Genomic DNA, 142,954 nt, shown 5'->3' with positions numbered 1-142,954 from the left:
AGAACGTTAGTTCGTTAGGCGGGGAAGTGGCGCTGTCGAGAGCATGAAATAATTGTTCACGTGATTCGGATGAGGAGAACTAAGAGGATGAAGAGGAAGAAGAAGAAACTTTATTGTCTTGCGGGGCCCTCAGTACAGGGCTCCAGGAGCCCATGTCGCTCTTCTGGCATGGTCCGCTAGCCGAAGCTGGCCATCCTGGTCCGAGCTAGTCAGCATGGCTTCCCATTGAGAGCGGGGGTGGGGTTGAGGTTGGAAGGGATTGCCGGAATGTTGTGGCATTACCAGGCGGTGTTGTATAGAAATAGGTAGGCATCGCTGTTGGAGCATGTGTTGCGATATTGCTTGAGGTAATATTTGTGTAGGAGGCTCAGATGTGGAAGTGTGTTAGCTTGAAGTCGACGCCAGCTCATGGCCTCCTCTCTCATTAGGCGTTTGTGCGACGGTAGGAGTTGAGCCTTGGGAGGCGGTATTACTGTAATATGTCTGAGTGTTGTTCCGGTATTATGATCAGGGCGGACAGCAGATTAAATTGAATGTCGGTTGACGCTCAAAGGGGAGGGGGAGAGTGGAAGGCATTGCAGGTATTACGTGATTTCTTCATCGAGGAACGTGCTCGAAAAGTCTGGGAGAATGTAAGCTAAAAAAAGTTTCTAAAATTCATGTCAATTTTTTTCTTCCTTGCGCCCTTTCTTCCTGACGCTGTCATTGCCGAAGTCCCAATAAAAGAGGAAAAATGAAGAGATAATTAATGCACCAGGTAGAGTGTTAAACAAAGGAATCACATCTATTCACGGAAACTCCGCTGCACGGTTGTCTATATACACTGCATCGATGTCTAATGATAACTGATGTTTGGTTCAGTTGGGGCCCAGTGTAGCGTTCAAGTAAATTCCCGTCAGTGAATCCTGAGTTGTCTTGAGTCAATTAGAATGCAACGGGTGAGGCCGCTGCTCCTGGCTTTCGCGCGGCGCCCAAGACTTCCCTACAGACTTGGCGTAAACGTTTCGTCGGATCCCAGTCGATAAAAATTCCTGCAGAGGCCTTTCCCGGTCACTTTCAAACCCACAGGGTTTCACCTTAAGGAACGTATATATAAACACTGCTCCCGGCTTCATCTCCGGCTAGTTGACCCGCTTAGTTTGACGTAGAGGAACGCGTATTCGAGACTTGTTTATCACTTTCCCAAGAATTAGGCCCCAATAGTCAAGATTCAGGCCGCGGATAGGGGCAGAGCGTTGAGCTGGCCCGGCGCCCTGAAACAGGGCGCGGTTTATCCCGCCATTACGCGATGTCTTTCCGATGCCTTATTCCAATTACCGCCCAGCTTTTTCACTGTGATTCTGCTGCTCTTCTCACTCAGCGCGCCAAGGAAATGATTTCGATCATGCTCTTGCGGGAGGCGGGTACGTGCTTTCTCGATGTTTGCGTTAGACGCCATTATCCCGAGGCGTGGGCGAGACGCATCGGTCGGGTTTAAGCCGGTAATAACCGAACTCTAAATACCGCAGAAAGCAAGAAGAAAAAGCATCTCGGTCATAAGGCTCTTTAGTGGCTGCCTGGGAAGTCAGCTGCAATTCACTTGCTCAGAAATAGCAGAAACAACTTAAGTGGAAACGAGCAATCAAGCAAGCAGAATGTGTGGCGCCAGATTGGTTCGCCATGTTCGTCTGAGCACTTGGTTACGATTGTCCTTGGCCATTACAGTATATAGTAGATGGAATGGAAGGCGGTAGGGTTTCCAGAGGTCGCGAGCCATTCTGCTCATTCGTGCTTAGTATATCTCATTTAAAAATTCTTCTAATTCTTATCCCTAACATCCCCGCTACGGAAAAGTCAATTCATAAGGAGATCACCAGGTATCCCCAAGGGCAGCTAATTAACCTACAAACGAGAAGACACTGCAAACATCAGCACTGTTTAACATCAACGTGAACATTAAAAACAGAAGGAATAATCACCGTGCGTCTACGGCGTTTTGAAGCTTGCTACGACTGGCAGCGTTCACGTCTCAATAAACTCTTGGCAGTGCCGGTTCATCACTTGTATATCGGCTCCTGAAGACTTTTCGGCCCGATATTGAAATCGCGATACTGGGCAGAGAGACAGGCTCAAGTAGGTATACATGGCAAGTATATAGCTGACAGTGATGTCGGGAAGAGTAAGTGCGATTTAGGTTTAAATTGCCATCCTGTCCGGTTTGTACGTGAAAATATAGCTGAAAAAAAAATAATAAAATAACAACCAGGTTCTCTGTAGCATCGTGCTAAGGCTTCAAAACTGCTGAAAAGAAAGGGGACGTAACACTAAATACTTCCAAACGCATGTCCTCACTTTTGTTTCATTGTACGTTTTTTCCTTTGGGTTTTCTGCCAGCAGGCATCTTTTCTTGGAACACGTTCGCTACGTGACGTCCGCGTACCAGGTCCAGCTTAAATAGGGCGCAAGTGTCCCTCCCTACCTTCGTTCTCATAAGCCACGATCGAGAACTGCAAAATCAGGGCACCAATCCCCTAGTTCAAATTTGTCGAAGAGCCTGAATTTACCACTGTCCTGACACTGCTGACAGAATATAGATCAAAGGGTTGGGCATTCGTCCACTCACACCTACGATTCACCCGCTGACTCAGACAAACAAGCAGGCACCCCTTACAAAAGTGGTCTGTAGATTGTCTATAGACTTCTTCTAGACTCTATTGCCTTTCTATAGATATTTCAAATTCAAATTCAAATTCTTTATTTCTGCCTTGTAAACATACAGACAGCGGAGGCGCAGAAAAAGCTGAGAAACAGCTTGACTAAGCCGCAGCCCCCTTTTGCTTGGCAGCAGCTTGACAGCAAGGCTTTTAATACAAAAGGCAGTTGCAAAGCGTGATAACAAGTATACAATACAAGAGAAAACGAAAGAACATTATACAATATTGACACAATATTCACATTGGGTAGACACAGGTAATGGCAGCAAAGGAGAAAAAAAAAAGAGAAAGAAGAAAAAAAACACAAAACAAAAATCCTACATGCTAGCATACAAAGCACGCAAAGACCTGTTTGACGAACTGAAAAGGTCAAAATTATTATATATATACGCGTTTAGCAGGGACGGAAGAGTGAACTGCAGGCGTTCTCTACCCGAGTTTAACCGTGGGGTCGGGACTATCCATGTCTCCGCATGCCTTGTTGTGTAGCTTGCATCTCGGGTATGTAGTTCAGCAAGTTTACGTATGTGGTTTACATTTCTACGTGTTTCGAGTTTAAACCGGACACTCAAGCGATATTTATACAAGTTGTGTATTTTTAGCACACCACTTTGTAGAAAGAGATCTTTGCTCGGCGAGTCCCAGGGGACATTGTAAACATGACGAAGGAACTTTTTCTGAAAAATGTAGATACGCTGAAGACAGCTAACCGTAGCTGTGCCCCACACTAGATGGCAGTAGTTTAAATAGGAGTAGAAAAGTGAATTGTAGAGGAGTAACTTTACTGTTCTTGGAATGACGTATCTGAGCCGACTTATGACTCCGGTTATTTGAGCCAGTTTCGTAACAATATGGTCCGTGTGGTGTTCCCAAGACATGCTGGAAGAAAAAACTACTCCAAGGCATTTAAATTGTTCAACTATGTCTATACGTCGCGAGTTTAGTTTAATCTCGATGGGGGAAGGAAGTACTTTGTTTTTAGGACGAAATATGACAGCTTTTGTTTTCTTCTCATTTATACGCATGTATCTGGATTCGGACCACTTTTGTAATTCACTCAAGGTGTCATTGCATTCCCGAACAAGGAGATCAAGATCATTTCCAGTAAAAAAGATGCTAGTGTCGTCAGGGTAGATAATAAATTTTGCGGCGGAGTTAATGTTGGAGATATCATTTAGGTACATATTAAAAAATAATGGTCCCAATATACTACCCTGGGGAACGCCAGAAGTAACAAGTTTTAGTTCAGATGTCACATTGTCTATGCTTACAGCCTGTTTTCTATGCGAAAGATATGATTTCAGGATCATTTGAGCCAGTCCACGAATACCACAACGCTCCAAGTTTTTCAGGAGTACACTGTGGTTTACTAAATCGAATGCCTTCGAGAAGTCCACGAAGACACCAATAACAAAGGCCTTATTTTCAAACTGTGTTAGTATATATTCCTTTTGTTCGAGTAGTGCTAACTCGGCAGATTTATTTTTACAAAACCCAAATTGATTAGGTGACAAAAGGTCATGTTTATCAATAAAATCAGACAACCGTGTATAGAGAACTTTTTCAAAAGCTTTCGAGAATATTGGGAGTATCGATACTGGTCTATAATTTCCTAAATCATTGCGGTCTCCTTTCTTATACAAAACCGTTACTTTGGCTATTTGCATTTTTTTAGGAAATGTGCCCGTAGTAAAGCATAAGTTAAATATATCTGCAAGAACAGGGGCAATAACTCTTATAACATGCTTGACAGGCCTCACTTGAATGCCGTCACAATGTCACAGCTATGGCTGTTATTTAGGCTTTGTACGACTGATATAACCTCCTCTGTCGTAACTGGGTTCAGAAATATTGTGTCCCTATTGTAAGAGCTAAAATAGGTGTTGAAATCACTTGACGGAGTGTTATGGGCAAGGGTGGTAAAAAAGTTGTTGAAGGCATCTGCCAACTCTCTGCCGGATACATCTTTGTTATCAAGCTTTAAAGCCCGCGGGGCAGCCTGTGGTTGCTCACGCCTCAGTAAGAAATTCAACCTTGACCACAACAGATCGTGGCGACCATTTTTAATTTCAAGAAATGTCGCGAAGTATTCCGCACGAGCGAGACGTAGCTTTTTTGTTAATCTATTTCTGTATTTCTTAAAAATGCTTAGGTCATCTGTTGAACGTGTGTTTAAAAAGATTTTGTACAGTTTGTCTTTCGTTTTAATTTCTTGGCGCAACTCAGAAGATATCCAAGGTTTGCGAGTTTTACGCTTTATTGCACGCACTTTTAGCGGGAAAGAGGAATGGTAGAGCTGTTTAAATACTCGGAGAAACTCATCGTAAGCCTCATTTGCGTCACTGGTAACGTCACTGGTAACGTCCTTTTGTCCATTCATAGTCTATAGACTGTCTATAGACAAAAGTCTACTAAAAGTGTATGGCCACAATTCTATAGATTATCTAAGACTGCCTATAGAGTTAGTATTGCCTGTAGACTAGGCTATAGGATTTTTCAAAAGAAAGTCTATAGACGTTATAGACAAAAGTCGATGGGCAGTCTATAGGCTGTGTAAAGAAATTTTTGTAAGGGACCGTATAAGACGCGACAGTTAAACACGCTAGATGAGTTCACAAACGCCAACAAAACCAAAAAATTAAGGAGCAAAGGGCGTGAAGACGCATCTCGTATTCCTCCGAAGAGCGATAACTTCTCACTGGATGACCCCGATGCTCGTGGGAAGGGGGTTTCGCAAAACGCGACGGCTCTGTCAAGCTTAGCGAGCGGGCGTATGCAGGCCGTCCAGGAAGATACGGAGTGGGCATGTGGCACTACACCTATCGGCGCGTATACGACCAGTTCCAACTTACCTCGCATCAAACGTGCGGGCTCGGCGCGCATGTCTCGCCTATCTCCGCACGTCCGCAGAGCCAGTGACCTGCCCACGGTCGGAACGTGTCATATCTTCTCTGCCCCGAGGCGACACTTTCCGGCGTGGCTTAGCCCTGTATACATAAACAGACGAACGCCTCGCCTCGCTTGACTGCCTCTCAACGCGCGCGGCTTACGAGCACGTTTGTCTCTCTTAAGTAAGTTTCTGTGAACGTATTTGTGCACGAAAGGTGTTCTTGATTTCTTTTGATCGGGCATCGTCAAGGCAATTTCAGTAACTCTGGACTGATCAATATATTAGCGTAGCACGCGCGCATATGTCTGTGTGTAGCATGGTCGCTGGTTTGAGAAAATAGCAAAGTCAGGTTTAAGAGCGTAAGCACATAGTACCCGTACAGCCACGCTCAGGTGGATTCCAATGAGTAATTACTGCTTTAAATAAAATCTACACCACTTTGGGAGTATGCGTGTTGAAAGAGACAGGAATCAAGCCCACGAAATCTGGACAAATGCTCCTAGTTTGCACGACTTGCACTACGTGCAGTGTGGCGCTGAACGCTCAAAATCACAAAAATCACCGCGTGGATTTCGAATTCTCGGTACATCCCATAGATTTCCTATGGCCGTCGGAAACAGTTGGAGTGGGCGAAGGAAGCCTTTTGTTGGTCAGATTTCGCAGCGAGGAGGTTAAGAGTCAGCCATTATAATCCCTATGTTCGCGCAGAATCTCTCGGTACTCTCGAGTTGTCTAAAAATTAAAAGTTTAAAAAATCCCCATTGAGTTGCGCGGTGTTCGCCACTGGTGACCAACAGATGTCGCAGGTCGTTGAACGACCAGGAAAGCTGTAGAAAGGATGCACAGGTAACGCAGCGGCCGGTCAGCACAGTCTGCAGTCTATGCTTTAAAGTTTCTGCGCCACCCTCGGCAGTGCGTAGACCGGGGACACGACAACAGTTCTGCTCACTTTCTGCATCCTCGGAGCGGCACCAGAGTTCGTAAGAGTTCGTTCCGGACTGCTCATAAAGTCTCCGCGTTGAAGCGTTAAAACACTACGAGGCGGCCGCCTCTTCCCTAGACGGTAGTGAATAGCGCTATCACTACAGCCTGTTTTTTTTTTTTTCGAAAACGAGAAGAACAGCCAGCACAGAAGCACACAAAGACAAAGGCGCAGCTCCGAGGAACAAGAGGTGGTCGTCCGTCATGGGGAGGCTCCATAACGCTTACGGGCCGCCGAGGCCGTTACGCGAGAACTGCTTCATGGTCGCGCCGCCGAGGAATGGCTTCGGCCAGCGCTCTCTGCTTCTCCGCGGACGCAGCAGCATCGACAGCGACGACGCGTACTCAAGAGCAGCGAACGGTCGGCGCGCAGTATGCGCGGACGTTCTCGGCCATTACACCGTGGGCGGTCAGACAAGAGCGTATTTCGGCTGGTGGCGCTGCACCGCCAGGTCGCATGGTTAACGTCCGTCCGTACGAGTGGTGTCGCCGTCGTCGTCACAGCGCGTCTTGACGCTTGTTACGCTGCAGTGAGCAGAGAGGACGAGGACGCGCGGAGATCGAAAATGGAGGCGGGGAAAGCAAAAAAGGCGGAGGAAGAAAATGACGCCCCTTTCTTCGAGAACGAAATGAAGAGGGGAAGGGATAATGGAAGGAGGTTAGGGCAGCGCCGAAGAATGCCACGCTGGACGTATGTTGGGACGGTGACGACTACTAAGATGAAACACAACGGATTCTTGAGAAAATTCGCGGGACCATCTCGGCTTCCAGAGTAAGCGCATAAGGGGGGTTGTCCAGTAAGGAAACTATGGGCAAGACGCAAAAGAGAACTATACAGTTCTCGACCCCCTCTGGGAAGGAATTAACCGGGATCTGAAGACAATAAGAGGAGAGAAAAATAGTGCTGCTATCTCAAGACCATTCCCGCATGCGGCTCCATACCGCAGAACTTAACGGTCCTGGTGGAAGTGGAAAAACCAAGAAAGTTGGAAAGGAGAGCGAAAAAGATTCCAGGAGGGAAGGTGCGTCCCGTCGTACCGTTAAGTGAAAAAAAAAAAAAGGTCTTAAAAAAAAACGCCGGACATGGCAGACGATTAGAGCCGGAGGCGTCACGGTCTGGATCAGCCGACCGCTGGCTCCATGTGCGTCGGCACTGCCGGCTTGGCGACAGCTTACACGACGACGGCGTTCTCATTGCGCTCGGGCAGCGACATGCTCCAGGGGACAGAGACGCGACGGTCACCACGGTCAGAGAAGGCTGGCCCGGCCGCCCAGAGCGCGGCGGCGGCCATTTGCGCGCGCATCGGCAGTCCACCCGTGCATGCCGGCGGAGGGGCGATTACGCAACTGCAACGGGACCTCGATGCTTCGACCAGATGGAGGAAAAGAAACCCGAGCGCCGTCTTGTTGGACGCTACGCGGCTGCGAAATGGGGTGAACGAACTGTACAGGCTGAGCAAGGAACGCCTGGTCCGTTTGCAATGTCATAACGGTGCGTTTCGTGTGCGGCACGTGCGCACTCAGAGTCACGTAACAATTTTCCCGAGGAAATTCACATCGATAGCACCGTCACAGGTACTTCTTAACCCTTCTTCTTAGTTACAGTGGAACCAATTGGACTATTAGATGTGGGGACATCTCAGGAACATCTTCATGGTGCGGTCATGAAAAGGCGGAATGGAAGGAAAGGTTATAATAGCGGAGCAAATTACTCATTGGCATCCACCCAAGGAAAGGTCATATTTGTCATCAGTTTGTTATTAGTGGCAGGCTCTATATCCCAGGGAACAAAAATTCACTGGGGTAATTATGTACTGACAATGGGATAGCATTAAACGGTGTTGGCGACCTCGGTTCCGCCTAGCCAATGGGTCACTTTTATGACTGGCGACACATTTCTTCCCAGTTGAAGCTTTTAATGCTATCGCATTAAAACCAGTGCGCTATGCCGTCAGAGCCCTAAGCCTCGGAAGCTCGTCTTAAGCCAGTACGTTGTGAGTGGCGTCAATTTCAAGTATGTAGTTACCCGCAGGGCTCTACAAAACTGCAGAGTTTTGAGACTGCATCAACTTCCCCCTCGCCTATGCTTCGTTTTGATATCCCCCTTTCCTCGGGAGGCGCGAGGCACGGACTGCGTGCAGAGTTTGGTCTCGTGATGGCGGACGGACCGAATCCACGTTGTAGCAAATTGTAGCTAAGCCGTAGCTAACTCATTGTAGCTAACCCCAAATACTGTGTACAGTGAGCGCCCGTATATCAGAACTTGAGTTCACTCCCCGCCGTCGGGCCTTGTTCGATGCCCTCCGTTGTTGATGTAGGGAATAAATTTTCAAAACGTGGTAGCTCAGGCAGAGAGGACCAAAACGCCCTCCCAAAATGGTTCTAAACGCACGTGGAAGCCTCGCAAAACGCGAAATGGAAGCCGGAAATATGTTCGCTGTTTTGCCGAGAACGACGGCGCGAGGGCGAAGAAGGGTGACGATGGATTTTCCTGCTTTGTTCATGAACACCATTCAAGTCGTTTTATGTCTGTTTCTTTCCCCTTCTGATGATGATTTCACAGTTTTAAAGGCACATACCCACGGCGGGGGATTGGCCAGGGTGCATTCTCCAAGCAAAGCAAACTCGTTTCTTCCTCATCGACTTCGAGTTTATTCCGCTGATCTCGCTGAGAGAAGGGGAGAACGCACTGCAAACACCGCGACGCCGTCGCAGTGCAGGGTGTACGGTGAAGTGTGGTACACAAAATTTTCTAGGGACTCCTTAACAGGGAAGGCGAGGGAGTAGTGGCACCTAGCGTGCCCCAAACCGCCCTTTCCTTCAGCCTCCAACTGTTTACCCTCAGACCAGATTTCTGACGAATGCTTCAATTCTAGGACATTATTTTTGTGAAGCAAAGTGTGGTTAATTGAATCAGTTTGCTTCGTAACAAGCCTTAAAGCATTTCGTTTCAGTAACCTAAGCCAATAATGTCCCAACAGAAATCGTTGTCTGACTGAACCATGCTCATGGGCATGGTTATCAGAACTGAAACAGGCTATGCGAAAACTTTTTTTGATGCAGTCGATCACTCCTCGCATGTATATGTCATGCAGTCAGCGTCAAATGAAACGCTAACAAGACACGATATCAAAATAGCAAATGAGAAGATTTTAGCTGAAGGGGAATGAAGACTAGTGCACTTAATTTTAGCTTAGATAACGCGAGAATCATGCCATAAAAGTTTCAAGAAACCAAAGCGTTTTTTTTTTTTTCGCTTGCAGAACCTTCCCATTTCATTCTCAGTCTATATGTGCGCAAAACAAATGCACCTTTAAAGAGTGCACAGTAAGAAAAATGCAAACAAAAGAAAACTTTTACAAATATTTAGATTAAAACATTCAGTAAATAAACAACTAAGCGAACTCGAAGTACTGCCCCCCGTTATAGGACTGCGCGCCCCCCGATGACGACGAGGCGCAAACGCGGTGGTGACGCCATCGTAGCTGAGCGCGCGCCCCACCCGACGAAGACGAAGGTAGCGTCAGGCAAGTGTGCCATGTCACCAAGGCAACAACAACAACAACAGCAAGTGTGCGTGGACGCATATTCCCCTACACCTGTAGCTTTTGCTGTGGGTCTCCCTCGCCTGAGTAAAGTGGAAATTTTGGCTAGTTGGTAACTCATGATTTGGGTGAGAGGGGGGAGGGGAGGGGGGGGGGGGGGGGGGGGGGGGCTAGCGTGAGAGAAACAAGGACACGAAAGGGACACAGGACGAGAGCTCCTCCTTTGTCCCTTTCGTGTCCTTGTTTCTCTCGCGCTATCCCCCCACCCCTCCAAATCACCCTCGACTATGCTTCGCCTCACTCTACCACTCCAAGGTTCGAGGCACAAGCTGCGTGAAGGGTATGATCACGTGCATGCAGACCGACTGAATTCACGCTGTAGCATGGAACACAGCAGTAATAGCTATCGCTGTAAAAATCGTCTTTACTCCACCAGTGCGGCTTATGTTCACAATGAAAGAATATCGCAGGGGGCATTTTCTTCGTCTCATCTCGCCTCGGAGACAAGGGTTTGTAATAGAATGCAGTTTTTTTCAACACAGTATTAAGATTTTTATTGTTTCTGTGCAAAATAAGAAAGCTGTCAGGCGGCCATGCCAGTCTGACTGGACAAAGGCACGGGCATTTAAATGAATGGGTTTCATTTGTTCAAAACAGCTGTTTAAACTTAACATGAGCCTCACAGGATAAGTATCGTTTAGTTGTATGTTACGCTGGGCTCATGTCAAACGATGTAATAGGAGTAGTTATCCTTCCGCACTGGTCCGCCAGCGAGAGTTGCAAGAAGAGGATATTAAAGATAAAAAGATGTGGATGAACACACGTCGTATGTTCGAGGGTTCTGTTTCGTTTAGGGCGCTAATAGCTTCAAAAACACTTCGGAAAGATGTGGGCACGAGCTCGAACTTGCACGCCGAGATGCAAGAATCCCTCTCGCCTTTCTTGAAAAAAAAAAAAAAATACTCAGTGCATTCTAAACAAGAGGGAATATAAACCCCTTGTTTACGGAAACGGTGCGGCACAATCACGCGTGCCGTCCAACGTTGTCGCTTGTCAAGCACAGTACAGCTTTTTCTGTTATTTACCTCCGGAAGAGTTCGCGCTGGAGCCAGGGCTTTGGAGTAAAAGCTTTGCATTCTACAATGTGTGAAGTAAACCAGATACTCTCTTCTGGAACTCAAGCACTATGCTCAAGCAATAATCCCAAGTGAGTGCCGATATCTCGGTCCTTGAGTTCCTACACAGCAGTCTCGCCTTTTGGAACACTGCCCTGTTAAGGTAGGAGATGCATTTTCAAATCCCTACGGCTCAGGAGCAGGGAACAAGAACCCCCCCCCCCCCCCCCTCCATCCCCCTCTCGAAGAGATTCTAGACGCATGTGGAAGCCTCTAGTCACGAGAAGTGGAAGCAGGAAAGAGCTTCTTTTTTTTTGGCGATTCCGACGCCGTGATGCGAAGCAAACTCCTTTCTTCCGCGTCGACTTCAAGCTTATTTCCCTTTTCTCGTCGAGAGAAGCTGAAAGCATACTGGAAACACCTCTGCTCTGGCGTAGAGTAGGGTGAACGGTAAAGGTAACGGTATACAAACCTCCAATACACATGCCGATCGCAAAATGGGATCGAGCGGCCAGTGACAGCTGCCCTACCGCCTCGTGAGAGCCATCCGCGTTACCCGCAAGATTACGGGCGTGCGCAGAGGCTTAATCGTATCCGTTTATCAGAAACAACGTTATGCTCAGGGATGCGCCGGCGCCGATAAGTCGACCAGAGCGTGCGATTCGAGATCCTTGTCTCTGATAAAATGGACGCGTCCGAGTTTCCTCAACGCTACCCGAATTCCGTTGCACAGGTTTCTGATTGCGCTGGTGGCACAGGTGGATTTTACGATATATAATGCGGCCCCGTGTAACTGGCCACGAACTCTTGTGCTCTTATCATCACCTTGGAAGTCTGTAAATACTGGCTACCCGGACAGGCATCACTTTCGATTCTGAAACTGCTAGCAGAACTGCTGACTACTGCTGGCAAACGTGAAAAGAAAACTGTCTTCTTCTGTAGGGTTTGTCCTGCCAGACATCAGTTGCATCAACGCGATCTCTCAAAAGGAAGAACTGCAGCGTCCGAAGAAGCAAGGAGCTGTGCAAGTCCCCTTCTTTGCAGCTCGTAAATATCGCACTACTCGCATTCCCTCTTTGAAATCGTAACAGCGCAGAAAAAGGCTACGATCGTGTATCTTGATTTGCAAGGAACTTGCGAGGATAACGGCTCTCTGGAGACTGTCGTTGCTTCAAGATTGAGCAATATGCTCAGATTTTTTTTTTTTTGAAGATGGCGCTCTTAGTGCCGGAGTCACTGCATCTTGGTTATAATGTAAATTTTAAAAGGAACATGCAGCTTTTTCACTAAACAGTAGTTTTTCTGCTACGCTTGGTCCGCTTTCAGTAGACGGAATCGACCGATGTTGGCTTCTTTCAGCGCATCATGCTCGGCGACGCAAGAACGTGTCCAACAGGTTCTACGACTGTTTGAATTCTGTAGTGCCACCCCCCCCCCCCCCCCCCCCCAAAAAAAAAAAATTAATCTCAAATGAATCTAATAACCTATGTCGTGCCGGCTCCACCACATAATCACGGGTTGCTTAATGATAAAAATATATTACAATATTAAAGTTCAATTGAAATTTAGAAGAAAAAACGCAAATATTCCATCGCCGTGATTTTCCACGCCCACTAGGAAACAGGGCCATCAAAAGTTTGGAGCCGCTTTCTGAAGAGGTCACCACTTCTACGACCGCTTCAAGCTCAGCGGGAACGGGTGAAAGCTGGAGGTCACCACCCTCTGCTGTACAGCTTACTGTATTCAGGTTACCGCCTAAAATGTGGTGCGCGCTGCTATTCTTTAATGACACTTGCATACCTTTCGCGTGCTCCACTTCCGGGGCTCCCTCGCTGCGTGCATTAGCGTTACGTCATTCAGAATTACGTAACGTTACCTGCGAACAGTTACACGCGTTCTGACCGGCAGCGCCTTGTCTCCCTGAGCGCATACAGGCCCCCAAAGCAGGCGCATATGTGTGTCAGGAAGGAAGGAAACGCACTGTTCATTCGCACAGTCAGCTGGTCGTTATACATGCCGCGAAGCTGCATGGCGAAGCCTGAATGAATAGCGCGCAACGTGAGAATGACCTGAACAGAACCATAATGGAGGAAAGAAATACGGAAGTCGGGCGGCTAAAATTTGCGCTCTTAATGATCTGCATCGACACAGCTTCCGCAATTCAGCGCACCCTCTGTTCGAAGCACCGGCGACTTTTTGAATGTGCCAGCGATACTGAAAAAAAAAAAAAAAAGAAAATGATTCGATCAAAGTTTCTGTTGGTGTGACGCTTTGAGGTTTAGAAACTGCGCCGCCATCTTCTTGTGGCAAGAAGCCAACCAGACCAAAACTGCTACAGCGCTCGTGTTGTACGTTTCCTTCTTCGTGCATGTCCTGTTCGCGCTGTTTTAGAGTGAGTACCTACCAACTCGCCCAGGCTTCTACTGTGGCTGCTACGGGTGGCGGCAGTGATAGCAGCGTGTCCAGAAGAAAAAAAAAAGCTGGGTAACTGCTGAAAGCATGAGAATAACAAACAAAATATGCTGAAGAATTAAACATGGTGCTTTCGGGTTGGCACTGCTCCGTCCTTTCTCTTCATCTCTTGGTCTTTTTGTACCGGCTCACCCGTTAGCTGCATACTGACTTCGCTCCCATGTGTGCACGTATTAGACTTCAATTAACACTGCCGCTGCCAATACAGAGCGCCGAGGACTCCTGGAAGGGAATTGGTGAATGCGGTGGCCGTACGGTCTTTCAGAGTAAAAATTAATGCGATAGTATTTAGAAGCCTCACTGAGGAAAAAAATGCGTTGCAAATTTCTTAAGGCCGGAACTGAACCAGGAGAGCCTCTGACCTCTTACACTAACTAGTAATATGAATGAATGAATGAATGAATGAATGAATGAATGAATGAATGAATGAATGAATGAATGAATGAATGAATGAATGAATGAATGAATGAATGAATGAATGAATGAATGAATGAATTTGAAAAATTATTTAACTATACCTGCCTAAACTTTTATACGTTCCTGCAGTAGAAAAAAAATTCAAAATCGAACAGACGCGCGGGGCACCGATGACGCCGTTTTCTCTTTTCGACTGTAGCTATTGTTTCAGCCCAAGAACCAGGAAATGTTATCAAGGTACTCGTCACGCAGCTTTTTTAGTGCACAATTCGCAGACAGCAAGGCTGACGCTAAAACAGCTTTCTAGCTTCCATTGGTTCAGTCTTTTTGCGCAGCCCAAAGGTGTTTAGACGCAAGGACTTTTTTCCTATCTTTCCCCTTTTTCTTCATTTCGGAGAATTTTCCCAGAACCCACACGATCTCCACAACGGAAGATGAGACCGCTAATGGCTTCCACGCGCCTCGCCAAAGCGCACGTATCACGGTCATGATGGGAGTCTCAAAAATAGCCTCCCGGAGCTGCTATTTCTGCACCAGTTCCATCTTTTATTTAAACCGACCCCAAGGCTTCCGGAACTGAGAAGTGCTACGGGCTGAAAGGGTATTTACTCTCTTTACGCCTGAAGGGAGCTTGTTATTTTGCCGCGCATCTCACGCACGTGCGCTTTGGCTGTCTGACCTAAGCACTCAGGTGTCCGCCGTTTCACTCAGAGTACCCGTAAGGGAGATGTGGGTTACCCACGTGTCGAGTTCGCCTTGTTTCTCCTGCAGCTGCGCGCGGCTATAAAACGCATGACACTCTGCGTGGTGCACTGCTGAGTCGGGGCTGACGCGGAACAGTGCACAACCCGGCAGTGCCGATGGACGTCTGCTTGCTGCCGCCGCCTGGTGACTTTCACTGGCTGTCCTTGCGTAATGCAGTTACATCCAGAAGTCCAGGGCTCCACAAAAATTTATCTGGCAAGGTACGATGGCAGAGCTGAAAAAAATTACGGGGCGCTTAATTTTCATTATACGATGACATTGCGTTAGCAATAGGACTTCTTGATCGATGAGCTAAGGCTGTAGGCTTATGACATTAATCAATGAGAGCTGATTGGCATTGCTGTATTGCTCCTGCACCTTCCACGGTAGCCACCCACAGGGTGGTTCTCGTGGCAACTACCCTCGAGTAGCGCATTCCTCCGCCCATGTCAGAACCACCTTCGTTCATAGTAGTCACCCTCTGGGCTGTTCTCATGGCGGCCACTTTCCGGCCTCTCTCTTTTCCCACACAAGGAGAGACGGGATTTCCCTCTCTTCATTTTCTCATCCGCTAACATTGCCATGTGGTTGACATATGGTGATAGGTGGAAGGAGATGTTACAACGCAACAAAGTCGGCCGCCGCATTTTCTTAACAGGGTAGCTTCTAATGCTAATGCATTCATAAAGAAATCACTGGCCAATTCGAGAGGGAGGAGCGAATGAGTATTTCTGGACCATTATGGCAGAACAGGAGTTGGTGGTTGGTTTAAATAGTCCTGTCCTCAAGTTGAACAAGAAACCCGTAATACTTAGGAATGACCACCAATCTCCATCTTCGTGTTTGGTCATTCACTGATCTTTTTTTTGTTGTTGTTTATGGGGCTTGGTATAATAGTGAATTGCACGAAACCCCTTAGACTCACTCGCCGTGGTGGCTCAGTGGTTATGGGGCTCAGCTGCTGACCCGAAAGACGCGGGTTCGATCCCGGCCGATGAAGGCGAAATTCTAGAAAGCAGTGTACTGTGCGATGTCAGGGCATGTTAGAGAGCCCCAGGTGGTCGAAATTTCCGTAGTCCTTCACTACGGCGTCCTTCATAGCATGTGTCTCTTTGGGACGTTAAATCCTCGTAAACCAAACCATCACTACAGCTCAGGAATTCGCGGTTCACTGGTGGTCCCAGCTTGCATACGTCGCATAGGCAATGTGCACAAGGGATTCGTTGATCCCAACAGGCTGCATAACTCTTTTTTTTTCTTTTTTCGCGCAGCTGTATTGCGGTCAAACACATTGCATGCATTTGTCTTTTAATCTAATTTGTTCAAGCATACGAGTGGATTCGTGCGAAGAACCACAACAGACCTTTATAGTTGGCGTGGTGCGAGAAGTTTCAGGGTCCGTGTTCGACATTCTTGGATGAAAATTTGAAAATTGAAAAATTGTAATACACTGTTACTAAAATATTGAAGGTAATGGTCCAATCTTCTGATAGGTAGGAAAATGTTTCTTTTAGAATGTTTCCATCGATCGCATCGAACAGTTAACACTACCAATGAAAACCAATGAGGGACGCTTTTGATGATAGCAAAAACGTTAAACTTACAAGACTGCCGTCGGGTGATTTGCGGATGTATTGATTGTTATAGCGAAGTCTTACATTATATGAAAAAATCGCGTTCATAAAAGGTTTCTCGCACAAAAATGCTTTTGTTCACTATTGTTGGGTATGCCCGAGGTGGTGTGAAAAGCATAGTCTACTGGCTTGTCCAGAACTGCTTCACACATGAAAATGCAGCGGAATACGACGCGCCGAGGCGAACAGAGAAGATGGCGAGGAACAAGGAACCACATGCAACTCATCCACGAGCGGGTGCCTTAGAGCCGTTGTTTTCAGGTGAGACTTTTATGGCTGGCCTGCTCATGCAGACGAAATAATTGGAACGCACGAAGAACCTTTACGTCCTTTGTAAATGCCTTTGATAAACGAGCTTAGCGATACGCTAGATTATTCTGCGAGATATAGCCTTTGTTTCATTGTTGAAAACATCTGAGTTATGGACTCCCGCTGACCGATCAGCATGCTGGCGTTAGTATACCTCTTGGTGGGTAGTATAGTCAGAAGCGACATAAAGCTGATTATTTTAACTGTGCTAACGTATACTTACTGGGAGCCCATTATTTCTAGCAGGCAAATGAAACAAACTGGAAGAGGGTCCATTGCAGTTCTCTGTACTGCACCGTTACGTTTATGAGAAAGGGAGCCGTCTCAGGTCTCACCACGAAACATTCTTTATTAGTCTGGCTCGGACGACACACAGCCAAACACCATATCGCTTCGGACCGCATGAGAGTAAAGTTCGATGCCTGCTGGTTTCCGTGCTTTGCCGTTTCGACGTAGACTAACACTATCGACGTCATAGCGGTCCCTTACGGTCGTTTCCTAAGAGACGACGAGCCCTCAGTATGCCTCCACCAACCTTCAACATCCCCTCAAGCATGGATAGGCACTTATTAGTACAGGCTATCCACCGTTGAATCGCCTGGACTTCTCCGTAGCATGGTACAACAGCTCGAATTCAAAGTAGCATGCAGGCAGACTCGTGTCATGGTCTCTGCGCGATTGTGCTTCCAGTTTTATCGCGCATGATGAAGATGCTTCAGGTGAGAACACACGGAATCGTGTTTGATGTTCAATTCGCTCTTCCCGCGACCTTCATTCACCCTTAAATGTGCGCGAGTATTCCAATTCTGAGCTGTATCCGTCTGATAAAACGTCATTTTCACAATAAATGAAAAATGAATACTCATCGGCAGTGACCTAGATGTCAGGCTGTCCAGATTCCTGCCCACGTAATCTACATCCACTAGACAAGGGGTGTCGAAGACCGTCACTCCGTAGCCAGCGCACGGCCATTGCACCGCAGCTCTTCGTGACCCGAGTTGGGCCGCTAGGAAGAGAATAACGCGAATTCTCGTGCTGGCACGCACGCTAGTGGAATAATGTTCTCGGTGTGACCCTAGCCACGCCGCGACGCGAGGGTCAAGCCCGAAAGAAAGCAGAGAACTCGAAAAGAGCGACAGCGAGAAAGAAGCGGAGCTGCACACGCGTTTTCTGCTCCTAAACGAGAGAGTCCCGGCAAAAGCGAGATAAATAAGAAAAGTAAAAATGAAGGGATGGCGAACGTGTGGAAAGGAACGTGTTGTACGCGGGCAGAGCAGAAAAGAAGTCATCCGCGGAGCAATGTTCATTCATCCTTTTCATCCCTGCCCCTCGTAACCTCGAGTTCCCCCCTCCTTCGCCTTGTCGTTTCTTTCAGAAACGCTCGCAGACCGGCTCCAAAGCGCGACCTACAACGCCGCCTATGCGCGCATTTGGTAACAAGCCGCACATTCGCTTTGTCTTGTCCTGTGCTTTCCTTTCTTGTCCTGCGTCGTTTTAGCGCGGTTGCAATATGCACTCCATTGACACGAAGTGCCGGCAGCGCACCGCTAAGCACTTCGCTTCTTCTAAAACTATGCACCACTATGGAAGCTGCAGAGCATGTGTTAGCCGCGTTCTCGGGTGCGCATTTCGGAAATGCTGTCTGCACACAAAAACAGTTTGTGGTCAGGCGGAGCTATCGCATCATTTACATTCTGGACTGACTAAGGCACGTGCCTTGAGCAATCCAATCAGGACCCGTTCTTGTACGTGCCACCGCCTTTTCTAATTTTGTCGCTCCTGAGAGCTGAGGGCATTTGCACGTATCTTCCAGCACGATGCACGTTTCTGGTGAGGCAGAGTACAGTGCACGTAAGCTAGCCAAAGGGCGTCCGAGAAATGGTCTGGGGTTGCCGTGAATGAGGTGGAATGAAAAAGAAACACGGGCTAGGGAAGGCGGCTGCGTGGAAGGCGTGCTTTGGTTGTTTTGCCGCGCGCACTTTCAAGGAACTTGACCTCCACGAAGCGGCGAGAAAGAGAAGGCAAGAAGCGTAAGTGGTCGACCGACCGTTGGCCGAGGCCGTACACATACATCGCGATGTGGCGTACGGTCTGCGACGGCGCCGGTTATAACGGGACACAGCAGCGCGAAGCCTTGGTGCGCCGTATGTGCGCTCTGCGCTATGCGGTCGCTCGTCCTCTTGCGGACGCGACGAATCGCCAGTGGCCCTGTGCCGGCCAGCAGGCTTCGCCGTGAGAATGAGCGGTCTGCAATCCAGGGGCCATTTCACGGTCACACCGTGAACGTTTCAATCTTCAGAATCCCCCCGCACTATCATTATTGTGCACCGTATACCTCCTCCCCACCCCTTCTTTTTCTCTGCCTTTCTCGCGGAGTGAGGCCGCTCTTAACGTGTGATGGTTATTTAGTTCTATGCTTCTTTTGTTCTTTCTGACCTTCCAGACTTCTTCCTTTTCACCTACTGTCCCTGGCCAACACAGAAAGACATGGCAGTCTCCTTGAGCAAGCCACGAGAAAAAGCTGTTTTTTTTTTTAACTTGCAGCCAATATGGGGCACGGTCATTGCATCTGGGCTTCTGCGGGCTCTGTATTGATGTATGCGCTTGCAGGGGTAAGGGGAGCAAGAGATGGTACTGGAGGAGGAGGATGAGGAGGAGGACTTCAATAGAGGACGGACCTCGTGGGCGCGGTCCTCAGTCCAGGATTCGGATAGCCTCTGCTATCCTGCGGGCCCGCGCGGTCAGCCACTGCCGATCGCCCACGGTAGAGCTGGATAGAGCAGCTTTCCAAGAGGAGGCAGTGGGGTGGGGTATAGGTGATTGCCGTGTGTGTTTCGGGCACTTCCACCTGGAGTGGCATAGTGTGTGCTTGGTGGTGTTTCATGACAGGGAGTGAGAGGGATATTGTGAAGGAAAGAGTGTTCTTGTGGTGGAGGTTCGGGAATGAGTACTGGAGTATAGTGCCTCACACGATCGCTGTCGAGAGAGAGAGAGAAAGGAATTTTAATGAGGGAAAGGTGGAGAGGTCGGCCGGTGGTAAAATGGCCCTGGCCTGCTACTCCACACAGGGGAAAGGGAAGAGGAGGAAAAGGAAAGTGCGAATGAAGGCTGATGATGGCATAATACAATGAGTTTCTCGGGTGATGTCTACACACACACACACACCACACACACCACACTGGCTGGCACTCGCATCGCGGTGAGTAGGCGCACATAAAACTCATAAAACTGGTGTCAGCAATACAAACACCGACACATGTCATTAACCATGTAGGTTGTGCACAGGCGGTCACAGACGAGTATCCAGGCCTGTTTCACACAAAAATTTGAGCAGGGCCTTTGTCACACGGCACCAATCAGAACGTCTCGTCCTGGCGCCCAGAAGAGTTTCCTCAGAGAGAGGGCGAGAGTCCAGTCGTTTCACGGTCGCCTCCAATGTTGTTCTTTCAGCAGTATAGTTCGGGCACTCGCAAAGAAGGTGTCCAATAGTCTCTGGAGTGTGGCACTGTGCGCAATTCGGGTTACTTTCGATGCCGATCTTGTGAAGATAGTGTTTGGTGTAGGCAACGCCAAGCCGTAGCCGGTGGAGTAAAGTCCCATGACGTCGCACCACCATAGATGGCAAATGTAATCGTGAGCCAGCGTCAAGCTTACAGACGCGGTCCTGTTGATGACTCGAATCATGCCAGTGCGACTGCATTGCCGCTTGCATTAAATGCGCCAACAAGGCTCCAATGTCTGATCTAGAAAAGGCTATCTCAATGAAAGCACCATCACTATGTGCCATCCGAGCCTCGGCGTCAGCACGCTCGTTTCCCGCTATGCCGCAATGGCTCGGTATCCATTGAAACTTTATGATATGGCCGCGGTGGAAAGCTTCGGCTAACAAAACCACAATTTGTTGAACCAGCTGCTCGCATGCCCTTGGTTTTAGATAAGTTTGTACGACCTGCAATGCCGATCTCGAGTCGCAGAATATAGTCCATTGCTGCGCTGGCTGGTGACCAATATAAAGGACGGCTTCTCGTATGGCTGCCAATTCGGTTGCCGTAGAGGACGTTTTGTGCGTGAGCCTGAAACGGTGACATGAGGCATTTCCTGGCACTATCACCGCTGCAGCTGAAGAAGTGGTCGTCACGGATCCGTCCACGAAAACATGTTGGGTGTTAGTATACATAGATGTAATGTATGACGTCGAGATGAGGGAAAGCTGGTGGCAGGTGTGCCTCCTTTCGACTTGAACGTGCAACCAGGTACTGTTTGTGTTAATACATCTTTATCCGGCACCCTAGACAAGGAATTTACTCCGCTCAGTTTCTAGCTTTCGCCAGGTTCCGTGACACCTTGGTAGCTGGTGAGAAATTTGTCGCCATTATAAATCCTGGATAAGGGCTCCCTTATTCTGGATATTGATTTCCTTTTCCAATCCAATGTACCGCATGCTGTTTGCCGTCAGGGAAGAGAGTGAGGTCGAGAGATATTGGGAAAGTCGCTGGGCTGGAGCGACATACGACAGGACTAGAAGGTGATGGATTGATCCATGATTTTGCAAGGGAGTCTGAGTGCACGACTATGGCTTTCATCTAGCGCAGCCAGATGAACCTTTGGGTTGACATAAGCCGTGCGCCTCCTACTCCCGACAAAGCTACTGTAACGAGTGAGTGTGGTTGAGCAGCCTGGAACATACTCAAATTCTCGGGTGCGAACGCTGCCGCTACGGCACATACCAAATGTGCTTGAAGCCACGTATACTACGTGCCAGCATGGTCACTTCTACAACGGTTTTTATCTCGTTCTAAACGCTCGATTGTTCTCAGGCAGTCGATGTCAGCAAACGGTAATCTCCCGCGCCAACCGCCTACGGCCACAATTTCATGAGGCTAAGTTACAAAGCAAGCTAAAATAGCGTAAGATGAGAGTAACATCTGTTCTCAAGTATGACATGAAAGCAGTCACAGTAGAGCTCGTAGCCTGACTTGCCGCTTACTTGCCACTTGCCGACCCCGCCGTGCGTTTTTTTTTTTTTTTCTACGTCTCGCTGTCACGGCCGTTGAGTTGTGGAGCCTCTCCCCCAACTCTGTCTTTCTCTCCTTGCCACCCGTCACTGCTCTCTCCCACACCTAGCGGTGTCAACGGCCCTGTTCATTCGCGTCGAGAAGCCGTTACTTTTTCGTCGTTTCCAGTCCCGCGTTTCCTCAGTTCTTCACCCCTTTTTGTTTTGTTTTCACGCATCATGTTTCACTCGTCTTCCTTTTTACGACCTTTCGGCTCGAGAAGGGCTGCAAGCTAAACCATATCACCGCGGCTTCCTCCAAGAAGGTTCCCTGTCTCTCAACCGAGTGTAAAGAATGGAGCAAGCGGGACAAAAGAAAAAACGATGAAAACAAGAGACGCGAGTGACCGCCGTCCGCACGTATACGGCGGAGTCGCCGACACCGTAAGTGAATGCCAAGGAGAAGAAGACCTTGAATCTCTGCAAGCGTCGCTGCTTCCTCATTCCTCTCTTCTTGAGCACCGCACAGTCGTGAGCGCAAGGTGAGGCTGATTCCTGCGGCAAGCTTAGGAAAGTTTTGTTCCTAATTCTTTCCCCTCTCCTTTTTCTTTCTTCCTCGTGAGCTAGGGCTTCTCGTCCTCTTCCGCGTCTGCGGCACGCAGGCCAAAGATACTTTTGTAAAGAAGGCACCGTTCAGCGTTTGTTGAGAGCGGCTTCGGAAACCGTAATTTTACGCGGCAAATATGGCGGATCGTAATTCGGTGCGCCTATATGCGCCATCGCTCACCCACAACAAAAATCGGGATCACCTCACTGTGTCGCAGTTGCATGCAGTGCGCTCAGATCATGCTACTCAGCCGCTGCGGTAGTTCAGTGGTTATGGGCTTCGGCTGCTGACCCGAAAGACGCGGGTTCGATCCTGGCCGCGGGGTCACATTTACATGGAGGCGAAATGCTAGAGTCACAGTTATAGAACTCCAGGCGGTCGAAATTATCCGGAGCCCTCCACTACGGCGTCCCTCACAGCCTGAGTCGCTTTTGGACGTTAAACCCTACACACCAAACTAAACCAGATTATGCTACTCAGATCGAACCAGGACAGGACTCGACAGCGACGGTGTGATTAGGCTGCCAGGAGGCTGGCTGCACCGTCGCGGCCGCCCGATTACCACGTATGGGTCATTTTTAATTTTCTACATCGTTTGCGGCTGCCATCGTCCGTCCCATGCATGACTCCAGCTGACACAATTTGTCGTGGTTCTAAGCTCCATTTCAATCATCCGCAAGAATAACATCGCCTCCCCACGAGGGATTCACCGTATACACAGAAGTTCATGACCACTAATCGCTGTTCCGCTCCTTGAGAACAGGTATATGCCACCCTTTAGTTTCAAAGAACCCCTAAACTTTTCAGTAAATATTTTTATGCTTGTCTGAACCATTTCTATCTTCCGTGGAATCATCAACCGCCGGTAATAGTATCGTAAAAATAAAAGCCACCATCAGTAGCGTATTTGCACGACGGAGAAGAGTCCGGGGATGGGATGGGGGAGTGTCACCATCACGGTCAAATTATAAGATGTAAAAAAGGAAAGTTAAAAATGGTGTCGGCAGTGACACCACGTAGAGGGCATACGTTCAGAGGATATTGAAGTGTTTTAATAGTAATCATAATAACCTTTATTATCCAGAGGGGGAAAAGAATCTTCGGGGGAAAGCTCCAGTGAGCTTGGCTAGTATGCTAACCAAGGGTAGCGTATGGTGCACCGCAAACGTACAGAGAGCACGAAGTTACAACAGGAAACCAGAAGGTGCGGTCTCCGGTGCGTGTCAACGTTTGCACAACTTTCCGGCCAAACCCTTCCTTCTTTCCGGTGTCAACACGGTGTCCAGCTGTGCAGAGGGGATGGCAGACGCAGCCGCCGGCCTGCATCTCTTTATGGTTATTATTTTCCGCTACCGCATTAGATGCTGCCCGTCTCGTTTCCTTCGAGTTTCGCTGCAGCCTGCGTTAGTCGAAACGGGACCCGTCAAATGCACGCCGAGGTGAGGGCTTTCATGTGCATCAAGCACTAACAGACCGTTTTCCAAATTTATCGTATCTCTCCTCGACTGAAAATACAATGTGCTACATTATTCCATCGATGCGAAAGGAACTGCTGCGACAAATGCGCACATTTGTCCACTATGCCCTAGAAAAATTCAGCTGTGGACCGATTTCGAGTTCAGGAACTGGAGTGCAGCCAGCAGTTATCAATCAATCAATCAATCAATCAATCAATCAATCAATCAATCAATCAATCAATCAATCAATCAATCAATCAATCAATCAATCAATCAATCAATCAATCAATCAATCAATCAATCAAATTTTATTTTCTTTGAAAAGGAAGAGTACGGAACTAAGAGCTCCGCGAGCATGACGAGGTCCCGACCCCTTACAAGTTGGCAAGAATACATACATATCACGATATTTCTTAGATCACGCTTACAAGTTATGCTACGGCATGCGTGTTATATATGAACCTCGTTTTAATGATGTCAAGGTTTTCATTTTGACATTAACTCCTGATCATAAATCCACAATCTTTGGCGCGCCGTGCGCCTGAGTGCGCTTTTGAGTATTCTCCTCAAATCACACTCGCATAGCACATCCTAAAAGGACTGCTGTTAACATTTAATGAAATTGCTCCTCTACATCTCTGGCGTTCTGTTTCAACACAGCCGATGTTCGAAGTCACTGGCAGGGTGGCCCTGCACAGCCAAACATAAAAAAAAACGCTCTCTCTCTGCTATGCGAACTGCAAAAGTTTGCGACGTGGTTTTCTGCTCAGCTCACCGTGACAGCGAATGCATCATACTTACCAAACTCAATTTTATCGAAACGCCCTCAACATCAACCGAGCACGAACTGTACAGTTCTTCACCTACTCCTTCTCATGTGCAAATTTTGCTGCAGTAAGCTGTGCTAGATTTGCTACCAAGCGGCGTACGCTATTTTTTCAAGCGTGGAGATCCATGCCCTCGGTAAGAAATTTAGTTGCTCTGAAATCATCCTTGCTCTTTCGACGCAATCCTCTTGGTCGATTTTATTTCCTTTTCGTAATTCTTCTCAGGCTCCTTCAGCCTGCAGTTTGTTCTGTTCTTCAGTCACCGCAAAACACATCTGCGTGAAATGTGTTTGCGTTTGCAAGCGGCACGACCGCTCCCCCGGTGCCGATCTCTCCGTGCCAGCGCATGCATGATATATACGTCAGAATACGGGGAGCTTGAACTTGCAAACTACACGGCGCCGCACTGCGGCGAACGGCATAGATGCATACCTGCAGTGCATGCAACGCGCATCACTCGAATCAAAGAGTGGCTTCTGTGGTCGCTAATGCGTCGCTCAAGCGCCCATGCGCACGACGCGTGCTCGCAGGCTGGCGTAACACGGTGACCCACACCTGCGACGCAAACAAACAAAGGCATGCACCGCAGAGCCCGTCGCGGGAAGCGCACCTGAAGTTTGCTTCCACTGCACCAGCGCCACTTCTCCCCTGCCGGTCATTTTGGCGTTGCTGTCCGGGCACGTCGCCGGCGGAGCGCATTGAGCCAGCAGCCTGTCGGCTGGTACGCGCGTGCTGCTCGCGCAGCTGGCACTCTCTCTTTCATTGTGAGCACGTGCCGTCCTGCTCGCGGGCGCACAAAAGTGGTGTTGCCGCTCGCTGTGAATTCCGCGACGTTCTAAGAGTGGAGAAACTGGTTGTGCGTGCGGCTGTCACAATAGTTCTCTGAACATCAACGGCCAAGGAATGCGCGTGTAAATCTACAGATTTCCTGATGATGTCCTACATTCTTGGGAAAAAAAATTTAATATTGGAAAATTGTAACGTACAGTAACGGAAATATTGAAGGTAATGGTCCACCCTTTCTATATGCAGCAAAATCTTAAATATTTTTCATCGCTCGTATCGAGCAGTTGACAATAGGAAAAACGTTAATACGAAAAAAAAATGCAAGCCTATCGATGGGAGATTGCTATAGTCAAATCTTCCAGTATATGAAAAAAAAATGCGGTCATACATTTTCTACTATTCAAAAATGTTTTTGTCCGGAATTGTTGCGTATGAAATGGATCAGAACGAGAAACGGCAGGCCTCGATAACTGCTATGGGCAAGCTTTTTCCTGTTACTAAACACGTTTGGTATGTCGCACGCGTAATATTATTTCTGCGCAGTTTTTGCTGTAATTCACTAAGCATGCAGTGTTTAGTAAAGCTCGCGCTAACGAAACTCATTTTTTTTTTACCGTTTTTTATTTTGGAGACTGACTGCAGCTAGCGGCATTATGCAGACGCGTGTGAGGCAAGGTCAGTGATCGCCTGAATGTTCCGACTTGTGACGCCGGGCTCAATTTTCGAAGTTGCTTTACATTTAAAAAATTTCAAAAAATAAAAATAATCAAAATGTTTGCTTGCACATGAATGAGCGTTTGCATATGAGCGATGGCTCTGCAAATAATTGTTTTGGGAATGCGCGTGCGCTGTAATAGGAATTAAAATAAATATACGAACCGCTTATCTCCGTTGTAGCGATTGACAAACTAGAGCATTTTTTCTCTTAGCCGTATATAGCAAGCAGCTGGTAGGCGCATTTCGTGCGTGTTTTCGTTTTTCTCCTCAGCCTCGCGTGTCGCCTTAAGGCCACTTTATTTTAAGTTAAAATAAAAATTATTTCCATCATTATTCATCGAAACACGTAACAAAATCATTATTATTTGGCCAACAAACCTGCATGCACCGAAGTGCTCAGTCACCCAACGAAATTAAGCATCTTGCGAAGATGGCCGTGCCAAAAAAAAATGGTATTTACCTCGAATTCCACGTCTTAAATGATCTCGTCATTTACTTGCGATACACATTTCGCCGTTACGGTACCGGCTTTTTCGTCAACAATCTGCTTCACGTAGTGGGCCTGATCCACTAGCAGTTCTTTTTTCAAGTTCGCAGCGAAAAAAAAAATTCACTGTCCACTATTTCTTTTAACCTACATCTCAGAGCGTACTGCCGCCACCGAAAGAAGTGCGAACAGCGGAGTGCCTAGGCTCTCCGCTGTTGGAATTTATTTTCGTCACGCTTATACTTGGCTCGCAACACAAATACGCTAGAGACATCCGTGATACAATAATGTACCACTCTAGCGTCTTTTTGTTACTACCGAGATAAAAACGCATTGAAGATAAATTCCGACTGCGCAGCGCGTGGGCGCCGTGCTGTTCGCATTTTTTTCTAGCGCCAGCGTTCAAGCACGAGGGAAAAAGCTCGGGACTGCACAAAGAGATTTGCACGCTGGCCAACACGTGCAAAGTACGTGCAGAACTGGCTTTTTTTCAGGGGAAAGCGCGCTGCTCGCGCAGCTACTCAATGGGAGGGGTGACCGGTTTGCCCGGACAAAAATACGGAGTCGGTCTGAGAGGGCGCTTTTCACTGGCGTCCGCAGCGCCCCCCTGCGAAGCTGCGGTCCCCTATATGCGCGTGTATACGCCAGGCGAAAAGAATCACGCTGTCTCGCTCTGAAAAATTTGAATGCATGTGTGGATGGCGGGCTGCTGCTGCTGCTTGAACACTGCCGTTTTACGCACTGACGTCCGCTACAGTTCGAGCGCGTGCGGCGGCGGCTGCGTTGGCTTACAGTTCTTTTATTCTCTTTCTTCCTTATCTAGTTTCCTCCACACTTATTTTCTTCCGTCGCCGGATTTTTTTTCTTATAGCTGTGATATCTTCTTTTCCGTTGACCGACAGCATGTGGTTACCGACTAACCCTTTCGTGCTAGTCTAAAGATTCGAGCCGACATCTCAATTCCCGCGTACATCTCTCTTCCTTCTACCTTTCTTTTTTCTTCCCCTCCTCAACACCGGATGGCGTGAAACAGCTCATTGTATCAACTGCCCGGAGATCACGAAACGCCTAGAACACATCCTATGTACATTTAACGAAGCCATCATCTCCAGCTGTTTTTCATGCTTCCTCTCTCGCCCTCTCCTGCCGCACGTCATCATTCTTATCATCATCATCATCATAAGCCTAAGTCTACTACAAAACAAAGGTCTATCCCATGTCTCACCAACTAACCCCGTCCTGTGCCAACTGCGACCACCCTATCCCCGCAAACTTCTTTAATTATCTCATCCGCCCACCTAACTTTCTGCCACCCCCTGCTACGCTCGCGTTCTCTTGCTATCCAGTCAATTACCCTTATAGACGGGCCCTTATGGCAAAGCCCAAAGCACTCCTTTTCACGAGGCCTTATTTCTGGCATCCGATAAAGTTATTTTCCTCCTCCTTTCTTCGTTTTTTATTATTATTAATTTTTCGAAACGCAACTCTTCAACATGCGGCGTAGCTTCATGTTCTAGTTACCAACCTCTCTTATCTAAGATTTCACATTTTTGCATGTGCACGCACATCGAGAATATGCTAACGCCTAGAGCCCGCGAAATGCATAAAGTGAAAACAATGAGCCAAAGCGACGATCCTGAATAGCATCCAAAGCGCATAACGCAAGCTCTTTGCCAGCAAACGTGATTGTCAACGAATTATTGCATGCCATAGCTAAAAAGTGAAGGGTTCTCATTATTTAGCTTGCCTGGGGTTTGATGTGCCCCAGTAAAGTAGCGCCCATTTCGCCTTCGTCGGAACACAGCCGCGGCGGCCGGCAATAAAAACCGTGAATTCGTCCTTGGCAGCCACTTATCCACAACTGTGTCTACACGCCAGCGAACTAAAGGGATGTTGCCACCAGCACACTCCTGGTGAGGCGTGGTGCTGCAGCCGGCCGGAGCATGGCAAGAACCACTCTGCCTTTTATTAGGCAAATAACAAATCGCGGAAAAAAGCTTGACGTATTTGTGTCCCCTCGAAAGCTCCGCATGTTCACTTGAAGGTGGTTCCTTTCGCGTTTGGGTTCTGGGCTCGAGTTAGCAGGTTCGCTTCCTGGACGTCTTTAGGCAAAGGTGAAATGGTGAAGCTTCGGAGCAGAAAAGGATACCTGGGGGTCGAAATTAATTCGGAGCACTCCATTAGTTCCCGCCTTGTAGCTCGTACCTTTGGTGCCTCAATTTCTTTATTTTTTTTAGGCTGCTGTCATTGAAAGAAAAATGCAGAGTCAGGTTTTCTAGGGTTCTTTTTCAAACATATTCGTTACCAGTGCGTCACCAGCCCAACAAACGGCCTGATTTTTCGCCACACGAAAAACTGTGCGGCTGAATTTTCGAGCCGCATGATGGTACGTACGAGTGCGGTGGCGTGTGGCTGTCATGGACACACGAGCCATCACAGACCGCGCAGTGTCCTCAGTGCTGTTTTCCCTCTCCCGGGCTTATTCTTTTCCCCTCACCCCTCGCCTTCCGCGCGGTGTGTAACGGAACTCGTTCTGTAGGCGTTTCCGTCCGCCACCGACTCGCGCTCGTTCTCCACGCGTCGTTCCACACGGGCAGGAAGTGCCGGCGCTCTGACATCCGGCGCATACATCGCTCATCCACCGGCATATACTTATCTACGAGGGTCGTTTTATTTGTTTCCTCTTTTTGTTTCTTTATCTTTTTTTGCGTTGTTCAATCCATTTGATTTTCTTCGAGCGAAAAGCGCAGGCGGCTGACCCTGTATTTATGCGCGCATAAGTGATGAATGCGAGGTTCCCACTCACTCACGCGCACGTGCCACTCTTTTAATCCACTTGTTCACTTTCGCTGCACACGTGAGGCTGCTTTAATGTCGATACAGACAAACGGGCCGCAGCGAAGCGCCGTGTCGCTCGCGTTTTGTGGACAGCTCTCTTCGAGGACGCATATGTGCCAGCCCGCAGCCCACGCGCCGTGACAGGCAGAACGTGTGGAACGCCTGTTCCCTTTTCACGACTTTTCCGTAGAGCATTCACAGCGGCGACGCGCATTCAACCTACAGCGACGTTTCAGGTGGACACGTGTCTGGGGCGGTCGCCGGACGAGTGTCATGCTTCTTCGAGCGAAGCGCCAAGACTAACAAACCTCCACGCCCTCCAAGTTTCTTTGAGTCACGATAGACGTCGTCCCGTCGTTCTTGGTGTGACCGTGCATCCAGACGTCTTCTGTAATACTTTTTTTTTCTATCTAGATGTCCGTCTTGCTCATTCGTCATTCCGTCCTTTTGCGACGTGTGCAGTGAATTCAACTTGGTCAGTCACTCGGGGAGCCAACGGCAGAGCAGGACCGGCGGCAAGACCTCCAGCGCTATTGTTCTCGAGATCTCCTAGGTTCGACTCGGGCCGACAGTTTGTTCATGCATCCGGCACGCAAAGTTTCTGGTCCGTGTGCAGAGCTACCGGCGAGGCGCTCAGAAAAGACAGGCGTAGAAATTAATTCCACGTCTGTCAATTCTACGCCGCCACGACTGTCATTCTCGACGTGTTTTTCCAGACATGCGGTACCTGTGGCGATGTCAACGACTCGAATATCATTAGAATGCAGCTCCTCCTCCGTTTACGCAAGGATCAGTACGTCGCACTCTTGCAATACTCACATTTTGCATCTCCTCGCTCCATCAACAAACCGCCGCCGCGGTGGCGCAGTGTCATTCCAACCAGCTTGAGACAGAGAAGCAAGAGACGGCTTACTTGGCATCAGAGAAAAATAACCGCAACTGTTGGGCCACGTTACGCCGAAAGCAAAGTCAGACACGCGTTCTGACTGCACTGTAACATAATCACTTGTCTTTACGGCGCACCCATTGGCTTCTATGTATCAAGCCTCGACTTTCCGAGCCCAGTTGGAGATATCAAAGCGTGTTCTCCTCCACTGTGTACCGATGTTTCCTCGCGATTACACTATTTTATCTGACTGGGTTAAGCTGCAAGATGGCCGCCGTTTAGGAGAGTGAGGGAGCATGCCGTCGTGAAGAGAAACCCCACCGGGAACCCGACTATTTCTACAACGATCCGTTCTTCCTCTCGCATATCTCTTGCATATATTCCTTCATTACGCCATTCTGTGTGTACACATAAGCCCCACAGGATAGCGACAGCGAATGCCCACATACGAGCAGCACAGCGCACCGTGACTACCGGCCGCATGCAAATCAATCAGCGTCGAAGCCAACGAATTTCAACACTTCAAGCGCGGGTGGCCCAGAAGAAACGAGCGATGGAAGAAGAAATTTCTAGGCGTCGTCCCTCGAGGGCGTCGCGGACAGCGTCGTGAGGAACGTATCGAGGTCGGGTATCGAGGAGACGGCGCTCGTTCGCATGCGTCCCAGACTCATCCCCCGTGTAATGCTCGAAAGGATGCCGAAACAAAGAAAGGAACGGCAGCATGGGGCGCGCACAATGCCGCCGCGACGCGTCGTGCATCGAACGCTGTGGAGAGCATCCAGGTCGTTGTCGCCGCTCAGCCGTGCGTGCATGCGTGCGGTGCCGCGCTACGAGAGTCCTCGGCCGTTGTCGGCGGCCCGCATGTTTATCTATGCTAATCGGTGCCGTAATCGCGGCCATGGTAATTAGGCATCCGCGCTACGTGCCTCCCTCCCCCTCCCCCTGTTGTTTGATTAGGCGTCGCTCCTCTTCTTCTTTCAATGCGCGTTTTATTGCGGAGGAGGAAGTGTATCTCCCCTGCGCGTTGCCGATCGAGCGTCCTCGCCAAACGATTGCCGATATCGGCGAGAAAGTCGCTGCTAGCCCTAACTCGTTTAGATTAGGAGCGTATGATATACTAGCCTTGTTCAGGTAGCGAAATGTTGCGAACTGCCGCTCATTCTTTGAGCTGTGTAGAAAAGGTGGCGTTTGCATGGAGATTGCGAGCACTGGTGTGAATCTGCTGCGGACTGCACGACGCGCTAAGCCGGTAGACCAAAAAACAAAAAAAAACAAAAAAACGAGGAAAGCAAAGATAAAATACCGGCAGAAACAAAGCGACAGCTGAAACATTTAACATGTCGTTAAAGCAACAAATAGCAATTAACGCCGTCGCGTCTTAACGGCGGAGCTCCCCATAACTTTGACATGGGGGTGTACTGTACATAGTCTACCGTTACCGCTTACCGCGTCTGCCAGCCACTAATGCGCATGTGCAGATCGCATCGACGGGCCACATGCAGGCACCTGGAGCCATCTGCGCGTGTGCATTGGCGACTGGCTCCCGCGGTAAGGGTTAGCGGTGAAAAAGACCTCTAACTTGAACTTCGTCACAGACAACGACAACTTTCTTGCTCTCGCCAGTGATGTAACCTTGAATGCTGCATGCAGATATGCTGGTGGACTAAGACGTCGACCCTAAGCACGCCATTTACGGGCACGTACGGACTTCAATGATCACCCGTAGCCGTCAAAACCCCCGCTTTGAACACACCTTCGCGTCAACCCAAACAACGCCCCTATGGAAACGGCGTAGTGTGCTTGGTTTGCAGTGGAACGTGTCGAGTTGCTTTCATCGCCTCATTCTTTGCTAGCTTTTGAATGAAAGAATTGCCTTTTATACGGAATAAAAATTGCGCACGTCATTCAAGCTTCTGCAGGTCAAACTGACTTAAAGAATTTAAATTAAGAGCACCAAACCACGTTCCCCTGTTGATTTGCTTTCTTGTTTCTATATAGGCTTTAAAAGTAGCAAACAGTAGCACACTTTGCCGGATTTAAAGAAGTTGACATGGGAGTGCAAAATAGGTTTCCGTAATATCAACTGTGCACCAACTCGTCCGATCAGCAACCCTCATCGCCTTATGCAAGACTTCACAGGTGACGATGTCTTTATTGCCCAGCTGCGAGGTTCACGTATGAAATAATTCCTGTGACCTGCTAGCCAGAGCAAATAACGGCAGAAAAGTTGGTCAGAAAGAAAAAAAAGAAAGGAAGATAAAACGAAAGTGGGGCTGGCATGTCGGTCAAAATATTGGTAGCTGCAAGCAGAAGGGCACAGACACGCTGTTGTTGGCGGTGTCAGTACACAAATACACGACTTATTATCACGATGGGAAATAAATGAACACCCAGACATTTACCCTTTCTCTGCAGCGTGGCAGTGTACCCCTGCCCTCCCTTAAATGGGCCCACTTTCAAACGCCTTTCACCGCATGACCTGAAATGGCAGTTTCTCAAGAGCCCCTGTTCTGCTGCATATACAGTAAAAACCTACCATTTAGAACCCCATGAATAGAATTTTCCACCAGGGAGAAGTGGGGGGGTGCAGTCTTTCTACCTGCGACATACTACGTTGACTCCGATGGCTACGCCGCTTACACCGGAGGAAGTCTCTCGTACATCGGTCGTTCCACAATCGAAATTATTCATGTAGTTCAGACGTCTATGCCAGGATCTCTGGGCGCTCGATGATACAACGTCAAAGTGACGGAGCCTGTCGATCGCGGTGTCCGAGGGTGACGCAAAACCATGCAAGCTGTCCAACCGACAGATCATGGCTTCCGGCAGCCGTCGCCCGGAAGAGCACTACCGTGCATCCCGCCCACCGCGACTCGCTCATTCACTGAGTGCTCAGGTGACAGGATAAGCAAATCAACTGTATGCTGGGCTGTATCGCATTGCTTCTTGCTGCAGGCAGTGACCGTTCCCAGTACACATACTGCGGAGCACGTGATATCCTCCCTCCGGCCAGGGAAAAAATTATGCAGCTGTTAGGGCCAAATCATATGCTCATATGCAGCGGTGGTTCGAACAAAACGCATTGATATGCAGAATATGTAGGTGCCGGCGCGTTCTTGCTCGCAAACCTTAACGATATTTGTATGGGTAAGCTCCCCCGACGCACACATCCTCGGCATCGTACGCTCTCATCTACTGGCCAATGAGGATGAAGTCCTTTCTCGCTCTATACTTTTTCGTTATCTATTTTATGTTTTTTCTCCCCCTCCCCCCATCTTCCCCCTGTCCCTTTTATTTCCGCCGGTCGCAGCTTAATACTTAAAATAGCTGATAGCATATCATGCCTAACACCCGAATTTTTCTTTTATTTTGTTTTGTTTTATGCGAAGCATACTACTTTAGCTACCACTTCAGCCCTTCACCGTGGTTATGCGCCTCCAAATCACGTGATACATGACGTCACACCACGTGACACGATGACGTCACGACAGTAGAGAAACGGGGGCCCACCTCGCGCCGTCGCTGTGGTTGTGCGCCTCCAAATCACGTGATACATGACGTCACACCACGTGACACGATGACGTCACGACAGTGGAGAAACGGGGGCCCACCTCGCGCCGTCGCTGTGGTTGTGCGCCTCCAAATATGATGCTTCGCATTCTCCAGGCTTAACCAAGTTAAGCCTCAGCGATTTTTTTATTTCTGTAAAACCACTGCTATTATGAGGATGCAATCCAAGACATGGACAACATCCTTATGTACCATGGCTTCAAGTAAATCAATAAAGCAATGTTCGAAAGCGTCCTAAGCTGCCGCAGTGATCGACAAACTGATGCACTTTAGCGATGGAACGCGCTTGCAGATGCACCATTAAGTAAATGTCCGCTCACCCCTCTTCGCTAGACGTAGAGCGTCGGTCAAAATTTCCCAGGCCATAGTGTTTGATTACTCTCGAATTTCAAAATTTCTGTACAGGGTCGAAGAAGGATCGTTCTACCCTCTGAGAACCTTGGTGGCTTTATCGGCATCTTAAGTGTCAGGATATACCGATGGCAAGCAGACCCTGTGGCCTGGGAACTTTTCACCAACACTGTACGTAGTGCAGCGCAGGAAATACCACTCAATATACTGTTTCTCAAGGTAGCATGGAAGGATTTCAAAACCTAATTTTCACATATAAGTCGTTTTATCCCCCGCAGAGTCCACTGACTCTGCACAGGCGACCACGCTCTCTACCGCGCGGAGCTTTCTTCAAGGGCGATTGCGCACTTGCTCTCTGAAGGCACGTGCATTAGGTCACCGGCGCTACCACGAAGGTAACCGTATCGACAGCCGCGCGCGACGCGCAACAAAGGCTCGCCACCGCCATCAGCTTTAGAGTCGTCGTTGGGCCAACACACTGCATCGCCTCTTCGGGTCTGTATGCGGCCGCGCGCGCAGCCGTCGACGTTTTGTCCGCAGCGTGTCCTTGCCTCTAACGAAGCCGTGGTCGCGACAGCGCTTGCGTCGCTTTCTGTGCCAAGGCGGGCCTAACCGCGACGTGACAGCGGAGCATCCACACACGGCAGTCTTGCTAAAAACGTGCAGCGCAGGTTATGGATATGTGGCCGGCCGACCAGCAGCCAAAACTAAAAAGTTCTTCACATGTATACAACTTATGTTGTTATTGTCCACGGCGTCCGGGTACTTGGCTGCCGTATGCGCTGTTGGTAGCTGCCAGTCGCAAATATAACTATTGCATGCGAATAGCTAACTAACGCCATGCATCTTTGTACCCTGTCTCACAATTTTCGTAGTCCTAATGTGGAAATTGGCCCCGGCAAATCAGGAACCTATCGATCAAGTCTGATCGCGCGTCAAAAGTCACGTGGCTGGATGGGGACGCATTGGCTACCGAACGCCTAATATATATCGCGACTGAAGATGCCATCGGCTCCGTTCTTACGTATCAGATACTTAGAGAATTCTGCCCCGTGAACTGCTTGAGCCAGCTTCCCCTTCAGTCCCACAAAACTGTGGGACTGAGTGCTGACTGCAGCACGGTGTTTTGCTCAGCCACGGTGGCCGCTAGTTGATTAATCTCCTGCAGCCGCTCAACTTCAACACAGAGCACGAAACGGCTAAAGGTGAAACATAGTAAGACCCCTACTGACTAACCCTACTAGCTGCATCCCAAAGAGGGGCTATATAGTAGTTAGCAGCAATGGTCACAGTGCGCTTTCAGTGTACGACTCATGCTGTCTATTCAAGCTTGCCCGAAGCGAGCCACACTTCTCTGTATAGCTTCTCCAATGCTGCATACTTCTTCGGCCCACAGTACAGAAAGATGGAGAGGAGGAAAAGAAAAGGATTGCGCGGCCCTTGTGGCGCCTTCGCTCTCGGTTGTGGCCGGCGTCGTGTCGTCAACTGCGACGCGTTTCCATTGTCCGCCGCCGCCAACGCCGTGCGCGCACCACTGCCGACGTGACGCCGAAGGCAGTGGCGACAAGCACGTTGGCGCTAGTTGGCGCTGGGGCTTATGCCCAGCAGCGACGCCTACTGTGCGCGGTGCAAGACAGAGTGACTCCCGATGGCGAAGACGACGGAGTAAGCACCCTGATGGTGTAAACCTTGCGGCGATGCGATCCTCTAACTCGCTCTCATGAAATCCTCATTTTAGCAAAGAAGAACCAGCATTTTATTTTTCTTTGGTGATCGCAAGTAGTTGAAGGAGACCCGATTTGGCGGCTTTGGGAACTCCAGCTGTCCAGTGCCTGCCACTCCCGCACCAGTCTCGCATGCCGGAAATACAATAGAGAGTTTTAGCATAGCTGGGACGTATAGCCGGCTGCGCACGCGCAGTGCCCCCCCCCCCCCCCCTCCTCCTCCGGCGCTGGAACCCCTGCGCCTGCGCGTGCGCAAGAGGCGTCCGGTGATCAGGTTGACGTCTCCGTTAGTACGCCTCTACTATGCTAAAACTCTCTAATAGTATGAAGCCGAAGAAGACTGAATTCCATTCCGCATCCAAAGTATGTCAGAAAACATATGCTTCAAATGTGTCCTACGCCCATGGTGCAGGTGATACTGCTCACGACACTCAGAAAAGCAAGGCTGGATGAAAGAAAGATGGAGAGGCAGAGGTTCGCTCCCCCTTCCCTTTAGAGAAAAATTTACTACGGGAGCACCACTTAGCCCCATTTTCTTTGGCGGAGAACGTTTAAGAAACGCATTATGGAAATAGGAAGGTGGAACCTGAAGGCCAATGTCACCATCCATTCTCGCAAACCACTGTGCAGACACGTTCGTAATACAGTCCTGTACATTGAGAGAACGAGTTAACCCCTGCTTGAAAGAGTTGAATGATGCAATAAACTCGTACAGTTTGTCATACAAATATCATTCAATTATCATACAAATGTCACGCATTTCTGCAAAATCATACAGTCATCATACAGATGTCGTACAAATTGTGTACTGTTTCTATGACGAAGCCTTTATGAGGTCATTGCATCATACAATTTTTTTTTTCAGTACGGACGCTCTATGGAAGACGATACACACAGAGGGATAGCATTACTTGCCACACAGACGATATGACTTAGAATGTTTCAGAGTTAATTCAGAGATGCGCACACATCTAGCTGTACAAAAAAATTTCTCGCTTTCACTTTTCATGCCATTCTATCTTTCACCGACAGCACTGGATGCTGTCGTTGTCGATGCCACAAAACAGGTACTGTTATTTCGTTCCAGGAAAGAGAAAGAGAAGTCTGGCTGTCTTCCGCGAAATGGCGCTTCTGATAAACAATTTGGGCACTCCAACGATACCTATTCGTTACCTCGCCAAAGACGTACACGCCTCATCATAATATCCGCAGTGCAACGACCCAGCATATCTTCGCCGGTCTCCGTCGCAGTAGCACCAACCGCTGCTGACGGACAGCTGTATGGAGCAGTCCAGCCGTCTTGACAGTGACGTTGGCGTTGTCTCCTGCAGCCGCCACGATACATCGTCAACTTATGGTGGCCTACTTTTTCCGGCGCATCTGTCGTGGAGCTGTCGCGAAGGCCACGCTCGCTTGTCTCCGCGGACACCCCTCCCAGATCAAACAGCACGGTGGCAGAGCACCCGGCGTTGTACACACTACAACTCGTGCGTTCATCTGTACGTGTATAAAGAAAGTGCGTGCCGCAGAGTTCGTTGGACCGTCGCATACGTGCATCTCCTTCGCGGAGGACGAACGCGAGGGCCATGATGCCACCGCATCGCCCTCTGGAGGAAAAAGTGGGTCACTGGCTTTGCGCCTTTAGTACATACACCTTCTCTGGGCCTTCTTGGCGCATGCGCACACACGCACGTACACATGTCGTGACAGCACAACTGTGCGGTCATACGCGGCAGCGATGCGACCTTTCCCTGAGTGAATGCGCGAACGTGTTCGCGGCCATGTTTGAGCGCGCATTCGGGCGCTTGGACGCTCGGCCGTGACTAATGAATCTTGCTTCGACGCCTGAGGGGAGGCCGTGGTGCGTGAATGACGCGCCTACCGTGCGGCTGACAGTTCATTCCAAGGCTGTGATACACGGCCCTCACGCGCAGTGTTAAAGGTCGCGATTTGTGTAACGCATTAGTTTACCTTGGCTGCCTGTGTACGCGCTATACTATACGCACGTTCTTCGAGTCCTTCAACCTGTCCAATAGTGAAGGTGACAATTTTGTGTGCGTGCCTGATGTGTTAAGGCCTTGACTGTGCTGTGTCAACGCGAAGCAATAAAAAAAAAATGCAGTCCAGCACTCATACTTTTAAATGCAAATAATATGCCAGGAGCATTTCTTCCGTTAACACGAGCGATTTAGGCACGAAGTGTCCTGCTAGAGGTGATGAATCCAGACTAAGCCTTCATATTGATCAGGGTATCGAGTCCTAGGAAAATTCAAACTGAAATGAAAGTACCCCGAGGGGATTGATGGGGCCTTCATTCTATTCCGTATTAAAAATATGTGACCATAACTTGCCACTCTGGCGACTTCACTTTGATTATTCAACACCGCCTTTGGGCAGCTTGACAGAATCTTTCAGTTCTAATATTAATAAAGCTGATATATATGCATTCTCGACTTAGACCGTCCGCGCAAGGGCGAGAATTCCTTTCCAGCCTATGCTCGCAGTCTTAAAAAGTAAAGTGAAATGAGGCCTTGTGAAAAAAAATGAATAGTGAATAGAATAAAGCGTAATGGGCAAATTGTAGACAGTTCGTAATTCCTCAGCCGATTAGGAACGGCTCAGAACACAAATGAAATTCCATTACGATGTTCTGGACAGTGACATTAGATCACAACGCTCCGGTGCCTCTACCAAGGATATTTTCTAGTGAAGCAGCGCAACGGCACAAGGCCAACGGAAGAAGAGGACAAACACAGCTCCTCTTCTTCCGTTGGCCTTGTGCCGTTGCGCTGCTTCACTAGAAAATATGTCAGACCAACTCGCCCACCAGTTCATGTTGTACTCTACCAAGGAGTTCCAAAAGATGATCCCATATTCTAACTTGCAAGAACTTTCGGGTTGTCTGTTTCTGCTCGTTAGAAATCAAACTGATACTTTCTGATACCTTTCTAGCCGTGCACTGGTGCGTACACTGACCCTGTAAATTGCGTCTCTGTTCGTCACTTGGGGAACTGCACGCCTTTTTTTTTTTTTTACTTCACGCCACGCGCTTCTTTTCAATCACAGCAGCTACTCTATGTCCACCCTTGCTTATTTTTTCGGCAATCAGACTCTTGCTTTCATTTTGCAGTACTTACTATACAAGATGTGCCTCCCGTAATATTCGGCATGCGGGTATTGAAGGAATTAATAACACTAAACAGCAGCTCATATGCTGATTGAGAAATGGTGCTCGGACACAATTTTATTTCATACGGACATACACAAAAAAGAATTAATGACCATTTGTTATACCGCCTCCGTCCGCCAACCCTAAGTGCAAAACAACTTTCAGTTATGAACCGAAATTTTAATTCACAGTGAAAAAAGACTGTACAGAGCCTCAGTAGACGTGAGCCGAGGACACGTATTCAGTCCACATCATGCAAAGAGGATCTGTAGAATGTACCCTTGTTATCAAAACTCTATTCCGGCCAATCTAAGAGAATCTCGAAAGGAAAAAAAACTGCGCTGTGTGCGTCGTGGCTCTTAATTCGCTAAGACACGTCATTAATCGGTGGAAAACAAAAGGGCTGGTACAGGACGCTATTTTTAGTGTGTTGCTTCGTTCATTTTTTTTCTCATGGACCTCCGCCACTCGACTGTATAATCTTGCTTTCCAATCAAGGCCGCTTTCCACCGTTTCCTAACTCCATTCACCTATTCCTCCTTCCGCCATTTCTCTCTTTATTCTTCCCTTCGCATTTGCTTTTTCTCTTCCCCTTCCCCTTACCCTCACTCACATTTCCCGCTGTCCAAAGAACCCCATATATATATATATATATATATATATATATATATATCTGCGTGCTCATACACACACACAAGGGCCAGCAGCACAGCGCCCTGTAATGTGTTTCCGTGGGCCGCAGGGACAGGTAGCACTGCAGAAAGGCGGCTCCTTGGGGACTCCAACGAGAGGAGACTCATTATCTGGCATCCCTTTGTTTTCTGCCAGCGTGATCTCGGCCCTCATTTGTCGTCCCCACCTTGAAGCCCGCTTTTGCTGTTTGCTTTCCCATGTTATCCCTATAGCTGTCTTTCTATTTTAATTTCTTCCTTCTCTCTCTCTCTCTCAACTTTCTTGCTGCCCGGTCCGACAGCGCCTCGTGTGGCAGGTCTAATTCTGCTCTGCGGTGCGGAAGCAATCAAAGCGACGAAAGAGTATACGGCCGGTCGGGCTTCCTCGTCGTTTCGTGGGAGGATCGTTTTCGGAGCTGGTTCGCTTTTCTGTTGACGCTCGCTTTCTTCAGACGAGGCCGCTGCTTTCTAACCTGTCGCTTTCGAAATGCGGGGACACATCAAGGTCGTCCTGACTCGAAGCTGGAAGCGAACTTCGCCGTAATCGACCGGTGCGAAGACCACGGCGATGACGCGCAAAATGAGGTCTGACGTCAACGACTGTGTGAAGATGCAAACAACTTAAAACCAGGCGTAGCAGGACGTTTGGTGCACACAGAGCGGATGGTGATAGCCCGCTGCGTTGCCTGTCATCAAATTTAGACATTGTGATTTTTCACTATTTCACACACAAGAACTCCGCCTTAAAAGGTTCGCGGATTTATCTGAGCGGTAATTATGCTCTGTGATGTGCTATTTGCCCGGTTTAAGCGCTTGTTGTTATCGGTGACTGAATGTGCGGCTGTGAAAGGCAGGATTTTGTTTTGTCGTTTTTATTTTTACTTTTATAGTATCTCTCTCTCTCACTCTCTCATTGGGTTCTTATTCACTTCCTTTATAGATTTCTGCCGATTGATCTGAAAATTTCCTGAACCTTTTTTGAGCGTTGCAAACAAACTGGATCTCCATGAATTACAGCCGTGCAACTCTTCAGAAAACATTTATTGCGCTGTTTAACGGCTGTGACGCGAGCGGTATGCGTGGACCAGAAGCACTTTCTGGGACTTTGCGGCAAGGCCGTAAAGCACGACTGAGCCAGCCTGCGCAGACCAAAGCAATATTGCTGTGAATCTATGTCGACTTACTTGCCGTAAATCTGTGCCGCGCTGCTTAGCAAGGAAACGGGAACATAATCTGCTCCCTGCCGCTAAAGCTCCACTGGACAGCGCGCACCTACTTGCTCTGCCCGTTCTTGTCATCATGTGTTCATTGTAATCTAACCTCTGTCCCCTTTATTAAAGAGGTTCGCGAGAGGTTCGTGAATACAGTCTGCACACACTGTGTGAATTTTCGAAAAAAAAAGTGACAGTTTAGATAGCAATTAAATTTTATTCAGCCAAAGCCGCGGACAGCGTGGGTTCTGAGGCAAGCCGCATATAGTGTAAGGTTTCGTGGATTCACCAGTTTCTGTTACTTGGGGTCCATGTTCACCGAAATCTCAGAAATACAGGAAATTGTCTCACTTCGCGCCTCATCGAAACACGACCTCCAAGGCCTGGATCGAAACAGCAAAGTTTTGCTGAGCAGCCGAACGCTGTGGAAAGTTTGAGTTCTGACGTGCTCTTTCCATCACCGGTGACCCTCGCCCCACCTTAAGAATTCAGTGCATGAATTCCACACATTCTGACTTCCAGGAAGGAGACGAGCCGAGGGCTTCACTATGTGGGCCTCATTCATCCGTTCAGAAACCTTGTACTCCCAGCTGCAACGTTGGTAGCAACGGAGAAGGCCGGCCCAGAAGACAGCGCCCTCTTCAGTGGATTCTACTGAGGCGCCCACCGGCTGCCTGCCGCCATTCGGTTCGTTCTGACGACCTGCCGAGTCAAACAATCCGCGGGCGCGTTTTGTTCTTCCACCTGACCCGTCGTCGTCTCCCGTGCCCAAGGATGGCTCGCCCACGTCACTCTCGGTGCCCCTCGCAGAGTGCTTCCTGTGATGAGGGGGCGGTTGAAGGACCTTCGTGGCCCGGAGTGATCTGCCCTTGGACGCAGCCGCCGTTCCCGGAAGTGCACGCTCCCGCCACCGCACAAGACTCATCTTCCTTCGCGTTGCTACATTCCGGCCAGCTGACCGCAGGAACAATGGACCCTTAAACGACGTAAGAGCCTCTGATGCGAAGACATGCGTTGGCCAGTCTTCTTAACGCTACGCATCGTTTATGGAGAAATGCTTGGACATTTTTACGTGTTATCTGCGCGAAGTGAAGAAAACTGATCCGGTGGCTCGCCCGGTCAGAAGAAACAATGAGACCTTCCGAGCTGTGCGCAGATGGCGCTGGCTTTAGGATAACTTTTTACGGGGAAAGCGGACGGAACCAGCCTGCGATCAGGTCTATGTGCTTCCGCAACTAAAGAAGGCGAAGGTTGCATGCCAAGTAAATTTATGAACTACTTTGATGACGTGCGCTGGAAGCGGAGGAATTTCGTTACTTTGATTGGGTGATCCTGTGAGGCCCTCCTCTAAGTACATCTTTTCTCTTGCTAAAACTAAAAAGCAAATATTCGCGTGGGACCACGCCAACGATGCATCTGTTCTTCGCGCCTTAAGTTTTTCTCTATCTCTGTCTCTCTCATAGCTTGGACCCTGCGGCTGTAGCGAAAAAGAAGAGGAAAAAAAGAACCAGAGAAAAAAGGAAAAAGAAATAGCATGAAAATGACTTGAAATTATGCCTTGGGCGTTCAGCTGTAGTTAGAAAAATAACAAAAGAGCTGATCGTGAACCCGAGAGGTGCTACTCTAGCATGAGCAGGAACAAATTTGGCAATGAACCATACATGGCAATATTACTTTTCAAAGGTAATCCAATTATCACCAATTAATTTATGAAATTTGCGAAAATGTGATTGAATTGCATTATCATTTACTGATCACAAAAATTATCAACATTACATTACAGTAATTTTTATGTAATGTAATGTCGATACTTTTTGTAAGCAGTAAATGATAATGTAATTCAGTATCGACGTTACATTAAAATTACTTTAGTAATTAATTGCGTTTATTTTTTATTTTCACATATACACGAAAGTGCACTCGCCGCAGCTGCTAAAATGATTTCAGATTTCTCAGTTTACTGCAGATTTCTCAGTTTACTGCATCTCATGGTCACCTGAGCTTCAAAGGCGTCGAAATTTTTCCCTGAAGATGGGACGCCCTTCGCCATGCTGAATAACTGTCCTACTGGTGCGCTTTAGGGCAACCGTGACTTGTGGCGGAAATTCTTCAAGCGCCGACCATTCGTTATAAAAGTGACATTTCGGCCCACGTCATTTTTTTAACGAATTTTTATAGACTCTTATCAAGACATAAATTGGTGCTAGCGTGGTCGGATTGGTCGTAAACGTCTTAAGGACTTTTTTATATGCAAATTAAACTAATTGCGGTGAATAGTAAATTGGGGCGAATGAGGTGGGATTGAAACCCGCGACCCTTGGATTGCGAGAAGGGCGCGCAACCTGTAGGCCACAAACACCCGTCGAGTTAAGAGAGATATAGGTGGACCTGGTGAACGCGCTGTGGTCTTTGACTTGGTGTGGCGTCTTGAGGGCATGCACTGATGCGTGGATAGTTAATTACGACTATGTTAATTAATGAATGGGTAATTCAACCATATTAATTTGATTTCTGAGATGGTTCATTGTACTTGAGCGGTTTGATGCGAGTGTATGTGTGATGCATCGATGTGCAAGGTGTGATTCGGGCATCACTAATCGGGGAAAGAGAGAGAGAGGTGTAAACGAGTGTACCGCCATGTGGTTATGCGATACTACTTTCACATTAGGTCTCGTCTGCCTGGCGGAAAGTTTCCATCCATCGCGGAGTCCGCCCAGAGGCGCTTCGATGCCATTCATCTCACCGCGACAATCGTATGTTAACTGCATCGCGACATTTTCAACGCCATCTGCAAATATGCAATAAAACCTCGCTATAACGAAACGGTTTGCGAAATAATGAATATATCGAAGAAATATCCATTCCCCTTGGAAGCTTCCTTGGCAACACATGTGTTTGATATCTCGTTTTTGCAAAGTAATATTTTACTTCAACGGGATATAAAGAACTTCCAATGATCCTCACCGGCCGTTTTTGACTATGACGACCTGCTGCGGTGCCCAAGTCTTTCGGACCGCATTCGACGTGGCAAACTGAAATCACCACGCATAACCTGCTCTGTCGAGTACCGCACAAAACATGCGGAAAACATATTCCGCCTCAAGTGGGGCCTGCATGGAGCATTTGTCGGGGCGATTCGTCAGCTTCGGCGTGTGATTTGACTCTGGTGTTCCCTTCTTCGCCAATTTGGGTGCGCGGACCACTGAACGATACCACGCTGTGCGATGCGCAAAGCCCGCTGCGCCTTGAAGGAGTTCTCCAACATCCAATCTCACGTTCCACAAGGCCCATCCTAACCTGACCTAAAATAACCTAACCTAACTTACACTGCGAGCGAGCTGCTTTTCAGTTTCCATGTACAGTTTAGTTTTTGTTATCGCAGCATGGTCGCATGCTTGAAACCATTTGGCAGTGCCCTAGGTGTGCTTGGCGATATCGAGATCCCGCTGACTCCACAGGCCCAGGCAACGGAAAACGGAAGAAAAAATATTTCCGTTGGCCAGAACGCGGCCATCGTCAAAGCCTTCGGTATGGCATATACACATTCTCCACAAGACACTGCTGCCATGCGGAGAAATGTTGTGGCTTTCGAGCTGGTGAGCTGAGCGGCGAAGGCAACCAAAACGGGTACTAGCGACGAAATTGCCGGTGTGCGCCTTTTTTTATAACGTCCCGTACCAGCTTCACAGCCAAGAAAAACGGAGTTACATATTCTTAACAAGCATTCTTGTCTTTTAAGACATTGTCCCTTCAAGGTCCGCTCTCTAGGCCCTGAAGCCCTTGCGGGCCGCGGAAGACACGGGCGCGTGTTGGCAAGGCTGAGAATCGGTTGGTGTGCACGCGTATATTCGGCCGCGTGGTGGGCGCTTGGTGCGCGTATTGAAGGGTTGAAGTCTTCCATAACGCACATGCCGGCGGACTAATTTATAGACGAATAGAATCAATAGAATGCAGCTTTGTTGGTTAAAAGTTATAATTCAAATCACAGTGACTGACGAACTTTTATAGCTTGTGTTCTGCGCAAGGAACCTGACAGTCTCCGGTTCTTGCTTGTATGTAATGCTTAATGCGAAAAATCACGCTTCTTGTTTTGTCATAGGTTTCAAATTCTATCCAAAGCGCGTCGTTCGTATAGCATCCAAGCCGGATGGTTTCAAACTCCAGACAACGATTTCTTCTTTATCTCTCGCTTGTCTCCTTGTGAAGTCGAGAAACGAAACGCCCATGCACACGCACACAGACACACTTTCTCTAGCGAGAGTCAGGTGGTCTCAGTCGCTATTTGGTAGACGTTACAGCGCTTTCTTCCGTGATGCGCACACGCGCACGTACTGCCACCTATGTGCCGTACTGCGAACCTCTCCGTTTCTTGAGCAACGCGTCTGTACGCGGGAAGCATGAATCAATGAAACGAAAATATGCATCGGAGCAGAGTAGCAACATTAAGTCATGCTTGTTTTTTTCAGTGAGGCTCCCTCACTCCCTAAAGGTCAAATGCACCTGAGCATTCATCAGCAAAGACCGAAGAAAACTGCCTCACTCCATAGTACCATACGCCTTACAAGTATTAAAATCAGCTCAAGTATTTTTCATGAGGCATGAAAAGCAAATAGGTAATACCTTACTGTTGTGCATAAATAAGAATAAAAGAATCATGAGATCTAGTAACTTATGAAATGTATCACTTTACCACCAAATGCTTACTGCTACTATGCGAAAACAGAGATCATGCAAGCATTTGCTATACACAAAATCACAGAAAATATGAATTGTGTGGTTGAGACTGTGGATGAGAATCCCACATTTTCTTGTAGTTGGTAGCCAGGAAAAAAGCCAGTGGTAGTCTTACCACTAATTCCTACCAGTACTGGTATAATTGGCTCAAAAAATCAACTTCCTACAAAAACAGAAAGGCATACAATGAGTCATTGTTGATGTAAGTTTTTCTCGGTCATTATAATGCAAGCCATCACAGTGTCGTAAGTTACAAAAACAAGGACACATGCACAAACAGGCGATAAACAGATGACATGTGACAATGCTCGGGAGTAAGTCTTGAAGCATCAGTACACATTGTCTCGAGCAAAGAGAGGTACACATAGGCATGTGTAACACGAGTAGCTGTGACACCTTATGAGTGTGAGTGTTGAGAAGGCAAAGCTTGTTCATAGCAGTCCGCAGTGAACATAACCACACACACTTTCACAGCTCAAGGTGGCAAGTGCAGCACAACACTCAGTCCTGTTTCCATTCATTGTAGTCAAGAAGCACCGGGAGCTTCTCCTTATTGCCAGAAAAACTAACAGTCAGCAGGCCATTTAGCGACCTCATTTTCTCCTGACATTCACCCACTTTTTCTGCAAAGAACTCCTTAAATTTGGACGAAAGTTTGCGTTTTTTCTTGGCCTCTGGTGCAGTTAAGCCCATCCAATTTGACAACAGAGCATTGTCAATGTCTACTTCCAGAGAAGCCGTGTCATCAGTGATGATGGCAGAAAGCTGCCACTGTTCTTCAGGGCTAACCTTCAACTTGCTCGTAGGCATGGCAATGTAGCCCTTAATAATCACCACCTCCGACGTGTCCGGCTGTTTGCCGTCCTTGAGCACAGAGCTCAGACGTGTGTATGGCAGAGATGCTGCTGGCCCTTCGTCAACAGGTCGTTCCTGGGGCTGCTCACTGCGGTTTTCATGACTTGGCCTACCGTCACGAGTAGAAGTACTAGGCTGCGGCTCAATGTTTGGTTCAGTAACGAGTTTATCAGAATCTGAAACATCCTGCAATGCTCCAGCATCTGCCGCCTGTGCTTGGAAGTCAAGTTGTTCCCGAAGAAGGTCTTCATCAACTTCGTCATCAATGCAGTCCTGCATTTCAATTTCTGGCCCTAGTTTTCCCAGATCAATCTGGCTCATCAAGACATCATCAGGGTCCATATCTGCACTACCAGCTCTATCCCATGCATTATCTACATCGACTGCAGAACTGGACATTCGAACTGTTGTCGAGTTGCTGTTGGCCATGGGTATCGTGGTCGCTCTGCTGTCATCGTGGTGGAAATCGCGTCCACCCCATGATGACAGATTACGTGCACGAGCTCGCTCAGGCTGATCAGAGGTTTGATTGTCACTACTATGGTGATTTGCGACCTCGTCCACACTTAAGGCGGGAGTGACAGTCCGTCGGGGCGGTGCCAAGTCGGAAAAGTGGGAAGGATCGCGACCCAACACTCGGCAGAGCAGGGCCTCTTGACAGTTGTCTTGCAAGAGGGGTTCGACCGCACCGCCGAGAATGCGGACGTTGTCCGCCCGAAGAAACATCAAGCCGCGCCGGCACTCAACGGGGCCAGTGACTAAGATCTTGATGCCAGGTCGCATGTCGACGCTCATGCATCGTACCGGTTCAAACTCGATTGCCTGCATGTGCCGAGTGCCGTCGGTCACGTCGAGCTTGAGCATTCTCTTCGGGCGTGCCTGCCACGCGAACGGTTTCTCGTCCGGGTCCGCCCGAACGCCGGTGTTTTCGTTTTCTGTATTTGTGATCTTGAGAAGCTGAGAGTATGCCGGCTGGCTCACGTCGTGCACGCTCTCTACTTGGAGAAAGTATGAACCCTTCAGCACCAATTTGTGCGCGGAGACTGCGCTCTCGGGCAGGCATGTCATACCCAGTTCCCAGAGATTTGTCAGCAAAAGTTGATAGTACAGGTGCTTGTACAGGTCACCGCCAAATGCCGATGCTTGCGTAGACGAGGCTCTTTCAGCTTCAACGTAGCGGATGCAAGCCTGCAACCAACTACGGTTGACTTTGATGTGCTGTTGCGCGAACCTTTCGGCGAGATCGTCCAACTGATCCATGACGCACACCACTTCAGTTCACCGACGTACTTAACCAAGTTCACCTACATATTATGCGCACCTGACACAAGGACACGCAGTGTCTAACCACTTTAGAACATCAGGCAGAAGAAATACTCGCAGCAAAACAAACCGCGCTTGCCGCGTTCTGCATGAAACCGCATACCGCTTGGAGGGCGATGGTTTAGTTTCGCATGTGGGCTAAAAATAAATTTGCCGCAATTTGTATAATAAAATATTTTGCTTTTACGCGCGCATCCGAAAAAGAAATCACTAAAAGACGTTGTAAAAACTGAAACAAAGATTTTTTTATTAAGCATGAGGCGCCATCTATAGCCTGCTGCTGAAAGTAGTCTCAGTGGGCGGCATTTTTGACATGGTTCCCTTCGCACAACTCGCGGAAGAACGCGCAGCAAATCCGAGGCAGCTGTAAAAGCAACGCCAGCTGAACCTAGAACTGTCCACACTTGAGACTGTGCGTGAATGGGCTCTTCAGCTGCGCCGGTCTCGAAACCTGGTTCTGGTAGTCGTCGTTGGGATCCTTGTGATCTCCAAGCTGTTCGTCATGTTTGTTGGCCGCGATTGCCTTGAAGAAGAATAATTTGATTATCAGTAACTTAAGAAATGAAAAAAAAAAGCAGAAAATAAAGCACAGCGTTACTCATGCAGGTAGCAGTCGCCTGTTACAGAACATCCTGGCAATCACTCGTTCGGCGGTGTAAAAGCGCTTTGCGACCAGGTTGGCGTAAGGAGAAGCCCCATGGGGATGTACATTTCTAATCATGGCATAATTACCGTGTTTATCGGCTTAAGCGCCGGTGTTGCACTAGAAAGGGCAGTTGCGCAAGTTCTTAAATATTCATACTTTAAGCAAAATTTGTTCAATACAGCACATAAACGTGATTTAGTGGGGACTTCCAAATAGAGATCTAGGAGCCTCTCTGAAGGTCGAATAGCATTTTACAGGTGCCAATGGCGCAAAGCAAACAGGCGGACTACCTATTCAGGTGAGCGACTATGCCATGTTCGACGACGAAACTCAACCATGAGGCGATGATACGAAGACAAAAAGAGCGCGGCGCTTCAAACAGGTTCGGGAAAATGAAGGAGCTCACGGGGTTGGCGGCGCCACCGGCCGGGGACAGCGCATGGTCTGCGTTCTGACCGGCGGCTGCGGCGACATCCTTGTTGCGGCAGAACCAGCGGCGGAAGAAGTTGCGAATCGCTGTTAGCCGGTCCATACCCCAGCCCTTGCCTTGCGGGGTAGATTCGCTTCCCTCGTAGCACAAAACCTGCGCCGCGTGCACCAGAATCATAGGCATAGCGGCTCGTCCAGCCAGTCACTGAGTGCTGCTATAGTTTTGAAGTGTCTCCGAGCTAATTATAACCTCCAGGTGCAATGTCAACGGGAACAACTGTGAAGTCAAGACGGTAGCCCTCGGTTTGTCTGCATCACGTGGCGTTGTCAGCGCTTCTCGTTGACGACAAGCTACCACGCTCGATCACCTTTGATCACCCTTGTGATCACTAGCCTGTGAACCCCTCGTGCATATGGGGTATCGAGTGTCCACAGCTACGGCTAGAAAACACTACCGACCAAAGCAGTTAGGGAGACCCATTGCTGATCTCACAGAACACCCATCGTCCTCCTTAACATCCAAAACAATTAAACGCACCTATAACTCACTCCTAACACCCTGAAGCTTCGAATATTTTTCTCAGACGGCTCGCACATACTCCTCTCTTTCACTCTGCGCTTGCAACTGCACGGCTGGCTTCGCAGTACCCATTCCACAATTTTCTTAACGCTCCCCAAGAATGGGAATCCGGCGCAGGATAGGCCCCTGCAATTACCTAACGAATTCGAGCGTTAGCAGTCAGGTAGCTGCTCAACTGAGAAGGGCTGCGGATGAGATCGGCTCTAGACTGGCGCTGTCAAGGTGCACTTGTGTGCAAAAGGCCTCCTTTGTTTACGTGGCCAGGCTAATTGTCACGTTCATCGCGGCTCCCAACAATGGTATCCATAACGGGAGGTTCCTCTCAGCGCACCCAACCGCGGGGTCAGAAGAGAGTCAGGCTTACCACTCTGTTCCAGGCCGTCACATAGGAGGCGTACATAGACGACTCGCTGAAGTTGCGGCTAAACTCGGTCAGCCTGTTCCTGTCGTCCAGGTTCATAGGCGGGCTCGGCGGTGGCTACCATGGGTACGAGGCGGCCCGACGCGAGCCACGCATGCTGTGTCGAACCTCCGACGCTGCTGCTGACCAGGCACTGGAGTGCGCGTGCTTCAAGAGCACTACACGCGCACGAAAGCGAAAACGACGATCGCTAGTGTAAATTATGTTACCGATAGTCAACGATCGTCATTGCTAAAAAGTGTTGCTGCTGGCCCCACGCTAAGACCTCTATTAAGCAGTAAAAGTTTTTCCTTCATTCATTCATTTCCCTCACCCCGCCGCTAGTCTCGTAAGCATAGTTCTTTTTTTTTATGCAAATGCTTGCCGTAAGGGATCATTTGGGCTGGCTGCATGCTATATACTATATAGAAAGTCGTGTAGGCAATTTTCATGCAGTAACCTGAGCAGGCTGGCCCCTCTTATTGTTGCCCGTCAGCCACTTGGAGAATTCTTCCTCCCGTCTGGCCGTGAGTCGCACTTCCTGTAATATTCGTGTCTTTGAAGCCCTTCCCTGCTGAAGTCCACAACAGGCGAACATTCACCTCTGCGGCCGGTGTGGAACACTTTGGGCATGTGCTGGGTCACTGCAGTGCGCTGTCGTTTCTCTTGAACGCTTTTTTTCCATTGCTTCTTTTTCTTCTGTTTTCCACTTGATTTAGGTCGTCACCAAAAATGATTTTTTTTAACCTGTCTATGGGCCCTCACTTGCAACTCTCGGCATCGGCTCTCCCTTCAACAAAGGTAAGTCCAAGCCCGCTCTATTCACACATTTGCCCGTATGCAGGCAACCATGGCTCGCAACAACACGGCGGCGGTTGCATCGCGTCGCGGCATGGAGGAAGGAAAGAACTCAGGAGAGGCGGTTACGTCACATTGTTTGAAGCCGGCTGCCCCTGCATACCTGCCAACTCTTCCGAATTTTCCGTAATATGTACGATTTTGGACTCGTATAACAATTTTACGAATCGTGCCTCAAATTTTACATAACATAAATTTTATTTGCGAAGAACGTTTTAAATTCTATTAAAATACCACGGGCTCCTGAAGTGATGCCGCCATGTAACGGTATGACCTGTTCGACAAACAGGTCGCCCAGATATTATTCCCCAGGTCTCAACTGCATGTTAACTTGCTTCCGGCGCAGCTCAGACATGCGCGCCACTGCAGGTGCTTTGACGATCGGCAGGCCTCCGGCGATAGGCCGATAGACAGTTTGGCTGCGTAGTTTCGTTTTCGGAGCTTCGCCGCCAGCCCGGATCTGCGGCGGCTATCCGCTGCGCTTTTCAGACAGCCAGCCGAGCTACACGCCGTAGAGAATGACGACTGCGTTGTCGCGGACATTTTTTTGTTCGCTTGTTTACTTATTAAGGCGTCTTAAATGCCGCTCCGGCAAGGCTATGAAACCAATATGCGCGCTTCCCTCGATTGTATCCGCGTGGTATTTCCACTCTTCCAGCGCGCCGAAATTACGCGCTCGTCACGTGCTGCTCGCCTTTTCTGCGTTTCGTCACGTGCGACGCCACGTGTGAAGCTCCAGCGCTGCCGCGTCGAAAGAAGCGACGCATCGCGACAATTTAAAAAAAAAAAATGTGTGCTGGTAGCGAAGGTTTTATGAATTTGAAAGCCTTCAGGTTGGCAGGTATGCCCCCGCTCCCCTACTTGGCTGCCGTCGCGGCGCGAAAGCGCGTGACTTCCGGCGCACTTTTTTGCGCGCGGCTCGGACAGCGAGGGCTTCTTCTGAGTTAGAGCAGAATCGGCTGGTACAGGCGTTCGTAGTTAGCCGTATCTCGTATGCTGCCCCCTTCCTTGATCTTCAAGTTTCATAAAAGGAAAAGATTATCAGGTGGTGCACGATCAAGTTCTAGGATTGCCCATCCGTACCGCCTCCTAGAGCTAGGCATGCATTCCCTGGAAGAAATTACGGAAGCAGTGAGAACGTCCCAAATCGAACGCTTAGCCGGGACCACAACCGGCAGGGCCATTCTAGACAAACTCCATATGAGCCGAGATAACAGAACAACCGCCAAAGTTGACATGCTCGGAGAAGCTCGGGACAATATAGTTGTACCCCCATTACCGAGGAATATGCATCCTATTCATGACTCAGTGTGCCGGGCCAACGGGCAGAGGCGCTAGAGAAACGCTTCCGCTCCTACAAAGACAACGTGGTCTATGTGGACGCTGCTGAGTATGGTAAGAACACGATGACCGTCGCGGTCGTCAGTAATAAACAACTCCTCAAAATAAGTGCCTCCATACTCTCGGGTAACCCAGAGGCTGCAGAGGAAGCTGCCATCACTGGCTTGTGTAGGCACAAAAGCGAGGTACATCATCAGTGACTCCAAAGTTGCCATACTAAATTTCAGCAGGGGCCGGGTCTCCCCTCTTACGAATACAACTCTAAGCCGTCATGTAATAGACCGGAAAATCACACTAGTCTGGACACCAGCACATGCATCCCTGCCTGGTAATGAGACGGCCCACGAGTTCGCCTGAGGCTTTTCCTTCCGGGCGGACCCGAGCGAGGTGGTCTTTACAGACAGGGATCGCATGGTGACAGAGAAATTACACAGCGCTATCGTTTGCAACAAGCTAGACTTCCTCCAGCGGATACATCCTTGTCCAGAAGCCATCAACTGGCGCCGGTTACAAACTTACATCTTTCCAAACCCGGCCCTCTGGAGTCTTATGTATACCCAGGGCAATTTTCAGACAAATGCGCAACTGCGAACTTAGGGCCACCTTGGACCACATACTATGGGAATGTCCTCATGCCCCCCGGTAGGGACGAGGTATAAACACGAAAGACCAATCGGAGACCTTATTACTGAGCTCCGACCCGGTGACTCAGCTACAACTCGTCCGACTGGTCGAAGCCGCCGCCGAGAGTCAAGACCTTTCGGCCGTCGTCTAGGCGGGTAGCCCTCTGGCTGCCCTCTGTCTGTTGGACATTAAATGTTTTCCTATCCTATCCTATCTTCTGAGTTTTCCTTACTCCATGCGTCACGGCCACACGAGCGAGGTAATCCGGTTGTCGAGAAAATCCGACAATGACATCCGACCTTTCGACCCAAGGCGTGCTGAAGGAGACAAAGTCTGCCACTGCCTTCCATTTCACGTCTTCTGGAAACGGCTTGAACCCCTCCGCACGCCTATTAGGAAGACACCTTACAAGCTATGACATCTTCTCTGCGCAGCTCCTTTTGAGCCTGAACACCTCTCGGTTAGGGCGTTTAGTTTCCACCTTCACAATACTGTGGCGGCTGGCGGGTTACAGGCTTGCCAAGGAGCCTTCTGCCGCATTCACTCTCCTGCACGGGTAGATATGCCTAATTGCTGACACAGTGCTCAGCTCGAGGACCAACCTGGCTGAGGCTGGGCTGTGATCAGTCCCAATAACAACCTACATTTGATTTTATTGGGATATCGAGTCTCTCTCTCTCAGTTGTGAAAAAAAAAAGAAAAAACAGACGCCCGCCGAACATCAGCCTCGGCGTAGTTTGGCAAAGTGAAACACAACGCAGAAACCGCGTTGGCATACGCACAGTATGTCGACCGAGATTGGACCCAGCGAGCCACTTGGTTGGTGTCGTCATGCTCTCGCTTGGCTTTTCTCACCATATCGCAGTACCAATCAAGCTTGCCAGCATTTTGAAAGGTGCTAGTATGCACAGCATGTGTGCGTGAGCAGTCGACGCAGTACTCGTGGTCACAACTTTTGGAGCCCACGTGACCAAGGTTACTGCTCTTCCCTGGTTGAGCCGCCGCGGTGGCTCAGTGGTTATGGAGTAGTAGAACTTTTTGACGGGTTAGTTGGTACATCGTCTTGAAAGAATGTCGTACGCCAAAAAAAGGACGAAACAGGAAGGAATAACACAGAACAGGAAAGAGGCGCATCTTTCCTGTTCTGTGTTATTCCTTTCTGTTTCGTCCTTTTTTTGGCGTACGACATTCTTTCAAGATGGTTATGGTGCTTTGCTGCTGGCCCCAAGTAGGCTGGTTCGATCCCGGCCGTGGCGGTCGCATTTCAATGGAGGCGAAATGCTAGGGGTCCGTGTACTATGCGATGTCAGAGCACGTTTAAGAACCTCAGGTGGTCGAAATTATCTGGAGCTCTTCACTATACGGTGCCCGTCATAGCCCGAGTCGCTTTGAGACATTAAACCCCATTAACCAAACCCAACCTTCTCTGGTTGTGACTTCAAGCCCGACGCTCAGAAACGAAACCGAAATCGCTCAGTATAAATAATGAAATAATAAATTACTTACAGCGCATATATGAATCACGGAGCGTGTATCACGTGTCCTGGTGGAATACGCAACATTTGAAACAAACAAACTAAAAATCTGGTGTCTCCATCCTTTTAAAGTCTGGCTCCATCGAAGGGGTTCTCTAGTGGTTCGAGGTCAGGTGGAAAGAAAAATAAAAAGGGATCAAGAGTAAGCAGCTGGTGGCCTGTTTTACACGTTTTTATACAAAGAGGAGGTATCATTTTTAAAGATCGCTGTCTGCTCCGTTTATGGCACAGGCCTGAACCAGGTGATCGCCAAGCTCTGCCACTGTTCTCATTGCTATGCAGCCAGTACAGAATTGGAACTGGGAGGCCAGCTCTCGACCGATTGGTACGTTATGCAAAGACATGGGTTTCCCTTTTTCTGCCGAACGTTGTGTAGTGCTGCCAACTATTTATTTTTCTCCATCTCAGGTTTCAGAAAACACGTTAATTATTTTTACTAAAACCACAGTGCAATTTTCTAAGCCAAAAGAAGAGATGTTCCGATCACCATGCACTGACAATAAGTACAAAAATGGTTCCCTGCTTCGCATTCATGCAGTTGATGCATTCCAGCATGGTGGATCTGAGATTCCCTGTGACTACTAGTGGGGGGGGGGTCTGAGACCTCAGACAACAATGACTTAATTTAAGCCCTGCGTCTATTCCCACTGCTGCCAAACGAGAGGAAAAAAAAGACAACTCTCGGACATGCTCGCAAGAAAGCATGAGCGAAGAATCTCAGTGATGCCATGGTTGTGGTACGTGCCCTCCCCCCCCCCCTTTTTTTCTGAGTCAGGCCACCTCTCAGTGCCGTCTCAAAACTCATACATTCCCGAACCCAATTATGTGTCATCTCTATCATCCGGGACAATATTCAAATGAGTGCAAGCTATGCAACGACAAAACGGATCTCATCCATATTCTTTGGGAACGACAACTTGCCCCCCTGGAGAGAAAAAAAAATTAAAGTCACTCGACCAATGGGAGACTCTCCTACTCAGTTCTGATCCGGAGACTCAAACAAAGGTCGTCCAACTGGCCGAAGACGCCGCAAGGAGCCATGATCTTCTTACCGTCGTTTAGGCGAGGGGCCTCAAACTGTTGGAAATAAAGCTTTACAATCCAGTCTCCCACTTCCTGCCGTAGACTTTCATGCTAGGGGGGGGGGGGGTGAGGTATGCGGCGTTGTTGCAGCTCAAGATAAACCTCTCATCCTGATTGTTGGAAAAATATTTGTCATTTAGAGTACCCGGACAAACTAAGAACGTTGGTTGGTTTATGGGGTTTAACGTTCCAAAGCAACTCAGGCTATGAGAGACGCCGTAGTGACGGGCTCCGGAAATTTCGACCACCTGGGATTCTTTAACGTTCACTGGCATCACACAGTACACAGGCCTCTAGAATTTCGCCTCCATCGAAATTCGACCGCCGCAGCTGGGATCGAACCCGCGTCTTTTGGGTCAGCAATACAACCACTGAGCCACCGCGGTGGCCAAACTAATAATGTATTAGCATAAGATACATACACTGCCTGAAGGTAACGAATGTTCATGTATTTCTCAGAAGAAGCTGAAAAATATCAGCTGCTAGTCTGTAACTAACTCTGATTCACGACTTAATATTATCTGCTACCACTCTGTTTTGTTAGAATATCATATGGCCATAATTATACGCAGCAACAGCAAATTTCTCTTACAAAGGGTGAGCAGCCGGCTCTAGCACCATGAAGATAACATAGTGTTTCGACAACTGGCTGTGCCCAACTCATTTGCACAAGTAATTGTCTCTGACCGACGTGGTATGGTGGCCAACGATAGCCCAGTGTTGGGCTTTGTTTACTTGCCAATGCGTCAGCAGTCAACTACTGCCTAATCATTTATCAGTGGTCGGTTGTTTGGCTTTTTTCAACCACTGGCCGACATGGTAGTGGCCAGCCATGGCCCACCCTGACATCATTTGGTTTTGGTTTGTTTTATGGTGTTTAACGTTCCAAAGCAACTCAGGCTATGAGGGACGCCGTAGTGAAGGGCTCCGGAAATTTCGACCATCTGGGGTTCTTTAACGTGCACTGACATCGCGCAATACGCGAGCCTCTGGTATTCTGCCTTAATTGAAATGCGACTGCCGCGGTCCCTGATATCTTGTGTTTGGCTTAAGCTGCTGAAATTTCTGACTGGGTGGCATGCGGAATCAGTGAAGCAAATCATATGCTTGCATCTCAACAGTTGCGAGTTTTTCTATTTAGGTGGTCAAAATAGCGCTGCGCGTGAAGACAATGATCCAGTCGTGGCCAGAAAAGAATTAGTCTTTTTCACAAATATGTCGCTCGCTTGGTAGTGGTGAAAATTCGTCTGCTACTGGTTGAAAACAAACGCACATGGGAAATGCAGGTGTGATCTGGTTTAAAAAGGAGCTGGCTGCACTTGCGAAGTGGCAAATGTGTGCTTGACAGCTGCCGCCACCTGACATTGCATGCGCCTCTCGGTAACATTACCTGGCATGTGCAGAAGGAGCTGGCGGTTTTACTTTCAACCAGTAGAGCTGGAGGACAAGAGGCGCACCTTGTAAAAAGGGGGATTCACTTCACCACCCGCAATTGCCGGAATTCTCGAAAGGCATCGCCACAGTCATTTGTTTTTTGTAATTCTAATGCTTATTTATTTATTTATTTAGGACATACTGCAGGCCCAGTGAAGGGCCCTGGCAGGAGGGGCACAATAAACACAATACAAAAAAGCACAAAACAAAAAGTACAAGGCAAGTTAAAAAAAAAAAAATCAATGAACGGCCTGTTCAATGGCATCAATGTCAACTGTTGATGATGGTGGCAACTGATTCCACTCGTTAATAGTGCGGGGAAAAAAAGAGAATTTGAATATGTTAGTTCTGGCAAAGTAAGGTTTTAACGATTCAGTGTGCCTGTTTCTGGTTGACCTGGACGTTATCGGTTATTTCTACATTAAAACCACATATTGCAATCTTGAGACACTAATTTTCTCAATCTCGCTGGACTTAATATTACCCTGCAGTGTTCATTTAACATGCGTGAAACTATGGTTCTGCAGGAAATCTCTCAGTCCAGAAATGGCATGTGCATGCTAAGCACTGTCTCAAAATTAAGCCTTCATTCACACGGTAATTAAGGGTTAAAAAGACTGTGTTCAGCACCGATTTATTTGTATTTCTCATTCTCATACTCTTCAGCCATTGCAGCATTGATCTTTGTCCAATCCACTTTGACCTGCAAAAATGAACAAAACTGAAGAAAAGTGTGCTAGGAAAACAGGTTCCTTTGTACAGTACTCCTTTACAGCACTCTGTAATGATACCTTGTTTTACTTGTTTTCCAGGGCAAGCACAGCAAACAAAGCTAAACACATGCTTAGGTATAGTAAAAATTAGCACATCCTTCATTTTATTGGGTGCACCTAGCATAGAGGGTGCATGAAATGAAGGGAAATTGGTTTTTCCCAATCTGGCTTCTTTCAGTAAGGTATTAAAAGAGCCTGTCTTATTGAAGACCATTTCTGATGAATGTCAACACATGCTAATTGCATGCCTGATTAGCTTGCATCTAGCTATTATTCTTTTCTAATAAATCTCAGGATGTTGCAACCTTCAGCAAAATTTTCCTCAGATACACTTTGCCTCGACCTATCCTTGGCAAGGTCTGCTAAAACTCCAAGCCTCAATGGCACATAAAATAGAAATCTGCTATGTGGAAACAGCGGAAATACTACATCATAATACTGCAAAGATCAGAGGGCAACAAACAGTGCGCTAAACAGGGTGCGCTAAACAGACATCTGAAATCGTCTTTTTACCGCGGGAACTCGATCTACACTCTCCGAGCATACTTAGAAAATTCGAATTTTTGTCCTGTGCAGCTGATTTCCCTATTAAATCGATTTTATAGTCCCGGCTTTTTTTTTTAATTTACCTCCAAAAAGAGGAGGAGTCAGCCAATGCATGAAGTTCCTTTATTTATTTATTTATTCACAGATACCTGCAGCACCCGAAGACATTATTGCAGGGGGGGCGTACAACGAAATCAAGCACTATAAGTGCTATAGTCAGGTGATGAGACATTCAAACAACACATGGAACAGCCATAAAATACAGCAAAATCAGGCACACACACGCACACATTAATGATACAGAGTTAAGATTAAGTGAATCAATGAATAAGAGCACGAATAAAAGCACGAAATGCTTCAACAGATGTGCAGTCAACGACGTTTTTTCAGCCAGTTGCGTGGCAGCTTCGCTTTCATTTTGCCTTCTAGGTTTCTGTGAATAAATAGGCTCAGTCGCAGACTACGCGACCACAAATTAGGCCCACGGAAATCAAAATACGTGAGGCTCTTTGCTTTTGTCGATCAGTATGTATCATTCCGCCGATGGCAGAGCAGCAGGCTGCCACGTGGATGGCTGAAAGGCACTCCATGCGTTGGCTGACTCCTCTTTTCGGAGGTGAGCTAAAAAAAAAGGTGGGAGCTGAGACGTTAAATTTGATTTAATTTCGAATGTTCGGAGCACGCAGATCGAGTTCCCACAGTAAAAATACTAGCTCAGAATCCTCTTTAGTGCACCTTGAAGCCCCTACTGCCCTAGTCCCGCCTCAAAAAGTTGCCTGCGTTGTATTTTAATAACTGCAAGCATGCATTTGTAAACACTGAGCCCACCCTCAGAAAAGCCTCTGGCTGAGATTGTTGATGCGCAGTGTTTAAATAAGACTTCTACATAACACCTCTAAAGAGGTGAATACGAGTAAAAACAAGTGAAAGATAAAAGCAACCTCCTTGTTGTGCTTGAGGAAGAGAGCACTAGTTTCCTGCTTCCCGAGCCTCTCCAGTGACAACATTCGATGGCCAAGCACCGTGTCTATGTGGGTGTTGTACTTCACTGCAAGGTTTAAGGCCCTGCGTGCGTAAAGAGAATGCAATTTATAGAGCAAAAAGAGAAGCCACTTCTGTAAGATGCCAGGCACTCACTGGTCAAAGCACCGAGGCAGACCACCTTTGCACAATTCGACAAAAAGAAAAAGATACACGAAAGACAAAAAAATTGCTTGGAAAAAGTAAACACCAAGCAGGCAGTTCGAAAAATATGATAAAAAGAATAATAGGCACAATGCTGAGTTAAGCTTTATACCAGGCTCTTTGGTAAAACGACACTGCAAAAACTGGCAAGTTGGCCATTATCTCAGGCATCGATTTTATTTCTTTACACCTAAAAGGTTTCAGATGGGATGCACAGCCTATCAAAAATAGTGCAGATAGCTGAAAGGCATCATTCACCTTTCCCACTCGTGAAGACTGATGTTCATCATGATAGCACGAAACCAGAGCTTGTTTTGCAGAAGGATATTCTCAGCCTCTTTTTGGTTGCCACAAAGAAGAGCAAGCTCTGCTGCCCGTACTTCACTGGACTGCTGTGATTTGATGTACTGGAGGTAGAGCACCTTGTCCACCTGCACAACAGAGCAACCAGAAACAGTCTTTGCTTTCAGGCAAATGCAGCCATAAAAATAAAAAGCCTCCTTCCATCAGATGCTCATTTACAGGTATGCATAGCATCTTGATGTTTAAACTTGCACACTTCACAATGATTCAGTGCTACGAGGTAGTAAAACTTTTTCACAACAGCCACCCATGCCTTCTTGATATGCAGAGGTACTCTGTGTGGCAAACGGTGCAATACAGTGCTTCCATATGTCAGCAGTGCATGCCTAATGTGCGCGCTATTTTTAAGATCACAGCATGAACAGCATGGCTGTTGTGCTCGCTTCATCCCTGTTCCATCTTTCACCTTTCCTTTGACTCTATTGACTGTGCTGTGATATTCAGTATTCGAAACCAATCAGACCATTTGTCCACCTGCCAGTTTTCAGTGCTTTAGTATAAAACAGAAACAAACACAGAAACAAGCTGACAGTGCAGAACAGCAACAATGCTGGTTACATCTCCACATTAGAAAGTAGTCCCATAAAAAACGAAAGGCAAGTTGAGACGAGACAAGTTGCTCGTATGTAAGCGTGTTGTTGCAGTTCACAAATGCTTCCTTACCCCCCGCTGTGTGCTTTGTGCTTAGGTCTCTGCGAAGAGGCCAGTGCGTTTCTCTTCTTCATGCTGTGTCCCCGCAGGAATGGCCCACTCGTAGATTAGTGCACTAGTTTTTTTTATTGGGAGTGCTTCACCAACTTGCACCAAAAAACTGCAGAAAAACCACTATGGCAGGCGGCTGGTGCTCTATTCCAGCTCATGTCGCGTGACCCCATATTCAGCCCACTATGTTTGCATATGTATGGTTGGTCGCTAAACACATTATACAACTAAGATTTGTGGAAATCTTTAATGCATCAGCCGGCAAATCGTGCTATCTGGAAACGTATTAAACCAGAAGAAAAACAGTGTAACTCTACAGGACATTTTAATGCCCAGGATTCTGAGCATACCAACCGGGAACGTGTCAATGAGGTTTTACTGTATATGTGACATGGTTTTTATACCAAAATTGCATTTCTCTGTAAAAGGGAGGGATTGAGAGAATAGAACAGTGTAAAGCCAGCTCAAAAGGCTAATAAATACCTCATCAATGGCAGCATAAGCAGCTTCTGCTGTGTTCAGTTCTCTTGCACCCAGAGCCATTGCAGCCAGACAGCCCCACAAGGTAGGAAGCTGCAGGGTAAAAAAGACAGCTTGCAGTGATTTTACAAATTCTTTGCCCCCTTTTTTCAGTTTAATTTGCCGCTGTGCAAAATGCTCACCAAACTTGTATATCTACGTGACACAACGGTAAAAAATAATGCAATGTGTGAAAATTACAATTACTATGCTAATTCCGATGAAACCGATTGCTTTAAGGTTGACAGAGTAAAAGAGGTTCAAATTTGGTTACCTTAACAAATCTACACAGGCGAAGAGCGTCGTCCCACCGTGAAGATGTGACGTAGCCGTGGAGAATTGATGCATAAGGAGGAACAGCAAAGGACACCAGAGATCCATCAGTCCTTCGAATCAATACTGTTGATCCAAGGAAGCTCACAATATGTGGATTGTAGCCCAGGTCACTGAAATAGGCACATAAAAAGCATCAAAATGAAGCATTTGTTTACATTCATTACCGCTGCATTTACTGGTGTTTTATGCCATTCAGTCTGCTTCCTTGCAAATTCCTTCCTTCCTTGTAGTGCTTCCTTGCATTCAAAAGGTATGCATGGCATGTATACTACGCATACATATGCCCTCATATATGTAGGAACCCAGGATATGTATCGTGCACAGCTCACGTCATCTCCTTCTCTGTGACTGTGCCAGGCAGGAGGCTACGATCAATCCAGGCAACATCTGGGTGATTCCATATCATCAACTTGCTTTCCTGCAGAGATGCTAAGATGCTTGATGTGTCATTCCAGCATAAGGACCCCATCATGACACCTGCACAGTAATTATGATTCTATTAGGCATGCCATGGAAACGCTTGTTAAAATGCACCATTTTCAGTTAAAAGAAGTCTTATATGTCTTTAACCGGATTCATCTGTGCATTATATTATGTGTAAAAGTCTTGGACAGGGTACCTGCTCCTTCAACATGAGGCAGTAATATGTCTCAAACTACACAGTACTTCAGATCTCTTATACAGCTCGGGTACAGACATGTGATACTAGCAGAAAGTTCCCATTTCAGTACATAATTTTTATGAACACTACCTGCAGTTTCATTAAAATTAAAGGGTAATAAATACACTTGACCACCAATGTGACTTTATACAGAGTTCACAGGAGTCACAAAAAGAAAGCAGCAAGGCACATCATGCAGTAGTGCGAGATCCCAGGCATGATTTATCTTGTATGTTCAGACAAGGCATGGTATGGTACAGTATGATATGGTACGTGGGGTTTAACGTATCAAAGCTGTACATGGGCTACGAAAGATGTTGTAATAGAGGACTACAGATTAATTTTGGGTCACCTGGGGCTTTTTAATGCACGCTGACATCACAAAGCCCACGGGCATTTTTTCATTTCATCTCTAGTGAAAGGCAGTTGCCAAGGCCGAGATCCGATCCCATGTTCTTGGGTTCGACAGCCGAATGCCATAGCCTCTAAACTGCCATTTAAGCGTGTGAGTGACCGGACAAGTGCTTTACAGTCGAGCCTACTTACAACGAACTTGACGGTCATGCAGATTGCGTTCGTTTTATTCGAGGTTCTTAGTAAGTGGACTTTCCATGTTACAGCTAAAATACAAAGTCACACAGTGTAAAGTCACATGTGTAAATGTAAAGTCACACAGTGTACAGTCAGGAACAAAAGTCTCCGGACCACGTGTTCCTCAAACGAAGGTTATAGCTTTACTATCAGGCAGCTTTACTACCGCACTTGTGGAGATGAAAGAACAAAAAATTAACTTTTACTTCCACAAGTGTGGTCTCCAGCTGCCAACTAATAGCAGAGCTATCGGCTTCGTTAGAGGAACACGTGGTCCGGAGACTTTTGTCCCCGACTGTACCTGTTACACTGACAACAATGTCACAGTCACCAAAAAAAAAAAATACCGCGCATCGTCCAGGCCTTTGTGTCGTGCCTATAGCGCACCAGAATTATATCTCCCAATACACTGAGCCTTTGCCAGTCTTCCCTATGACACCCTGCCACCGTCGCAAAGATACCGAATCATGGGTGCTTGATGTGTCTTTGCGATGTTCTTGAACTTCTCCCGGACATGAGACATAATCACATGGGTGCTTGCTTGGTATCTTGGAAAATTCAAAACCTTAGCAGAAACAGGGGACGGGTGCTTATTCGAACATGGGAGGATGCTTGACATTTTATAGTAATACCGCATCTCATTTAAGCACGTTGGCTGTGGCACACGGCTGCCAAATGAGCTTTTGCCATATTCTAAAAGTGTTTTATGAAAATACAGCTCATATGAAAGCGTAAAATTGTTTACCAGACTTTCCATTTGACTACAAAATAATCGACTCGATAAAACTCTTGATATAAGAAATGCTCTTTAAAGACACTGTGAATGTGAGCAAACAACACTAATGCATAGGTTCATTTAATTTCACTCAGTTATCAACAACAGAACAGTGTGCATTACTTACAATTTCCAATAAAAAGAAGCAAGACAGTTTATTTCCCACAGCAAGTGGTGAATGTACACAAGGTTATACACTGGCCAAGCCATATTAAATGACAGGTTGAAAAAGAAGCTAACTGATCCATAGAGTTTCTTACTATTACCTAGAGGGAAAGCTGGCGGCGCTGCACTTCAGCCACCATGGACGCCCAAAGCATCATGGGGCGGTGAGCTACTTGTTGCGGGACAATCGTAGTTTTTCGGGAATACATAGTGACACTACTAAGACGTTTCATTCCGAAAACGCTGTTTGTGTGTGCGCAGACGACTTTCGCGCGAACGCGGTGTGCAAAAATCATAGTAGTGAAACCGCAACGACACACAACGCCAATAAACGGTTTCACTTTTCTAAAATGCCATTAAAAAACCTTTTGAAGTATTTAAGCAACTAAATTTTTTTGGAAAACATATTTGCATTTCAAAGTGCGCCATTTGAGCACAAAATATTAGTTTTTATAATGTTCAATACTTGGCCAATAGGAGAGCGAATCGTCTCTTATTTTGGGCAAACTTTGCACTTAAATGCTTTTCTGCTCGTTTGTTGCAATCTTTAGACAAGATATTGAATGTTAGGACGTTTGTAGTTATCAAACAGCTTTATTTTTCTATTATTTTCTGGCCAAAAGTTGCAGTTCCGCAACAAGTAGCTCACCGCCCCATGATGCTTTGAGCGCCCATGGTGGCTGAAGTGGTCTCGAGGGGTCGCCATGCAAACTCCCATAGACGGGCTGCCAGCTTTCCCTCTAGGTAATAGTAAGAAACTCTATGAACTGATCACTGATGTTTGACCTCCATTACATATGCTTAAAGGAACCGAACACTGAATTTTAAGCACCCTGAAGCACTGAATTTGTTTTGGAACAATGGATAACTTGCTATCTAAGGTGCTGGATTCCACAAGAGTTTTGTTGGAAATGTTGTAGAAGGTTTTTCCCCTAGAATTTTTATTCAGTGCATGCACCTATTTTTACGTATCTTGATGCTGGAAAACCATGATCAGTAAGCGCGATGGCAATTGCATGTTGGCAAAACTGCTGTACCAAAAACTGGTATAAATTTTACCTGCCAGATATTTTATCGTCCATTTCAGTTTATACAACCCAAAACTGCTGCGGCACAATGATGTAATCCTCATCAATCAAAGTTTTAGTGGACCATGGTTACCACTCCAAGAAATGCAAAACACTGTGGTGCCGTCTAGTGAGAAAAGCTAGAAGCACATGGCCAGCGATGCGAAGGAAGCATTGCTTTTAATCGAAGGGCACACTTGAGAAAGTATAAGCTATAATAAAACATGGCAAACAATCCTGAAAGAAAAAAACACCGTGCACTTAAAAAAAACAAGCGATATTTTACAGAGATGTGGTCATGTGGTGGGATACGCCAATAATGGCAGATTTCTTTGCAAAATAGCGATTTCAATGCCATATTAAAATTATAAATCCGTGTTTCTTCGATATTGCAGTGCTCAATTCTTACAATCTGAAGCACAATCTTTTCATTTCCGCCACAATCTCATGACACATTTTGTTCAGTGGTTGGTCCCTTTAAAGGCTGCCCATAAGTCATGTGTAACTGAACTGCACAGCTGACATTTTCCTAAAACTTCATCAATGACACATTCATCACACAGGCATGCATTCCAGTATATTTTTGCCCTCTCAGGCTGCTGAGGGTTGTCCCAAGGAACCACACATTGCACACTGATAAAAGTGCAACCAATTGCAAGTCTTCTTACCGAGCTTGATGCTTTGTAGTGTTTTTCCATCCCGTAGACTGATGAGATAGAGGTCTTTGTTTTTATCAATGATGGCCAGTCTACGATGAATGGATGGCCCACACTGATCAATGCCCACTTGAGTCACTTCAATCTACGTTGAATAGCATAAGAGGCGGTTGTTTAGAAGAACTCCTCGCTGGGTGAGTTGGTGCAAGGCTACTGTTAAGAAAGAATTGCGCACACACAAAAGTGGAACACAGGAAGGACAATGAAGATGGGAAGAGTGTGAACTATCAATTCAGCTCTATTCGTCTTCATCATCCCTCCTGAGTGCATATTTTATGCATACACAACTCTCTCTTAACAATAGCATAAGAGACAAGCATTGGTGGAGTAAGGACAATAAAGAAAGATTTCCTACGAGAAAATTTCAAGCTGCATGCAACTCCATGGTAATGTGCATAGATATTTTGATCATAAAAAGCTCGTGCAAGGTTAACCCTTTCTGGCTACTGCTCCCCCACTGACTACCGCTCCAGTCAGCGGGCCTACTAGCCTCTCAATAGGGAACGGGGTGCTGCATCATGATTTGGCAATAAACATTTATTTACAGCATCTTTTCTGCTTTGCTATGTCTTCAGCAGAATTTCTTCACAGTGTGCTTATTTCTCGAAGCACTCTCCTGGGTGAAGGCGAGGCTCCTTCTCACATTTATTTCAATAAAATACTGTCTTCCTTTTGCCTTGACATTAAGTGCACTGTCGAAGGAGGCATAAAGTTCTCTTCATCACTGAAATCGTCTTCACTTGCTACAAAACGATTTCACAACTTTCGATAGAATATGACTCGGGGAATGGAAGCCATGATGTGATGTTTTTGTGCCGTTTTAGAGCCTCCAAAACATTCAGTCAAAATTTTCTGCACTAGTATGATGCTGCCATTCCCCGGAAGAAAAAAGAAATAGATAGTCTAAAGGCTACAACAATTCCCATCAGATGGTGCGCCCTTTTCACTAGTGAAATGGCAGGCAAAATGTCATATCGCTGACCGAGCACGCACTTTTTCACTGCCGGGCAATACCTGACAGATGACCGACAAAGGTTAAAGTAATTTGAAAACAAGCAAAGGCTAGGAAAATGATATTGGTATGCAGTGCCGGTGTGAGAAACCAACCAAGGAATTCTGTGTGCGTACTATGAGTTGCCTTTAGGACAGACCTTGTGGGTATATGGTTTTCCATCTCCTGCTGGTTTGCCAGTCTGTGTGTCAAACAGGTACACCACTGAAAGCCATATACCATTTTGAATGAAGCCATTTCATGAGCTAGTCATAATAGGCTCTGGCTAATTCATTTGGGGAAGCTGTTTCGTATTATATTCTCATAGCACTGTGCACTTGTACACATGTCAGCAAGAATATTATTAAATAAAAGATTTTCCGTACAAAACACAGATTAACAGAGGAAAGATGTTCTCAATGTCAACTTGGCAAAATGAGGGGAAGCAAGCCTCAGCCTCTCAACCAAAGTTTTGATGAGAGGGCTCACCTTTACCTGGACTTGTCTTCAAACATATTAAAGTTCCATAAAATACCTTTTATGAAACTTTAACATGCATCTAGTGAGCATGTATACGAGCTGAAATTTTTGATAATTAAGATACCAAGACACAACATGATTGCTGTAGTGACCAATGCTATCATGATGCGAGCAGATAGAAAAATTGGCAGAGGCTTAGCTTGGTTAAGCCTGGTTTGGCTGGTGGTGCCTCTTGGTGGTGCTCTTAGTAAAGCTTATGTTTATTGAGCACGTCTTTGTTTCCTAAATGCGGCAAATCGCTGCAGCTTTGCCTTGTATGTGTCGGTCGACATGGCCTGGTTGAAACACCCATGCAGTACGTGCTCTTCCCTTAAAGCAAAAAGAGACAGGGAGCACGAGAGAAGCGATGTGGATCCACTGGGACAGCAGCGACGAGCCGAGCTGGGGCCCCAGTTTTGTCTCCGTCTGGCGTGACGTCATCACAGCGAGTGCCTCCACGCGGAAGTGGCGCGCAGCTGCTGCGCGGTGCGTCGTGGATCCGCTGGGCCCAACTCAGCTTGTCGTGCGACGAGCTGAGTTGGGCCCCAGTTTTCTCTCCGTTTGGCGTGACGTCACAACAGAGGTCAAGCTAAAGGTCAAACGTGGATCCGCCGGGACGACGCTGAAGGCTCGAAACCTAACGCAGTATTGCTTTCGCAATAAAAACCTGGTCGGGATTAGCAGAATGCCCCAGGAGGCTAGGTGAAAGTTTTTTTCGTAACTGAACCAATCAAATCATGGGATTTGAATAACTAAATTGCAGATGCAAGACAGCTAGTATGTCCCAGAAGCTGAACTTCAACATACAGCTTCCCTATCTTGCTTTTAGGAAGACCTTTGTTTACTCTTTGCTATTTCTGATGACTTCCACAGTTTTTTTTTCTTAAGATATCATGAACAATGTTAGCTCCATTATTTGTCAACTGCCCTCTTTATGACAGAATTTTTTCTTCCAAGGGAGAAAGAAGGCATAAGTTTTCATGCTCTTCTAAAAACATTGCAAACATTGCTCAGAAAGCAGCTAAATATGTTGCAAAATTCTGTTAAATTTGTAGTACTACAGGATATCACCAAAGCTGCGGTGACCTGCATGGTGTCTAGCACTATCATTACCTGGTTCTGGACAGAAGTTAATACTAATGCAATGTCACCTAAGTTAACCTTATCATACTGGCTCTTTCTGAATAAACGCAATATTTCAATTGTTAGCCAAGTTTAATAACACTGCTGTCCATTTTATACTCTAGATAGCTCTGTACATGTGCCAATATCTAAAATCGCATATGACACAATTTTTTCAAGAATCATACAGAATGCACTGCCAGTCTCCGCTCAAAAATGACCTCGATTAAAACAATAACTGGAGCCAATGCATTCCAATCAGCTCTAAGTGGGTTTATGGAAGTTTCAGCTGGTCTTTTCTGACTGAGTGATGCAAAAAACAAGCGAACCGAAAATATCTGCTGGTTTTCGTCTACACAGAAAAGTCTGAGAGCAAGAAACTAGCTTAAAAAAAGAAAAGCAATTAAGATGCAAAAAGACAAAGCACAGCAACACAAGTACACTTTATAACTGGTGACGTCAGTTTGTTTTACAAAGCACTAAACATGACACTGACGAAAGCTCCATCTGAGTTTCGTTCGCGATAAAATGAAACTGCTTGCTTTAATGTGGCTCTGTTGGTGTTTTCTCAGTAGCAAAAGATTCAGTAGATTCAGATTTTCAGTAGCAAACTGGAATATTTTTCCTCTCACTCGATCTGAACTTTGACACTAATGATGATGACATCGAAAATGATATGGGCTCAAGTGGATGGTTGGGTAAACTAGCCTCAGAGACCGGAGTTGAAAAAAAGTTGGGTTGAGCCATTATAGTTTGCTTGAGAAAATGGCCCGTGGCAGCAATATATTTCATCTTTTTATATTTTCATGCTTATAAAACCTCCACTATCAGTGAAAGCAATCTCCTTGCCAATAGAACATGCTAATTAACTGATATAGGCCAATTTCAACTTTAAGCCAGTATCCCTATAAAGGTTTTCTATAGGGCGAAATACACATGCACACAATATAACATAAAATGCTAACTTCTAATGGCTGCAAAGCAAAACCGAAGATACCTTTCTCGTCGGCTTTGTCCCGCACTGCCAGCAGGGCATTACTGAGAGCCACAGTGAAGTGGTTCAGCATGTCTGGCCGCATGCCAACCCACTTGGGTGCACAAACAAGTTTGCCATCGTATGTGTACGTGTAGAGGCCTCCACTCTCGACGAGCACGAAGTACCTGTGGAATGTTTTCACAAGAAGAAGCATCCTTCATGGTAGACCTGGTACTCATGATTACAGAAAGTAAAAAGACCCAAGCACTCTGGGTAGCATCACAGTCCTGAATACCGAAAAGGCAAAGCACAATTACGTTATATATAGGGGTTGTACTTTTTGGTTTTCGTTGTTTGGAAATTCGGCTTAGTACTTTTTTTCAGTGTTTATTACAGAGTGCAGTTTTTTTTTCTGGAAATATTATTTCCTAAGAATGAATTACCGTTTTTTGTGTGTGTGATATAACGAGGTATTTCTATATGGCCAAAAAGTCATAATAGATTTCATCTGGTCTTGTCAGTACAGAAGGAAATACCTTGCCCTCCCCCTTTTCCCCCCAAAAAAAGTATAAAAGTTAAATAGAGGAACTGTTCCAAAAATTCAAGTGGAAGTTGATTTGTAAAAGGTAGACTGCCGTGTTATCGCAGGTTGGTTACGCTGGGTTGAGAGAGAGGGCAGAGCATACTGTGGTCTGTGTTGACGACAGCAATGGAACTGCTGCTTAACCCCTGTGATAACAAGAACACAACACTTTTTTGTGATGCTTATGCGTGGTTTCAAGTGACCTTACATGTAGTGGAGAAACCTGCTTAACCAAATAACTGCCCTATCTAGAGATGACTGAAGAGTGCTACGCTAGCAGACAACGTATGGCGACAATGTGGAGACTCCAAGTCTTGAGAGGCAGCTAAGGCAGCAAACCAATACCACAAAGCACAGAACTGCGCTACTTAATCTAACGGTACACTATCTTACCACTCCCTTGGCTTTCACACTTTAAGTTTGACTGAGTTTAACTTCTACTCAACAGCTGACAAGCTGCGGTGTGTATGTCAGGAAGGATACTAGCATTTTCTTTTTTTTGCTTAAACTCGAATTTCGAAAACTGAATTCAGCTGACTTTATATATATATATATAGTAGTTGCAGCAGGTCTTGTCGTTCAATGGGCCAGGAAGTCTTGTAGAAGAAGGGGTCACAACTTTGCAATTATCTTCATTTAATACCGACAGTTTCGAACGGAGGACCGTCCTTCCTCAGGGTATAACTGTCGGTATCAAATGAAGATAATTGCAAAGTTGTGACCCCTTCTTCTACACACACACACACACACACACACACACACACACACACACACACACACACACACACACACACACACACACACATATATATATATATATATATATATATATATATATATATATATATATATAAATACGGAGCACTCAAACCAAGCAGGCCTAAATTGGTTCCAAATCTGAGTGGGACGTCTGTTATGTTACTATGTATGCTATCCCGTTCAGCAGAACCTAGAACACGCCAACGAATGCCCAGTCGCGCTCCGTCCCGTGCCACTGCCCTCTTCTTCTTCTTAATATATATATATTAACAATATATATATATATATATATATATAGCAAGCAAGACAGGGTAATGAGGAGCTCGTTATAAATATGAGAGAAGCCAACAGCCACAGAAACCAAGGGGTACAGGGGATTTTTGAATTTATTTATTTTATTTTGTGGCACTGATCAATTTAGAATATTACTGAATATGTTATCGCTTAAAGTTAATTGATTAGAAAAGCAGAAGAAAAAACAACCACATGCCACTGGTAGGAATCGAACCCACGACCTCCGAATTACGCGTCCAGTGCTCTACCTCTGAGCTACGGCGACGGCTGTCAAATCTTCTGCTTTCGGGGGTATTTATGTTTACAAGTAACCTAACCTTGAGAGTGTTCATCAGCACCACCCACGGTCGTAAGCGGCGGACGTAGTACGTCCTGAGTTATCGCCGGAACGTCATCGAACGACGAGGGTGGAAGCTGTGTGAGAACCCCATATATATATATATATATATATAGCCTGTTCTTTTTCAAGGAGTCTTGAAAAAGGACAGGCTCTGTCCGAAACACCGACTAGGAATAAATGTTTACCTAAATGAAGCATTTCTGAATTTCGCATTTTACCTCTGGCAACGAAGTATGTTTATTTTTTGTGCTATATATATATATATATATATATATATATATATATATATATATATATATATATATATATATATATATATATATGAAAGAAGCCAACAGCCACAGAAACCAAGGGGCACAGGGGATTTTTTTTTTTTTTTTTATAATTTATTTATTTTGTGGTGTTGATCAATTTAGAATATTACTGAACATGTCATCGCTTAAAGCTAATTGATTAGAAAAGCAGAAGAAAAAACAAACACTGCCGCCGGTGGGATCCGAACCCACGACCTCCGAATTACGCGTCCGGTGCTCTACCTCTGAGCTACGGCGACGGCTGTCAAATCTTCTGCTTTCGGGGGTATTTATGTTTTACAAGTAACCTAACCTTGAGAGTGTTCATCAGCGCCACCCACGTTCATAAGCGGCGGACGTAGAACGTCCTGAGTAACCGCAGGTAGTGACGTAGAACGTCATCGAACGGAGAGGGTGGAAGCTGCGTGAGAACCCTCTTATGCTTCCTATGGAGTCAAGGCTGCCAGAACCGAGGCCCTCGCTAAGCAATTAAGCAAACAAGGGAAGGGGAATGAGGGGCTCGTTATAAATATGAAAGAAGCCAACAGCCACAGAAACCAAGGGGCACAGGGGATTTTTTTTTTTTTTTTTTTTAAATAATTTATTTATTTTGTGGTGTTGATCAATTTAGAATATTACTGAACATGTCATCGCTTAAAGCTAATTGATTAGAAAAGCAGAAGAAAAAACAACCACTGCCGCCGGTGGGATCCGAACCCACGACCTCCGAATAGACCGATTTCACAAAGCCTACTGCGCATGCGCGCGTTTACCGGAAGTAGCCAGCCGCCATCTTGGCTGTAGTCCTTCGTGGCGTCGCCTGCACGACAGCCTACATTACTTTGCGCCTTGACTGGCATTATACCCGGCCGCAGTAGCTTTCCGCCGTTTCGTTTATTGTGTTGAGCTCTATAAAGGAAACAGAGGCTCCACGGCGGAGTTTCGAGGAGTGCAATGCTAATCGCGGTAGGAGCAGCGCAGAGAGGGTGGTCAGTTGCCGCATGAGGTGGAGTGGCCGCGGTGGCGACGCTGCGTTTGTTCCTCGAACCTTGCTTTGGAAAATGCTGCAGGTGGCGACGAAAACGCGCTTGACGGCCGCTTTCGTTAATTTTGTCAGCAGAACATTTGAACGCATAGCGATGCACGTGATTTAATTAACGTCTTCAGACAGTATTTACATATCTTGCCACCTCATTTTGCTGTTTCAGTATTCGCTGTATTCATCTAGGCATTCGCTACAGACGTGTCACCCAGCGTTTGTTGCCTTTATTTTTTCATCATAGCCCTTGATCAAAACCGGCCATGCGATTGTTTTTTTTTCTTATTCACGTAAACACATACATGTATTCACGACGTGCTCGGCGGGTCACCAGCAGGAAAGGTGAGCGATTCGAGCGAGCTATGCCGTTTTTCTAAATGGAGATGTGACAAATGCTTGTGTTCAGTACAAAATGAGAAAAGGAGAAGCCAATCGGGGAGCTTTTGAGTACGCCTAATTAGGGTTTAGTGGATTTTAATTTCGTGACGTATAGTTTTATTTTGATTATTGATACACTAATTTCTTTTTTATTTAGGTTAATATAATCTTCTGCCAGGGCATCTCCCGTACGACTCACTTTCGCTATTTTCGTAGTACGAGTCTGAACAGGTTGACTGATTGGTAAACACTAGATGGCCTTTTTTATCCAAAACAACGGACAAAATGTGGGTGATATCCCGGCATAAATGGCATGTGGCTGTTACTGGACTATCATGTATACTCAACGACCAGTGAGCAACAAAACGTTGGAAATTATTCCACATTTCGACAGTTTTATAGCCCGCTTTCTCATTCCGTGAAATAGAGAAAGCATTATCGCTAGTATGGGAGCTCGAGACATCAGGAGTGAATACGTGCATCAAGCTAACATTGTGGATTCCTGAATATAACAATAAATCTTAGCACACTTGTTGCCTTACAACCTTGCACCGGGCAGAAATCGCTGCAAAGAAGGCTTGACGACGCAGCACGAAGGCAAATCCGATTGCCTTCTTTTTAACAATTTAAGGGAATGCCTTAAAGCTGAGAGCCGCGTAAAGGGCATTTAATACAGTTCAGAACTTGAAAATTTGCTATTTGTCATTGTCCGCTGATCAACAGGGACAGTACGGCTAAATGTACTGAACAGCACTTCTTCAGCTGTCTCTCGTGAACAGCTTCTATGCAATGTCTTGGCTACTTTTTCTCTTCTAGAAAACGTAAAATCCGGGACGCTCTGCTTCGCACAGTTGTCGGAGCTCACGACACTCCTCAGGTGAACGCACTTGTCCCGCAAATACAGCATTCACGCAGAGAAACACCGTGTGGCGACGCAAACAGGGCTGCTTCTCGCGCTGCGCCACGCACCGCGCTGACGCGGCCGCCGGCCGGAGTACCACAACTCCCAGAGTGCATCGCGGCGGCGGTGGCGTAGCGCAACTGCTTGTGAAATCGGTCTATTACGCGTCCGGTGCTCTACCTCTGAGCTACGGCGACGGCTGTCAAATCTTCTGCTTTCGGGGGTATTTATGTTTTACAAGTAACCTAACCTTGAGAGTGTTCATCAGCGCCACCCACGTTCATAAGCGGCGGACGTAGAACGTCCTGAGTAACCGCAGGTAGTGACGTAGAACGTCATCGAACGGAGAGGGTGGAAGCTGCGTGAGAACCCTCTTATGCTTCCTATGGAGTCAAGGCTGCCAGAACCGAGGCCCTCGCTAAGCAATTAAGCAAACAAGGGAAGGGGAATGAGGGGCTCGTTATAAATATGAAAGAAGCCAACAGCCACAGAAACCAAGGGGCACAGGGGATTTTTTTTTTTTTTTAAATAATTTATTTATTTTGTGGTGTTGATCAATTTAGAATATTACTGAACATGTCATCGCTTAAAGCTAATTGATTAGAAAAGCAGAAGAAAAAACAACCACTGCCGCCGGTGGGATCCGAACCCACGACCTCCGAATTACGCGTCCGGTGCTCTACCTCTGAGCTACGGCGACGGCTGTCAAATCTTCTGCTTTCGGGGGTATTTATGTTTTACAAGTAACCTAACCTTGAGAGTGTTCATCAGCGCCACCCACGTTCATAAGCGGCGGACGTAGAACGTCCTGAGTAACCGCAGGTAGTGACGTAGAACGTCATCGAACGGAGAGGGTGGAAGCTGCGTGAGAACCCTCTTATGCTTCCTATGGAGTCAAGGCTGCCAGAACCGAGGCCCTCGCTAAGCAATTAAGCAAACAAGGGAAGGGGAATGAGGGGCTCGTTATAAATATGAAAGAAGCCAACAGCCACAGAAACCAAAAGGCACAGGGGATTTTTTTTTTTTTTAAATAATTTATTTATTTTGTGGTGTTGATCAATTTAGAATATTACTGAACATGTCATCGCTTAAAGCTAATTGATTAGAAAAGCAGAAGAAAAAACAACCACTGCCGCCGGTGGGATCCGAACCCACGACCTCCGAATTACGCGTCCGGTGCTCTACCTCTGAGCTACGGCGACGGCTGTCAAATCTTCTGCTTTCGGGGGTATTTATGTTTTACAAGTAACCTAACCTTGAGAGTGTTCATCAGCGCCACCCACGTTCATAAGCGGCGGACGTAGAACGTCCTGAGTAACCGCAGGTAGTGACGTAGAACGTCATCGAACGGAGAGGGTGGAAGCTGCGTGAGAACCCTCTTATGCTTCCTATGGAGTCAAGGCTGCCAGAACCGAGGCCCTCGCTAAGCAATTAAGCAAACAAGGGAAGGGGAGTGAGGGGCTCGTTATAAATATGAAAGAAGCCAACAGCCACAGAAACCAAGGGGCACAGGGGATTTTTTTTTTTTTTTTTAAATAATTTATTTATTTTGTGGTGTTGATCAATTTAGAATATTACTGAACATGTCATCGCTTAAAGCTAATTGATTAGAAAAGCAGAAGAAAAAACAACCACTGCCGCCGGTGGGATCCGAACCCACGACCTCCGAATTACGCGTCCGGTGCTCTACCTCTGAGCTACGGCGACGGCTGTCAAATCTTCTGCTTTCGGGGGTATTTATGTTTTACAAGTAACCTAACCTTGAGAGTGTTCATCAGCGCCACCCACGTTCATAAGCGGCGGACGTAGAACGTCCTGAGTAACCGCAGGTAGTGACGTAGAACGTCATCGAACGGAGAGGGTGGAAGCTGCGTGAGAACCCTCTTATGCTTCCTATGGAGTCAAGGCTGCCAGAACCGAGGCCCTCGCTAAGCAATTAAGCAAACAAGGGAAGGGGAATGAGGGGCTCGTTATAAATATGAAAGAAGCCAACAGCCACAGAAACCAAGGGGCACAGGGGATTTTTTTTTTTTTTTAAATAATTTATTTATTTTGTGGTGTTGATCAATTTAGAATATTACTGAACATGTCATCGCTTAAAGCTAATTGATTAGAAAAGCAGAAGAAAAAACAACCACTGCCGCCGGTGGGATCCGAACCCACGACCTCCGAATTACGCGTCCGGTGCTCTACCTCTGAGCTACGGCGACGGCTGTCAAATCTTCTGCTTTCGGGGGTATTTATGTTTTACAAGTAACCTAACCTTGAGAGTGTTCATCAGCGCCACCCACGTTCATAAGCGGCGGACGTAGAACGTCCTGAGTAACCGCAGGTAGTGACGTAGAACGTCATCGAACGGAGAGGGTGGAAGCTGCGTGAGAACCCTCTTATGCTTCCTATGGAGTCAAGGCTGCCAGAACCGAGGCCCTCGCTAAGCAATTAAGCAAACAAGGGAAGGGGAATGAGGGGCTCGTTATAAATATGAAAGAAGCCAACAGCCACAGAAACCAAGGGGCACAGGGGATTTTTTTTTTTTTTTTTAAATAATTTATTTATTTTGTGGTGTTGATCAATTTAGAATATTACTGAACATGTCATCGCTTAAAGCTAATTGATTAGAAAAGCAGAAGAAAAAACAACCACTGCCGCCGGTGGGATCCGAACCCACGACCTCCGAATTACGCGTCCGGTGCTCTACCTCTGAGCTACGGCGACGGCTGTCAAATCTTCTGCTTTCGGGGGTATTTATGTTTTACAAGTAACCTAACCTTGAGAGTGTTCATCAGCGCCACCCACGTTCATAAGCGGCGGACGTAGAACGTCCTGAGTAACCGCAGGCAACACCACAAAATAAATAAATTATTTAAAAAAAAAAAAAAAAAAAATCCCCTGTGCCCCTTGGTTTCTGTGGCTGTTGGCTTCTTTCATATTTATAACGAGCCCCTCATTCCCCTTCCCTTGTTTGCTTAATTGCTTAGCGAGGGCCTCGGTTCTGGCAGCCTTGACTCCATAGGAAGCATAAGAGGGTTCTCACGCAGCTTCCACCCTCTCCGTTCGATGACGTTCTACGTCACTACCTGCGGTTACTCAGGACGTTCTACGTCCGCCGCTTATGAACGTGGGTGGCGCTGATGAACACTCTCAAGGTTAGGTTACTTGTAAAACATAAATACGCCCGAAAGCAGAAGATTTGACAGCCGTCGCCGTAGCTCAGAGGTAGAGCACCGGACGCGTAATTCGGAGGTCGTGGGTTCGGATCCCACCGGCGGCAGTGGTTGTTTTTTCTTCTGCTTTTCTAATCAATTAGCTTTAAGCGATGACATGTTCAGTAATATTCTAAATTGATCAACACCACAAAATAAATAAATTATTTAAAAAAAAAAAAAAAAAAAATCCCCTGTGCCCCTTGGTTTCTGTGGCTGTTGGCTTCTTTCATATTTATAACGAGCCCCTCATTCCCCTTCCCTTGTTTGCTTAATTGCTTAGCGAGGGCCTCGGTTCTGGCAGCCTTGACTCCATAGGAAGCATAAGAGGGTTCTCACGCAGCTTCCACCCTCTCCGTTCGATGACGTTCTACGTCACTACCTGCGGTTACTCAGGACGTTCTACGTCCGCCGCTTATGAACGTGGGTGGCGCTGATGAACACTCTCAAGGTTAGGTTACTTGTAAAACATAAATACCCCCGAAAGCAGAAGATTTGACAGCCGTCGCCGTAGCTCAGAGGTAGAGCACCGGACGCGTAATTCGGAGGTCGTGGGTTCGGATCCCACCGGCGGCAGTGGTTGTTTTTTCTTCTGCTTTTCTAATCAATTAGCTTTAAGCGATGACATGTTCAGTAATATTCTAAATTGATCAACACCACAAAATAAATAAATTATTTAAAAAAAAAAAAAAAAATCCCCTGTGCCCCTTGGTTTCTGTGGCTGTTGGCTTCTTTCATATTTATAACGAGCCCCTCATTCCCCTTCCCTTGTTTATATATATATATATATATATATATATATATATATATATATATATATATATATATATATATATATATATATATATATATATATATATTCCTTTAAATCAAACAGTCGAACCCTTATTTATATATTACAAGGCAGGTGCAATGTGACTCACAAAATGAGCATTGCACAGCCCTTGACACAGACTATTAGACAAAAACATATAAAGGATGGAAATATCTAGGGTGTATATTATTATGGGTGATGATGCATAGATGATGATGACAACTATTCTGCCAGTGTACGAGATATTTCCAGCCTTAGCCATTTTAATGTCTAGCTTTGTGCTGTTCATCTTACAAACACTTTGGTATATAACTCTTTTCTCATAATTCATGACTGTTTTGTGGTAACACCATTATGGTGCTTAAACCCAGTGCTCAAATCACTTCACAGTTTGTAGACATTGCTTTAGTACTCACCTCTCAGCCTGCACGATGAGACAGATGCTGCCTTCTCTCAAGTCAAACATATGAGGAGTGTTCCAGTTTTTCATGCTGTAAAAAATTTGTCATGGAGACTGCAAGTACTCAGAGATACACATCACTTTGCACTTTAGGGCATGCACACAAGAAGCTTCTTTCTAGCTAAAAAAATAGGACGGACTGTCATGCAAGATCAAAATGAAATAAAATGTAAGCATAGAAAGCAAGGTGCTAAAAAAAGCTACTTATTCACTGAAACTAAATGAACTTAGTATAAATTAAGTACTCAGGTTATATGCAGATAAAAACAGTGTAGTGTGTAGCATTCAACATCATAAGACAACTTGATGACCATAAAACTATGCCAATAAAAACAATGAGTGTATACACTTATATGCAAGCACAACAGATTAACAATATGCATTGGGTAACCTGTATATGTAGCACTGGTTTGACGTAACCACGATCAGATGGCCAAACATCATGGAGATCTTGATGATGCTATCTTGAAAATCCAATGCTTCTTTGATGTCCGTCATAACATTTTTCACCGCCACCATTTTTCTACCCACCATAGAGATCTCAAAATTTTTCCACTCAAGCCTCCTGAAAAAAAACAAAAAACACAAACACACAAGTAACGATAAATCTCTGATACCAGCATCCAGTTCAAACATGACTACAAGCATTTCTATCATTCAGTTGAATAATTAGGACTGCATGTAATTCGTATCTTTAATTGCATTATTGAGATACCAATTGCATGAAGATTATTGAAACAAGCATTATTTGGCCACTATGCCTACGAAACAGTGCTCCTTATCACTTAACAGCACAGATGGTGTGCTGATCCAAATTTCTTCAAGCTTCACAATTTTGTAAGCTTCAACTATCTCCCTCGTGGTATTGTCAGAGCAGGATTGAAGCATGTACAACCAACTAGCCCAGCAGTTCATCTTGAGCATATCTGTGTTCATCGCTTGTGATGGCGGCATGGCTGTATGCATGATTTTTAGCTGTTAGCATGGTTCAATGTTCTTTGCATTCTATTACTTAAACACTACTCTAAATGAACCTACAAAGAAATAACCTCATTTTACCACAGTCAGAGTGATATTTTTTACTCGCAACACTGCCACCAGTGAACTCTCTAATCACAAAACTGTTGTCAATGACAATGCAGAAAACTTATGGTGAGCCATTACGAGTACTCAAAATTTCTGCCATATTTTTTTTTCCTCATAACAAAGACTGGTTGCGGCAGAATTGACATTTCTGACATTTTGCAAAGGTAACCTATTTATCTGGACTCACTTCAAGTTGGTGTTTACAACAGCTTTATATTGCAAAGGCTTTTTGTTCTCGTTATTCTTATTATGTATTTTGTTTTTATTAGAAATTATACCTGTAATAAATATTATAGGGTTGTGTGCTTGGAAATCGTCGGAGGCAAGGAGTAAGAGGATTAATAGAAGTGAGGTGGATTAGTGCGCCAAAATTCGACTACAAACTTGGAAGACAATGTTCTTTTACTAGCTAGGTCATGATAGCCTGGACAGCTTCTAGGTCAGAATAACTTTTCTAAACAAGTGAACACGTATCTACATAACAGCAACTTAAAAAATACAGCATGGTGCTTTCATAAAACTGACATAGCATAACAATTATCTTAATTTGGAAGCAAAGAACAAAAAAGTCCTCATGCACAAAGCCAGTACTTTATTACTGTAGTTGCCTTACATTTCAGTTAAAAGGAAGTCTTGAGCTTTGCCTGTTTTCCTCTACGAGAGTACAAAAAGCACTAGACAAAAGATAAGCGGTTCATACAAATTTGGCCCTTTCTTTTCATTAAATAGAAGCTTACCGATCGATAATGTGGGCAAAAATGACCTGCCCATTACCGCAAGCACCCGCCACTTGGGTCCCATCACTTGACCACTCCAGGGAATAGATGCTCTGTGTCTGAGGCTTGTCCAAGGAATACGACCACTTGGTAAAATAAAAGAAAGGGATGGCATAATAAAATGATAATCAACTTAGCTTGGAGAAGAAGGTAGATGTATGTGACATGTCAGACTAGTTCAGTACACACCAACAAAAGCCACCTTGTTTAAGCATTCAGAAAATGAGTGCTTTTTTTCTCCTTGCAATCGTCACTATGCTTAGCGTCTAGTCATTCCTAGACACTCACCCCGGTCTTGTCACAGAGGCGCAAAGAATTGAATGATCCAACAGCAAAAAGCTCTCCATCAGGGGTCCATGCAACAGATGTTATGGGATAGTCATTCACTTGACTTGAATATAGTATGTGTCCAAATATGTCCCACAGCTGAAATGTAATATGAAAAATAAACAGAACCCCAAAGAATACAGCACAGCATCAAGATTACTGCCTATCTCAGCTATGCCACAAAAAGAGAGAGAGAGAGAGAGACATGAATTTATATTAGCTGTTTAAGAACCACTAAAGAGTTATGTAGTCTAAGTGAACTCATATTACCGCAAATAAATTCAAGGCAATGATTTGCATCATCATATTCTTCAGACTGGGGACAAGTACTGACTTGTAATGAATGGAGTGGATTATATATTTAAAAATGCCACAATGCAGTTCCGCTGCAAGTCCATACAGACCCATACAAAAGGCTTGCATGCTAAATAAAGGAAAGATGTTTACATGTGCTTGATAACAAACAAAAAGAAACTGGTGGAATGAAACAGTTAATCTGGTATGCTAAAATAAAGGAAAGATGTTTACATGTGCTTCATAACAAACAAAAAGAAACTGGTGGAATGAAACAGTTAATCTGGTAAGGACTTTACTGGCAGTCTTTAGTTGCAACTTACGAGTTTGTTGCTCTGTTTTTTGTAAGATGTGAAAAATAAATAAAATTTGAATAGCACATAGCCATAACACAATAAGTTACGGCTACCTGTGGCCTTTTTGACAGAATGAATGCTGCCCTTTAGTTAGAAATTGAGCTTTGTAGCTCTGTACACAGTATGTAAGCATGTTATATGGTGTGAATCATTCATAATTAAAACTGCGCGAACAAAAACAAGGACACGAGGAAGAAAACAGCACACACAAGCGCTTGTGTGTGTTGCTGTTTTCTTCCTCGTGTCCTTGTTTTTGTTCGCGCAGTTTTAACTATGAATTATTCAAACCAATTAGCCCGCCAGAAGATACTTTTGAATTATATGGTGTCTCTGCTAATGTTCTTCCTTGTTTAGAGAAATCCACTGCTGCCTTTTTGTTGCCAAAAGCTGGCAGCTTCCTACCTTGTATTTGCAATCTTCAGAGCCTGACAAGATGAGGTTATTATTTGTGTTCCAGGCCAGTGCCAAGATGAGACCATCATGGCCTTTCCACTGAACTGGCTTGGAGTTGGGCTGAAGGGGCTTGATTACCAAATGTGCACCAATGCAGTACAGGACTTGGTTAGAATTGGGTCCCCATGCCACACAGTATATGGGTTGAGCTGCAATACACATGGAAATACATGCACTAGAGGTTCTTTATCAATGATTTCATTAACCAAAGCTGGGAGGTAGCTACATTTCTTTGAGTCAGCAAAGTTTACTCCAACAATGTTTAAAGCAGGCAGTCAAAAGTAACTTGATTCACCCCATTTCTTCATCAGTGTTAAAAGTGAATGACAGCACAAAGTGTACTTCTCACTGTGCTGTCTACTTCAGATACATGCCACTGGCCTTAAGTGTACATGCTGAAACAGCAGCACTTTTGAAGACCCACCCTGCAATACTTACGGTGTGTTGCCAATGTGGATCGCAACATTCCATTCCTTGACCATATCTTCAAAATTCCATCTTCCCCAGCTGAAGGTCAAAGAATAAAAAAAATAATCCCTTGCATTTTATCAGTTTTACTAGACAAAACTTGCTGCATAAACGGAGAGCAATTTAATATCTACTTCTCCATTTTCTGGAAAACTAGCTAGTGCCACACTGTCAATGCCTTTTACATCTTGACCTTTACATCTTGGGCTGGGGTAGGAAATAGAGGTGGGTTTATGGTTCATTCTTGGAGAGGGCAGATGGGGGGCATGGGGGTGGGTTCAATTTAAACAGTGCATTTCCTGGCCCTATTGTTACATAGAAAAAAAAAGGGGGGGGGGGGGGGGGGGGTTGACCAAGGTTTTCCTATGCAAAATTTCTCTCTTGAGAGGGAAGGGGGAGGAAAGGGGAACTCCACCATAAATCCGCCTCTGGTCAGCAATCTATTTAGTGAATTGGACCATGCAGTATCGATTCCTGAACCAGAGAGTCGCTTCAGCAAGCACTGTGTAGATGGAGCTGTGGTATAAGTAAGTTCTTTGAATATACACTTAATTAAGTAACATTTAATTAATGTCATCAGTTATGCTTACCTGTTACAAGAGCAGTTGCATCAGGGCTCCACTGTCCCGCAAGCACTGCCCCCCTGTGTGCATCAACTGTTTTTTCAATCCTGCCAGTTTTTGAGAGAAGGTACAGTTTGCCTGCAGAATACAGTACGCTTGTCAGTTAGATTTTATGATGAGGTTGTTTAGTAATCATGCAGTAAAAGGCTCACTTTGAAGCCAGGAGAAAGAAACACAATATCATTATGTGACAATGAAAATGCTGCAAGCTTTAGCATAATTGCAGCTACTGAAAACTTTCACGAGTAATAAGTACACATAATTTTAAAGTATTTTACTCTCCAACCGTGGTAGATTAAAATAACTGCAATGCGTCACGTTGAAAGATCAGTCACATGAGCTCTATATGAGCATTCTATACACATTCTAAGAATAAAGCAAAGAACCTGGTACACGTCCATGGGAAGGAGCATGATGACAGACAAGACTGTGTTTGAATAGCCACATAAAGCTAAAATACTTTTGCACTTAGCTTGCCGTCTTGGTAATAATGATTGTTTTTACAGGGTTCGTTAATTATGCAATCTCTTAGGCATACTTTAGGAAAGCAGCATAAAATAAGCCACACATATATAGAGCCATATACCTTAAATTCCTAATTTTGTTTTTGCAATGAAAATTTTATGCTCAACCTTAAGCTCTGCACTACATGCAATATTTGACAGAATTTCCATGGCTAGAATGTACGGAATTCACAATAAAACCACAAGTTTGCACCGAAGCAGTAGCACACACAGTGTGATGTGGACCTTACCATCACTGGCAGTAACAAGAATGACATCAGCACTGCCAGTGTTTTTTCGTGCTGTCAGTCCACTGCCCGCTATTCGCGGTAGCGTATGTATTGATGTGGGGTAGAGGTCTTCGGGAAGGTCAGTGAGTTTTGTGGTATCCTTGGAGATGAGGTTCCAGGAAAGTATTTGATGGTCATCACTACAGGACAGAACCTCATCGGTTGAGGCCCAGGTGACTCCAGTAGAAATTTCAGCATGTGTATGAAAGATTTTGATTAAGGCACTAAAGCATGTGTACACAGCACAAAAAGCTGCACTAATCGCTAATTTCGAAGCACAATAAAAATATGTTAAGTACTAGGTTCCCCCTAACCCCGGACAACTGGACTAACCACACGACACGCACGAACACCCGACGGCCGGTGACTTTCTTTTCTTCGCTAGAATGCTCACGCAAAGCGAGCCCGCAGCAGATCACTCGCTAGATTAATTATATTCGTTAATCTTCGTGCCCACATTTGGAATTGCAGCATGAGAGTGCGGCGATATGTAACAACAAATACACCAACAGCGAAAAAGGATATGCTTCGGTTCCTTCTGAAGGTAAGTCTTCAATCTCATGAGGGTTCGAGACCTACTGACGGGATGCTTTAAGGCTCTTGCGCACTTTACTGCAGCGAAGTTTTGCACCCATTTGTTTACGGAGTGCTCGAAAAACGCGGAATAGGTCGCTTAGCAACAGCAGCAGCAGAGCCATGGCCCTAGCCAATGCCCTAGCATGCCTCGGCGGTTTCGGTTTTAATCATGTTTTAATGCACCCATGCGCCAGCGCGAATTTTATACAAGTTAATCGCAAATTATGCCCATATTATTAATAAAAAATATTACGTCATCAATATTTAGTTTTAAAGCTTGTGATTAGACTACGAAAGGCTGTTCATTGAAAATTATTTGTCTTTATCACCAGCTATCACTATCATGTTGCACTCCAGTGGCGCGTATGGAGTGCTTATTTGTGCATTTGTGAACGCTGGCGGGATTCTGGAAGTTTTCATTTCGTTCAAAATGGACATTTGTGCCCCGAGCATCAACCGGTCATACGAATGCTGCCGGCTTCGCAATTTCGTGCAATCTGGTGCCTGCATACGGGGCAATGACACGGCTCCACGTTCCCTGCGCACACATGTAAGTTGTACTGCGGCGACTCGCATTGCCTTATCTCGTCCGCTAAACGCTGGGCGTCAGCTTTAGCATTCCTGACTTTACAGTGTATATAACCACTTCTACGGCAGAGTTTTCACTGCGGACCTAAGCGCTGGCAGACCGATTAAATAACGGTTAAAATTTGCAATACTGCTGACTGGGAGCCTCGTGCGCCTGCTGTTGTCGGAAATTCCCGCTTTGTGCAGGCGGAAACATATGCACGAAGTGCCATGCCCAAGTAACAGCGTGTCCTTCAAGTGACACCACCTTACTGTATCCGCTATAGTGCAGGTTAAATTTACGATAATTTCAGCATTTTAATATCATGCAAAGCATGTCAGCACATGTTCAACTGTGAAAAAGTCTTTATTAACAAAATAATTGTATTTCATACAGGATGTAAAAACGTATCGCAGGACTGTTTCCAGCGCGAAACAAGCAACGGCACTCTAAAAGCGCCAACGACATAATTATGTAAGTAACATGCTCCAGTACAAACATTTACAACCTTGTTAATAACCGCCTTATTAAGAAATCGAATTAGAGCGAGTTATTACTCCTCGCATAGCCATAACCGATCTCACTGAGTGTGTATCGTGGAATGTCTGGCCACCCATTCCAGCAGCCTGACCAAAGGCTACTGGAATACGTACTAAGTAGTCTTCTCATAAGAAACAACAGATACAGTGCATTGGTGTGCAACAAGTACATCAGTCTTGGGTATGACTGTATAAAAAAACACCTTGTATGCCCATTATACCATTACGTGAATTTTCAGTTTTCAGGCTTTTTAAATGCGAACCTAGTATGCAAATAGTGCAAGAGATTATTGAGTGTGCGCTAGCTAATTAATAAAGGTGACAACGATGATGGTCAGCAGCTTGCTTCAAGACCGTGATGCTGCGTATTTCTTCTTTCCTTCGCTGCTAATGATGCAGACATGCTGGAAGTTGAAGAAAAATAGTGATATTTATATGTACCAAAAAAGCTTCAATGAAATTCTTGTCATTGCACACTTTCAATGGTCACCACAACAGACCTAGTCCATAGCAAAAGCTGTAAAAAAAAAATCACTAGGCACATAGTTTGAATTTTGTCTAACAGCATTTGAAATAGAAGCTTTACCTGCTAGGCATGAAGCAGGAAGTGCTCTTCATTTGAAGATGCATGCATAACCAAATGAGCAAAAACATAGCTACCCAGACTTAATTCTTGTATTGTGTCTGCATGCAAGCTGATGTAAACATCTTGAATAGATTTCTTTTTTTGACACACGAAAATCAGCATATATATATTTCAGCAAAAATCGAAATTATGCTCTTGGCACAGCATGAAATAATTATTTTAGGAATAATTTCGTAGACACTTACGCTTAAATCACGAAAGTGGTCGTTGTAATCCAAGGCATAGCCAACAACAAATTTGTCAGGTATCTCGAACCCACAATCTGCGGCAGAAAAATGAAGTGTAAACATGAACAGCGAGCAGAAACACAGATGTACAATTCTACAGGGCAGGTGAGGTGACAAAACACTGGTGTTGTAGAACTGACTTGGAACTGAAACATTGAAAAGCAGTTGTGTAAATGAGGGTAATGCGGTTTTGCAATCTCTGCTTCTAGCAAAGAAAGGCTCATGCCAACTAGTATAGCTGCAAAATAATGTTCCGCTCTTCCTTATTGCTTTGAGTAGGACTTCATGATAGCAAACAGTTTCCTCATTCTCCTTTTCCTTCTCGAAATGTATTTGTGCTGAATGAGCTTTAGTAAAAGGGTATTTCAGAGTGCCAGCTGCTTAATACAATGTGTTTTATGCAGGCATGCAGAAGTCACCTGTGAAAGTTGTCAACTTACAATCTGGCTTGTAGCCCGAGCTTCTAGGGCTCCTTTTGACAAACAAGCTGAAAACATAAGAAAATATAACTTAAGTTTGCCAGAGGCATACAGAAGTTAATGCCCCTTATATTCTGATGGTCATGCTGCACACGTGCCTAGTATCACTGTATGTTAAGATTGCAGGCGCTGACCTCCCAATATTTGCACAGAGAGTGGCAGAGCTTTATATTTCAATACTGCTCACTGGATACATTATTGAGGGCATCCACAGAAAGTTGAAAACATGACTCCTTGTCACTGTATTTTTTTGCCTGTGGAGACTGTTATGGCGACCTTGTTTTTCATGTTGACCTAGTTTTCAGAGGTGTACTGACACCAGCAATACTGTAAATGACCACTAATAGTGTTTCTTACTGCGACCATTCTCTCTCACTTCTCTGCAAATATTACGCCCTATTAAAAAATGTGAGTTATACTCCTAACTGTCCTCGCTGAAAGGTTTGAAGGTGCTCTCACCTGGCAACTTTGATCTCCATTGGTTGGAAAGCCTTCAGGTATTCCACGAGGGCAGCCATTGTTTTCCCAGTTTCAATGATGTCTTCAACGATCAGAATGTTCTGCGTTAAGTTGCATGCCATTACACAGCTGATTGGGAGAGGTTGGTGGTATATGCACTTATTTTTCCTACAACTTTCTATGAGTACGTAAATGGCTGTGGTGACACAGATCATTCCAAATGGGTTGAAGTCAGTGTTTTAAAAGTGGCTGTACAAAGCTGGTAAACAATTTCATGTATTACTTGGCTTAATTTTATATTCATCCTCTGCTCATGAAACTTCTCGATAGCAGACTTTTCCCTCTGGCAAATGCTTAACTTGTATTAACTGGCAGACAAAACGACAGTCACCGCTCAGTTGGCCTGGCAGCAAAATTTTTTGACCTAGCAGCTGCACTTAACACCTTGGTTTTGAAGCACGATAGCAATGTCACACGGGTGAAGATAAAAGTGCAAGCTGTGTTGACAATAAATCAGGGTGGCTTTTATAATAGCACAGACATTTTTATCCATAGGTAATGCCCAATTAGGATCCAGGTACGAAAGGTGCAATGGAGGGTCCTTACCTGTCCCTTGAGTGCCTCCATGCTGTCCAATCCCATGACAGTAACGTCACCAGTTGACTTGTCATTCTAAATCAAAAGAAGATACAAGCAGAAGTGATAATGAAGGAGGCTTCACATAGCAGCCATATGAATTACAGCATATCTATTAAATTGTGAAAAGACCTGCAGGCAGTGCATTCATCTAAGCGCAATATAATTTGAAGTTACTAATTACTGCTTCTTGTGCATTGTAGCAGCTGCTGCTCTGCTGATAGCATTTCTAGGGAATTCCAAAAGCTGATGCCAGACTAAGGCGTTAAGAAGCAGAATTTAAAGATCAACTATTTCGCTGGTCTTTACCACTACAGGAAAGCCTGTTGGATAAATGCCACTGACATTTAACTTTTGAAAAGCACGTCCACAAGGGATGCCTACAGGTTATAATACTATATCAATTGCACTTGGTTTACAGCTGAACTAGCTGCCCCGCAGGCACTCAACTTAGCTACTATTATGAAGTAATTGAGGTTTGTTGTGCACCAAAATAATGTCTATAATGCTTGAGCTTAACTATTCTCTCCTAGTGAACTTTGCTTGGAACACAGATGATGAAAGTCTCTCATACCACATAGCTTTTGACTCTGATGAAGTCTGTGGAGAAGGGCGTAGAGTTCTGGTTGAAGTGGTAGTAGTGTCGCACTCTGTCGAGCATGTCAGCAAAGAAGCGATAGCCTCCTTTGAGCACGCACAGTGCCCGGAATGGCTTGTTATGGTAGTGAAACACAATCTCCTGGGCCATTCTCTCGATCCTGCACAGGCCACACACAGCACATCCAAAGTGGTTTACACAACCAGGATCTGTTGCTGGTGTCCTTAAAACAGTTAGCAAGTGACTAAGAGGTGTGCCATGAGTGTTATTACTGATGGCAAGATTTGCCAATGGGATCCCACTCTTGAGCTTCTCTCTGCTGACCTCTACCTCTAAAAATTTTTTGGTGGCCGAGTGGTCTAAGGCACGAGAAAGCGACAGCATGTCGACAGCAGTTAAAGTGCATTTAAACAAGCTCATAACAAGTGCATAACATAATAAGCCTGCAAGCAAAGCAGTTATCATTTTCCGCTCACCACTAGGAACACACTAGTTTTTAATCGCCGATGTAGGCAGCGCAAACAAGCTTTGACAGCATTGCACCTGATGTATGAAACTGAGTATAGGTGCTTCTGCTTTCTCTAATGCCAATGCTAGGGCTTGTCTGCATAGTCTGCGGGTAGGGAATCATTCAGCAGAACGCAAAGATGGGAACTGGGAGAATGAGTAGTTTAGTTGATCAACAAATGTACTTACCGGTCTTGTACAAGTCCACACGGCAGAAATACGCAGTCGACTGCATCCTTATAGTGCTTTGGTATACAGAAGAGGTCAGTGCTATAGCCAGTAAAGTTGTCTGGTATCTGGAAGTGCACAAAATACATTGCACATGTAATCAAAGTAAGAATTATGCTATAGATGCTTGCATGCGTCATCAGAGGCATCATGATGATGAACTACATGCAGCCTCCACAGGGCTGGTGGCAATAGGTTGATCAAACAGACAAGTTTCTGTCGTGGTCCTGCTACACAGACATAGTGGCCGTTTTAATGCTGGTGCAAACATTTTGGAGCAGTATACTAGAGCCATTGCTCCTTAGCATTGCTGTCCGGTGGCTTCATGCTTGCTGTAGTCACCAGAAAGGTGCTGTGCTGGGTAGCTTTTTTTATTTCGTGTCTTCGCTTGCAAAAGAGGCGAAAATGGTTTATGGTTTATTGGGGTTTAACGTCCCAAAGCGACTGAGGCTATGAGGGACGCCGTTGTGAAGGGCTCCGGAAATTTCGACCACCTGCACTGACATCGCACAGTACACGGGCCTCTAGAATTTCGCCTCCATCGAAATTCAGCCGCCGCAGCCGGGATCGAACCCGCGTCTTTCGGGCCAGCAGCCGAGTGCCGTAACCACTGTGCCACCGCGGCAGGACAAAAGAGGCGAAAAGAAATAAGGAAAACCGATTAGGAATCTACCCACAATACTAAACAGAACAAAAGGTTAAATGCATCCGTGCTGTCATATATGGCAGTGCAATAACCTCAGCCTTGAATTTCACATCTTTCGCTCACTCCTTTCCACGGCTCGCATGCGTCGTCACGCTGTCAAAGCACGCACGAAGTACAAACGGACATTCCTGCCAGATCACTGCATAAGTAGGCGCACCGGAAAGCGGCCGTCAAACAGTGGCGATCACAGCTGTCGCGGCAGTATCTACGTCAGTGGAAAACCGCGCTGTGCGAAGTGCGTATGAACGACACTCGTTCAGCCAACCACGTGTGCGCGGTCTTTTCCGGAGCCGGCAGCGGCGCACGCGCGCAAGCATGTCGCCGAGAGCAGCGAGACAAAAAAGCAGCAGTGGCCCGCCGGCTCGCCTGTCTTGCTGTCAATCTCGTGTGCATCCGTCGTAGTGCGGAGGCCACAGTACGGCCCGGCTCACTAACAGGAGGACTCGCTGCCGGTGCGGCGTGCTCTTTGACTGAGCAGACGCCTCATTCAAGGGTCGACCCGCATGGCTTCTCGTGTAGCGCCTCATCCGCCGGACGTCGCGCAGTGCCTCTTGGGGAGCCACAAATGAGCACTTACGACCACGTAATTCTTGCCGTCCATGGTTTAAACGCCGCCTTCTCGGAGCTTCGTTGCAGCTGGGAATGAGGCCTCCGCCGGCTCCGAAGTTTGAATGGATCTGGCCTGCACCTGCGTGAGCCGAACAGCTGCTGCGGCTGAGAGTTGCCCTGTGGTGGCGCTAGCGGATTCCCGTCGGACGCGTGCGTAAGTTGTCCGCTGTTCTTTGCATGGCGCGTCGGTAGGAAAAGCGTTGCGATTTTAAAAAGCGTAGAGCTTAAAAGCTTTACAAAAGTTTGCTGTTCCGCTCTCGTTTGCCAGAAATTATGTTTATGTATTTATGGTGCTTTTTATATTTATTTGACTCGTTTTCAACGTATTATTTAACTGATTCTATCTCGAGCGACCGTGCCTTTGTCGATGGCGGGAGGGGGCTGTCGGTTGGATATGCAGCATGTGGCCGCTGTGGAATTAAATGTAGATAATTCTCTATTTTCATCACATGCAGGCCTTTGTTTATCTCCGAAGTTCGTGTGTTTGGACACGGCTGTATGAGAACCTTTGACAAAAGATGTTTTCTGCGCAAGCACATGCTTGCGCATTGGGCATTTCCTTCCGTCTGCTTCGGAGTGCGGCATCGACTGCTTTTTTCCTCGTCACGTGCTTCCACGCCACATAACCACCCCTTGTCGCTAATTGTTGCCGGAAGGTTGCCCTTTCCTACAAAGGAAGATGAACCGCGGACAAAGGCGCGGTGAACAAGTTTAACGAGCGCTGTGCTGGCGCCATTGGTAGCTGCGGCGGTTGTATAGCTTCTACTTCGTGGTATTTGAAACTAATGACCGGTCTCGCCTTCTGAATGCTGCGCTCCATGGTTGACGCCTTGATTGTCCTTGCATTCAACGCAAGGCGTGTTGGTGCTTGAAGTCGCGCGCTTCGTTTCGGGTTGTGCGCCGAGGCGTGCTAGCAGACGACGGCCCACAGGGGAGATACAATCGTGAGCGTGGCGACACCTTTCGCCCCGCGGCGTACCGTGGCGGCGCGCCTTGCGTTCTCGGCGGTTATTTTTACGTTCGCGCCGGAGTCGTCGTGAGAGAGCGCGAGGCCGGAGGTTGCCGGTGTCGTAGTCCACGCCGAGGTTTCGGCTGTTCTGGAAGATCGGCGTGATGGACTTATGCGAGCCACGTGATAAAGCCGCCTCAACTTTATGATCATCCCTGGCGTCGCACCGCGGTTCTCAACCTTCCACTGGTCACCGCCAGCGCTGAGGGACCTCCTGTCAGATTGCCTCCAGTCTTCAGCGGTGGCACCAAGGTGATTTCTTGTGTTCGAGCTATGCGGAAGCAATCAGCGCGCCTTGGCCTTTATTGTGCCTCTTCTTTTTTTGGGACAGGGAGCTGTTCCGCAACATTGGGCGCCTCGTGGTTCCTAAGCGCGGCGCATTTCGTGCTGCGTGCGCTTTCCTCCGCACTTTCACCGGTTTCGATTTTCTTTTTTTACTTCGCGCTCCGTTTGCTTGTGTGTGTGTGCAGGTGTTCAGGATATGCATTGAAAAAACTGTTCGGATGACTTTCAATATTTGCCTGTGCCGCGGACGTTGTTTGCTGTGTCTCGTCTGTGGAGGATGATATTGTACGAGACAATCGGGAGGCGGAGAAACCCAAGCTCGTTTGTAGATCAAGGTCCGGCCGTACATGATCGCCGGATAGCGTGATAAGCACGCTATGTAAGGTGCCGCTACACTGTGCGCTATTCTCCTGTGACCGTGGAGACTTTCCGGCTCGCAGTCTGGGTTCATCCTTCTTTCCTGCCATTCTTCCTTTTTTTTTTTTTTTTTCAAACCATAAACGCCTTGTCAAAGCTCGCGCGGCCGTCGTTTTGGGTTTCCCTCTCTCCACTCGCCTGAGGTCACGTCGGCGAGCACAGGGTCTTCGAAACGGAACCAGTGCCGCTAGTAGATACTGACTTGATTACTGTAGCGCGTGCCGTCTATTGCTTACTCACGAACAATAGAGACAAAAAAAAAAAAGCGTTAAGGTCCGCCCCCCGCTTGCATCTTTTCTCTTCTTTTTTTTTCTGAGTACGAGCCCGACACTGGTCGAAGGAACAGGATTTCCGAAGTTCAGTGCTCCACTCCTGGACAAGTCCGTATGAGTGCGCCAGCCGCGTTCAGAACTGTGCTCGTTTTTAAAAGCTTTCCGACGCAGCTCTTTCACGATAAAGGAAACGAAACGCAGTAAAACATAACGGGGAAGCAGGAAAAGTCCTTTTGGTTTGGGGTGAAATGGTTGAAATTTAAGAGAAGTGCAACATACAGACTTTCATAGCTATCTTGTTTGTGTTGCTCATGCTCATCTGGTATTAGTACTGTACTTGTGCAATTATTTGTATTTGACCTTAAAGAGCAAAAATATGTTATAAAAATAAAGATAGCCATATATGTGGCAGGTTTCTTTTTTGTTCCTGGGCAATTATATGCCTCTGGAGCTTCCTAAAATGAAGGGGGAATGGGCAAGAGTAATTTTTTCATAATTCACTTTTTAAAGTATAGTGTTATTTTACCTGTTTTAAAGGTTGGTTGGTTTATGAGGTTTAACGTCCCAAAGCGACTAAGGCTATGAGAGACGCCGTAGTGGAGGGAACCACAGTTTTCCTTTTGCATGCCTTTTTTTTCTTCAATACTTAGCTTTTACTTTGAAGAGCCTCATTAAGAATAAGGATTTACAAAACCTATGCTGAAACTGTAGTGTGCAGGAATAAAATGGAGCAAATGATCCAAAGTATTGTGCAAAGTGAGAAGAATGCTCCTTTTTTAATTTAATGTGATATGTTTACACGTGAGCTATTATTTATGCGTTAATGCAAGCAAAGTGGATGCCTCATGCGAGAGAAACTTAAGAGACTGGGAAATGGTGAGCTGAGGATGTCAGTTAATGGAAGTAGAGGGCTTCAATAAAGCCACCTTATGATGGCGCACCCCCTTCCCCCCTTGCCTTATTCTGAAGTGTCTGCATTTAACTGGTTCAGATTTTAGGAGGTTACTCAATTTGTAGACAGTTGTGGTTTTCCCTGGGAAATGGAGGATTGGTAGCGTTGACTCGAAAGATATCCTCAGTTTCTCATTGGTACCCCATGCCACGCTTAAACAAAAGTATAACTGGAGCATCCGTAAGAACATAGCAGTAAGAAGCCGATTTCTAAATGAGGTGGCAGGTGGCACAAGTTGAAATGAAATCCGTCTAAGGTTTCCAAGCAGATATGTCAAGCAGGCTAAACATGATATGCTGCTACTTACTTTGCAAGCCAGAGTGTATTCCTTTAAAAAATGAGCAGTGCAAAGTGTAAATGCAGTTCAAAACACTGCATGAGCAGGTGTGTAAGTGTGCAAACGACCTGAATTAAGATATTTGTACTGAAGATGCCTGAAGGAGAGAGAAACTTTGTCCCCACTTGGAGGCGCAATGCACACAGACTTACAAATAAAGTTGATCAATGTGAAAGCATTATATGGCCCGTCAGCAACGAAACACTATGTCCAGAAAAAGTGGCATCCCAAAACCAGTGACCCGGCAAAGAAAATGAACATTTCTTCCGAAGGTGCAGGGAATGGCACCGAGGACTTTCTGATTGCGAGGAGAGCACGCAACCCATTGGCTACAAATCCCTTCTTGGCGAACAAAGATGAATCTAGTGTACGCGTTGCCTTAAGACCGTATGCTAATGACTAGGTGTGTCATTAGAAAGGGAGGAAGAAAAATAAAAATATATAAAAAGGAAATAAAAACAATGCATGCCTTCGCATTCAAAGCATGTAGGTAGTCTTGAGTGCCCTGCATAATTTTTCTTTCTCTCTCTCTCTCTGCTGTGTCCTCGTAAGGGAGAGACCTGCACCTGTTGACACGCATAGCATGACATTGCCCCGGCTTTCTTTCCTGTTTGTCAGATTTATTGGTATGCTGCTTGTCTATGAGGAACTACCTTAGGAGGAAGGCTACAGGTTCAAGCATGCTCGCTTCCTTGTATGGCTTTTGCTCTAGTATCCTGTTATAAGCTGTGAGAGCGTGTCTAGTCTTAACCAAGCACTCGTAAAACTTTTTCAACTATCTTGTTGCTGTCACCAGTAGACACAGGGGACTGGTGTGAACTGAAATCCCTTGAAGGGATTTTAGTGTGAACACTTTATGCCATTATTTAATGAGTCTGCCCGAGTGCCACAGAAAAAAAAAAGGGCTTTGTGAATGACTTGCCAATGCTGCCAAAACGTGGAGGCACACTCAGCTGCCACTCTCCCATGGCACTGTACACAGGCATTCAGTGTCAGTGTATTGGTTTAGTGTAGTGGTTTCACTAAACGAAATGTGGGAGATGTCCTAGTCACTGTTTTGGGAGATACTTTTATTGTCAAGTGAGATTTGACAAATAAAGCAGCAGACAACAAAACAGCAGCACAACAGAGGAAAACATGAGTGGCTGTATAAATGTAACTGTTTTTAAAGTTCATACAAAGGGCTGTGGAGCATTGATATGATTTGTTCAGTGCATGCATACAAGTTAGAAGGATAAACTTTAACTACTGAAAACTTGGGAACTTGGTGAATCTACAGAATTAAAAGGGGAAGTTGCACACAATTTCATGAAATAAAAAAATACTTGCATTTATTTATTTATTTATTGATTCGACAAGTCTGCCATCAACGTTTGCAGTGTTAGCATTTTAAAGCACAAAGAAGAAATGCAAGAAAATTTTATATAGGAATTTCTGCTTACAGTGAAAAGTATTACGTGACCTCTTGTATTAACTAATATGGTGTTGCCTTTTTAGCTGGCATATATGATGCCACATGACAGCGCAACCAAGCTTTCAGATTGCCACTTCATGAATATTTTTTATGCAAGCTTTATCTTAATTGCAGTGGTTTCTTGGTTTTGCATTGTCTGTAGCAAAATTTGTACAATGAGTAAATACCGAGAAATAACTGGCTTTCTGGAGTGAACAAAGCTCGTAAGTTTTGTGAGGTGCTTGCTGTTCTCAGCGGTGATATGTGGTTGGAAATAAGCATTCTTGATAGGCAAGCTTAGTCACTGGGTTTCATACTGAGATTACTAGAGGGAAATGAAGCGCTGTGATCTGCTGAAGCTACCCGTGGTTCATGGGAAGTACGTACAATGAGTTCAATGTTTAATGAGTTCAATTGTTCTGAGTTTTCATTCTTGGAATGTAACATTTTTATTAAGTGATGAAATTGAAGGATGTTGTGTGCCTGTAAACCACTTAGTAGAAACATGCTTGCTGTACATGTTTGTGGGCTGGTGTGCACTGAAGATCTTGCAGTAAGCCTATAACTTCTCTAGTCAGCAGGTATTAAAATTTTGTTGTGGGCCTGTTGTACCGAGTTAACAGGTGCGTAAATGTTTTCGTTCAACAGGTCACTTGCTCTAGAGTTAAAAACTGTGTCTACATGATAATTTAGAAAAAATTGAATTTTGTTAGCTGCTCTTGATAGGTTCATGTTTTTGCACACACCTGATAATTTCGCGCAGTACACAGTGTATTGTTTCGATGACCTTTATAGTTGACGGCAGTCTCATGGTGTTACGTGTGTCACATATACATCAAGTTTTAATGAACATGTGGCTTTGAAATCCCCAAAAATGACAAAAAAAAATTTTGACTTTTGATAGTTGTTGTATCCACTTGTATGCCTCAGTTTTTATGCTGTCCCAAAGTTTCATTGCTGAAATCAATCCGGATGTACTCAAAAAAGTTATTTTATGAACTGCGCTGGCTCTGCATTGTTGCAGTTTTCCACCTGTGTACTTGCCTTCTTTAGCAGTTTTCTTCACAACTTTTTCATCTGTTTGACACCTTTTGTTGTAATCCTAGGACCATAATGCAGGTCAAGACATTTTTTTTTTTTCACATTTGTAAATTTTAAATATCTTGTATGAAATTTTCTTTGCACTCTAGAGATGACTGTAGCCTTTTCACAAAATTCAGGGGAAAAATATATTAGAAAATGATTTTCTGGAGAGACAGCAGCAGAAATTTGTGACAGGGGTCATAAACTTACCTTTAATATGCTTATAAAATTTCATGTAAATGCATCAAGGAATTAAAAAATTGTTGCTGAAAGCCACATCCTTCCTTAATAACCGCAGCAAAGCATGCCGTCGAACAGTGCAACAGCTGCACGAAAGAGGAGAAGTGGGGGAGGGGGTGAGAGTGCAGCTGGGTTTTATTATATCCTTGCCAAGAGTCCAGAGCTGCTCACCAGTAGGGCAATCATCCCTGCATACCTTGCCAGCGGTACTGATTTTGACATTCTTTTTACACCTGTATTGACAACTCTATGTGGTGTCATAAAATACATATTCTCTTTACAAAACGGACTGTTATGCGGAATGTTTTTTTTTTGTTGTCTCTCTCTATTTGACAGCCCAATCATGGTGAGCTGATCTAATGAGGGTGCTCTGTGAGATGGTCGTGCTGGTTAAAAAATGGCTTCCACTGTGCGCATTCATAGGGATAGGTAGCTCCATCTTGTCTAATTCGTGACTAGCTGCTGTGTACAGAGCTATGCTATGTAAATTAGGTGTGGAAAAAGTTGTTTGTGGCTTCCTTCACAAATGGATAGAAACAAGAAAAAGTACGGGGAAGACGAGCTGTGTCTTACAACTGAAGCTAGGGTTAAATGGCTGGACAATCTTCATAGCGCTTAACACAATTAACAGCTAGGCAAAAAAGTTAAACTAGAACACTCGAAAAGGAGGGCAGGTCAGAGCATGCGTGTAGGCAAGTGCGATTCTGAATTTTCAAGAAGGCCAGCTCGTCTTTTGTTGGGTAGTAGAAGCCTGTCTAATGAAGTCATCAGTGTGTTTCTTGAAATGGAAAGCATTCACTACCTCACTGGCGTGTGCTAAGAGCTGTGTCTCGGGGAAATGCATTGTTGACAAAATGTAATATGCAATTTAAGAAAATGCAATATGTGATTTTACTGCCTTTGTTGGATTGCTGAGGTGCATCCAGAGGACAAATTGCAGTGGCCTTGTCACGGCTGTTGCATTTTAATGCTGTACGTTGTACGTGACAGTACAAGCATGATTTGCCACGTTGCTCTTTGTGCACATGCTGGGGTCTTCAGCCCTTGTTACATGCAGTTGTACAAAGACATGTAAGATAATTTTTTTATTTGCCTATCATACACATCAAGTACCCTTACCATGGGGAGTATTATACCCGGAACATCATTATACCACATTAATTTACTATTCCTTTTTTTTTTGCTTTGCTTCTGTGTAGTGTAGCACTGGCAGGCTTCCAGTTGACTGCTGCATGAACAAAGAAAGAATGCAGGTACTCAAAGGAATGGGCATAAGGGGAATAAATAGAATTCGTGTGGCTAATTTTTGTAGCTTTTCTTGCTTACGTCATGTGCATTATTTCCTTGTAATTTTAGAATTTGGTATTCTGTCTCACACATCACTTTTTTTTTTTTCGTTTTCTAATACAGCTTATAGCTGTGTAGCTTTGCCACTTTTAAATTTATTTTTTATTTGTTTCCTCACTTTACTCAGTAATGCCATAATTCTGGAGGGTATAAAAATAAGTAAATAAATAAATGAATAATGTGGCTGTTCCTATATTGCCATGGGATGCATGATAAATTTCTGAAAAGGACTGCGGGGCTCGTAATGGCTCTCTGCTGATTGCATGGGGTGGAGAGGTGGTCATGGGATGGCATGTAAAAATATTGACGCTGACGACGACTGGTGATTGTGGGGGGGCTGTTATGGGGGGTCGGAGTTGCATGCGTGGGCATCGATACTCATGACAGCGGCATGATTTTGCCGAATGTCACTATAGAAGGAAAGAGGGAATGTTACCGTGTATTGCTTACAGATACTAATATTGGACATCACCATCCATTCTTGAATGCCTGTAAAGAATGCTCAATTACCTAAGTTGCCTGTTATAGGTTTTAAAGTGCACCATTATTGTTATTATCTTCCTTTGAGGCTATTGCAGTTTTTTTCTGAGAGATCACTTTTAGGCATTTTTTATTATTGTATGGGATGTCTATTGAACGTCTTCTTTGCTCTGAGGTCATTTCGCATTTCTTTGCGTGAATATGTGGGATGTCATTAGCTTCTGCATAATCTAAAGCCACCTTGATTGAGATTGAATGCAGTTTGCTAATGTCATGTCAAAGGTGCCTTTGCCCTCTGTAATTGGTGTGTAGCTGGTTATATCTTAAAACAGCTTAGTAGAGAGGGATGCTACTTTTATACAGGATGGGGAAGGTGGGGAAAAATTTGTTCGTTTTCTCTCTCTCTTTCATATAACCTAAAAAGCTGCCTTTTCTTTCCGGTTGTCACATTAAAAGTGCATGACCCCTGGTTTTTTTTTTCTTTTTGTTTTGTTATTTTTGTTAAGGGTGCCTGAAAACCTTTTGTTGAAATTGCAAAATGTGTTGACGGTGATGGGCACTGCTTGCAGAATTGCCTGCAGCAGCAGTTCTCTGAAGGTGACTCATATTGACAAATTTGTCAGTAGGCAAAATTTCCCTCTTATCAACTCCATGGTTGTCTCTTCTGTCATCCCTTCTTCACTGGTAACTATTCATCATCACCATGAAAGGCTTGCAATCCCCTCTGCAGTGTCTGCAACGGTGATTGTCCTTTATTTAATTTTTTGCTTGTGTGCATGAGTTGATTATGGTTAGCGTTGCTTCATGACTCACTGCAGTTGCTTGGCCTACTTTTTCTGCCTATTTCCATTGGCAGCTGCCATTTGTGATCTCGCTTCCTCCTCTGGGTAAACTATCACTCCTTCCTTGGTAGACAAGTTGTTTCCTCAGAGTAAGCACGATTGTGCCTCCAGAACCATTGCTGTGTATCTTGCTTCTTTTGGCTGTTGCAGCTGGAGATAATGATGATTTCTAATGATTTTGATCTAATCAGGAAAGTACTCCACTCAGACGTTAACTGAACAGAAAAGGACTGCCAAGTGCTATCTCGCACGTCAAATTATAGCATGAATATGCGAGCTATTTAGCTGAGAGAAGCCATTTAAAGATGGATTTAAGGATGCAGCACTCGAGCCAGTTAAAGTCTTGGCTAGGTGTACATGCTACGAGCGATGCAGCGGTGACCTGCCTCCTGTCCGCAGAGAGGCCAACATGGCCGTGCAAGGCCAAGCACAGTCCTTGTTGCTATCATAATTTTCGTCATGGAGCATTTGCTGCTTTTCTTTTCAGTTTGTTAGCCTAGTCACCCTAATATCCTGGGTGTCTCAAGATAATGCAGCCACCTGACCAGGCCCGTTTTCTATGCATCCTCGCCATCTCTGTGACAACAGCTACTGCTTATGTACTTCTTTCCTTAAGACCCTCTCCCCGCCTTCTTGCTGCTGCCGTGACGGTGCGTTCTTCACTCTTCCCTCCTCATGCCTCTCTTGTTCCCAAGTGATGAGTGTAGTCACACGAATACACTCATATTTGCTGGGTTGCTGGGAAGTCACCCAAAATAAAGAGCTGGAATAGAAGAAGCAGTGATTGCTTCGTAAGTCACAGTTTGAAGCTGGACTTCCCTCAGGAGGAAATCAGCTCTCTCAATTGGGAAAAGCCAATTTGTTGTCACTGCAGCTTTTGCAGTTTCAGTAAATAATATTTTTGCTGTGAATAGATCACTTATACTGTCTGTTATCATCGGCCACTGTGTCTTTCTGCATCTTCAGTTGACAGGGAATTTTGGCTGAAATAAGCAGGGAAAACGTGGAAAAGTCGGGGAATTTGAAATGAGTAGCTTGTTAGACAGCATGTCAAAGTATTAGTTTCTCTGTAGGCATATTTCATAGAATGTTGACATATCGTTTGACTTTTCAGTAATCAAATTGGGCTCACTTTTAGTGCACTCAGTGAAAGATGAGTGCTTTAATCATTTCAGAATAAGATTAAAGTTATTCCACTGTTGAATTACCTTGGATTCTTCTATGAATGTGCCTGCCTGGCAACATGTCATCTAGGGGCAAAGAAAATTGTTGATAATTGAATGAAAACGCTGGATCAAACATGATATTCATAAAACATCTGCTGGTTATACTGTGTTGTCACTTTTCTTACTCTTCCTTGTGGAGCAGTGTTTGCTATGTTTTGTTGAATGGACTCTCTGTGGTGACCTTTTGTTGATTTCTACTTTATGACCTGGCATATGGTGCCTTCTCTCTTCAGTGCTATTCTGAAGGTTGTCACTGAGGCTGCCAGACACAATTGACCTCACTTAGCCCCTCCGGCATTTATTGCAGGGGGTCTGGCAGCCACTACAAGCCGGAGCTGAGGCAGTGGTGACACCCTTCATTATCAAACCTACCAGAAGCTGTCAGCATGGCGGACGAAGTGCAGAGAGCCACATTTGGTGCGGCAGACTATGCAGTGTTCACAGTGATGCTTCTGGTGTCGTCCCTCATTGGCATCTACTATCGCTTCACGGGAGACCGGCAGCGGACAGCACGTGAATACTTAGTGGCCAACAGAAACATGTCAGTGGTGCCAGTGGCATTCTCGCTTATGGCGAGCTTCATGTCTGCCGTCACGCTGCTGGGCGTGCCCTCTGAGAATTACTTCTATGGCACGCAGTTCGTCATCATCAACATTGCTTACATCTTTGGCACACCCATCGCTGCATATGTCTTCCTGCCAGTGTTCTACAAGCTTCAAGTCGTCAGTGTCTATGAGGTTGGTGGTGTTTCTTCTCAAAGGACTCATGATCTTGGCTGATTGTGCTATTGATTCTCCTCTCAATCAATCTTCACTCACGTCTTCCACAAACATTGTATAGAAGGAAGCACAGTTTTATGCAGATCGTTTGCACAACATTATGTTGTGTATGTCACCCCCATTACTTAGTGCTTTCTGGTCAGAGGTAGTTTCTCCACTGACTACTGCTCTGGTCAGTGTTATTTTGGACCTTGTAGCCCCTCTAAGGAAAGGGAGTGCCATGCCTTCACTTGGTTATAAACATTTATTGAAGCATTTTTTCTGCTTTGCTGTATCTTCAGCAGAACTTCTTCAGAGTGTGGTATTTCTCGAAGCACTCTCCAGTATGTCTGCATTGCTGCAGGTTGCACTATCGTACTACTCCCGAGTGTCACTGTCTGAATTTTCTGCTGGCTTTTGGTTTTCTGTTGAACGAGGCGCAGTTTTTTTTTCTCATTGCTGAAGTTGTCTTTTCAATGAAATCATTTGACAACTTTCTGAAAATGTGATTGGCAGATTGGAAGCCGTGCCGTAATGTTTTGGGCTGTTCCAGGACTTCCAAAACCATGTGATCACAATATATTTCTGCACTGGTATGATGCTCCCATCCTTTGGGAGAAAAAAGAAAAAGCTAATCTAAAGGCTAATCTACCATTCTCATCTTTGCTGTCTGAAGAAATGGCATGCGAAATGGAAGTTGAAATGTGTCAGGCAGTACCCGACAGATACCAGAAAAGTCTAAAGGGACACAGAGGAGAGCACTAGTAATATTTTTTTTTTATAGCAAAATCCGATAGTTCAGCATGTCATGGCTTTGTTGCCACTTGGCCGGCAGCGAAAGATGCATTTATTTCTAAGAAATTTGGATTCGAAGTTGAAAAAGTTTTTCCCGCCGCTCTGATTCAAACTTGGCATTCTCCTATGACGACACAGGACTAGGTGACGTGAAACATGACGTAACGCAGACTCCGTGATTTCTAGCGGCCAGCGCTGTCTAGCAGCAGCCGAAACGAAAGCTACCGCCGGCCGCACGTTGAAGGCATCTATCTGCTATTGCGGCCGTCGCTACAGTCGCTTCGCTTACGTTTGCACTGGCGTTTTGCCAGCGTTACGATGGATCTCGTTCTCGAAGTCGTCAATGAAGTTCTCGCAAATAAACACCTTTAGCATACCGTGTACCTTGTTACCGCTAGCGGAATACCGGGAGCCCCCCTAACGCCGGTCAGCAGGCGCTGATTGGTCCCGATGCTTCAGGCGCGCGCGTAGCTGCCGGGCACGTGGCGCCATCTGGCGACGTCAAGGAGATTTGCACATGCATTGGCTGCGCCTCAGTGATTTGTGGCTTCTCGGGTCCTAGAGTTGCTAGAACCATTGGTTCTAGCAACACTGCTTTGTCCTATGACCTCATCCCGCGTGTACTTGCGAGTCTGGCCTGTGGCGGCGATACCTGTATTTTGGTTCTTGCTCTTTTCTACGTTACAAGAGCTTTGTTGTCAGTATGAGTGGCGTTTTTGTAATCAGGAGCTGGTACTCTGCCGATACAAGCCAACTTCAATTTCTCCTCAGTGTCCCTTTAATGAAATGGCAGCTTATACACGAGCTTTGTGACTCAGCCCTTTGTGGAGCACAGTGTTTGGAAGTGCATCGCATACTGTCCTGTACTATGCATACCTTGTGAAACATTACCAAAACAACTGCTGCCGTCACCAGAGTTGTAGAATCGTTGTAGAGCTGCCTTGGTTCTACAATTGCACTTTCTAAATTCGAGTTTGGTTAGGGTTGCTCCTGCTTTATCACCAATGAGAGAATTTGTCAAGCTTGTTTCGAGGCACGTGCCTTTTTGTGTATTCATCAGAATTGTCATGAATTGGCATTTATGGAGGCTCACTCCAAATTTATCATAGTTGTAGTCCCCAGTACAGGGGATGTTATAACAGAAAATTCATGGGTACAGTCGGTGTAATTGATGCATCCGAATGTGACAACGTGCACTGCACTTAATGGCTCGAGCGTTCCCTGTTTCATGCGGCCCTGTTGCGGTGGTTTATATCTCCCTCTCTTTCATTCGCTTTATGCACGTTAGATGGCACTTAATGGTGCCCTTTTAATTAGAAAGCATTATGTATCCTATTAGCACAAAAGCCGGCGTCCATTGCTGTCCATGGCACGAAATTTGGATGATGTCAGAACGCTGGTGTAGGAGGTCACAACGCATGTAAGTGAGCATGTGTAGTCATGAATGATGAAGCATAACTTACGAAAGTCATGACTCATTGTCATTCTGCACTGTAGCATGACTTAGCACTTTAGTGCGTTTGCATTCTCACTCATAAGCTCTTAAATGTCTCTGCCGAATTTTTTTTTTTTGCATTGTATTTGGAAATGGGTGAAAGTTGATGAAGATCACGACATCCAAGGCAGAATACGTAGTCTGGCAGTTAAACATGCAGGATAGTAGGCTGAGGCAATGACATAGTGGTCTAATGTAGCGGCCAACAAAGCTGACCTGTTTGCATTGCCACAGGTTCGACTCCCACTCTCAGCAAATTTTATTTTTTATTTCACGCTCTGACACGTTGTGACATGTACGCTGTGCGCAGTGTTCTTGCTCCAACGAGGCTTCTGTACTGTCGCATAAAATGTTATAGCTTGTGAAAGAAAAAGGTAACACAAGCAGTGCCTGACTGATTTGTGCCCGTGTGTTGACCTTGTCAAATGCATGCATCTAGGACATGTTGGCACCATGTGGAAATTATTTTGTACTTAGCTTTGGATCCTTTTTTAACTTACTGTCATAGCTGGACACTTGTGTGCCTGAGTTTCCACTAATGCTTTCGTGTGATAATGACATAATATTTAACTGTTGCTTTTTACTGTGTTGCATTTGCTAAGCGCTAAAGTGGAAGATGAGTAGCAGGTGTTCATCTGTAGTCAGTGAATGGATAAGTACGAAGGGCATTGTCTGCATTTTCATAGCCTGTTGCTGTTCTTGCCTGCACTGCATTGGTTTTTATTTCTTCTTGCAGTACCTCGAAAGAAGGTTTGGAAGAGCAACCCGTCTTGCTATGTCTGCTACGTTCATTATTCAAATGGTAAGATGCCTGACATTGCATACATCCATCGATTAGTTTGAGCTTTTTACAACAGCAGGCAATGCATTTATTCATACCTGTGTGAAAAGTTTTAGTATAGTAATTTCACATGCATCATAGGAGTGTGCCCAGGTAACTTGTCTTTTAATTGTATGGCTGAGACCAAGATCTGTTATCACAGGTTTTTCAGATTTGCTTCGGACATTGTCTTAATCTGTGATACGTGGGGACCTTATATTCAGTTATTTATATGTCATTCTCTTTACATTCGGCGTGGATATGTGTTTGAGAAGATTCTTTCTTAAATTTGACTGTCAGTAATTGGGGTGGACAATTACTGACAGTGCTTAAGTAAAACATAGACACCTGCATATTTTGCAGGTTTTTTTGTCGCTCAGGGGTGTTACTAGATATATGAAACAAGATAGAGGCATTGATAAATAAAAGGTCAAAAGTCCTTTTATTTATTTATTTATTCAAAATACCCCAAAAAGGCCCTCATTCGAGGGTATTATATGGAAGGGGGGGGGGGAGCCAGTACAAGGCATTGGTTTTGTAATAATGCACTTAAATAAACAGAAATCACAAATATTAATCAAAAATAGGCATCCACAAAAGAATCGGAACAATGCACATCACAGCAAAATTTTGGGAATAAATAACAGCACTGCAAGAAAGTTTGCTGAGTGAGTTGAGTCGCTGCTCACCTTCACATGAAGGTAGTTAAAAATGCGCACAGTTCTCGTCTCCTGTTTTTTTTTGTTGCTTTGAAGTTAGCTTTCATGAGGCTGCAGTGAGATGCAGCCAAAATGCTGGAAAAGAGAGATGGGAAGTGCGTGAACTTGGGTTCAGTCCTTGACATCCTTCTGTGGAAACGTGCGTTCTCCTTCCACAGGTGCTGTACATGGCTGTTGTGCTTTATGCCCCAGCTGTGGCCCTGAGTGCTGTCACTGGCATATCCAAATGGCTTTCCATTATCTCGGTGGGACTGGTCTGCACATTTTATTGCACTATTGTGAGTATGCATTTACGGTCGTGCAGACTGAACATTGTGAGGACATCTGTCTCAGATTTTATGATTTCAAGCAAGCGAAAGACATGGTTTGACGCAATTTGCAATATGTCTATGTGCATCTGTTGCATGATATGCCTTCTTTTATTTCTTTTTCTTCAGATTGCATTCTTAGCATAGCTCCTGAGCGGGTGTTATCTGGTGTGTTAAAGAATTGATAAGGGCACATACTGGACATGCCCTAGCATTATCTCTGCTGCGGTTGTGTTACCGAATCAGTGTTCTTGGTCTCAGAGCATTGTGTGACACAGGTAGTTCTTATTTCAAAGACTTCAATACTGTGAGTTGTTCAGGAAGTGCTAGGCTGTTATTATGATTTTTCTCATTGCTGTGCTATGCTGCACTCATGCCCCATTGTAGTGAACAAATTTAGTGTTGCTTTGAAGAAGTGCACTCTGCTTTGTGAAGTGCTACTTTAGCAGTGCAGTGCTGGATGGGGAAAGAAAATGTCATTTGGAGTTGATGTCTATGACAGATGGTTGAATGGATGGATGCTCAAAATATTTAACCGTTTTCTAAAGTTTTTGAGCTAGATGAGTTTTTTATAACTACCTAAAGAGCTTCTAGAAGGTGTTTCTTTTCTGTAAATGAGAGCACTACCATGAGTTTACTTATAAAACTGGATACTACTGGTCAAGACACTTTCTATACAGGAACAAGTAAAATGATGGATTGTTCTTTATGGTCAGCATGCCTAAGGCTCCTAACTTTCTGTGGCAGAAAATTTGAAATTCTGCGAATCGAGAACAAAGATTCCGCAAAGTTCTGCGTTTCGGAACCAAGATATGAATGTAGTGGGATTTTTTTTTTCGAGGTAGCTAAAGTGAGATTCACTATGAGGCTTGATTGCCGCTAGCAAGTGGAAAGGAGATGGTGGCTATGGTTATAGAAAAGACAGTGTGGGTCTCTGAGAAGGAGAAATTCCTGAAACAATTGAGTGGAGTAGGGAAAGCAAAAAAGGACAAACTGGCTCAGGACTGAGTAGCGGTGTGATGGCTGCTGCTATGTGGAGGCTCTGCGAATTAAAATATCAGAGGCTTGGTTTCGCTTGATTGTGGCGCATGTTTCTGAAGCATTGCCTTTTAAATAATGCCGACGTATACACTGCTTCCATATCTTAGCGAGCGGGGTGTTTGCATTATTATTATATAGTAATATATTTAAAAGTTTCTCCTGAGTTCTCAAACTCCCCCCTCAAGTTATATTCGGTCAGGTAAGGGTATTTTTCCATAATGCTGTCATTTCTACTGATACTTGTGAAAGCAATGTAGCATCAAAAAAGGACACTCAGTTCCCTGAAAAATGCCTAAATCTGCAATTTTTCACAGAATCACAGGAAACTACGGCCCTTAAGCATGCCTTGCAAAAGCGCCTTTTAGCAGTCAATTTTGGGAGTGCATTTTGCAACTGTGTAATATCCTTATTTTTAGGCATGTGTAACTTAATTCCCCAGGCACAGGCATAATAATTGAGTGAACTGAGCCTGCCTAACTCTAGAGGTGAGTGGCTTCTGCAGTGAGTGCCTTTGGAAGTTCCCATGCAACTCTTTGCCAATAACATGCAGAGTGACGCTCGCCAGAAGTGCACTTCACCTGACGCATCCGACTGGGGTACAAATAAATTTGTGAGTGTAGGCACAAGAAGTCGTTAAGGTACTCTTGCTGCTAGTAGGTAGTATAGGCTAGTAGCTTTAAATGAAATATAGGCCTTTCTTTTGCAAGAGAACTCCTTTTCCTGCTTGTTTTGGAGCCCATACCCCACACCAGCAAACAGTGCTGCGCACGTGACTGGACAGTTGTAAAACAGTTGCCTTTTCTCAGGGGTATTGGTAGAAGGGGACAAAATTTATTTAGAATACCGATGTATTGGGAAGTTTTGCTCATTACGAAATCTACATGGTATGTCCAGTGAAGATTTTCTCGGAATAAAACACCTTAATATTTATTCACTGAAACATGCTCTAAGAAACAAGACTGGAACAAGAGTGTGCTACTTTTATTGATTTATTGACAACTGAAAAGGTCATATATTTGGTTTTATTAATACTTAAGTTGGTTGGAATAGAGCCATCCTGACAGATTATCAAGCCATTCATGTGTTATTGTTACTAGAGATGTAAGTTATATGATGAAAAGAAAGCACACATGTCTATGATATTTGAAGTTCCTGGTGTAGCAGTGATGTCATTAATACCTAAAACAAATAAAGGGCCCAGTATAGAACTCTGAGGAACACCCGAGGAATATCTGTGTAGAGCACTAGTTATTTGCATGGTGCAGTGTTTGAGGATTGCGTAAAGATTTTGGAAGATTTTGTCAGCACGTTGGTACACCTGTGTGCCTCATGGAAGGTGGCTTAAGTTGCTTCTTCTCTTTTTTAACCCTTTCCATTCTTTCTTTTCAGGGTGGGATGAAGGCTGTTCTGTGGACAGATCTTTTCCAGTCGATACTCATGTTTCTGGCCATGTTTGCTGTTGTTGGTGTTGGAACATACAGGATGGGTGGTGTCTACAATGTCTGGAACGAAGCATTGGCAGGAGGGAGAGTAGAATTTTTAAAGTGAGTGGCTTAGCTACGTTTGCTATGAACAACCTAACATTTGTTCAACATTTACTTTGTTACAATTGAAGGTAGGGGGGGAGGAGCCGTCGAGAGAAATGCACAACTACATTTTCTCATACTACAGTCAAGCCCACTTATAACAATACTGGTTATAACAATATATTGGATATAACAATGGTCAGTCATGGCACCATCATCTTTGCCATGTGTTCTATGGTAAAATAAACTGCTTATAGCAATGCTGCAAAGGCACAGTATTGGTTATAACAATTAAATCTGGTAATTGAGTGTCAACCATTATAGAAAAAAAAAAGAAGGAAATGCTACAACGACACCAGCAAAACCATGCTTACAACACAAAAGCGCGCACGTGGGGGGCCAACCAATGGACTAAGCTGGCGCAGCAGCACCACGAAAGCAAAAGAGGCAGGCGTCATCGCGTCAGGAGAGCTGCTGCATTGCTGTATTGGCTACACGTGCCATGCGTACCCCCAATCACTCAATGCAGTGCGCGCACATGCAGCTAGCGCGGTTTTTCTCTTGTCAGCTGTCAACACACCCTTAGTTCTGCATGCTTCTTGAATTTCCCATAAGAATAGCTTCCGGAAAGCCGGCTTGATTCCTGTGACGTGGAGGTGTGCGAAGCTCCCGGTAGAGCAGTGATGGCAGTGCTTTGGTCATCGGTGGACAGTGAACATTGTTCCGGTTCCCTGAAGTTCAAATTAACCAGCTTTTACAGGCATTAGAATAATGGAACCCCTCCAGGTATTTACTGTCAATAAATGCGGTGAAGTTTGTCGTCTTTTCTTTTTTTCGGCACAACCCTGTTATAACAATTATTGGATATAACAATGGTATTTCCATGGCACTTGAATATTGTTATAAGTGGGCTTGACTGTAATTGCATGTTGAATTACATCTGAAATTGCATATAGTTGTCTGATAATTCATGAAAAAAAAAATGGTAGGGTTTTAACGTAGTTTAACAGAGTAAACATACGAAAGCATGTGTTTAGCCTGGTTGGCCCATGGTTTTGCTTTCCTGGGTCATCGGCACATCTGGCAACGGTACTAGACTCGGTTAAGCACTGGTTGAGGTAAAGCTGATCTGATCTGTTCGCACTGCTTATGGAAGTTGATGAAGACGATGATGTGCAGTGCACAGTGCGAGAGCGTGTTGCAGTTTAACACGAGGCGTGATCAGCTGAGGCGATAGCATAGTGCTCTCGAGCAGTGGTCAGTGAAACTGATCTGTTTGGGCCGCCGTGGGTTCGAATCCCATTTGGGGCAATATTTACTTTATTTATTTGTTTATTTATTCAAGGTCAAGGTCAGGGCTTCAGCGATGAATCTGCTTTTGCTTTGGTCATGCAGTAGAGCTTTTTCTCCAAAAATTTTTCTCTATCCTAAGAAATACTTTAGTTGAATGGGCTCTCCTTGACTTTTGAAGAAGCACAGGTACTGAAAATCTGCATGTTATTTGTTTGATACTGAAAGCATACTGCAGGATGCCGCGGTGGCTCAGTGGTTATGGTGCTCGGCTGCTGACCCAAAAGACGCGGGTTCGATCCCGGCCGCGGCGGTTGAATTTCTTTGGAGGAGAAATTCTAGAGGCCCGCGTACTGTGCGATGTCAGTGCACATTAAAAAACCCCAGGTGGTCGAAATTTCTGGAGCCCTCCACTACGGCGTCTCTTATAGCCTTAGTCCCTTTGGGACGTTAAACCCCATAAACCAAAACCAAATGCAGAGTCTAGTCTTTTTTTTTTTTTTACTTTTATTGATTGCTATCGATATGGAGCAAAGAAACTGCTTGTTTATGTTTGTGTTATAAAAGAGAAAGTGATTGCATTGGTGGCCTTTGTTTTTTTTTTGAAGGTGTCATATCTATTCATTTTAATGCATTGTGTTTTCCTAAGAAGTTTCTGAGTTCGGAGCTTTGGAAATAGTTATGTTCTGGTGTTCAGGCGCTGACCTTATGCAGCATATTTGACTTATTTCGATAGTCAGTCTCACTAAGATAGCTTTCAGTACCATTGCCTCTTACCTATATCTAAGGTTGCGTGGTTACAGAAAGGTGTTTGCCCTTGGCAGTGGTTATATTTAGGGATAAGGAAGGAGTATGACACTGAGACCACATTTAGAGTCATGTGCTTTTGCAATTTTTCTTTTACAGCTTTAACCCAGACCCTACAGTACGTCACACTGTGTGGACATTGGCTGTAGGGGGCATCTTTGTGTATGTGTCCCTGTACGGAGTCAACCAGGCTCAGGTTCAGAGGCTCATGACTGTCAGCACCCTCAAGAAAGCACAAACGTATGTTTCGACTGTTTATTTTAGGACCTTGCTCTGTCTAGTTCTCCTGTCACAAAATGTATTTCTGTATTATAATGATGGTGCAAACACACTTATTTGCTTAACCCTCCAAAGCGTCCTTCTATACATGATGATATTTTCTGCCAGGCACTGTTAAATCTGTTTTAAATCTTTCAGTTTCAGTAGTCAGCAGTGAAAGATCTTTTAGTTGCATGAAATTTATGAAGGTGGTAGTTGCTAGTGCTACACGTGGCAGTAGGGTGGAAGCACTGACAGGTAGACATGTCCTGCTCCTTTTCAGTGTAGCAAATAACTTCAAGCAGTACTGATGTGTTATTCCATGGGACTTCACAGCCTCATCTGTGGTGAATGTACAGCCATGCACACAGGATTATGCGCAGCTTGAACTTGGCCTACAGCAGGGCTTACAACATTCTCATTGGATGTGTTGTGATGGCTGAGTGTTTGCGGCATTGAGCAGCCGAGCCTAATGTTGTGGGATCGAATTTCGGCCACAGTTTCAATCAAGGCGAAATGCAAAGATGCCTTTGTGCTCTCTTTAAAAGAGGAGGCCTAAACTAATCTACGTCATTCCCCATAGTCCACATGCAACTTTGGGATGTAAAGCCCCTTGTACCTATCTTTACCATTCTTGGGGGGCGCTACATAGAACCTAGGCCAAGCCATGTACTTAACTCAGCCAGCATGTGGCTGAATGCATTTCCTACTTCTAGAGGGGCAGCTCTGCATCAGGAAATGTGATTGTTGCGTCTTCGCTTTCTCATTGTTTTCCAGTGCCCTTTTCCTGAACTGGCCCATAGTGTCGGCACTCAGCTTGATCACAAGCTTTGCGGGTATTGTGATGTATGCAAACTTCAGGCACTGTGATCCCCTGCTGTCTGGCAAGATAACCAAAACTGATCAGGTACATCTCATGTTTTCTCTTATAATAGCTGAAGCATGATTCTGACTCCTTTTCTGCTTTTTGTGTGCTTGTTTTCACATCTATAGTATCTCTTGAGTAGGTGCTTAGGCTTCTTGGCTGTGCATTGTGCTGTGGCACTGCATGTTTTCTAAATTCTGTATTAAAATTTTCTGATGCACTTCTTACACGCACAAAGTAGAAAGTTGGCGTGTGCTTCTTGGAACAACATTATTATGTCGACGTTTTGTCCAGAAGCTTGAATGCCAGCTTCTGGTTGTAACGTCGATGTAATAAATGTCTCTAAGAAGCGTGGTGCAACTCTATACTTATAATGTTAACAGCAGTGGAGTGAGTTTTTCATTGCAAGATTATTTGTGTGCGGGAGTAGGTAGGTGACGCTGTCAACTGTAGAGGCCACCATTCTTTTTGTGCTGATATATGCCTGCTTGATGGCATGAAAAATTTGGTTCGGCATTGTAAACCCCTTGGTGTGACACAACTTGTCCACATCAAGTGCAAGGCTGACCCCACAGTGTGCAGTCTGAAGCATCAAACTGAATGAATAGGATTAAAAAACTTTTTGTTATGCCATTGCAGAAGCACAAAACAGTGGACATTTATCTCGCCTTGTGTTATTTCCACTGAAGGGTGAAGGGAGAAAAGTAGCGTGAGGGGGCATTTGGAAAAGTTGCAGGTAGAACTGTTTCAGGGGACGATGATGCGTTATCTTGGCAGTTTATTGGGGCTGCATTACTTCTGCCAGGCTTAGTGGTATTGCGATGAATCATGAGTTGCAGCTTTTAGGGCTGATAAAAGGTACAAATAGAACTTCTCTTTGGCAGGAAGCTTTTTATTGACACTGGACATTTGAGGTTGCTCTTTGTGAATATCCTCTGCCTTGGATGGCGGCAGTGTGGAGGAAATGTCGTTGTTTCCAAAGCTGTCCGGCTCTGTAGTTGCTCATGAGCAGATGTCTGGGCTTCCTGGCCATGTATTGTGCGCAGCCTGTAAAATATGTATGCACAAGGCTACTATCATCGCCGGTATTGTTCTAGTCTATTTTAGTCAACTTTGTGGAAAGGCTGCTCTTGCGTTGACAAGTATTGCTAGTTTGGCAGTGAATGTTTTAGCAAGCACTTACCAAACCGTCGTTATATACTGCTTGTTTGGTTGCTTCAAGTTGGTCACACGCTTGTACGCAATCTTTCTGCACATAGAAATTTTGGTTGTTTTTGACGAGAGAACGAAGTTTAAAGCTTGTGCTGCAAGTCCTGAGTGCTTTTTCTTTGTCTTAATCAACTGGTGTTCAAGACTTGTGTGTTATTGTTGAAATGCATCTTTTCACCTTTGCATCCTGTGCATAAACTGTTTTTCTGCGATTTTTCTTAACATGATGTGATTTTCATTGGGATGAGTGTTTGGCTAGCCCATTCTCAGAGGCAAGTGAATGCAGATGTCTAGGTCCAGCTCTCAAGTTGGCAGTCACCTACCATGACATTGTAGCCGTGTATGTGCTGAGGAGAACATAATCGTTTAGGCTTTTTATTTGGCTTGAGAAGGGCTCTACTCATGTGGCTGCTTGGGTCTGAGTGACAGGAGTGCTTGATCAAACAGCCTAGTAGCCCCGCCCTCCCCGCCTCTCTCCCCCCAAATAAGAGCTGTTTTTAAGAGATTCGGTATGAGGCTTGAACTGTTGATAGCTTTTACAGCTTCTGAAATATTTGTCATCTATCATTACATCTAAGGTGGAGCAAAAAAATTTATAGCATTGATCTGCTCTTCCAAAGTTTTTTGATTGCTGTAAAAGTGGATTGACTACTAGGAAATCTGGCTGCAGCATTTGACTGAGATGAACCTGTAATGCTTACTTCTCTGTGCGACGGTTGTTATTGGGTTCATTGCGCCAGTTGCTTTTCTTTTTATTGAAAAATGTATCTTACAAAGCGGCCTCCATCGCCACTTCCTGCCACCAGGTGCTGCCTTACTTTGTCATGCTCTACCTGGGCGGTGTCCAAGGCCTGCCGGGGCTCTTTGTGGCTGGCATATTCAGTGGAGCCCTGAGCACGGTCTCATCAGCTGTGAACTCCCTGGCGGCCGTCCTGCTGGAGGACTTTGTGCGACCGTTCTGCATTTCCCAGAAGACCTACGACAAGCACGCGTCGCTCATTCTCAAGCTTCTTGGTGGGTGCTTCTTCAGGCTGGCAATGTGACTGCCATTTTAACTTGATAGTTGGTTTTAAGTGAAATTAATCCTTCAAAACCTGAATTTCGTTTTATTTGTGAGAGCTAAGTTTGTCACTTCATTATTTATTTATTTATTGTACCCTCAGGGCCAAAGGCATTACAGAGGGGAGTGGGTTAATTAGGATAAAGAACAATGAATATAATACAGTGAAAACAGGTATGTAGTACAAAATAAATTTTCTCCAGATTAAAACAAACAACATTCACAAAGCGTAAAAAACATAAAATCAATGTACATAACACAGTGGAAACAGATAGAACACATGATCAACTTCTTTCAGAATAAACAATGTTAGCTATTGCGTCGTGAAAGGTTTTGTTATCTGCAATGGCTGCAATATCGGGGGGAAGGCGGTTCCATTCCACAGATGTGCGAGGAAGATACGACTGAAAAGAAGATTTGGTGTGGCATGTTGGGATGCCAACCTTGTGGCGGTGATCGATGCGACGTGAAATGTATTCTGGGGGTGATATGAAATAGTCGTGAACCCCATAAACCAAACCAAACCAAAATAGTCGTGAAGCGTAACGTGATGATATAGCTTGTGAAATAGTGTTAGGCGACCAATTTTACGGCGAGATTGTAATGGTGGGAGTGACACGTTAGATTTCATGGATGTGATGCTTGCCGTACGGTTGTAATTTGAAAGAATGAAGCGAACGGAATTATTTTGGACTAATTCCAAGGAATATACAAGGTTATCATGTGTAGGGTTCCATATTGATGCTGCGTATTCAAGTTTAGGACGTTATAAGTGTTTTATAGAGTATAAGCTTAAGAGATGAGGGAGCGGCTGAGAAATTGCGACGTAAGTACCCTAACATGCGGTTAGCGTTATTAATAACGTAGTCAATATGAATAGACCATGTTAAATTTTGAGTGATATGAATACCTAGGTACTTGTATGTTTTTACCCAATTATTTGAGCTAGAAGGCACCGTTCTGCTTCTTATTGAGGGTTGTGCTGTTGCGTTGGACTAACATTGAGAGTGCCTTTTACTGGAAGCTGAAGCAGCACAGTCATTGTGAATATACATATGACTACTGCCATGGCCAGAAAGTGGTGTGCACACCTGGTGCCATTCCTCCTTTACTTCTTTTTGTTTAGAGTGTCTTCCAGTGGGAGCAAGGATTGTGAACATTGGTTTCTGAAGCTGAAATATGCATGCCTTTCTTTAAGATTTTGTTCGGTGAACAAAATGACAAATGAAGGGAACTGTTAATTGTGCAGTGCTGGTATTGCACCCCGTATTGACTGCTTGTTAATGAAGTTGTGCATAAAACTGGTGTTGAGCCCCCTGTCACTTACATGAGTAAAAAAAAAATAGGGGTATGTGAATATTGAAATTTTCGAATACGAATTGGATACATATATGAGGAAAAAATGGCTTCAAATATGGATTATCGGTTCAGTAAGAAAAGATATTTCAGGAAAAGATAAACAGGCAAATGTTTTTTTTTTTTTTTCAAAATAGTATGTGGTCTATGCAACTCAAGTAAAAGCTAGACAGCTCAATATAAGGAAACGATGTGTACAGAAATATATACTACTTGATTAGACAGCATGACAGTGCGCAACCTTCAGTGTGGTCATGTAAAATGAAATTCATGAAATGACACATGACTGGAAACTAAAATTAACATGATGGCTTGTAAAACCTTATTAATTCGGATTTCAAGGGACTGGAAAAAATGCCTGGGCTATTCAAAGGTCGATTGTAGAATGCCTCGTTTCCTTGAAAAGAAAAATGCTGAAAATGTGAAAATGCAGTGAAGCATTATAAGGAGGCTCCGTCATACGAATTTTGAAAAGCTCGTGACGAGTGCGCAGTTTTCGGTATGGTGGAAGAACACAGACGTAGGGTGCGTTCCAATACTCGAGAGTAGACGTCTACTTAGACGTCTTGCCGGACAGCCGCCATTTTGAGACGCATTCCATTTTTCACGAAGCCGTTCAAGAAGACTGCTTCGCCGAAGTCCACATCGATGCAGGCTAACTTCCTGTCTAAAGATGGCGGAGCAGTTGGTGCAGTCAGAGCTGAGTGAGCCGTGATCTTCGGGGGCACTGGAGCCCGGAGATGCACCATCTTTCAAGTGTCAGTCAGTCCGTTAAGTTGATTTTTATAGGAACTGGCGGCAAATAAAGCCGTCTTTGTGGACTTACAATTATATTTGTGAATCGCGCGAGAGGAAATCGTGCGGGTGAGATCGTCTGCTATGCAGGTGAGATCGTCTGCTGAAGCGGTAGCGATGAACGCATCATTATTGCAGAAAAAAAAATAAAATAAGAACTAGAAAACTACTAACAGCGCGTTTTTAACTTGTTTTATTAAGAATTTTTAAGAACATAGGAGTGCAACTATTCGAAAATGTTAGTTCGGTTTGTATGCCGCAAGGCAGCGCGTGAAGTAGACACGTTCCAATATGTAGACATGTAGACGGCTTCCTAGACGTCACACTAGACGTCTTGTCGGACGTCTAGAGAATTGGAACGCACCCGTAATCGAGGAAAGACAACTGCAGGGGTGGCCTAGTGGTTTGAGCATCAGCTTCACATGCGAGAGATGTGGTGTTCGATCCCCAGTGTCGCCGGGTGCCGACCGGTGATACTGTAACGGAAAATAGGGCGACAGGTCGCTAACCGGCAGAATACAGCAAGCAGCCAGCCAGCCAGCGCGAGACACTTCAACGTCTTCGAAGACACTTCAGCGCCACCTGAGAACACCAGGTGGCAATACAATGGGTACAAGCTTTCCCCTGGTCTGGCGCTCAGCTTCTTTAAGGTTAAACGCTTGAAAATGGGTCTTTGGCCCTGCCTTGAGAAGACAGAAACACCTTGTGCCATGGGGCTCTTTGACCCCAGATACCTTCGCACCATAAAAATTCGCAATCATCATTAATCAAGGGGAACGCGCATCAGTGTCGAAAACGGCGAGACTGCTTTAAAGAAAAAAAAAGAAAAAGAAATGAGTGACACGTCAGTGGGCGCCTCGAAAGCAGCGCAGAGCTAAGCTCGGACGTCCGGCGAATGCGCGAGTCAACAGCTGCCATCGTCGCGAGCTAGCAGCGAAGCTCTGAGACCGAAACTACATGACCAGGCTATTTCTTGGCCTGGTGACAGGGGCCTGCTGATTGTCGTCACACCTGCCATCAAGCGCATTTAATAGGTGCACGGGTTGCAGTGTACCATGCAGTAAGCGGGATTGTTACATGATTGCTAGCCATGTGGTGGCACCCCAACTCGCTCCTTCGGGAGCCGCATACAAAGTTTTGCAAGTGGGCTTTCCTGCATATCATAGTTGACAAATACGAGATGGCAGAGCCCACTCTAGGAGAGTTATGAAGGCGCAGGATGGATGCCATGGGTCTGGGAATTAAGTGTATAACACATTATGGAAGGATCAAATTAAAAACAGTGCGCGTTCTCATTGTGACTGTTCAAATTAGGTGGTCAGCCATCTTGTTCAGATCAAGTGTCCTGTGGGAAAGGAATTTCTCACGAGGCCGAGCCTAGCAGCGTCCGAATGCGATTGGTCCAAGTGATAACACTGGGGAAGAAAGCGAAGAGGACAAATTTTTATGGTTTTCCTGGCACAACAAACTCGATCCACAGATAATTTGCCCACGTACTGTGCTGTTGTCATTGTTGAATTTATGAATGTTGGCGTGGTATAAGATCTCTGGCGAATATTCTAAAATTCTCGAATATCGATTTCTCGAATACGAATGTCAACCGAATATCGAGCATATTCAATTCGTAATCGAAATTTCGAGTATTCGCACACACCCAGTAAAAAAGGATTGAACAGTAGTGTACTTCGAGCAGTCTCTCTGAGGGGTCTTGTGCTGCCAAAACAGTGCCCCAGGTTTCGTGGTCATGCAAGAGAGCTGTTCCCTTGAAAATCTACTGAATTATGTATTCCTCCTAACATCTTTCTCCTAAGATAACAGTACAGGCAAGAGAGATAACAATGATGATAAAAAGACAGTTGTATGTCCTGTGGTACAAGTAACTGGCATACTGGAAGCTTTTAAAGAAACAGCGATAACAAATCGAAGCTGGTCTGTATCGATAACTACCACATTCTAATCACAAAGACTCTGCTCTCACTGGAAATGGAGCTTTTATAAGCTACAAAAAGTTAAAAAAATGTTTTGCTGCTATCACACCACCACTAGCCATTTTCATGAGCAGAGTGCAGTGATGTCAAGGCACTTTTTTGCTCATGGACCTGCAAGGGTTGGCTACATCGCCGTTCACTTCTAGATAGTGGTTGTGGAGGAGGGCTTTTCAAAAGCCTTGCCATCATGAGTTTCAATCAAGTGGTGGGGATGCACTTTTGTTGCCAAACATAAAAACAGACAGGAAGAGCTATATAGTATCTATTTTTATAGCAAACAAAACTTGGATGGAGTTGCCCGTAGTGTCTCTCTAAGGTCTTGCATCTCATCTTTCTATCTGGCGCTGTTGCAGCCTTCTTCTTCGGCATTCTGTGCGTCCTGCTGACGGGGTTGGTGGAGCAACTGGGCGGCGTGCTCCAGGCGTCCTTCATGATCTTTGGCGTGGTGGGTGGGCCGCTGCTCGGAGTCTTCACGTTGGGCTTCCTTTGCCGGAAGGCCAATCAAGAGGTGTGTATCCCTGTGGTCGGCACCGCTTTGGCTGCTCAGTGTTACTCAGTGTTACCCTCTTGCTCAGTGTTACTTTTCTGTTCCCTGTCCTGCTCTCATATGTGTCAGAAGGCATATGTGTGTTAAATCTTCCTAGTTCCCAGAAAAAGGGGTAATAATTGCGTGGAAGCTGCAGTGATGATGCTGAGTACGAACGGCGGACATTAATTTTTTTTTCTCCATGTAACCCGTGCCGTTTTCACGCCAGGCCAAGTTCTGATTTCAGCATGGCTTGAGACACCAGATAACTTTGTGCATTTATTTAGTTTGCATAAGGGGATGGGATGAAATCAACTGCACTTGCTCTGTTTCTAAACCACCCTCTTGAACCAGTGACCCTGATACAGAACAAAATAAATTCACTCTCTCTCCTTCACTTTGATCAGTTCAAAGAACAGGAGCAGCAATGATGTCGGGATGTGTGTGCTCCTGCAGATGCTTTTCAAAAGAAGCATACATATTCATACATATTCAGTTGAGGAGATGCGGTTACATATGGGGGCATGTAGTAATTCTTGAGGGGTTGAGTCTTGATTGTTGTTGATCACAAAGTTCAGCAAAATGCAATGCATTGAATTTTCCGTTCCCAAATGCACGGCGCAACTTCCTGAACTGGTTGCACACAAAAACTTTCGCTGGGCTACCTGCCAGAGTATGTTTGTTTAACTGATCACTCTGGGTTAAATTACTGTGGCCTGGTTTCAGTCATTCTGATGCAGATTGCATACCTGCTCGAAACTGACCCGCGGAATGGTCATTACTGTCTTGGGGGCAGTTTCAAAGGGCATTATGAGTGAGTGGGTGACATGTTGCACTTGCCTTGCTCTTGTGTCTGCAGGCAGCTCTCTCTGGACTTATTGCGGGCCTGGCGATGGGGTTCTGGGTGGGGATCGGAGCCACCGTGTATGGGGTGCAGCCGGAGCGCCTCCCGCTGCTTGATGACCAGTGCCCAGCGTCGACGAGCACCACGAGCGCCCTGACAACAGCAGTGTCCTATGTTACAGAGAATGCAACCACAGCAGCTGTCACTGTCCTTGCCGATGGCATGCTGTCCGACAATGGGACATACGTTGGCGTTATTGCTGGCGAGAGGTGAGATGCAGCCAAGTTTTTCTGAACTGTACATAGTTTGTAGCAAGTATCGGGAATTTCGGATAAGATCATGGAAGGCTCGTCAACATCTTACGATCTGCTTAGTATTCAGGCAAATTGGGGAACCTTTCTGAAAACTGAGTAGCCAGATGGATTTAGCTCACTGCTAACGGGACATATGCAGCCTGTATAAGCTTCATCTGGAACTCCAAACTTGTGCTGTTTAGGGTCAGTGGTGCGTGCCGTTGCTCATTTGTTTTGAGAACTATATGTATGCGACAAGCCTGCATTGTCCCATGCGTATTTAAAAAACCTAAAATACATAGTTGGATAGAACTCAAAAATGGAGCAGCAGATTTCCCTCAAAGGAGGGAACAGTAGAATCTTTAATGGTTACTGCAGTAGAATCTTGATTGTACAGATCTCACGGGGTCATGAAAAACATTTGTATCATCCAAAACGAGCAAAATTCGTGTGCAGAATTAACGCACATCTGTTTTCAGCTGATGGGATTTACTTATGCCTGTATGCCACCTCTGACTTGCGACGTTGCCATTCTTCTGGAAGGGCTGCACAGCTTGCTGCTCGCAGCACGAACTGCGCGACTGGCAGTTGCGAGAGTGGCGCAGTGCTGACTGCGCTCAGTTCGACTCATGATCCCGGGGTTGACGATGTACGGTCAGCAAGTACTTTGTGCTTGAGGGTGCTGTCAAGGGATCAGGCATTCGTATCATCCGCAGTGGGGCAGGGGGCTGTTTGTAACATCCTAATTTCGGCTTGTTGCACGCAATACACTCTGGCCAGGGCATTTTGTGAATTCGTAATCATTCCGAAATTCATATCAACCGGATCGTATCATCAAGATTCTACTGTACGTTTCAGTAAGCAAGGTCAACAAACCTACTACTAGTACAACCAACTGTACATTGCATCTTTAACATTGTGGTAAAAATTTGGCGCTCTTGGCTTCTATTTCCCCTTTGCAAACTGAATTATTTTTGCCTATAACCACCACATTTAGGAGCTGCTCCGTACAACAACCCGAAGAACATGGGTTTTTCAAGAAGTAAACACCGAAAAACATGCACCGATTTTTCTCAGAAATAAACGTTGGAAAGTCCAGGGTGTAATTGTGTACGCACAAGATTGTAGACGTTACACTGCTAAGAAATGGAAATTTTGGTAGATTAATAGTAAGAAAATTACACACACAAGCTGTGAAATGTAAAAACTTTTGAATGTGACACGGAGAAGGATAGGTTCTGGCACACGATGCAAATGAATAATAGCTTTGGCTGAGCTGGAGGTTGGTGGGAAGCAATTTTTTGGGGATATTATGGTTCTTTAACCTCTCCCCTGGCTATGTCTCAGCACCATCTTTGGAGCAGTTCTTGCATTGCTTTAACATATCGAAATTTTGGTTCTCCTTCTCCATCAAGCTTTGTTCGAATGTTGAATGTTTCTTTGGAATCAGCTGGCCTGTTCAGTCCCTGATATGTAAGCATTGGCTTCCTTTGTAAACTCTGTGTTCAGAGTCTGCACACCTGAAAAGCTAGGAGGTTTCATTTCAGTTGGCTTTCTTAGTTTAACTAATGTACGGTAGGTGTGTAATGCCTGTTTACAAGCTTACGCACCAGTGACACTGTGGTACCTTGCCACTGCAGGTATATACTGCCCCTGTACCGGCTGTCATACCAGTGGTACTGTGGATTTGGCTGGCTGGTGGTGGTTGTGGTTGGCAGTGTGGTTGCGCTGATCACTGGAGGTGCCAAGGACGTCGACCCTCGCTGCCTCAGCTCACTGGTGGCCAAGGACCCTGACAGCAATGAGCGTTCCTGGTTTGAGGGCAGAGTTCGAAACTCATCAGTCACAAGTTCTCAGGCATGCACAACTTTGTGAAGGTTTTGCTCACTTCTTTCTCATTTTTTCATTCTTCACAGTCACTTAGTAGTTCACATTTTCCTAGTGAAGTATGGCTAGACTAGTGCAGTGTGCTTTGAGTCGTTTTCTTTCCTCATTTTTGCTGGCGACAACACAAGTGCTGCGTTGTCGATTCTCCCCCTTTTGTCCGTGTTGACATGAGAGAGGCTTTTGCCCTGCAGTGGGCGTAGTCAGACTGATGATGATGATGATGACATTGATCCTGGATATTTTGAATTATTGGTAGGGGTGTGTGAATATTTGAAATTTTGAATACGAATTAAATATGTTTGATGTTCTGTTCATATTCGTATTCGAGAAATTGATACCGTAGAAACGCATGTAAGGGCCGCACTTTTTTTTTTAGATTCGGGGGCCAATTTTTGGGGTGCGGCCCATACATGCCACGTACGAAAAAAAATTTTTTTTTTAAGCAAAAACACTTCAATCAGGGAATGAGCGGCATTTATTCTACGTTCAATCGTCACTCGCGGAGTATTTGGACTCTGACCTGGTGCTGTGCTCTGGTGCACGCCCATCCCAAAGAAGCCGCGCAGCATGTCCACTGTCAACGCGTAGCCGTTGCTCCGTATTTCCATCGCATAGCAGAGCAGCTCTTTTTACAGTTCGGGAAACTCGCACGGCTCGCCTCGGAAAGCGCGCTTTTTGCAGCTTGTGTTTCTCTGTGCACCCTTTTGATAGCACGATCATCGGACGCATTTCTCGGCCACGTCGATTTCACTGTCCGCCGCACGCTTGCTGCTTTCGAGAGCTAACTCCCAACCGTGTAGCTGATAACGTGCTTGCCCATCGTGCTAAAACTACATTACTCGGTGGCAGCACGCGAAAGCCACAACAACTACAGTGAACGCGCCAACATGCCATAAAAAGCTGGAGCTGGCGATACTGATACTGATGTGGATAGCGGGAAGTCGCGGGGGAGAAAAAAATTGATGATGATGATGATGGCTGCGGCCTCGGGCGCCATCCATGGACGGTTTTTGGAAGCTCTTGTGCACGTGCTTGGCCTCTGCGATCAAGCGCTCCACGATCGAGCGCACCGTTGTTCGCAGCCGGAGCCGATCGCGGAGGCCACGGCGCGTGCATTTAGAAGGCTATACCAGCCTGGGTCATGGAAAGTTTGGGTGCGGCCCTTACACGGATTTATTTTTTTTAAACATTTCCTTCGGGAAAACGGGGTGTGGCCCATACACAGGTGCGGCCCTTACATGCGTTTATACGGTATTCAAGAATTTCTGAATATTTGAAAATTCCCAAACACTTGCCAGCGATCGAAATAAATTAGGCTATTTCATTCATTGTGAGTGGTCACTGAATGTACTACCACAGAAAGTGATTTAAAATCAAGTATACTGGTCATATCTGAGAGAGTGGGGACTAACGCCAACCATACGCCTTCAAGTGTGTCCCATGTGGGCGATCGCATTTGTGCTTCCTACAGAGCTATCGTATTGCAAAAACAAGTAAGGATAAAACCAGTGCAAAAGAGAAACGATTAGTTAACATAAGTAGGATGCAGCTTGTGTTTTATGTCATGCAAATACCGCGTAAACGCATGCAAGGGCCGGACGCATGTGTGGGCCTCACTCTGTTTTTCCGAAGGAAATGTTTTTAAAAAAAATGAATCTGTGTAAGGGCTGCACCTGAACTTTCCATGACTCGGGCGGGAATAGCCTTCTAAATGCACGCGCCGTGGGCCTCCGCGATCATCTCCGGCTGCAAGCAACGGTGCGCTCGATTGCGGAGCGCTTGATCGCAGAGGCCACGCGCGTGCACAGGAGCTTCCAAGTGCTGTCTATGGATGGCGCACGAGGCCTTCTTCTTCTTTTTGCCTTCTTCTTCATCTTCATCAACAACTTTTTTCTTCGCTGCGACCTCCCGCTATCCCCATCTGCATCAGTATCGCCAGCTCCAGCCTTTTGTGGTGTGTTAGCTTGTTCACCGTAATAGTTGTGGTTGTGGCTTTCACGTGCTGCTGCCGAGTGTTGAAGTTTTAGCATGATGGGCAAGCACCTTAATAGCTACATGGCTGGGAGTTAGCTCTCGAACATGGTAAAGCGTGCGGTGGGCAGGAAATTCGACATGGCCGAGAAGTGCGTCCGATGATGCTGCAACCAAAAATGCATTGAGAAACACAAGCCGCAAAAAGCGCGCTTTCCAAGGCAAGTCATGCGGGTTTCTCGAGTTGGAAGAAGAGCCGCTCTCTTATGTGATGGAAGTGCGGAACAGCGGCTACGTGTTGATAGCGGACATGCTCTGCGGCTTCTTTTGGGATGAGCGTGCACCAGAGCACAGCAACAGCTCAGTCGAAATACTCCGCGAATGGCGATTGAACGTAGAATAAATGTCGCTCATTTCCTGATTGGTGTGTTTTTACTTTAAAAAATGTTTTTTTTTTATTGCACATCGCGTGTATGGGCCACACCCCGAAAATTGGCCCTCGAATCTAGAAAAAAAAGTGCGGCCCTTATACGCGTTTATACGGTATGCTGCATCCTTCCTGGCACTCACGCCATCATATCATGCACAGCACTCAGAATCAACAATGAAAATTGCACGCCAGTTCACCGCAATATCATACACTGACCAAAGTGGCCACCTTCCCTGTCGTCTGCTTGGTGCCTTACAACAGCGTCTAGCGCTGCAGTGCGGTTGCTGCTGGCAGCGTACAAAGCTCTCCCATAGTGTAATGACGAAGCTTCAAGACCAATCAAAGTACTGAAGGACTCTCGTTCAACTTTATAACATACTATTACGCTCGCTGGTAGCTGCTGGTGTGCATGTGTACTGGTAGTGCTCTGCCTGCACCAGCAAAGAGGTAGGATGTTACACAATGCCATATGGCATGTGCTCAAGAATCCAGGTTTAGTTCTTACATATGTGATAAAATTACTGCTGTTTTTTTTTCAGATTCCGATGACTCTGATCAAGGACTAGCATTGTGCCCAGCTCTAAAATATACTTCACTCAAATCATCAGGGGAACCATCGTGGCATCAGCAAGCTGATAAGTTGTGTTACCATGGGATGGGATGAGAGTTCTCATTATTAGCTGTTGACGATTGTTGTGGGCTGTGAGTGCTCTGTTCAGCTTTCTTGTGTTACATTTTGTTTTAGCTGTTCCTGTTAACTGAAGCGTGACAGGCCGTGTGTGTCCATTGCCCGGTGCTTTTACTTTGCTCTGATTTGTTCTGCTTGTCTATTGCCAATGTTGCTGGTTTGCTTTTCTTACTTCTTTTAGTATTCTTGTGCGTACTTGTGTAGCTTTTAAGCCTTGTTCTGTCTTGTTGCCGTCAAACATTGCTGCTGTGCTGTATGCAAGAAGCCTGCAGCATGTACTCTACTTGAACGTGGTGGATGTGCTGAAGATCTCGGACTGAGCAAGCAGGAAGGAACAATGCACAGATTTTTGGGATGCATCCAGAAGCTCACCGAGCAAAAAACTTATCCAAGTCTTCCATGTTGCGCTGAGCAAAGCCAGAAGCGATGCAATGCAGCTTGGTTGTTCTGCTCTCTTTCCCATGGCTGGCACTGCCAGTAGGTAGTGTGGTGTGGTATTTGCTAGAGACACTGTCTTCACAATTACGAATTTTGTGAAGTGGTGTGACTTGCCATTGTGATGTTTTAAGATGGTGGTGCCAGACTAAATGTGTCTCGGGCCTGTTCACATTTGCTGAATGCATTTCGCTGCCATCTCCGACTTGCACGGAGAAGTTCTTGTCTGTGCGAGAAGCTTGGATGGCATCTGAAGGTGTTACAGAATCGCCAGTTGAGAATTGCGAGATGAGTGGCGCTGTTCTTTTCTGAACCTTCCTTCTAAATATGTGTGTATTTGCCTTATGACTGCAACTTTGTGCCATGTTTGGTAATGCCAGCACCTTTCTGTTTTTCGAGAATTGCATGTTAAAGCAGAGAGATCTGAAGCTTGGATGGGCAGCTTTACTAAACCTGACAGCTAGCAGCCTAATGGAGCATTAGGTTCCTGAAATGATTCTCTAGCCTGCATTGCGTTGGTTTTATTTTCTTCGCTCGCTGTGTGAAAGGACAAGCAACTGATACCTCTCATTGCCAGTGCTTTTTGTGTTGTTAGCAAAGTCTTGGCTGCAGTGGGACAGCAAATGTTACAAGGCAAGTAGGTTCTGGGAACCTGATGGGATGCCATTGTTTGCCGTGTTGTTAACATACATAGTTGACTCCTGTGGGCGGGCTTTCATTTCTGAAAGCTGTGTGCAGGTCCATCGGCTGCGAGATCTAAATGTACATAAGCTTATGTTTGTTTTGAGAGGAGCTGACGTGGCTTGTGTGCCATGGGAGAACAAACTGCCCTCCACAGCATATTGTGCACTTTTAAACATTGGGTACATATTCACTAAGTTATTTTTTATACACATTCCGCTAGCCGGTACACATTTACCTGGTAGACAAACATTTTTCCTCTCTTTTGGGGGAATCGTTACTTTCGAGTGCAATATATTTTGTAAATAAGGCATCACCGTAAAGATGAGCTCCTCTTCTATTTTTTGCCTCTTTTTAAATGTTGGTTTTAATGACTTTTGTTTTTGAATGAAGTTTTTTTCGTCACTTGTTAATGCTCTTTTAGAAATTCGAATTGTGGGGAGTATTTTAAGGATTGAAATTGTTTATTATTGCATAGATTGGGCAGCAGGGCATGCAAAAGTTGAATTTAATGAGCTGCCTTGTTGAGCTTTCCTTTGTGCAGTGCCTCTTGCTGCATGCACTGGTTTATCAGTGTTACCTATTTGTTACTGTTCTGGGGCAGCTATAGCAGCAGTGTCGGTATCATTGAGCCTTCAGACATAATTCGCAATGGGGCTCAGGCATTCGGCAATAGAATTTGGTATGATCTAACCAAGACCTGTTCAGCATATGCTCTATAAATGGTTGCACCTTTGATCTCTTTGTTGAATGTGTGCAATTCACTGAAGGTTGTGAAGGTCCAAAAATGATGTCTCTGAGGCAAGTCTCATGAACAGAAAGAATGAAATTAAATTATGATGCTATGTGAATCAGATACTTGTGTTTGTGCATGTTGTTAATCTGCACTCCTCATTTCATCATAATTCTTTGGACAAGCAGCAAGCAGGCATATTGGAATATTTAAAATTTCAAACAGATTATGGATATTGCTGACTGTTTGATCTGATTTGCACCAAACTTTCGCTGTTCAAGTAATCAAATTCTTAATATGTTAGAACTCTAAATAATGGTTCCAGAATATTGCTATTTGTCTGCACTAGCAAATCGTACTGTGACATCAGTGAAAGGCATTGAAAGGCGTACATGAGATCAGTGACCTATTTAAGTGACCTAGCACTTGTCACTACAATTTCCAATATCTTTAGTGTAAATTCATTGCCATCATGTTGCTGCAAAAGCCCACATGCAATAATGCAAGCCGGTTCATCTGCACGGGCTATGAACCTATTCACTCATCAAAGGAAATGAGATGGCAGCAATCATAAGGTGATGCTGATATTAGCGTGTTAGTTCTGTGCTCGTGAGCCAGAAATGGTGCAGAAAAAAGCGAAGCGTGGCATAGAGCAGCTCTTCTAAAAACTGCAATGCAATCAACATGATGTAAGACACCAGCAAAGAAAATGAGTTTACAAATACTGGTATTCGGGTCCTGTACAGTTTTATCTATGTGATATGATGCAGCATGCACAGAAGCAGCAGAGCTGCTGGGTGCCTCTGAAAACATTCGCTCCTGCTCATGACTAACCTGTTGTGCAGCGACAGCTGTTAAAGGAGCATTTCTCAGTTCTGCAGCATTGGCGTAGCACAGACAAATGAGAAGGGGAGTGGTGTCTCTGCGAGCGGCACATTCACCACTGCAAACAGCTGTCGCTGAATCTGTAGCGTTTCACAAGTGAGGAAATAGGTGGTCAGTTTCTTTTTTTGACTTTGCCTTTCCAGTAATCTCTTACATGCTGCAATAGGATGGGAATCTGGGTGGGGTCATTGTAGTACAGCCTTTGCCAAAAATATTTATCACTTCCGAGCATGTATGGTACTCTAACATCCCTGGAAATCCTAAGCTGCGGAGTGGTGAGGGCAACAGTTCTCACCTTCGAGGCAATTTGAATGCTGACTGTGCAAAACGAGCCGCACAGCTCTGCTCAGAAGCAAACCTGTTGGGCTCTGTACTTTTGACAAGTGCTGTACATCTTTGAATAAGTGCAAAAGACAGCAGCAGCGCTCTGTTCCATTCAGAGATGAACTGTTTTCATCCTACGCAAATTTCATTATAACCTAGAAACTGCTTTCTTTTAACAGCGACGAAAAGTGGAATCTTAAACAAAAGTCACGAAGGTCGCGGTGCCAGATTGCACAACTGTATCCCACGCATGTTGCTCAGTGGCGTGCTGTGCACTACCATTTTCAAGCCATTCTAGTTGCATGTGCTGGCTTATGGGGGCTATTCCTCTAATAAAAACTCAATGGTCTAGACGCGTTGTAGTTGCCGAGCACCGCCGTGCCAGCCCTCATAGTCGGAGGTGTGACCCCCAACCAGCGGTGCGGTAAGTCGTCACCACGGCGGGTTTGTCTTCTACTCAAAGGAGCGCATATTGCTTGGGAGAAATGGGCTCATCCAAGGTAATCCCGGGCTTTGGAGAGGAGGTCTCCAGGTCTAGCAGGGGAAAGAGGGATGCCCTCCGAAGCAGACGCACCCCCTCTTGTCGGCGCTACAGTGGCTCGTCACGAACTAAGAGTTTCTGGACTCTAGGAGGTTGTCACCTGTGCTCTGAGGCTGTCTGCCTCTGCCAAATAAGCTGCCGACACACGAAGACCAGCATGTACTCCATCCCCTTCCGCCGCCCCACAGAGCTAAGCCGTGCTCCCGTTAAGGGCAGTATAAATTGTCAGTATAAAGCCGGTGCCGGCTTAGTGCTGTCACGACCCCGGCTTTAGGCATATTACATGGATCACAAGGCCGCCCTCGCAATCGCCGAATAATACAAAATAATACACTATCCGTTTCTCAGCAAAGGAGCTTAGCATCCCTCAAAACCGCGTCGCTGCATCGTCCTACATCCTCGTCTGCATACCACCCCTCAAAAGCAGATTGCAGCCGCATCTTTCTACATGGCGCAACTGCTGTTGTCATTATCCTTTTGCAGCACGACGCCTATAATTGCGCACTCGACTTTTATGGTTTGGTTTGGTTTAAGGGGTTTAACGTCCCAAAGCGACTAAGGCTATGAGAGACACCGTAGTGGAGGGCTCCGGAAATTTCGACCACCTGGGGTTCTTTAACGTGCACTGACATCGCACAGTACACGGGCCTCTAGAATTTCTCCTCCAAAGAAATTCAGCCGCCGCGGCCGGGATCGAACCCGCGTCTTTCGGGTCAGCAGCCGAGCACCATAACCATTGAGCCACCGCGGAGGCCGACTTTTTATAGTTTTCAAGCCGGTGCTGGCTTCATATTAAACCAATACACTGTAGCGCAGCAAAAGACGAGGACACAAGAGACGAGAGACGAACACCACGAGCGCTAACTTCCAACAAATTTTATTCTCCTGAAGCATCACTTTTATACGCCAGAAAACAGTAATCACATGTGCGAACAGTATCAATTCCTCAGAAAAACGAGCTCTGAGGAATTGATACTGTTCGCACATGTGATTACTGTTTTCTGGCGTATAAATGTGATGCTTCAGGAGAATAAAATTTGTTGGAAGTTAGCGCTCGTGGTGTTCGTCTCTCGTCTCTTGTGTCCTCGTCTTTTGCTGCGCTACAGTGAATTGGAACTATGTACCAACAAGCCCAGAAAGCAGCGCTACTGAACTTCATATTAAATCCCTGCTAGACAGAGTGGCAGGACCATTTCCTGTCTATAGAAAAAAGGATCGCTTTTCAAAACCATGACATAAAGTTTGACGTCGCAGAGCTTTGCATTACATTTAGGTAGTGCTGTCTAATGCTGTAACTTTTTTCTCTCACACATTGGGATGTTTTACACACTATGCCGGAGTTTCTACTGCGGGAACAGGTTCGGACGGTGAAGAACAAATTGTTTCTCTGGAGAATAGGAGTGCAATTCTGCGAGCGCGGCGTGCATCACCTTTTAAAGTTTTCGAGCCATTCATGTTATTTTTATGAAAGGGGGTTCAAATATACACAAATTTTCGGCCGCATTTAGAGCGCAGAAGGACGAGGACAAAGAAATAAATAGCGCGCTGGAATTCCGGCCATATCGATTGTTTTCGGTTTTTTCTCGACAGTAGAATGTAATGCCTGTATGAAAGCGCGATAACAGCACGTTAGGGTGGTGGTCCCGCACAGTTTTTTCCGCGGCAGTTTTTGAGGCCAGTCATCATAATTACGAAGCGCGTCGCACCAGTTCCTCTTCGCGAGCTGCGGTGGTGGCACGTGCACTGCAGAGCGCGCCTCGCTCCCACGGGGTTAGGCGGTTAGGCGTCGACACTGCAGGCTCAAGAACCGCGCAGCCATGTCATCTGCTCGTAAGTATGCATACATAATATATGTCAGGCTCGAGCATGACTTGCCTTTCTTGGGAGGCATATGCATGCGCCTCCACACGCCATCTCCCGATTCGGCCAGACTGTTGTCCACGCTGGTAGGCACGACTGTTAGGTGCACTACATTTGACGCGAGTTCTGGTTAGATTTATGGCTAAATCATGCCCCACGTGCACTGCAGTCAGAGCTGTGAAAGTCAGTCGACTGTTTATTTCGAGGATGGTGCTGCGGCGTGCCATGGATGTCCTCCAATTGGTGCCCTCTGCCGGCTCCCGTGCTGTTTCATGATGCTGCTGCGCGGCATGTCGACCCATTACTGTGTAATACAGTCTAACCTAGTAATAACGAAACGGATTGTAAGGAAATAATGGTTATAACGCAGGAATGACTATTCCCCCTGGAAGATCAGTCAACACGGGCTATAACGAAGCAACGGCTATAATGAAAAAATTGCCAGGCCCCTTCAGCTTCGTTGTAACGGCGCTCAACTCACGTAGTTCATCGCGAACTGAGCGTCCCATATGCTGCGGCTGCTGTTGAAACTAGCCGCCCTCGGCAAACCGCGTACTAGTGACGGCGCCAAAATTTTCCGAACGCCTCATTCAGGCCCTGAAGGCGTGAACGTTCCCTGACAGCCCGTTCTAGGCCTCCTGCGTATGTAAATTTTGCGCCGATGCATTTTGTTCGACTCAATATTTGTGAGGAACAAAACCATAAAGGCATTACTGTGCTCGCGCAAAAGTATGGGGCACCCAACCAAGGGCGGTTTTGAGGGGAAGGGAGTGAAGACAGCAGTAATCTCCCCGCTCCGTCTTTTCTAATGGCGCAATTACAGTGACCCAATATTCTAGTTCACTGTAGCGCAATCCTATCGACTGTCGCAGTGGCTATGGTGCTCGGCTGCTGGCCCGGAAGACGCGGGTTCGATCCCGGCCGCGGCGGCTGAATTTCTTTGGAGGAGAAATTCGAGGCCCGTGTACTGTGCGATGTCAGTGCACGTTAAAGAACCCCAGGAGGTCGAAATTTCCAGAGCCCTCCACTACGGCGTCTCTCATAGCCTTAGTCGCTTTGGGACGTTAAACCCCATAAACGAACTAACCAACCTATCGACTGTCAGGAGCAGATCCCTGAAGGAGCACAACATCCGGCTCGCCAATCAGAACTCGGGGTTTGAATTCTATAGTCTCTCACTGAAGCACATTTTTTGGTACGCGGAGGAAGGAGATGTGCTCCGGATCACCGATTGGAATACGCCATAAGAGTAGTCCATACATATAGCCCATGGTTCCGGCTGAAATGAGCCAAGGGTTTGAAAAAAAAAAAAAAAAAACTGGAGAGGTTTGCGGGACCAACTACTATGCTCTATGCAGTTGCCTAGAATAGGCAGGGTCAATTTTTAGCGCGTTTTAATGCCTTATTACCTCGACTGAGTAAATATTCAAGCCTCTCGAGGTACGCGAAAGGTTGAGATCAGCATCCTGAGAAACGTCAAATGTGTAACTTCTTTTGGAATAACTTTAAATAACGATTATTTTCGGCTCTATAGTTACATGTAGCGCGTGAAATTCGATATTCGCGGGTACGTGTACGTGTAGAGGGGTACGTGTTGAATTAATATCTTCCATGCAAGTTTCTTAGCAATTTTTTTGTTTTTGGTTTTGTATGCTATAGTTTTTGCAGGCAATATGTCCTCGCTCGCGTGCTTTCCAAGCCAGGAACAGTTTACAACTGCGCGTTACGTGCGCATGTTTCACACGTTGGCCTGTCGCCTGTGATCGTGCCAGTGTGTGGGAAAATAACACATATCCTCAATTAGCAAATGAGAATTCTACTCTCATAGCGAATAGTTGTCGTGATTCTTCTGGAATGCGACATCGCGACAAATTTTTTCTGTGTCTGATTTCAAGCATTCTTGAGAAACAGCTGGGAATGCGTATGATTAAGTGATGCAGTTGTAAAAACCAAGTAGTTCCTTTAGCGGGAAATTTAATTCTCCGACCACATAAAAAGACCTGTACAAAAGAACGAAGCCGCGTCTTTCTGCGAAAGTTTATTACAAGGCCTATGCGAGGGTGACCTACACTTCGCGAAATTTATGCATAAAATCATAAAAGGCCCTTGGAACAGGGTTTTACATGAGTAGTTGGCGTTTCTTCGTTTGGATGATGAGCTTGAAGTCTTCATAGTTGCGATGGATGACATCAGCGCCAGGAAGGTCATTCGAGGTTTTAGCTTTTCGTACATGAAGGCATGGGCGCAAGAATGGCGGGTAAACCGCTTTGTCGTGGTTGCCATTACATGCACGAGCTGAACCATAAGGCGCGCCGTAAGCGCCAGCTGTATTCGCGCCATAGCTAAAACGTGAGTGCTCTGTGACGAGGACGCAGTGCATCATTCAGAGCAACGCTTCTCTTAGCGAATCCCAGCACCCAGGCGACCACCAGCGCACTGGCTGGGTCCCAGGTCAGCACCAAGAAGAGCGCGAAGGGAGCCAAGGCTAAGGAGTCTCCAGAGCAAGCGAAGAAGGATGAGCCGCCCATGGAAGTCCTTTACACGGCCAAGGACCTCAGGTGCCTCTCCAATCAATCAATCAATCAATCAATCAATCAATCAATCAATCAATCAATCAATCAATCAATCAATCAATCAATCAATCAATCAATCAATCAATCAATCAAAACAGTCAGTCCAGTCCACTACACTACAGTGCAGTACAGTAGAGTACAGTACAGTACAGTACAGTATAGTATAGTTCAGTTCAGTCCCTTGACTGACTGGTGGTGTGTCAGTTGGTCGGTAAAATCGATATTTAGTCAATCGCGGAATACTGGGTAGAAGTTCCCTTTTTCCTCTCCTGAATCGAGGTTATTAAACAGCATGCGAGGAACGGACGCATAGGTGGGGCACACAAACATTGTTCCTTCGAGCGACAATCTTAGCAGGCCCGTGGTCTGGAGTCCCCTCTCAGCTAAGCTTAATTAAATGTTGTCCTTGGTGTTTAAAGGGCCTTTGAAGCACCTTCTAAGAGGAGTACGTGAACTCGCTCAGTCACTTCGTTGTGTTGAAAACTTGAACCAAATAATGCACTTCTGCACGGGGCAGAGAACCCACAGTCGCACGCCAAAGTTGGCTAGCCCTTTCCGGCGACTTTTTCATACTCGTGCCCTCTTCCGTTTAACGCTCCTGCGTATGTCGGTTAAGAGATGGCTATTGCTTGGAATTTTTCAGACGTCACGCAGCTACAATGGCCTCGTGCGTGGGTGGTGGGGCCGGCGGAGGAGTGCCGACCCTTCAGCGTGCAAAATGTGACGAGAAGAGAGGGAAAGGCACGAAGGCACTGAAATTCAAATTCTGACTACAGTTAACTCTGCTTCTACCAAACGCATGTAAAAAATTCTTGCCGGAGGATATTCGCGAAGGGACTATCTTTAACACCCCAGGCGTGCCGCACCTTTACTGAGAGGCCCTTTCAGAGCCTCCTAATATTCAGGAGGAATACAAGGGTATGGAAAAGTTGGCAAGCAGAGTTGTTTGTCCCATACGAGAGATAGCATTCCTGGAGAATTCCGCGAGTCAACAAAAACACTGTCAGCGGCGGAGTGCATTTACTGCATCAAGTCTGAACACCCCGCACCTATATTGCGCTGGAGCTAGCTGAATAATGTTTCGGCGTTTTCACAGGCGCACTTTCGTCATCCGTGTTAACATGGCCGCTGTCGTACAGCCGAAAACAGGTTTCTTGGTCGAAACGTATGCATGTAGCTGAGGGGCTACGAACCTTGGCTATTTCTAACTCTAGATATCTAGTAATTCGGTGCGCACACTCTAGGTGCAGCTATTAATTTCACCGTTCTGCTTCCACTGCAGGTTTCCGACGTACGTGATCATTGACGGTCTCTACTTGCCCATCGACGTGGACGAGATGTCCCTACGCTTCGCCCTCAACTACAGGCAAGATTATTTTATGGCAATAATGTGAAAAGCGGAACTATCAGCATCCGAATATTGCATGACTGTGTATACATCCCTTAGATGGGGGCGATGTAGATGCTTTAATGAGAAATAAAATTGGGATTGAGCTATAGATGAGAGAAAAACTTTAAAGGTTGTGGTGCTAGAGCTAAGGGTACAGCCCGCGGTCTGTACATGTTTAAAATTAGGCTTTGCGTACTATGTACAGGTCCTTACTATGCAGTAATATTTTTTCAACGTTGACCCCAACGCGATTATGCGCACCGACTGCGGACACTCTAGTAAAACTTTTTCAGATATAATTGAGCCTTGCAAATTGTGCGGCATGTGCAGGCTGTATACCGGAAATTACGGTGCAACATCAGATTAGGCTGACTTACTGTGCGATTAACGAGTTTAAATTTTTCAAATGCATGGTTTCGGTTTTCGTTCTATGCAGTGTTATCAGAAGAAAGTTATTTTAGAAAAAAACTCACTCGTACGCAGAATGGCGTGCTCTTAATAAGGAAGAAGTTTCTGCATGCACCTTAGACTAGGTTGAAACTGTACTTGCTGACACTTCTAAATCTCCTTGTTACTATAGACAGGCACCCGATCGAGGCGGTCGGTCGCCAGCAGCAAGGGTGCAAGCTTAAGTATTCTCATTTCACTGCAGTGACAATGAACGCACATAGCACAAATGCAACGGTGCTTGCATAAGATACTTTTGGGGATTGTGAAGGCATGTTCTTGCTTGAAAAAACAAGCAAACAAACAAATAAATAAAAAAAACTCGAGGGTCAAGCTGATACCTTGTGGCCAAAAAAAAAAGGGGCCATTGTTTTTGCCTTTTAGTAAATCAGAAGTGTTATATATTTTCTATACGCACTACTTCAACTACCACTAAGCTGTGATGGGCATGCTTGACTATCACTCCGCAGCAGAGAAAGACGAAAGTCTAGAAATTTATTTCTATTAGTAACGGCAATTAACTGCTGTTATGATTAGTTGCCGCGTGACTTGTAATTACTGTAGGTGGTCTGTCGAGTCTTCATGTTCGCATCAGGTGCTCTTTCGGCTTAACGCCTTTGAAACCACGATGCGCTACTGACGCCTAACATTGATCTCAGTGAGTAAAAGGATCAGCGTTCTTTCTGTAGAGGTTAACAGTAGTCCGCTTGTCTACAGTTTCGTTTTTGCTCGTCATATCGAATGGCATATAGCCTTGGTTGTTACCGTTATGCATGCAACTGACGCCATCCATCAGCGGTTTCGTCTTTAGCGAGGACATTAATCCTTCTCTACGAGCGTAAAGTTGGCTTAATTTGAGTAATCTTGAATGCCTGTGGCGCTCACGAAATCTCTTGCGCGGCGTGCTTTCAGGCCTTCCAAGGGCGATATTATGGTGATCTCGTACCCAAGGTGTGGCGGCGTCTGGGTGGCCCAGATTGTGTATCTGCTTCTGAACGACTGTGTTCCCCTGGCAGACGCCAATGCCTTCGACCAACAGGCGAGCTTCTCTCTAGTTCTGGCGGAGAAGCGATAGCCTGCGATTTTGTTGGGGAGCGAGGTGTCAATGTCATACTTAGGGGCGGTTTTTGACACTTCTGCCGCGCTAGAGATCAGATAGAGGCTAGTCCTCACTCGTCGTAGCCTTAGAGAGGCAACAGCATCAAAGAAGCTTGACAGCTAGGCCTGGAAATCGTTCTGGCCGATTGCAAAATGCTCTGCATATTTATTTATTTATTTATCTCAGATTTACTCCCATCCTTCACAGAAGGACATAGGTAGGAGTTGGACGTACATGGTGAATCGGAAAATACATAGCAGAAAAAAAAAACAGCTTGACAAGACGTGAATAAAGCAAAAAAAGAGACATGATCAGCCCGCTTAAGGAGCTGGCCTGTGACCGAAAAAGTGTATCGAGTGACCTGGACATCGGCACGCTGTTCGTACAGTAAATGTGACCGACCAGGGATAAATAAAAAGAAAGAAAACATGATAACAAAAAAGGCGAATAAAAGCAGGCATATAACACCACACGTACGAAAATGCTAACAAAAATACAAAGAATTCGTGCTGTCTCGCTTTTTTTTTTCTTCTGGCTTGGTATTACAACAGGCGAACTTCGTGACTGCTGCGAATGCTGTTCATCCGCCATGGTCGCACGTTTGTTTTATTGCCACCGCCTTTCCATTCCCGTGCGAGAGGAGCGGTAAATCAAAAGCTCTCATCTGCTCACAGCTCCCGAACAGCGATAAGTGCACATCGCGGAAGAAACAGGACGCAAGTGAGAGACACGAACAGCGCTCGTCCCTCTCTCTCAATTACTTGTGTCTTGTTCCTTCAGCGCTGTGTGCTCATCGCTGTGTCACACAGGCTTGCCCAATACGCCTCTCGCACAGGTCGAGAAATTTTAGAGTGCTGCTCTTAGGCGCCCGTTCCTGCGTTCTGCGTCGTAGTCGGCGTAGGCGTAGTCGTCGGCATTGTCGGCGTAACCGGTTGTCCAAGTAGCAGAGCGAAACGCCACCTGGAAGGTGGCTGTCGCGTTATATGTGACAGGCCGTGGCCTCCGCGATCGAAGCGCGCTTTTGCTCCGGCCATCCCATTCGCACGGAGAGAGCGTAATTTGAGAGAGCGGTGTGACCACTCCTCTCGCCGCACGGTGGCGCGCTTACCCCATGCGCGCTAGAGTCACTGGAAAAAATTTCAGAGTACCGCATTTCTTTTCCCCGCGCCGCCGACGCGGTCATTGGCCCAACCGCACCACGTGGTCTTGGGGTGCCATATACCTTCCAAGCGCCGGTCGGGCCGGCTGAGAAGAGCGCAGGTTCCCCATGTTTTTCGTGTTGCAACTGTCGCTCCCGTGTTTGATACTGAAGAAATCATGCCTGGCTGCTGCGCCTTCGGATGCACCAACCGAACCGAGTCCGGAAAGACTTTCTCGATTCCGACCGGGAAAAATGACCGAGAGCGTCGTTCTGCGTAGTTGCACAGAATCGGCCGGGAGGACTTCCAGCCTTCAAAAAACACACGCTTGTGCGGGGTAAGTGCACCTTGCTTGTGCTTTTTGGTGCTGTTTTAGAAGGTATGTAAGCTCAGTGCACGCGGTGTTACCGATAGGATGCTAAGAAAATAGGAGTTCACAGGAAGACCGTCGCGCAAGTCGCGCAGGGATTGTTCGCGGCTTGCCCGCTTGACGCGGGTACACGTGTACGCGCTTGTTACTCAACAAACGCGGCTCTCCCGACTATTACGTGCTTGTGGTACGCGAAGGCACATTTGTCGCCCGAGGATTCCGCGTCTAAACGTGCACCAAGCACTCGCACCATCTTTCCGCGCCTCGAGTCATTCGACCCATGGCACTTGCTTTTCGCGGACCGTGACGATCGCAGTCAATAAAAGCATGGTCGGACATGTCTTACGTTCACATAACAACCGCTTTCTGTTCAGTTGTGTTGGGACTGGTAGAAAAATAGAAATGGGTCAAATGTTAGCAATCCTTGAAGCTGCGTGTTTGCGGCGACATGCGTGTTTACATCCCAAATGAGCTATTTTAAGTGTCACTGCGTAAACTTAGAAACCTTTATAACGTATTCTTTTTCTTCGCCTCTTTATTTGGGTGTTTCAGCTTATTATTACAGCTATCTTCCATGTTTTTCTTGTTTCACATATTTGAAACAAGGCTTCACTCGAAAAACCCCTGGGAGCCTCCTTGGGCAGCCCAGCATTCGGGTGACCAGCATCACTCTTCTAACTGTACAACAAAACATTTGCAGGACCAGTTTTGTGGTGAAGACTTCGAGAAGCCTAGAGTGGATGGGAAGAAGAAGCTAATGTCAAGTGGTTTCGTCCTGCTTGAACGAGACGGCGGTCCCATGGCCGTCCACGATGCTCACTGCCCAAAAGCGTGGCGAAATGCGTGGAGTGGTGAAAAGCGTGGCGTGGAGTGGCGAAATGTTTCCTTCGTAGCTTGCTCCGCGGAAGGGGAAAGACGGCGTGCAAAAGCTCCCGATAGCAGCGCTAAGATGCTGCTCACAATCCTAGCACAGTTCCTGTAGTAAACGCAACCGCGGAGCAAAACAACCGCCGGCTGTCTTACTTCGCACAAAATAACTATTTTTTTCTCTTCTGAGTAAACATTGTCTCCGAGCACGAAGTATTTGCGCTTCAGTGAACACCCCACCCGATATGTCACCGAATATCAAGCTCTTCCAACGCGACGACCTTCCCGCGACGCAGTCGGCTTGGAAGGTAAATGGCAGTGGCCGCTCAGTGTTGCCAGTCAAATTCCGACCTTTGCGGTACTCTGAAATTTTTTCCAGTGACTCTAATGCGCGCTTTCCCTGAGGCGGTCGTGCGTAAACCGCGAAAACGCAGCTGTCGCAGGCCTGTGTGCGATGCGCGCTAGAAAATTACCGCACAGGAGCGCCGGCAAAGGACAAGATAGCTTACTGGTATAATATCTTCCTAAATTCGGAAGCAGACTTAGGACCGAGATAAAGCAGATCGTCATAAGAGCGTTATTTTATTTGTGCAGTTGTATACGGCACCAAACATGAATTACTTTACATTTGAGCACAGCGGTCAATTTTAATTTTGCTATCCACGTAAACGTTAGTTTAGAGCCTTAAATTATATAGAGAGATTAGCGTTCTGTCGGTTTTCCTGTGTAGCAATGGTATTTCATTTGAACTTTAATGCATCCAATAAACGTTTGCTTTCGGCGCTTGTAGATATCAGTCAATTCCTTTTTCCCTGTCGAATGTTGGGCAGGGCCGTGCCCAACAGCCTGCAGTGCATAAGGTTTTTTGGCGCATATAGCCTGATTGATTTAATTACGCAGATTAAACCAGATCTATAATGTTTCTCGAATAGTGTTCATTCTAAACACGGAGCACTTTCCTGTGGAGCGGCTGGCTGGCGAGCTTTTTTTTGCGGTATATGCTGCCCTATAGTCTGTGACAGTAGCTCCTACGTTAGATAAGAGTGGCCTCACGAAATTATCGAACACCACAGATACTGTGCTTGCGGCGTGGTCCTCCCTTGCTTTGCCAACAAAAAGGGAGCACTGCCAGATCCTCGAAAGTAATAGCTGCAGCCAGCTGCTGCCGCACGTTGCTTATTTTTATATGCGGCGGGGCAATATCAAGCCTTCTTAGTGGCCACCAGAACACTGACGAACTCTGATTTTGGGTAGGTTAATCCCCCCCCCCCCCCCCCCCCCCGTGACTGTAGGCTAATGAGTAAGCAACGGACTAGACCCATCCGACTGGTAAAGGGCAGGCCAGGAGCTGCGCCTTCTACGTTCTTCAAGAGCTCTCGCCACGAACCCTGCTATGTAAAGGCCCGTTCACACTTGCGAGTCGCAGAGGTCGCGCGACTGTTTTGGTCGAAGAGCGACAGTCGCAAACGGTCGCCCTGGTCGAAAAGCGACAGTCGCGGGCCAGTCGCTCGGTGCTCGATTTTTCAGCCTCGCGACTGCGAGTCGCAAACCTCTGAACCAATCAGCGAGCGAGCCAAGCTTCCGGCAACGACACCGCTCGCGGGCGCGCCGGGCGACGACCTGCACTGCTCCCAGCGGGCTGCCGTAGTCGTCGCTAAGCCTAGCCGGTTTCATATCGATGTCGCAACTGAGGGCGCTTCGGATCCTGGCCAGCGCTAGTAATTAAGATGCTGCTTTCGTCACCGCTTTATTGTGGACCTTGTATCATAATAATATCAAGACATGCTCGGCTTCCGCGACGCCTTCAGCAGCGGGGCTAGCAGACAACAGTCGAGCCGCATGGAGCAGCAGCAGCAAAGCGGCTCTGGGAAGAAATTTGCTTTTGTCGCTGTTATCCCTTCTACCAGCAACTCGGTACTGGCCAGCGATCTTCAAAAAGGATTCATTTTTTACATTCCTGTAGCCAAGGGCTTGGTATGAACGCGAACAAGCAATATTTGCGCATTTTTGTGACGCCGCGGCGGCCGGCATACTGCAGGCTGGTCGGCCGGCCCTGCAGAGAAGCGCGCCTCTGTCATCATGACGCTTGTACGACCACGGTGCACATCAAAACCGTCACGACAACCTAATCTTCGCTCGGGTAGTTGTACATTGCGAATAGCAGTTTAGACGACCAAGCGCGATGTACAGGAGGCGCGGCCAAAACAGACGAAACTCTCGAAAGCACGCGAACAACGTCATTCCCGAGAGTTTTCGCTTCAAACGAGAATCTAACGAGAAAGCGACCCGCTGGTCGCGCTTGCAAGTGTGAACAACGGTGTTGTCGAGCTGCTGCTTGGTCGCAAGCGACTGCTGGTCGCGTGCCCTTTGTGACTCGCAAGTGTGAATGGGCCTTAAGCAATGCTGGCATTTGTGATACCTGATGGCGGCCGCTGCAGTGAGTTAGAAAATGCCCATATAAGTATCCCGACCATGATCCCGACCTAGACTTTCTGCAATGTATTGCAAAATTTTCAAATCATGGCATTGTTGCCACTCAGTTATTATAGCTTTAACATAAAGCAAAGTTGTCGCTTTTTGGTTGCACTTCATGGGTGGAGTAGGTGAACGAGTGGGCATCGCTTTCAAGGATGCGAAGAAAAAACTCAGCGCGATGGCAAGCAATTTAGACATGTCGCAAGGTGAAAGCATGTGTTGCCCCCAACAACTCTTAAATTACCACAAAAGCTGCATGGAGAAGACATTCGCAACTGTTTAACAATGTACCTTAACTTCTTTGTCACCTCAGGAACGAGTCAGAAAAAAACTGCCTGCGTATGCCTAGTCATTCAGTGTCGAAGCGCGCCAACAAAGCTGGTGCAGCGGCTGAAAGTGCAGGCCGGACGAGCGCCGCTCGATGCTTAGGCTAAGACCGCCACCTCGCGGCGTTTTAGGGAACTAGCAGCATTACACTCTTGTGCTGGGCGAGGCGCCGAATGGGACGGCCGGAGCAACGGCGCGCGCCGCCGCCGGAGCAGATCGCGGCGGCCACGGACAGGCAGAGCGAAACGCCTCCTGCCACGGCGAGAGCGGAGGAATGGGCAACCGGAAGGTGGCTGTCAGGGGAAGATCCCGAAGGGTGGCTAGCAGCGTAGCACGCCAGCGTACGCTGGCAGGTGCCAGCGTAACCTGGCACCTGCCAGCTGTACCCGGTGGCGTGTGAAGAGTTGCGCTGAAATTTCGCATTTCCGATTATAATCGTCTGTCGATTTTTTTTCTTCCGTTTCCTTTCTTTTTCCTCCCCCTGTAGTTTGCTTCTCGCTTCGTCTCGTTCGCTTACCGCCCAGATGCTACCGGTGCACTGTACAAAAGCGCGCTGTGCGCTCATGTCATTCGCTGGGCGTTTACGCGGTGTTTTCTTTTGTACACCAGCACATTAAACTTTGACTTTGCATTATGTTTTATGAACGCGCATTTGTTTCAACCTAGTCTATGGTGTAAGTAGTCTCGCCCAATAAACCTACACGTTACGAGCGGTTTGCATTCTACGAATATTTAACCACCAACGCAATAACTCGGTGGCTGGGAATAGGGCCCCTAAAGGCAGCTTGACAGGAGATGGCTGCTTCCTGCGCGAAAGATCAGTGATACAGGCACGTATGTTCGTGGCTCAAGCCGAGTTACTTTTCTTGCTGCCGTATATAGTGTCTACACACCAAGAAACGCTGCACATTTCTTCCCTGACCTCTCTGGACAAGGATACATCGTAGGCAGTGGCGTAGCCAGAAATTTTGTTCGGGAGGGGCTCATGTTGCAGCGCGGCCTCCTCATAGCATTTGTAGAGGGATCAAACGCAAGAACAAGAACTTCATTGACAATGCCATTGTGTATTAGATAACGCTACGAATTGTCTAGACACGTGAAATATGTATTTTTTTTAAATAAAAGAACGTATTCGTATGTCTTAAAAAACGTGGCAGACATAACTGATACCAATGCTTTCATGTTTTTGCGTATTTAATAAGTAAAGAAAATATCATACGAAGTCTACAACTATATCATTTCCAAACCACCAAAACAGTGCATGCTGATGATGTGAAAAGCGTAAAGGCCATGAAATGAGCAAATAGAGTCAATTATTTTTAATCAATCCTTGTCGTTCAAGAACTTTACCTTTTTGTACATAAGCAGCGGCCAGGAAAAAATCTCAACGACGCTATCCTTCGTTCCAGTGTACTGCGCAGCAGCAGCTGTCACCGGTCATGTATTGCTAGTAATTGCACCGAAATTTTAGTCGCAACAGTGAGCACATATATAAGCGAGGAGCTCTGCAAAATATACATTAGAAGTGCGAAGACAAAATGGAGTATTAGAAATGCGAAGATAAAACGTGATAAAGAACAAAAAAGTGTCGCTGGAAACAAAAGCATTGTATGTATACACCAAACCTCGCAACAAGATATTTAAATACACGTATGTCTCCATTAATACTACTTATCTAAGCAAAAGTCACACTATATAATGCGTCAAACAAGGCAAATAAACATCTTGCGCAGTCAGAGGCAGTAAACCTTACACACGGAAAGACAGACGGCCCAGGCAAGAACAAAACTATGATAGCAGAAGTCGCGATATGTACTTGGGCCATGCTGCGGTCGGTGACCGTTCGAAAAACTTGGGGGAGGGGGGGGGGGGGGAGGGCTGAAGCCCCATAAGCCCCCCCCCCCCCCCCCCCTGCTACGCCCCTGGTTGTAGGTGGGCAGCAGGCGGGATGCACTTTACCGAGGTGTCGCGCAGATGCCCAACCTGGAGGAGTACGGCTACCTGATGCCCCGCGAGCGCAACGCGGCCGACGAGGTGCGCATCGTGCGCTCCCACCTGCCCTACCACAAGATGCGCATCAACCCGATGGCCAAGTACATCTACGTGACGCGCAACCCCAAGGACTGCTGCGTCGCCATGTACCACTACATCACGCACGTGAGCATCTTCCGCTTCAAGGAGGGCACGTGGGACAACTTCTTCGAGTGGTTCATCCGCGGCCGCATCTGCTACAACGACTACTTCGACCACATCATCCACTACTGGGTGCACCGCAAGGACTGCCACGTGCTCTTCCTCACCTACGAGAACATGACGCTCGACCACAAGAGCCACATCTTCATGCTGGCAAACTTCATTGGTGAGCGTGCCTTGACCGCTGCTGGTGGTGGTCTTAAGAGGGCTAGCGTCCTTCCCACGTGACCGTTACCAATCCAGTTTCCGCCTCTACCAGGCGCCAGCGTCATCTCTATAACGATGCAGTTCGAGGTGGTGTGGCACGCTTTGACCCATGCATACGGTTCCCCACCTAAAAGAGAAACAAAGCCGCTCGCTGGTACTGAACACTTTTTAATACCAACAAGCTTCAACCTGCGAGTAGCTATACTGAGAAATTCGTGCAGCCGGAGGACGTTACACGGCTTTTTCGGGAGGGCATAAATGTGGACCTCTGCGCACGCGCTTCGGCGGGTGTAAGCACAGGCTATAGTTGCTACCAGTGTGGTCGCACGTTTCTTGACGATGTTCGTCACAATGAAAGGGAGATGTAGAATTTGAAGAACAAAAGAGCTTTTCGCGCTCGTCCGAGGCGGACAGCTATGGCTGCTGCACTGGCCCTTCGCCTCTTAACGGCGCCCAGTTCAAGGCCGGTACTGGCCAGGGTTGCGTAAATAACATTCTCGTTGGTCTGCAGATAAACGCGGATTTTTATAGCTATAGGTGCCATAACCGATACGAAAATGCCCAGGTAGACTTCAGCTGTAACGGGACATATGGGCCGAGGAGTAGGGAAAGGGGTGGTTGGCGGTAGTTTGCGCTTGCGACATACTACGATAAAACGGTAGTTGGCGCTCGCGACATACTACGACGCTGATGGCGTTTATATTAAAAAAAAGACTCCTCACACAACTGTCGATGTAAAACGTCATGAGTATCATTTAAACCGCCACCTTACTGA

At 46.0% G+C, this 142,954-nt stretch overlaps 6 protein-coding genes across 13 annotated transcripts in view; 2 read left to right on the top strand and 4 right to left on the bottom strand.

Moving 5' to 3' along the window:
- Positions 1-46,019: 46,019 nt before the first annotated feature.
- LOC149341569 (recQ-mediated genome instability protein 1-like) lies at positions 46,020-48,099 on the bottom strand. The gene has a single exon (XM_089541997.1). It carries the CDS (start codon positions 47,941-47,943, stop codon positions 46,330-46,332), a length of 1,614 nt encoding a protein of 537 aa, XP_089398123.1. The 5' UTR covers positions 47,944-48,099; the 3' UTR covers positions 46,020-46,329.
- A 295-nt stretch (positions 48,100-48,394) lies between these two features.
- LOC149341568 (uncharacterized) lies at positions 48,395-50,256 on the bottom strand. The gene is made up of 3 exons (XM_089541996.1): positions 50,026-50,256; positions 49,059-49,235; positions 48,395-48,529 (listed from the first exon to the last, which is right to left on the bottom strand). Exons 1-3 carry the CDS (start codon positions 50,119-50,121, stop codon positions 48,395-48,397), a joined length of 408 nt encoding a protein of 135 aa, XP_089398122.1. The 5' UTR covers positions 50,122-50,256.
- A 7,297-nt stretch (positions 50,257-57,553) lies between these two features.
- On the bottom strand, positions 57,554-83,891 carry Oseg5 (intraflagellar transport protein Oseg5). 2 transcript variants are annotated; one of them, XM_089543660.1, is made up of 18 exons: positions 83,710-83,891; positions 83,145-83,382; positions 82,358-82,468; positions 81,738-81,806; positions 81,249-81,448; positions 80,158-80,295; positions 79,831-79,955; positions 78,399-78,572; positions 77,964-78,038; positions 68,965-69,128; positions 66,487-66,551; positions 65,288-65,420; positions 61,690-61,837; positions 61,299-61,470; positions 60,989-61,078; positions 59,699-59,871; positions 59,197-59,320; positions 57,554-57,639 (listed from the first exon to the last, which is right to left on the bottom strand). In XM_089543660.1, the coding sequence occupies exons 1-18, from the start codon at positions 83,743-83,745 to the stop codon at positions 57,571-57,573; spliced, it is 2,304 nt and encodes a 767-aa protein (XP_089399786.1). In that variant the 5' UTR covers positions 83,746-83,891; the 3' UTR covers positions 57,554-57,570. The 2 variants fall into 2 exon arrangements, with proteins under 2 accessions (XP_089399786.1, XP_089399785.1); XM_089543659.1 differs by lacking the exon at positions 57,554-57,639 and having other exon boundaries at positions 57,724-59,320.
- A 217-nt stretch (positions 83,892-84,108) lies between these two features.
- Positions 84,109-125,605, top strand: LOC149341565 (putative sodium-dependent multivitamin transporter). 7 transcript variants are annotated; one of them, XM_089543652.1, is made up of 13 exons: positions 84,109-84,309; positions 84,744-84,801; positions 100,212-100,641; positions 103,689-103,754; positions 104,650-104,769; positions 107,230-107,384; positions 109,563-109,703; positions 110,499-110,628; positions 112,602-112,809; positions 117,348-117,502; positions 118,380-118,633; positions 120,298-120,514; positions 123,485-125,605. In XM_089543652.1, exons 3-13 carry the CDS (start codon positions 100,291-100,293, stop codon positions 123,509-123,511), a joined length of 1,824 nt encoding a protein of 607 aa, XP_089399778.1. In that variant the 5' UTR covers positions 84,109-84,309; positions 84,744-84,801; positions 100,212-100,290; the 3' UTR covers positions 123,512-125,605. The 7 variants fall into 7 exon arrangements, with proteins under 7 accessions (XP_089399778.1, XP_089399777.1, XP_089399779.1 ...); XM_089543651.1 differs by having other exon boundaries at positions 84,724-84,801; XM_089543653.1 differs by lacking the exon at positions 84,744-84,801.
- LOC149341566 (hypoxanthine-guanine phosphoribosyltransferase-like) lies at positions 84,675-90,077 on the bottom strand. The gene is made up of 8 exons (XM_089543658.1): positions 89,930-90,077; positions 88,608-88,714; positions 87,888-88,071; positions 87,284-87,349; positions 86,678-86,778; positions 86,180-86,226; positions 85,698-85,774; positions 84,675-85,270 (listed from the first exon to the last, which is right to left on the bottom strand). The coding sequence occupies exons 1-8, from the start codon at positions 89,951-89,953 to the stop codon at positions 85,214-85,216; spliced, it is 663 nt and encodes a 220-aa protein (XP_089399784.1). The 5' UTR covers positions 89,954-90,077; the 3' UTR covers positions 84,675-85,213.
- Positions 125,606-141,735: 16,130 nt separating the features above from the next.
- Positions 141,736-142,954, top strand: part of LOC149341564 (sulfotransferase ssu-1-like) — a 2,865-nt gene continuing 1,646 nt past the window's right edge. Inside the window, exon 1 of the mRNA XM_089541995.1 lies at positions 141,736-142,138. Within this exon, the coding sequence (XP_089398121.1) occupies positions 141,754-142,138 (385 nt within the window). The 5' untranslated portion in view covers positions 141,736-141,753. The remainder of the gene's footprint in view (positions 142,139-142,954) is intronic.

Source organism: Amblyomma mixtum, chromosome 5 (genome assembly GCF_055824585.1).
Source record: "Amblyomma mixtum isolate Tamu chromosome 5, ASM5582458v1, whole genome shotgun sequence".
Classification (NCBI taxonomy): Eukaryota; Metazoa; Arthropoda; class Arachnida; order Ixodida; family Ixodidae; genus Amblyomma; species Amblyomma mixtum.
Note: the sequence above shows the minus strand (reverse complement) of the source record. Positions and strands in the feature narration are given on the sequence as shown.

Bases quoted from the DNA above. Each gene is read 5' to 3' on its own strand.
- LOC149341569 (XM_089541997.1), bottom strand. From the start codon at position 47,943: ATGGATCAGTTGGACGATCTCGCCGAAAGGTTCGCGCAACAGCACATC.
- LOC149341568 (XM_089541996.1), bottom strand. From the start codon at position 50,121: ATGAACCTGGACGACAGGAACAGGCTGACCGAGTTTAGCCGCAACTTC. The intron at 49,236-50,025 runs GTAAGCCTGACT...CACGCGGCGCAG, and splicing joins TGACGGCCTGGAACAGAGTG to GTTTTGTGCTACGAGGGAAG. The intron at 48,530-49,058 runs GTGAGCTCCTTC...TTCTTCTTCAAG, and splicing joins CCGGTGGCGCCGCCAACCCC to GCAATCGCGGCCAACAAACA.
- Oseg5 (XM_089543659.1), bottom strand. From the start codon at position 83,745: ATGAGATTGAAGACTTACCTTCAGAAGGAACCGAAG. The intron at 80,296-81,248 runs GTAGGAAGCTGC...ATTACATTTCAG, and splicing joins CTGAAGATTGCAAATACAAG to CTGTGGGACATATTTGGACA. The intron at 69,129-77,963 runs GTGAGTACTAAA...AACATTCCACAG, and splicing joins CTCATCGTGCAGGCTGAGAG to GTACTTCGTGCTCGTCGAGA.
- LOC149341566 (XM_089543658.1), bottom strand. From the start codon at position 89,953: ATGGACGGCAAGAATTACGTGGTC. The intron at 86,779-87,283 runs GTAAGGACCCTC...AACTTAACGCAG, and splicing joins TGGAGGCACTCAAGGGACAG to AACATTCTGATCGTTGAAGA. The intron at 85,775-86,179 runs GTAAGTTGACAA...TTTCTGCCGCAG, and splicing joins CTCGGGCTACAAGCCAGATT to ATTGTGGGTTCGAGATACCT.
- LOC149341565 (XM_089543653.1), top strand. From the start codon at position 100,291: ATGGCGGACGAAGTGCAGAGAGCCACATTTGGTGCGGCAGACTATGCA. The intron at 104,770-107,229 runs GTGAGTATGCAT...CTTTCTTTTCAG, and splicing joins GCACATTTTATTGCACTATT to GGTGGGATGAAGGCTGTTCT. The intron at 117,503-118,379 runs GTGTGTATCCCT...TTGTGTCTGCAG, and splicing joins GCCGGAAGGCCAATCAAGAG to GCAGCTCTCTCTGGACTTAT.